The 136,865-nt window shown below is 46.9% G+C and overlaps 4 protein-coding genes across 29 annotated transcripts; 1 reads left to right on the forward strand and 3 right to left on the reverse strand.

Moving 5' to 3' along the window:
* Nucleotides 1-1,148: 1,148 nt before the first annotated feature.
* On the reverse strand, nt 1,149-8,928 carry SMUG1 (single-strand-selective monofunctional uracil-DNA glycosylase 1). 20 transcript variants are annotated; one of them, XM_054528063.2, is made up of 6 exons: nt 8,863-8,897; nt 7,776-7,862; nt 6,991-7,250; nt 3,666-3,969; nt 2,514-2,633; nt 1,149-1,660 (listed from the first exon to the last, which is right to left on the reverse strand). In XM_054528063.2, the coding sequence occupies exons 4-6, from the start codon at nt 3,948-3,950 to the stop codon at nt 1,514-1,516; spliced, it is 552 nt and encodes a 183-aa protein (XP_054384038.1). In that variant the 5' UTR covers nt 3,951-3,969; nt 6,991-7,250; nt 7,776-7,862; nt 8,863-8,897; the 3' UTR covers nt 1,149-1,513. The 20 variants fall into 20 exon arrangements, with proteins under 20 accessions (XP_054384038.1, XP_063567882.1, XP_063567881.1 ...); XM_063711812.1 differs by lacking the exon at nt 8,863-8,897 and adding an exon at nt 8,430-8,856 and having other exon boundaries at nt 6,998-7,250; XM_063711811.1 differs by lacking the exon at nt 8,863-8,897 and adding an exon at nt 8,430-8,856.
* Nucleotides 8,929-51,762: 42,834 nt separating this feature from the next.
* On the reverse strand, nt 51,763-100,611 carry CBX5 (chromobox 5). Of its 5 annotated transcripts, none has more exons than XM_024256594.2 (5): nt 100,439-100,611; nt 77,959-78,137; nt 72,519-72,705; nt 66,978-67,075; nt 51,763-62,690 (listed from the first exon to the last, which is right to left on the reverse strand). In XM_024256594.2, the coding sequence occupies exons 2-5, from the start codon at nt 78,093-78,095 to the stop codon at nt 62,540-62,542; spliced, it is 573 nt and encodes a 190-aa protein (XP_024112362.1). In that variant the 5' UTR covers nt 78,096-78,137; nt 100,439-100,611; the 3' UTR covers nt 51,763-62,539. The 5 variants fall into 5 exon arrangements, with proteins under 5 accessions (XP_024112362.1, XP_024112361.1, XP_063567887.1 ...); XM_024256593.2 differs by having other exon boundaries at nt 66,978-67,078; XM_063711817.1 differs by lacking the exon at nt 100,439-100,611 and adding an exon at nt 79,957-80,093.
* Nucleotides 100,612-101,135: 524 nt separating this feature from the next.
* On the forward strand, nt 101,136-105,700 carry HNRNPA1 (heterogeneous nuclear ribonucleoprotein A1). 2 transcript variants are annotated; one of them, XM_024256595.2, is made up of 11 exons: nt 101,136-101,254; nt 101,815-101,931; nt 102,224-102,370; nt 102,532-102,742; nt 102,843-102,935; nt 103,022-103,114; nt 103,242-103,316; nt 103,521-103,676; nt 104,254-104,409; nt 104,702-104,761; nt 104,993-105,700. In XM_024256595.2, exons 1-10 carry the CDS (start codon nt 101,240-101,242, stop codon nt 104,755-104,757), a joined length of 1,119 nt encoding a protein of 372 aa, XP_024112363.1. In that variant the 5' UTR covers nt 101,136-101,239; the 3' UTR covers nt 104,758-104,761; nt 104,993-105,700. The 2 variants fall into 2 exon arrangements, with proteins under 2 accessions (XP_024112363.1, XP_024112364.1); XM_024256596.2 differs by lacking the exon at nt 103,521-103,676.
* A 6,879-nt stretch (nt 105,701-112,579) lies between these two features.
* NFE2 (nuclear factor, erythroid 2) lies at nt 112,580-121,506 on the reverse strand. 2 transcript variants are annotated; one of them, NM_001131722.1, is given in 3 exon segments: nt 112,584-113,854; nt 115,621-115,790; nt 121,261-121,506. In NM_001131722.1, coding segments are annotated over 2 exon segments (1,122 nt in total). In that variant the 5' UTR covers nt 115,735-115,790; nt 121,261-121,506; the 3' UTR covers nt 112,584-112,846.
* Between the last annotated feature and the right edge of the window lie 15,359 nt (nt 121,507-136,865).

Consider the following 136,865-nt stretch of genomic DNA (forward strand, 5'->3'; position numbering starts at 1 on the left):
AGCTGACCAAAACCTCAGTGACAGAAGTTTTTATATAGAGAGTTTTACCATAGATATAATTGGTTAAAATCACGGGCATGTGGCTGAACTCAATCTCTAGCCCCTCTCCCATCCCTCGGGATCAAGCTGGTATCATCCAGCTCAAAGTCCCAGCCCTGTAACTATATGGTTGGTCATTCTGGCATGGTCAGCCCCCATCCTCAGTCAAATCTTACCACAAACTCAAGTGTTGTCTGAGATCAAATTCAATATAAAATTAGGTGCAGCCTAAGGTCAAATCTCAACATAAATTCAGGTGTAGTTTCAGGGACCCGCCACGAAAAACAAAGATACTCCTATTATTTGGGAAATTCCAAGGATTTAGAGTCTCCTTCTCAGGAACTGAAGACAAAGGCCAAATTCTTTATTATACAATGAAGTAGGGGAGGATTTATACGAAAAATCTTACTAATTTTGGAAGCTGGAAATGACCTGTGTCCCAGGAGATAGGAAGTAGACCATGTGTTCCTCATTAAGGTGGTCTCAAGACCTGCTCTGCTCCCAACTTGGTTCACTTTCCCAGCCCTTACCAAAGGGGCACCCAGTCAACCATTCAGCAGACATAAAAAATGAGTTGGATACCAGGTTCCCATCTGCCCCATCACCTGTTTCTCACAGTGTCCAGAGTATCATATAAGACCCCTAACAGACACTTAACAGAGACCCTGCAGGTTTGGTAAGGCAATTAGAGATCTGCTACATCCAGCCAGGCAGCAGCACTTTGGAAGGCCAAGGCAGGTGGATTACTTCAAGTCAGGAGTTTGAGACCAGCCTGGCCAACATGGTGAAACCCTGTCTTTACTAAAAATACAAAAATTAGCCAGGCGTGGTGGCACATGCCTGTAATTCCAGCTACTCAGGAGGCTGAGGCAGGAGAATCACTTGAACCCGGAAGGCAGATGTTGCAGTGAGCTGAGATCACACCACTGCACTCCAGCCTGGGCAACAGAATGAGACTCCATCTCAAAAAAAAAAAAAAGACAGATCTACTACATCCTTCCCCCAGCTACCCAAGAGAACCCCTGGCCAACAATGAAGAGGGAAGAGGGGAATCTAAATGACTACCTTCCACCTCTAGCATGCAAGAGGGGGCAAAAAGTAACAAGACAAAAGGCTTTAGGAGCTTTTAATGCTTAGAGTGAAAAAAAATCACAGGCTAGGTTTTTCATAGTCATTGATCCATCTCTGACAAGGCAAGAATTTTCCCTTCACCCTGGCCACAGGTGGAAGCCCAGACTCTCCCCTAGCAAGGTATCCAGAATGGAGAGGGGCTACCCTTGTAGTGCAGTGCTGTGAATCCTCAACCCAGAGGCAAGAAAACAAGAAGACTATGTAATGAGCACCCACATGCCAAGCCCATGCAAGGCACTTTCAAGTGTTATCTCAGTTAATCCTCACACCAACCCCATAAGGTAGGCATCCCCATTTTACAGATGAGGAGCCTGAGGCATAGAGAGGTTTATTAATTTGTCAATCAAAAAGTTCCAAGTCTCCAAAGCTGGGATGAAAAGCCAGGTCTTCTGGCTTTCACTCTGCCACAATGGATTTTTCTTCTGATCCAGCTGCAGCCTCCCATAAGAAGTTCACTCTTAATTTCACATCCCATGCTTTGTCTTGGTCCCTGTGAGGAAAGGGGTCAGCTAAAGGCAGCTGTTCTGTAAGGATGGGTAGGTATCCGGGCAAGATATTTCCTCTGAAATAGTAAACGTGACCTTAGAAGTTACTGTCTAGGGCACTCTCAGCTGAATAAAGTCTCCCAAGGAAACACTGAGGTAAAGCAGTCTGCAAGTGCAAAAGCACACCTTCTGCGGATTCCCTACAAAGTGGGGTCCCCTGAAAGGGGCAATGTTCAAAGGTAAAGAAAGCAGGAATCAAGAGGGCAAACAGGAGTAGTGTCAAAACTGCCATGGCAGGTTGGAAGACAGTTCAACAGATCAAAGAATACGTTTCCCAGTGAGCAGGGTGCACAGAAGGACCTTTTGCTCCAGTCCAGATGTGTTGTCATCTGCTTGGCCAAGAATGACTTCGAGGTCTTGAATGTGTCCCATGCAAGGCCCCAAAGGCACTCATTTCAACAGCAGTGGCAGCAGCCCCAGCTCATTCAATCTTTCCTTGGCCACTGCCTCCCAGCCCTTGTTGGCCTGTGGGTTACGGGGAGAGGGATGCAGGAGCCCTTCCACCTGGACCTCTGGCATCAGGCCTGCCAGAGCCCGTCGTGCCCGCTGCTCTGCCAGTCGCCCAACTCCCACCACCAGCCGCACCCCCAGCAGCTGCACCTGCCGGCGGAGGGCTGCATCACAGATCCCAAGAAGCTGTTCTCGCTGCTTGGCAGGCAGCTCAGCAGGGGTGAGGTTGCGCCCGCTGGGAGCCAGGAAAAGCAGAGGGCATAGATTGTGGACAAAACAGTGATGGAAGAAGACCTCAGGCTGTCCACAGAGGTTCTGGAAAAAGCCCCAGAATCGGGCACCACTCACTTCTGACTGTGGGCACTCCAGTCCCAGCACTGGTCGTTTAGGATGCTCTTGGGGAGGGGTCAGCACAGGCCCCACAATGCCCAACCAGTCCCGGACCATGCTTACTTCCCCAAAGGGCACCTGTGAGGAAGGAGAGAGACATGAAAGTCTTCAAACTGGAGACCTGAGGCCCGGGCTCTGGACCAACTGACTTCTTTATACCTTACATGAGGATCCAGCCTGCACCCCCTAACCCTACCTTCACCCAAAGGCCTGAGACAAGGATTCTTGGCCCTATGATTTGAGCCTGTCCGTCTTTTTCCAGTTCTTCATTGTGAACTGTGGTCCAGAGAATTTGTTTGTCTCTAGCCCAGCTAGCCTTTGGGACTAAGTACAGGGACTACATTGAGATATCTAGCCCTACACAGGGTTTGATGGTTAGTACTGGGGACAGACATATGGTCTGAGACAGAAACGCAGCCAGGGTTAAAGGAGGCACAAGGATGAGCTGACCACTGCTCTCTGGGTGCCCTCTCAGCCCCAAGCCTCAGGCTGTCATTTCCATCGATCATCATTGATCACCTTTCATCATCCAGTTGGGGTCAATAAAAGCGATTGAGCCTTCTGCCCTGAAGCCTCTTCCCCTCCCCCACCTGCCAAGCACCCCCACTGAGGGGCAGTCACTCATCCTGAGCCCTGAAAGAAAAGCGGGCAGGCACTGGAGCCAGGCTTTGTTTTGAACCTCGCCTTAGCGAGGAAACAGAACCCAGGTTCCCAGAACGCCCTGCATCTCTTACATACCCACCCCTGTCAACCAGTCTCTTCTGAAGACCCAGCAGTCCTAGTCCCTCTTCTGACCCCAACCACACTCCAGGGACAGGGGAGATCCAGTAAAGTAAGGATGGGGCTGGCGGAAGGAAGGGCTCTCAGAGGCAATTAGTGGCCAGCTCACAGGGAAAACGAAACTACCATTGATGTGCTTGGTTAATTACGGGCAGAGACGCTGGGAGAGGGCCTCAGACCACAGGAGCCAATATGTGTGTTGAGAGAGAATGGGGCGGGGGGACCTACACATGCCTACAGCCATGCACATGCTCCTTCTCCACAGCACACCCAGCCAAGCATCCACCTAGAACCCCCCACTCCACCCACTGAGGAAGCCAAACCCTTTACCCCAGTCTGGGCCATGCCAAAAGGTCCAGGGTTCATGCCCAGGAAGAGCACTTCCTTGGGGCCCTGGCAGTAGCGAGTCACGTAGTTGCGATGTGGCTCCCATGCATACTCCACGGGATTATAGATGATGCCCACAGGCTCCGAAAACTGCAGCTGGCTCAGCTCAGCATTGAGCCGAAGCTCCTCCTCCAGGAAGCTCTCAGCCAAGCTTCCAGGGCAGGGCTGGGGCTCCATCAGGGCAACCGCAGGCTCATGGATGGACCCCAGCAGGAAAGCCTGGGGCATATGGCCATGCCACTGTCACCTGGGAAAAGAGATGGACAGAAGCCCCATCAACCCTCAGCCACAGAGTAGAAGGGATCCATGCTTGCCAGGGCCCCCACTACCATTTCCTGGGCTCAGAAGGGACCCTAAGAGACCATGTCAGTCATCTACCAACCACCAAGTAGGACTGAACTCATCTCAGTTCTTGGTAATGAAGGGCCCTTTCCCTCCCCACTTCCAGTATCTGTCCTCTTCACATGGCACCTGGTGAGGATAAGCCATAGCCACCAAACATCTCCCACTCCAAATCTCCTTTCCATCAGGCATAGGTCACTAGTTCCTGGGCTATGCCAAGCACATAGTAGGTTTTCAATAAACATTTACTGGTGGCATCCTTTCAGCACCTTTAAGGTCATCCTAAAAAAGAAAAGCCCAGCCAGAACGGACTGTGTTCTGGAAAGCACAGTGCTGAAGAATGAAATCCAAGTGCACAGCCACAGCCCAGAGACCTGGGAAGGCTAATTACAATAGCTTCCAGGTGGTGAGCGACTACTCTGCGCCAGGTACACCTCATTGATCCTCACAACAATCCCATGAGGTGGGTATTACTGCTCCCCTGTTGTAAGTGAGGACACTGAGGCTTAGCAAGATTAAGCAACTTGCCCAAGGTCTTACAGTTAGTAAGTAATAAAGCTGGATTTGATTGAGCCCAATCTCTCTGGCTCAAGGCTATGCTTTAACCACCCACGCCATCTCGCCTTAGATGGTTTGATCAGCCACCCTGCTAATTCTACAACCCCCTAACCCCAGCCTAGCTTCTTTCCCACACTCAGGAATACTGAGTAGGAGGATTACAGACTCCTCATAGAATCTTACGAGCTACACAACCATGGCCAGAGCCTCAGGTTTCTGCCTTCAAATACAAAGAATAATAATATCCACTTAATAATGTTGACATAAGGAAGGCCAGGCATGGTGGCTCATGCCTGTAATCCCAGCACTTTGGGAGGCCAAGGCGGGTGAATCACCCTAGGTCAGGAGTTCAAAACTGGCCTGGCCAACATGGCGAAACCCCGTCTCTACTAAAAATTACAAAAATTAGCTGGGCATGCCGGGCGCAGTGGCTCAAGCCTGTAATCCCAGCACTTTAGGAGGCTGAACTGGACAGATCACCTGAGGTCAGGAGTTCGAGACCAGCCTGACCAAAATGGAGAAACCCCACCTCTACTAAAAATACAAATTAGTCAGGCATGGTGGTGCACGCCTGTAATCCCAGCTACTCTGGAGGCTGAGGCAGAATCATATGAATCCGAAAGGTGGAGGTTGCGATGAGCCGAGATGGCGCCATTGCACTCCAGCCTGGGCAACAACAGCGAAACTCTGTCTCAAAAAAAAAAAAAAATTAGCTGGGCATTGTGGTGGGTACCTGTAATCCCAGCTACTCGGGAGGCTGAGGCAGGGAGAACTGCTTGAACCCGGGAGGCTGAGGTTGCAGTGACCCAAGATCACACCACTGCACTCAAGCCTGGGCAAAAGAGCAAGACTCCGTCTCAAAAAAAAAAAAAAAAAAAAGATTTGCCAGCGCAGCAGCTCATGGCTGTAATCCCAGTACTTTGGGAGGCTAAGGCAGGTGGATCACGAGGTCAGGAGTTCAAGATCAACCTGGCCAACATGGTGAAACCCCGTCTCAACTAAAAATACAAAAATTAGCTGGGCATGGTGGCACGTGCCTGTAATTCCAGCTACTCGGGAGGCTGAGGCAGGAGAATTGCTTGAACCAGGACCTGGGAGGCAGAGATTGCAGTGAGCCGAGATCATGCCACTGCACTCCAGCCTGGGCTACAGAGGGAGACTCTGTCTCAAAACAGACGTAAGGATGGAATGAGATGTTATGTTTAGGTGAAGGGAGAAAAGGAAGAAATAGGAGAGGAAGAAGAAAGGGAAGAGAGAAGGGAGGTGGGAGGAAGGAGAAGGGAGGGGGCAGGAACATGACACCAAGCTTTGTAAACTGCAAAGGCCATTGCTTCACTCCACTCCCATTCAAACCCAGTGTTCCAACCTGACCATTCTACTCGCATTTTCAAAATGCCTTTCCTACCTCAACTCCCAAAACCTTGCACATACCATTTCTACAGTCCAACCAAATACACTCCTGAAGTCAACCAGGACATCATTCAGCAGTCATCCAGTCAACTAGGACTGTTGATTCCCCAACAGGTCCACATATCCAAATCACTCCCATCCTTCAAAACGCAGCTCAAACCATCCCTTTGATAAAGTCTTCCCTCCTCAGAACACTGCAGTATTTGCCATAGTGTCCCAACCCCACCCCCAACACAAGTAGGTCCCCTGAGGCCGGGGAATCTGTGTTTTTGGTTTTTTTTTTTTTGAGACAGAGTCTTGCTCTGTCACCCAGACTGGAGTGCAGTGGCACGATCTCAGCTCACTGCAACCTCTGCCTCCCAGGTTCAAGTGATTCTCCCACCTCAGCCTCCTGGGTACTGGGATTACAGGCGCGCACCACCACACCTGGCTAATTTTCGTATTTTTAGTAGAGACAGGGTTTCACCATGTTGGTCAGGCTGGTCTCGAACTCCTGACCTCATGATCTGCCCGCCTCAGCCTCCCGAAGTGCTGGGATTACAAACGTGAGCTACCATGCCCAGCCTGGGAATCTGTATTTTAAACAAGCTTCCCAGGGTGATTCTGATGGTTGGTGAAGGCTGAGAACCACTGTGTGTCACCATGGTTACCGTCGTCTTAATGAATTCCTTTTGCCTCCCCAGCTAAACTTGGGCAGATCAAGAGCCAGGCCTTGTTCAATCTCCCTCCATAAGCCCAAGGTCCTGGCCCTTATTAGGTACTCAACAAACACCTGCTCAGCAATGTCCATCTTCTTTTTCACTTTTGTTTAAAACTACTTTCTGTGCTGGGCGCAGTGGCTCATGCCTGTAATCCCAGCCCTTTGGGAGGCCAAGGCAGAAGAATTGCTTGAGGCCAGGAGTTCAAGACCAGCCTGGCTGACATAATGAGACCCCATCTCTAAAAATAAAATAAACACCTTTTACCAAGGAGGCACTCCTGATGGATCCCTCTCCACTTCTATATCCTGAGTTCATTCAAGGCTCAGCTGCCCACTTCACACTCTGCTTGTTTTCCAGACTCCGGGTCTGTGGCCATCATATGTGCACCTCCCATGTGACAAGGACCATTGTCATTCCTTCCTCTCAACTTTCTGCCTGGGTCAGGAGTGACCTCTTCTCCAAGATGAAAACTCAAGGTTGACACAACAGCTTGATAAACCTATTTTCTCACCCTAGCCTAGGGGAAGTGGGAGAGAAAAAAAATCAGAGGCCCAACTTAGGAAATCCTTCCCTGACTGTCTCAGTAGTCTTTAACTGATCTGTTGTCCAGGTGGCTACCCAGGACAAACTGGGCTCATACAAAAGCTGAGAAGGGTGCTGTGGAGAACGCCAGTGTTTCAGGGGACCTTGCTTTGCATCTCCCCATGCAACACCAACATTAGCAGATTGGTTGCTCCAGCTCTAGAATCTCGAGAAGTCTTGAGCCTACCTTTGACATTTAGACACCTGTGTTGGAAACAGCAAGGCTGGGGAAAAGAGTGGCAAGACACTACTTTCATTGTTCCATAACTTCAAAGCCTGATCTCACAGCAAGAGCCACAGGCTGGAAGTCAATTGATTTGAATTCTACTCCTGTTTCATCTCTAAGAAGGTTCTCTTGAGCAACTCATTTAACTCTCTTCTCTATGAAAATCACATACTCCATCCAACCTACCACCTGTTAACTCATTTATTTTTTTCAATACTTATGAGTCTCTCTTACACGACAGGCACTGCAGCAGTCTCTTGGTGAGGAAGAAATCCAAAAAGAGTAAAATGTAGGCCAGGCTTTCCGTAAGCTCATAAACTGCTGTGAGGGCAGACAAACAACTAACTGTAATACAGTGTGATGTGAGCTTTAATACCCGGAAAAAACACTAAGAGAACCCAAAGGAGGAACTTGTAAGTTCTACCCAAAGTCGCCCCAAGAGCCAGAGGCTTAAGAAATGTAGATATTTTATAAAATACGGTGTCATACTACATTAAGCACAAAGGCAGCGGAGTTGGACCCAGCGATAAGGCTGACCACCAAGGGCCGACTTCAGACTGATGTCAGACTTCTCTGACATCATATCCGGGAAGTGAGGAAGGAATCGAAGACACATATGCACTCCCCTGTCCCTTGGAGGCACTCTGGGAGTCCAAGGGACAATAATAAATATCCTTAAACTAAATAATAATAATAATAATCATAATCATAATAATGCATAGGCCGGGCGCGGTGGCTCACGCCCGTAATCCGAGCACTTTGGGAGGCTGAGGCGGGCGAATCACGATGTCAGGAGTTCGAGACCAGCCTGACCGACATGGTGAAACCCAGTCTCTACTAAAAATACAAAAATTAGCCGGGCATGGTGGCTCGCGCCTGTAATCCCACCTGCTCGGGAGGCTGAGGCAGGAGAATCGCTTGAACCCGGGAGGCGGAGGCTGCTGAGATCGCGCCATTGCACTCCAGCCTGGAAGTCACAGCAAAATTCCGTCTCGGAAAAATAAATAAATAAACAATAATAATAATAAAGCATAAACTCAAAAAGATCATTTCATCTGGTTCCAAAGGGGCCGACTACTAAGGCACCATACAAAACCTCCGGGGGCGCCGGCCGGCTCGGGCCGACTGGAAAGCCTTGATCCTGCAGACCTCCCAGGAGGTTTCATAGGCTGGGCTCTCCCTGCACTGAGTCTAACCCCATACGGAGGGAGGGACCCTAAACCACAGAAATTCTAACTACCCTCTCGGCTCAGCCCCGACGACCCTGGGAGCCCTCAACTTGCCCCCACAGTCCCGGGTTCCCAGCCTCCTACTTCCTCACCTGGTCCAGCTCCCCATCCCGTTTCCGGTTCCTTTTCCTCCCCCCCCCAACCCAACCCCCGGCGCTAAGGACAGTGGGAGTCGTAGTCTACATTGTTTAGGGAAGGAGATTGGCGTACCCGCAGCCACTTCCGCCGGAAATGCTCCAATCCCGGAAGGAGCGCTAAATTAGCCCTAAATATCGCTGGGAATTGTAGTTTAATCTTTCCATCAGCTTTAAATCAGGAAGTCTTGAGAAGTGAAAGGCCAGAGCCTGTTAAGCCTGTTTCCTGTTAACCTGGGAAATCCTGGGTTCTAGCCTAAAGGGCATCGCCCTTCCAAAAGTTCATTCACTGTTTTCCCAAAGGGATTGCAAATCAGGAAGCTTCAACCATCCCCAATCCCTCACCCACCTGAGGGACATTTCTGGTAGCTCGTAACAACTCTTTAGCAAGGAGCATCCCCCATTACTGTCCAAGCCCATCTCCAGAGTGTCACGATTTTGACTTCTTTCTCTGCCTTGCTATCTGCCCAACCCTATAACGTCAGTATTAGTCAAGAGTTTTCCAGAGAAACAGAACTAACAGGATATCTATCTATATGACGAGATTTATTCCAAGAGTTGGCTCACAGGATTGTGGAGGCTAAGAAGTCCCATAGTCTCCTGCTCTACTGTCTATACACTGGAGAACCAGGAAAACAAGTGGTATAATTCAGGAAAGTCCAAAGCAGGGGAGGGGGCTCACTGCTAAGTCCCAGAGCCTGAAGGACGAAGAACCAGGAACTCCAATGATGTCCAAAGGCAGGTAAAATAGATGGCCCAGCTCATGAAGAAAGAGAATTTGCCTTCCTCCACCCTTTTGTTCTACTGGCCCCCAAGGGATTGGATGGTTCCCACCCATATTAATGAGGGTGATCTTCTTAACTCAGTCTACCAATTCAAATGCGAATCTCTTCCAGAAACACTCCACAGACATATCCAGAAATAATGTTTTACCGGCTATCTGGGTGTCCCTTAGACCACTCAAGTAGGCACATAAAGTTAGCTATCATTCTTCCATCCAAATCTTCTCCCTCAAATACTTTGTCCGGGAAGGCTTCCCTGATCAATCCTCAACCCATGGCTGCACCTAACAGTCCATTCCCCCACCATTCCCCCATCCCAATATCTATGTCCAAATCTGTCCTATTCCTGGTTTTGTTCTTGTGCTCTATCTGGGTCTGGTTCTGTGTCCTGACTCTAAAACTTTCATTAGACTGGGAACCCCCTAAGGTTAGTTATCTTCTATATTCCTTCCACCCCACAATCTCCACACACCTTAGCACAGCCAAGGCCCTAATCACAGAAGCAAGGTCTCCATATGAGTGGTAGAGAAGGAGACCTATAAACCCCAGAACAGGAGGAAGTGAGAGAAAAAGGATGCTACTCACTTCCCAGGACTTGTCTGATCTCCTATCAACAAAAACTTAATGGGTGCAGTAGGAGCTTCAGGGAGCTGTGAGCAGTGACCTGCTGACCTCAAGGGTGAGAAACTACCCTGACCCTTGCAAGACTTTGGAAATGGAATTAATCATCCACCTCATGAAGCCCATAATTTCCTGAGCTTTAATTTTTACCAGATCCTCTCCTTCTCTTTGTCTCTCTCTGCCTATGTTATTTGCCCCTCTCTACTTATGTAAATTTATCTCTATTTCTAGTCTCTTGTGTAGCTTTCTCTCTGTATCTGCATGTCTCTGTCTCCCTCTGTGTACATCTCCCTGTTTCTGCTTCTTACCCTAGAATAACTGGAATAAGAGAATCTGAGCTTCTAGAACAAGCTCCCCCATCTCTGTGTATCTATGTATTTCTGTGTTTCTGACCAAAAATAAGGTGAGGGGACCTCATTGTGGTGTCATCTTGTTGCTTAAAAATTCCAGGATTTCCACCATCCCTTGGACAACCTTCCTGCCCACCCCCGACCCCTCTGTCACTTGCTTGCCCAGCACTTCTGTTCTAGTTTGTCATCTTGGCCGCCCCTCCACATTCAAAGTCAGCTTCTGGCAGAACAGTAATGAGTGAAATGAGTAACAGGCAAGCAGAGATCCCCCAGGACCTCCACCTCCCCACCCCTGATTTCAATTTCCTAGAAGACTTGAATAACTGTTTCTGTCCGTATAAGCCCATCCACCCCAGGGAACCCAGAGATAGAAAGTCCAGATATAAGGAGAAACTGAGGCTTAGGCAGCCCACAATGAGTCCCTACAGCTAATGCCAGAGGGGCCTGGGGCCTTCTCTGTCTTTAGTCCATGCTATTCCTCCCCAACCAGTGAGTCACTCCCAGGAAAGATGGAGGTGAGGCGCTCTCCTGAAGTAGGGGTGCCTAGAAACAGAGACCCTGAGGCTTTCAAGAGATAGAGCCCAAGAGATGAAACATGGGCTTGGGTGCAGCCCTCCCAACCAGTCTCTTCCATTTATTTAGTCTTCATGTCTTCTGGGAAGTCTTCAGGAGGCTGCTGACTGTGATTTACGGATAGAGCCTTGTGGGGCAGGAACAGAAGATGACCCAGGTTATCGCCTGGGTAAGAGCCTAGAGAGTTGAGTCACCGGGCCTGGGGCAGGGCCCCAGGCATACCCACCAGCCAGCTCCTCTGTCCTGAGCCCGGGAGGGAAGGGGTTAACCGGCTCACTTGTTTTCCTTTGGTTTCCTCGGGCTGCTGGAGCTGTGTTGGGCCATGAGCGCCATCTATCGGCCTCTTTGGGTCCTAGCTCCGACTCTGCTCACTTGGGCTTCTAGGCGGATCTTTCAGCCTTTCTCTTGCCTCGCCGCTTCTCACGGGGAAGGGCTGTCTAGCTGCAGGGCCTCCCACTGCAGAAAACAAAGGTCGGGAATTGGAGAAGGTGAAGGCCATGTTTCCCCCTTTCTAGATACCAAGTGTCACCCTGCTCAGTTCTCACTCACTGTTTCTGACCTGGGGAGCCCCAAAGGGGGTTCTGGTGTTTAACTTTCAGCGTAGCCACCTTCCCCACTTCCACTACACTGGGCCCTGTCTCGATTAGCCCAACAAACATCAAAAGAGCATAGGACAGTGAAGGCAGCATAGCAGAGGCCTCAGGACTGTGGGCTCTGGAATCAGACTGCTGCATTTGAATCCAAGCTCTGCCACTTACTCATGGTGACCTTGGGCATGCTACTTAATTTCTCTCTGCCTCAGTTATCTCAGTTGTAAAATGGGATAATCATTGTAATCTCTATCTTCTTTTGTGATGTTTAAATGACTTAATTACATTAAGTGCTTATTACAGAATTTGGGCTCCACAAAGGGTAGTTATTGCTGTTGCTCTGCCAGGGTCTCAGGCAGATGCTAGTCTGAGTACCCAAGACCCAGTCCATGAAGCCCTATCAGACACACCAGCATGGAGGACAAGACTGGGGAGCTCATCCTGTAGATTTCCCAAAGACAGTGACCTGCACGCAGGGTTAGGTTTGGAGTTGGAAGTTCAGGATTGCAAGGAAAGTAACTCTTCAGGTCTCCAAGTTCAGCAGGAGTTGGGATAAGGAGGTCACAGCAAGAAAGAACCTGAAGTAAAGATGTAGGAAGGAAATGCATTAAGGAAGGAGCATTAACAGGCCCTTTAAAGGGCCCTGATTTGGGGAAGGGAAAAAGGCTCCTTGATGTGTGAGTTAAGCAAGGGCCACTGCATCCCAAGGACATGTCCTTGGCACAGATGCAAAAGTCTCCAGACTTGATCAGATTCCCCATGCCTCCCCATTCCATCTGTGGGGACTTAACACTCCATGTCTTTTCCTCAGCCTAGTGAGGAGGGGCACTTACAAGGAGAGAAAGCTATCTGCAGGGCCCACAACCAGAGGAGCTAGGCTGTGAATTCCTCCATTTGTGTCTTTTTTTTTTTTTTTTTTTTTTTTGAGACAGGATCTCACTCTGGAATGCAGTGGCGTGATCATGGCTCACTGCACTCTCGACCTCCTAGGCTCAAGCAGTCCTCCCACCTCAGCCTCTCCAGTAGCTGGGACTACAGGTGTGCACCACCACACCCAGCTAATTTAAAAAATTTTTTTTTTAGAGACAGGATCTTGCTATGTTGCTCAGGCTGGTCTTGAACTGCTGGGCTCAAGTGATCTTCCCACTTCGGCCTCCCAAAATGTTGGGATTACGAGTGTAAGCCACCGCACCTGCCTGATTTGTTTCTCAACAGGTTCAGCCATCTCGCTGTCTCTGTATCTTCTATATCTCTGTCTTCATCTACCTTACAAGAAATGAGATTATTCTCCAAGGGGTGAGAATAAGGTGACAAAGTGACACCCTCTCAGTTAAGACAGAAATGCAGAGTCAGTGGGGTCCCTGGCTCAGCCTCGCTACCCTGCTACGCACACCTCAGCCCCAAGGCAGCACAACCTAGCTTTATGGATTGTGCCCACTTAACTGGAGGCAGATGACAGCGTCTAGGTTTCCTCAACTCTGGTGTCCTCCATCTCCTGGGGCCTGGACTCCTGGGTCCCCAAGAGAGGAGCAGGAATAGGCTGGATGGGCTGATTTGCATCACTTACTTGGGAAGCAATTATCGGAGGAGCTGTCAGCTCAGTGCAGCTCTCTCCTCACTAATCGGATTTCACCAGAGCCCGGGGCTTGGGGGGGCTGAGTAATTTGGCTTGATGCAGTGGTGGGAGATGTCAGGGCCAGGAGGCCGGACAATCTGTCTGAGTGGTGTTAGAGTTGTCCAGAGCAATTATCCTGAGGGACCACACAGACATCAGACAGACAGACAGACAAGGGAACGGGACCGATCCCCAAGTCCTTTAGCAAGAAGGATGGAAGTGAGACTTGGAGAATGGGAGGAGCATCTCCCACAGGTTGAGCCAAATGAAGCAACTAGAAGAGGATCAAGATGAGTCTGAGAGAGTGGCCATGGGACCAAGTGGGAGGACGACCCAAGAATCCTAGCTTCCAGCCTACTCAACACCGAGGCCCAGCCCTGCCTTGCCCTGCACTCCCAGGGAACCAGTCACAGAGCAGGAACTTGAACCTAGGGTGATTCTTCTGAGCCCTGCTCCTTCCCCTGCAATATTCCCAAAAGACAATTTCCTTGCCTCTGGCCCTGGCTCTGTCATTTGCCTTCTCTTGCTCCTGCAGCCCTCTTGAACCTGTCCTTTCCTTCCCACCCATACTGCCCCTCTCATCTCTCTGGTGATCCCTCTCTCTGTCTCTGTCCTCCATTCCACATCTTTCAGAATAGTGGTAAGGGTGATAACAACAATAACTAACCATTAGTGAGTGCTTTGTCCACACCAGACACCACCCTGAGTGCTTTATGTGGATTGTTTCCTTTACTCCTCTCAGCAACACTTTGAGGGACATGCTCTTTTTTTTTTTTTTTTTCTTTTTTGAGACAGAGTTTTCCTCTGTTACCCTGGCTGGAGTGCAGTGGCACAATGTTGGCTCACTGCAACCTCTGCATCCCAGGTTCAAGGGATTCTCCTGCCTCGGCCTCCTGAGTAGCTGGGAGTACAGGCACCTGCCACCATGCCCGGCTAATTTTTATATTTTTAGAAGAGACAGAGTTTCACTATGTTGGCCAGGCTGGTCTTGAACTCCTGACCTCAGGTGATCCGCCTGCCTCAGCCTCCCAAAGTGCAGGGATTACAGGTGTAAGTAAGCCACCGTGCCCAGCCTTTTTTTTTTTTTTTTTTTTGAGACAAAGTCTCACTGTGTTGCCCAGGCTGGAGGGAAGTGGCACAATCTTAGCTCACTGCAACCTTTACCTCCCAGACTCAAGCAATCCTCCCACCTCAGCCTCCCAAGTAGCTGGGACTACAGATGTGCACCACCACACCCTGCTAATTTTTAAATTTTTCTGTAAAGACGGGGGTCTCACTATATTGCCCAGGCTGGTCTCGAACTCCTGAGCTCAAGTGATCCTCCCACCTCAGCTTCCCAAAGTGCTGAAATTACAGGCATGAGCCACCATGTCCAGCTCAAGGATGTTCTGATAGTAGGTTGAAAAGAGCACTGAACTTTCAAGGAAATTTGGAGCTGGGAGTCTGCCACTTGCCAGCAGTGTGACCTTAGGAAGCTCATGACCTCTGTGAACCTTGGGCTAATCATTTCGTTCTTCACCTGGAAGAGAGGACGACAATGCCTACTTCACAGGACACATGATGCATCCTTGTCTTATCTGCTCTGAGTCTATCAGATAAGCTGTGGGGATATGTCTGTTCTTTCCACCTTTCTACCTTACAGTTGAGCCTCTGTCTCTTTGACCCCCATTAATTCAGGCATGTAGCCCAGGAGTCCTACCACTCTGCTCCCTCACTGTCACTCAAGCATGTTGATTTTCCTGATGTTTCACCCTTTCCCAAGAAGTCCAGAGGACCAGCCCACGTCGGCCCCACCACTCCCTTAACAAGTGAGATTTGAGTTCTCCCTCTGAAAATATGAATAATAAAGAAACAAGGCACTGGGCCTAGAACTGAATGCAAATTGGCCCCGGTGCTCAATCCAAGAAAGAGAATGCTTGAGCTGTGGACCCAGAGAAATCCTATGCTCGTTTGCATGTCATTTGCATTATATTTACATGTGATCAATTTCATGTTCAAATGCACAATCCTCCCTCCCCAGTTTTCCTCCCCTAGAATCCTCTCAGCCTCTGCCCCCATCATTCCCCACAGCCCCTGACCCTCCTCTCCTAGCCCCTGCCACAACCTTCCTCATCCTCCTTTTTCTTTCTGCCAGAATCCCCAGTCTACAGGCAAGGACCCACTTGCCCAACACCCAGAATAGCGTCCTGGGGTCTCACCCCTTAGTTCAGGAGGGACATCCCTGCCTGCCCCCTCCCACCCTGAGCTGAGCAGGCGCAGCAGACAGCAAGCGCGCCTCTCAGCAAATCCCAGCCCCATTCAGCCTGGTGATTAATGGCGCTGCCCTCCCCATGAACCTGCCTTTAATACTGAGGAAGTTATGAAACCGCTATACATCAGCAGCTCCGGCCCCACTGCCCCCGCCCGCGTCCTCCTCCCCTCTACCCCCCACCCTCCAGCTCCCTCTTCAAAATCTCATTTGGGCTCCTGCCTCCTGGGCCCACCCCTCCTCTGGCCTTTGCTGGGGGGAGGAGGGTGTCTGTCCCTGCTGCCATCCCTGGTAAGGACCACATCTCATTTTCCCTTCCTCTGTCCCCCCTGCTCTGCCCTCTCTCCCTCCCCCCCACCCACGGCTGCATCTCCGGACCCATTTAGAATTGCTGACATTTTATCTGCATTACATACATCACTCCGTCCCCAGCAGCCATCTGTCATGGATTGTCGGGGGGGCGAGGGCGGGGTGGTCCTCAGCTTGGGAAGGTGACAGGGAAACAGGGTGGAGGTGCGGAGATAGATAGCACTTCCTCCACACCCTTTTGCCCTCAGGGCCCAATCCCCAGCCACCTGAGAGGCTGTGCAGGTGGGAGCCTAGGATAGCTGATGGCAAGGTTTGTACCCTAGCCTCCTCCTGCCAGTCACTGCTATCTCATAACATCAAAAGCCTTTTTCTCAGACCACACAGACTAAGGAAGGTCACGTTGTGTATCCTCCTGCCATGGGACTCCTCCTCAGGAGATTATGAAAGGGGTTATTTAACCTCTTAGCAGGCCTTCTCTAATATTTTCCATACTGCCCTTTTAGGAAGTCCCTCTGAATGTCTAACCACTGTGCTCCATGCTGCAGCCATTATTGTCTTCTTGCTTTGTCCTTAGAAGGTTGAAGAGCAATATTGTTCCTCAAATGCATTAAACCCTTTGTTAGGATGCCTGAGCAACCATAAATACAGTCACTTTTCCACACTCCTGAGGCTCATAAACATGATAGGAGGCAGAAAGTAGGGCCATCTTAGAAAGGAGGAAATTGAGACCCAAAATCAGGAGAAGGAAAAGCAAGAACCTGTCCAAGATCAGGAGGCAAGGACACAGGGGCCCCACGATCCCAGTGGGCAGTTTGCTCTCCATAGATAGTGGACAGGCAGAGGGCAATGACAGACGGAGAAGTCTGGATCAACAGATAGACAGCAGAGGTGAAAGAAAGGGGCAACTAGGAGGGAGACAGGCAAACAAAGAGACAAACAAACAAAGAGCTAGACAGACAAAGGGACCGTCAGCCAGGGACAGGCAGACAGGCGAGAGAAAGCCGACAGAGGCGCTGGTACAGCATGTCCCAGGCTGGACACATGAGAAGAGCTCTCTCCGTCTGTCTCTGTCACTCAGGGTCTCTGCTGGAATGTGTCTCTCAGGGTCTCAGGCGCTTTTTGCTCACTGGGTTTGCATCTATCCACTTCCCTGGAAATCTGTTTTTCTCGGGCCTCTCAACAGACTGTCCCTTACCTTCTGGTCTCCCCTGTCTGAGACCCCATCCCAGTCACTCCCTCTGTCTCAGGTCCTTTCTGACCTGCTCTTCACTCTCCCTGTCAGAGAAATTCAGACACTTCCTGCGGGCTTTGGGAAGCTTCCACAGGAACCGAGCCAGTCCTCCCGGGATGAACAGGAGGGGCGAGGGGTCTAGCAAGGGAGGGGTGGGGAAGGAATAGCTCTTGGGCCTGGAGAAGGGAAAGAGCTGATAGGCCTGTGTCCCCAAAATCTAGCAGGCTTAGCCAGTAAGGCAAGAAGAGCCCGGGCAGGGAAGGTAAAGGGTACAGGACCCTCTGTCCTGTGGCTCAAACCCACACAAAACAGGCCTCAGGCAGTGGGTGCAGGGGTGTGAGTCACCTGCTGTTTGCATCTCATTTGCATGTTTCTGGCTCTCAGTTCAGTCTGGTCCCAAGAGGCTTGGGGCAGGGAGGGGATCATGCACCAGAGTCCATGACTCTCACGTACCTCCTGACAGCACAAGGCGTGTTCCTGTCCTCTCCTTAGAGCCAGCCTCAACCCCAAAAGCCAGCTGGACACACCATCCTCCAGACATGCCCTGTACTGTCCTGCCTCCAACTTTTGTGATGGTCCCCCTAGTCTTCCCCACTCCTCTCAATTTCGCTCAATATTAGCCATCTTTTTTTTTTTTTTTTTTTTTTTTTTTTGAGATGGAGTTCCACTCTTGTCGCCCAGGCTGGAGTGCAATGGTACAATCTCGGCTCACTGCATCCTCTGCCTCCTGGTTTCAGGCAATTCTCTGCCTCAGCCTCCCGAGTAGCTGGGATTACAGGCACCCACCACCACGCCCCGCTAATTTTTTGTATTTTTAGTAGATACGGGGTTTCACCATCTTGGCCAGGCTGATCTTGAACTCCTGACCTCGAGATCCACTTGCCTCGGCCTCCCAAAGTGCTGGGATTACAGGCGTGAGCCACCGCGCCGGCCTAGCCATGTTTTTCTTTTTCTTTTTTTTTTTTTTTGAGGTGGAGTCTCGCTCTGTTGCCCAGGCTGGAGTGCAGTTGATGCAATCTCCGCTCACTGCAAGCTCCGCCTCCCGGGTTCACGCCATTCTCCTGTCTCAGCCTCCCGAGTAGCTGGGACTACAGGCGCCCGCCACCACGCCTGGCTAATTTTGTGTGTGTGTGTGTGTGTGTGTGTGTATTTTTAGTACAGACGGGTTTTCACCGTGTTAGCCAGGATGGTCTCGATCTCCTGACCTCGTGATCCGCCCACCTTGGCCTCCCAAAGTGCTGGGATTTCAGGCATGAGCCACTGCGCCCGACCGCAGCCTAGCCATCTTTTAAAGCCAGATACCAAGTCCTCCACTTCCATGAAGGCTTCTCTGATCACACAAACCCCAAGTGATCATAATCCTACAGCTCTCAATGCTGAAAGGCACCTAAAGAAACCAGGTCTGTCTTACCCATCTTCAGGAGATAAGGCTTCACCATCCCCGTTTTATAGATGAGGCAACCGAGGCCCAGGATCAGTTAATGTAGGTTTCCCAGAGCAGAATAGCCAGCAAGTAGGGAGGAGATGAGGGCCCAGGGCACACCTCTCCACACCCCCAGCTCCCACTGCCCCTTGTCATTCCTTTAGCAGGGAGCAATGCCCTGTTCTGCACCACTCTCGCATGGCTAGTGAGCTGACCATTGGGCATCGTTGCTCCCCTTCTGGGTTGGGATTTCAGTCTCCCATGACTCCCTAGGCTTCAGCCATACAGAACTACTGCCAGTTCCCTAAATTCTCCTTGCCCTTTCTTAGCAACATGTCTTTGCCTGTGGTAATCCCTCTGACAGGACTGCCCTTTTCTCCACCCACTGCTGAACCTGGCAAACTCCAGCTCATCCCTCAAAACCCATCTCAACTATCACCTCCTCTGTGAAGCCTTTTCTGATGTTCTTCTTCAGATCCCAGCAACATACTCAAACGTCTGAGGCAGCACTTGTCACACTGCTGCTGACACTGCAGCCTCCCTCCCTAGCCACAAGTCCTTCAAGGGCAGGGACCACCATGTGCTATTCAGCTCTCTCCCCAGGATACACACAAATACAGGCACATATTTAATTGAACTGGATTTTATTATCAACTTCCTTCCCATCCCAGGCCCACAGAACAGAAGCATCAGCCTAGTGGGGAGGTCAGAAAGAAAGACTGAGAAGAAAACAACTCAGGAGATGATCGGGGGTACAGCACATGCATTGCTTAGTGCTCTTGATCATCTCTTTCACCTAACTTAATGCTTAGTAAAGGAAGGAAGGGGCTGGGCGCGGTGGCTCACGCCTGTAATCCCAGCACTTTGGGAGGCCAAGGCGGGCAGATCACAAGGTCAGGAGATCAAGACCATCCTGGCTTACATGGTGAAACCCGTCTCTACTAAAAATACAAAAAATTAGCTGGGCATGGTGGCGGGCGCCTGTAGTCCCAGCTACTCAGGAGGCTGAGGCAGGAGAATGGCGTGAACCTGGGAGGTGGAGCTTGCAGTGAGCGGAGACCACGCCACTGCACTCTAGCCTGGGCGACAGAGTGAGACTCTGTCTCATAAAAATAAAAAAGAAGGAAGGAAGGAAGGAAGAGAGGAAAGTAAAGGAACAGAGGAAATAGGAAATAGAGCTGAAGGGGAAAGGGGAAGAAAGAAGGAAGGGAGAATAAAAAAAAAAGTAAGAAAAGAGGTGGATGCAGGGTAGAAAGTAGAGCCAGAGAAGGGCCTTGTGGGAAGAGGGAGGGGAGGAAACAGGAGGAGCCAGGGGAGCAGGAGGCCAAACTTTTGACTCTGGAGCATGTCCAGCAGAGATCCTGGCCTTGAGACTTAGTATCATTCCTGCCACCATGTTCCAATCTGGGAAATGGACACATCTCCCCTTCTCCAGGAACAAAGGGGTCTAGGCAGGGAGCACCTGCTGTGCTGTGCTTCCCCCACCCCCGCCAGAGGCCCTTTCACATCTGCCATCTCCCGAAGCTCACCACAGCCCTGGGAAGTAGGAGTTCTTATTCCACCCTTCCCTTCTGATGCAGGGACTGAGACAGAGTGGTCCACCATGCGGCTCCAACAGGTAGGGTCTGACTCCAAAGGCCTGCTCTTCCCTTGACCCCAGGGTCCCCTCAGCATTGAAGACAGATGGGAAAAAGAGGCAGATGACATTTCATGTCCCACTTGGAAAGTCAAGGTGCAGAAAACAGAAGGGACCAGACTCCTTCATATCCTGCGCAGCGTCATCTCCTGCCGCAAGAAGCACCCCACCTGCCACAAGAAGCACCCCACCTGCATGACTCAGTCTTTGCCCAGTAGGTTGATAATAACCTAAGAAGCTGAAGACCTCACAGGGGCTCTGAAAGCCAACTGAAGTAGATGCAGAAAACTGTTCCATCATGTCATCCTTCCCTCTGCCTTGGGTCACCAGCCAAGGGAGGGAGTGGCTCAGGTGTTTTCCTTTCCACCCCTTTGTAAGCCCCCATCCCAGAAGCCCAAGTTCCCCATCCCAGAAGCCCAAGGAGCCTGCAATATCTGTGGTTCCCTGAGGTTCGGAGAGACACAGTAGCAAATAACTGTACCCAGGCCCCACTCCCCATCTCTAGGGATGTATAGCTGCGGGGTGTGGAGCACAGAGGACTTTTCCCAGAGCCTCACCCCAGATAAACAGCCAACTTCTCTTTGTTCAGCCTTCCTCAGATACTCAAACCCAGCAGCCCATGGCCTTCTCTGTCAGGAAGTCCTTCCTGATGTCTAACTTACATCTTTCCTGCTGCTGTCTATCCAGCCCTTAGCAGTGACAGGAGAGCAGTCTGAGCTCTAATGGTCAGGGAATGGGGACAAGAACAAGTACTTCCCTTCAAGCCTTGGGTAGGGGAGTAGTAATGCAAAGACAGAAGAGTGGCTCACTCAGCCTCATCTCTCCCTGCTTGTAGCAGTAGAAATGGAGGGTAGACAACTGGAAGGACTTCCTAGCCGAGCGAAGGGAGTTACTTCTGGAATAGGATTATAAAGTGCAAAGGCTGCGCCCTTTCTGGTGGCCTCCCAGCCTGGCAGAGACCCTTCAGTGGCAGCTTCAGAAGGATAATCGGCACTTCCAGAAAAGCTCAGGGTGCTGGGATTGCTGGGAACTCTTGCAGCTCCAGCAAAAAGAAAAACCTGGTCCTGGAGCCCCCTTGTGGCCATGCAGAGGCAGGACAGGCAGTTCCACCTCCCACCACCACACCCGTGCTTAGAGCTGGGGCCCAGGGTTGCTGATGCAGAGGACAGGGAACCCAGGGCCCCACCTTCTGTGAGAGGCCAAATCGGCAGCCCCAGCCCCGAGGAGACCTGATCAGGAAGGAGTAGGGCCCAGAAGGAGCACTGGAAGAGGACACAGGCTAACCCCATTCTGTTCCTAATCTGCCGCTCTCCAGCTAGTGACCCTGGGCACACCTCCCCGCAGAGCCTCAGTGACCTCATTCATTGAAAGGAAGAAAAAGCCTGGCACGGTGGCTCACACCTGTAATCCCAGCACTTTGGGAGGCCGAGGCAGGCGGATCACAAGGTCAGGAGATCGAGACCATCCTGGCTAACACGGTGAAACCCCGTCTCTACTAAAAATACAAAAATTAGCTGGACGTGGTGGCACGTGACTGTCCCAGCTACTCAGGAGGCAGGAGAATCGCTTGAACCAGGGAGGCGGAGGTTGCAGCAAGCTGAGATCATGCCACCGCACTCCAGCCTAGGCAACAGACACCGTCTCAAAAAAAAAAAAAAAAAAAGTAAGTAAAACTCCCTCTGGCCCACCATTTTACCTTAAAGAAGTGTGGAAAGAACCAAATGCAATGATAATGTTCTGTACGTGAACTTGAATCATTTTTAAAACTCCTCTTCAGGCCAGGCGCCGTCACGCCTGTAATCCCAGCACTTTAGGAGGCCAAGGCGGGCAGATCACTTGAGGTCAGGAGTTTGAGACCAGCCTGGCAAACATGGTGAAACCTTGTCTCTACTAAAAACACAAAAATTAGCCATGCGTACTGGTGCACACCTGTAATCCCAGCTACTTAGGAGGCTGAGGCAGGAGAATTGCCTGAACCCAGGAGGTGGAGATTGCAGTGAGCCAAGACCACGCCACTATACTCCAGCCTGGGCAATAGCGTGAGACTGCGTCTCAAAAAACAAACAAACAAACAAACAAACATCCTTCTTCAAATATATGGGAAGAGTTGGGCACAGTGGCTCACATCTATAATCTCAGCATTTTGGGAGACTGAAGCTGGAAGATCACTTGAGGTCAGGAGTTCAATAAAGGCTAAGCGCAGTGGCTAACTTCTGTAATCCCAACACTTTGGGAGGCCAGGGTGGGAGGACTGCTTGAGCCCAAGAGTTCGAGACCAGCTTGGGCAACAACATGAGACCTCATCTCTACCAAAAAAAAAAAAAAAAAAAGCTAAGCATGGTGGGTGCACCTGTGGTCCCAGCTACGTGGGAGGCCAAGGCAGAAGGATCACTTGAGTCTAGGAGGTCGAGGCTGCAGTGAATCGTAATCAAGCCACTACACTCCAGTCTGATTGACAGAGCAAGACCCTGTCTCAAAAAATAAAATTAAAATAAAAACAAAGGTGTGGGCCGGGCGCGGTGGCCCACGCCTGTAATCCCAGCACTTTGGGAGGCCAAGGCGGGCAGATTATGAGGTCAGGAGATCAAAACCATCCTGGCTAACACGGTGAAACCCTGTCTCTACTAAAAATACAAAAAATTAGCAGGCGTGGTGGTGGGTGCCTGTAGTTCCAGCTACTCGGGAGGCTGAGGCAGGAGAATGGTGTGAACCTGGGAGGCAGAGCTTGCAGTGTGAGCTGAGATCGCGCCACCACACTCCAGCCTGGGCGACAGAGAGAGACTCCGTCTCAAAAAAAAAAAAAAAAAACAAAGGTGTGGAGAGAGGGGTCAGGAACTGACCCACTATAGAATAATTCTGGACCTGCAATGGAGGGTGCAGATGGGACCGATGGATTCAGCCCATGTCGAAACCCACCACTCCAGAGCTCCTGGAGGGAGGCAGACTAGGAGCCCTTAGAAGGAACAGCCAAAAGGTCCCCAACACAGCCCTTCAATCCTCCACCAGTGCCTACTTTCAGAAGGGTGGGCCTGGTTGGTAAGGGCCCATTTAGCCAGATAGTGGACAGCAGAGCTGGCCTGGGGCCTGAGGGCATTCAGTGCAACATCGGGGAAGCCTTAGGTGTCGGCGTGCCTACCTCATAGTGTCAGTGGCTCTCCCAAGCTTGTGCACTCACCAACTCATCCCACCTACCAGCTGACCCCAGGGCCAGAGGCAGGATAGAGACCAGAGGGGCCTTCTGGAGCTCTGGGGCAAGGGCTGAGGCAAAGGCACACCGAGACCCCCAGGTATGCCTTCACCCCATGCACAGCCACACACATGGCTGGCTCCACAGATGGACACGGCACACCCTCAGATCTCCCACACACAGACCCTCCAAGCTCAGGAGACCCCCATCCTGAGAAGATGAGGGACGGTTGGAGTGGATGGTGAGGCCACAGGGCCCAGAGCAGGGACAATGGGCAAGGCCAGGGTAGGAGGGTGCCCCAACCCATCCTTCAGCATCAGTGTGGCCCTGAGGAGCCCATGACCTCTGACCCCCTGGCAGCACTCATCAACAGGTCAGGGGATGGGCACAAAGTCACCCTAGCAGGGGTTTGTGGGCATGTGAAAAGGGGGACCAGGAAGAAGAAGAGGATTATAAGCCTGGAGAGAGACCAGTCTTTCCCCTTGGATCCACACCCTTATTCAGAACTACTCACTTTGGCTATTTGGAAGTTTTTCCAGGCATCTAGCCTCAATCCTTCCTGCTGGAATTGGAGAGGATTTCTCTCTGGGAATTAATTACTCTGGCTTTTTACCTCTGTTATAAACCAAACAAAGAATTCTGAAGAGGAAGGAAGGGCAAAAACTGGTGATAGATGAGAAGAAGGGAGCAGGAGGCCAGGGGGGCCAGGAACAGCAGTGACAGTCAGAGGCAATGTCTGCAGAGCTCTCTCCTCCCCACCTACAAGGGGAGACCAGGGAATATGGATTCTCCTTGGAGAAGAAACTTGGGACAGACGACAGGGAGGACTTCTCAGAAAATAGTTGATAAGCACCTTCTCTGGAGATTAGAGGGAGAAGAGAGGAAGAGGTAGGTAAGAGCACAGGAGATGGAAAAAGAAAGTGTCTTGTCCGTCAAGAGAAGAGAAACCAACGCAGAGAAAGTGGAGAAAAAGGCTATAGACCTGCAGTGGTGGGGATCTAAGATTTTAAAAGTTTAGGATTGGCCGGGTGCGGTCGGTGGCTCACACCTGTAATCCCAGCACTTTGGGAGGCCGAGGTGGGTGGATCACCTGAGGTCAGGAGTTCGAGACCAGCCTGGCCAACATGGGGAATCCCCGTCTCTACTGAAAATACAAAAATTAGCTGGGCGTGGTGGCAGGCACCTGCAATCCCAGCTACTCAGGAGGCTGAGGCAGGAGAATTGCTTGAACCCGGGAGGCAGAGGTTGCAGTGAGCAGAGATCACACCATCATACTCCAGGCTAGGTGACAAGTGCAAAACTCTGTCTCAAAAAATAAAAATAAATAAATAAATGAAAATAAAAAATAAATAAAAAGCTCAGGGTTGTTCCACTTACCTTTCTGGGCTTCAGTTTCCTTCCCACAATGGGGATAGTAAGTACCTGCCTGGGGTCTAAATGAACGCCACTCAGTGCCTAGCACTATAAAAACTCAAGCACAGTGGCTTCCCCCAAACTGCAGCCTGACAGAGCAGGAAGGGCCCTGGGTGCTCCCTTAGCCTTCAGGAGGGGTTGTAGGAGGTCCTCCAGCCTTCTGCCTCCACTACCCATCACCTGGCTGCCCATTAGAATCAGGCAGGGCTTAGGGGAACAAATGGTAGGTCCTGACCCCAGGACCTCAGAGCACTTAGATCAGAGGGGTCGAGGAATCAGAATTGTAATGCTCCCAGGTGCTTTTAAGTCATCTCCTGAGAACTCCTGGCTTAGCCTCATGCTGTCATATTTCAAAGCACAGAAATGAGGCCAGGAGAGGCAGAGAGAGCAACCTGCCCAGCTCACCATCTACAGACCGGACCCCCCATGTGCAGGAGGGGGTTAGTTAGAGAGGGCAGGGAGGCATCTCACTCCTCCTCCATGCTTCCTCAGCTCCTGACTCCAGAAAAGGTCTGTCTGGCCTTTCCTCTCTGTCTGGTGCTGCTGGGACCTCCCTCCCACTCTCCGGCCCATGGACAGAGCCCTCCTCTTTCAGTCACCAAGACCTGAGGTGGGCTCAAGCTCTGATGGCCATCAGAGCACCTCACACATAGGCAGTGCTCAGTAGGCATTTGTGGGATGAACAACTATCGGGTCTCCACCCAGGGGGCAGGAACTTTCCTAAAGTACCCAGGAAAACACTAGGAAGAGAGCTGCTTGCTCCTATTTTCTCCAGTCTGAGTCCCAGCTGAGAGCTGGGATATCTTCATTCCCTCAGCCACCTGAGCCCCATCCGGGGCCAGGAGAGCTGCAGGACCCAGCTCTGCACGCCTGCTCTGTGATGTGGTTGCCCTGGTAAGCAACTTGACGAGCAGCTCATTCTCCAGGTAAATGTGAGGCCAGCGGACCTCCCAGAAGGACAGACAGTATCATTGGCATGAAAAGACCAAGCGTTGTGAACACTCCACTGCACTCCCAGCTGAAGGCCAGGAGAGAGATTAATCTGAATGCTGCCACTGAATGCAGGGGGGAGGTTCTAGAGGCCCCCATCCAGTTTGGCTCCTGCAGAAGGTCCATCCTCACAGCCTGGATGAGACCCACTTTCCTGTTCTAGGACCTCTCGGACAGGAAGGTCCCCCCTCTGTCAGCCTCTGAGTGTTGTCTGCCCTGAAGGTCTCCTGCTGAAGAAAGCCAGGCTCAGGTCATGGGAAGGTCGGATTGAGCTGGAGAAAGGGAGAGTGGAGCTGGCCATGCAACTGGTCAATGACCATTCAAAATCATACCTGTGACTCTGAGTCCTGGAGGGCTGGGAACAGAGTCAACCAGAGAACAGAGATGAGATGAAATGCCAGGGCTGGGAGAGTAGAGACAGCAAGAAGAAGAGGAGGTGGGGAAGAAGGAGGGAGAACCCCAGACAAACAGGATGAGGCCAACAAAAGGAGTGCAGCCTGCTCCCAGGTGCCTCAGTGGTGGTGGCGCACCCCTGTAATCCCAGCTACTCGGGAGGCTGAGGCAGGAGAATCACTTGAACCCGGGAGGCGGAGGTTGCAGTGAGCTGAGGTCACACCACTGCACTCCAGCCTGGGTGACAAGAATGAGACTCCATCTCCAAAAAAAGAAAGAAAACGTGGGAAAGGAAAAAGGAAATGCAGCATCTCAGGCCCTTCCCCCAGACCTACTGAGTCAGAATCTGCATTTTGACAAATCCTAAGGTGATGTGAAGTTTGAGAGCACCAGACCAGTGGATGATTAAGTGCATGGGTTTAACATAGAGCCCCCCAGAGCTCCGATAGAGGCCTGGCCGTTCTGCTTACTAGCTGAGCTTCTGTTCATTCATCTGCAAAGTGGAGATAAAACATATGCCACAGGGTTATTGTGAGCAGCCAAGATCAAATGAGAAGTGCTGGGCACATGCTGAGCATTCCACAAGCAGCCAGAGGTGGTTACTGGGGGTATGGCTAGCACCATCGCATGGGATCCATCCTGCTTAGTACTCATCGCTGGGTTGGGACGGCCTGGTTGCCTGCTGGCTGTGCAGTCTTGGACAAGGTGCTCGACCTTTCTGTGCCTCAATTTCCTGATGGGTACAATGAGAATAGCTAGAGTGCCTCCCTTGAAAGATTGATGCGGGATTAAGTAGTTAAATGATCTGATGCATGGCAATGACTAGTCTGCAAAGGTTGGCCACAATAGTAATCACAGCAGCTTTCACTATCATTACAAGAGCCCCAATCTCCAGACACCTAGATTCTAGGGAAGGAAGTGAATATCCTTCATTCAGCTGGTCAGTTGGGCCATGAGGAAGAGGCTGGTGCAGAGACAGGGAAGCCAGAGAAGGGGAGGACAAGGCCTCTTCCAGGAGTTAGCCCCAGCAGTGGAGGTGGGGGGAAGCAGGCACTTGTTCTGAGACCTGGGTTTCTGTGTGTTACAGCAGACACACCCACTTCTCATCAACTCACAGACGCACACCAGTAAGAGTGGTGCAGTAAGTGTCTGAAAGCTCGGCCACGAGCTCACCGTGCAAGCCTGAACAAGCACGTTGCCCTCCCTGGGCTCGGTCTCCCCAGCTGAAGATAAGGGGATTGGCCCATTAGACAATCTCTGAGTCCTTTGGGGCCACAGGACGCTGATTTGGTGGTCCTGGTACCTTCTAAACCACACAACTGCCCCTGTACATGTCACAACATGGGTAACAAGGCAAGACACCCCTTCCCCACCTCATCCTCACACACGGAAGCGCAGGAGCAGGAGCGAAGCATCTGGGAATTAACCTAGACACACAACCACTGGGCCATTCCCATCGCCCTCCTCGGCCTTCAGCAGGGCCAGGTGAGCGCACACCCCTTCCTGGAGGTCACAGTCCGGGCATCTGCTTCCCCCTGCTGGCCAGAGAAGGGATGGCAGCCTGGTCGGCAAAGCTAGACTTGGGGGCCTGGCCTGGTGGGAGGTGGGATGTCCAGCATTCATCCTGTCCTTAGAGTCACACCACCAACCGCCTCCTGGACCCAAGTGAAGGTTGTGAGAAGGAATAAGCAGAGGAAAGCCCACCAGCTGACCCAGATCTCTCTGCAGGGAAGAGAAACCGGAATAAACAGACACACTGATATTTATTACATCAACAGACAATTAGATCGTATTTAATATGACTCAGGCACTGTCCTAAGTGCTTTACAGATCTTACCTCATCTAGCCTCTGAGATAGGTGCCACATTTTTCCCCATTTTACAGATGAGGGGGAATAAGGCAGAGGAGCCCCAAAGTTACACAGCCAACAGATTCAAGTGGGTGCTGCGCCACGTCCCAGAGAAGAAGGGGCCAAGAGAGACCAAGTAGGGGTGGAGACACTTAGACACAGCTACAGAAACATGACAGAAGTCTCTAGAAGAGAGGAGGAAGATGGGGGGAGAAGTGGGCGGAAAGGAGGTGGGGGAAGGGGAAAAGAGAGGGTAGCAGGATGGCTGGGAAGAGGGAGGGAAGGGAGGTGGGCTCCCTTTTGACCCCAGGCCCCAAAGATGCTATCAGGCCAGACCCACCGGAAAATCCTTCCTAGATCCCTCCACATTCCAGCTCTGCTGGGCTGGTTTTACAGCCTCGTGGTGCAGCCGGACACTGTTTATGGCAGCCCCATTCTCTGCCCCTTGTCTCCAGGCCCCAAAGGCATCTGGCCAGGCTGGGGGAGGCTTGTGGAGGCAGATGTCCCCCGCCCAGCTTCCCAGCCCCTCCTTTGAACCCTGCTGGGTGCCAGAAGGAGGGGGCCGCCTGGGCACCACAAGGGCCCCTTCCAGGCTCCTTACATCGAGCCTGGGAGGGAGGGGGCTGACTCCCCCAGGCATGGGCCACCTCGAAAGGACCACTGAATCCCACCTCTGCCAGTTCCTGGCTGTGTGATCTTGGGCACATGATTTAGCATGATTTGACATTCCTCAGCCTCAGTTTACTCTTCTGTAAAATGGACATAATAGTTCCTCATGGTTATTTTGAGAATTTGACATATATATACATATATATATATATAAAATTTTTTTTCAGATGGAGTCTCACTTTTTTGCCCAGGCTGGAGTGCAGTGGCCCAATCTTGGCTCACTGCAACCTCCGCCTGCCGAGTTCAAGTGATTCTCCTGCCTCAGCCTCCCGAGTAGCTGGGATTACAGGCGCGCACCACCACGCCCAGGTAATTTTTGTATTTTTAGGAGTTTCACCATGTTGGCCAGGCTGGTCTCAAACGCCTGACCTCGTGATCCACCTGCTTTGACCTCCCAAAGTGCTGGGATTACAGGCGTGAGCCACTGTGCCCAGCCGAGAATTTGGCATATTATATATAAAGTGCCTGCCTCAAATTGTAGCTGATATTGTGCCAGGTGCAGTGGCTCACACCTGTAATCGCAGCACTTTGGGAGGCCGAGGCGGGAGGATCACCTAAGGTCAGGAGTTCAAGAACAGCCTGGCCAATATGGTGAAACCTCATCTCTACTAAAAATACAAAAATTAGCCTGTAGTCCCTCCTGTAGCTACTTGGGAGGCTGAGGCAGGAGAACTGCTTGATCCTGGGAGGCGGAGGTTGCAGTGAGCCAAGATCGTGCCACTGCACTCCAGCCCAGGCAACAGAGCAAGACTCCATTTCAGAAAAAACAAAAACAAAAACAAAAACAAAACAAAAACAAAAACCAAAAAAAACGTAGCTGATATTATTAGCTATTACAGAGTTTGTAAATAAGGCAAAAAACTAGAGATTCCCACCCCACTTAATGGTCCTAGAAATTTTTCGCTAATCCTGCTCCCAAGTGTCCTCTGTCCCACCTCTCAATAGGGTGGTCCCACCCCAGGCCTCTCCACCTACCTCCCCACCCTTCTGCCTGGTTTTGTGTGTGTGTTGCCCTCTGCTGGCAATGGGAAGAACTGCACATTCTTCTCCCCTCTGCAGCCTGCAAAGCTGAGGCTTTGGACGGAGTGGAGAAGAGGTACCACTGTGAAATCCATAAAAGAACCGTAGACAATAGGCCCCAGAGAGGTTTTGGAGTAGGAGTCAGAAACTAGAGTGCCTGTGTTTTGTGTGTGTGTGTGTGTTTTGTTGTTGTTGTTGTTGTTGTTTTGGGGACGGAGTTTCACTCTGTCGCTCAGGCTGGTGTGCAGCGGCGCAATCTCAGCTCACTGCAACCTCCGCCTCCCAGGTTCAAGCGATTCTCCTGCCTCAGCCTCCCGAGTAGCTTGGATTACAGGTGCGCGCCACCACGCCCAGCTAATTATTGTATTTTTTAGTAGAGACAGGGTTTTGCCATGTTGGCCAGCCTAGTCTCGAACTCCTGACCTCAAGTGATCTGCCGGCATCAGCCTGCCAAAGTGCTGGAATTGATTACAGGAGTGAGCCACTGCGCCTGGCCATAGAATGCCTGTGTTCTAAGGAAAGGATGAATGGAAGAAGAGAGATGAAGGGAAGATCCTAAGAAGGGCTTAGCAGGGATGCAGGGCAGGGTTAGCTTAAGGGAAAGGAGCAAGAGAAAATAGAAGACACCTCCTTTCCAGAGGTGTCCTAGCCTGATAAATACTGGGGAGGGGGAGGACATGGAGATGGAGGAATATCTGGGATGCCCCTAGAGACATACAGAAAGGAGGGCCAGGCCGGGCGCGGTGGCTCACGCCTGTAATCCCAGCACTTTGGGAGGCTGAGGCAGGTGGATCACGAGGTCAGGAGATCGAGACCATCTTGACTAATATGGTGAAACCCCGTCTCTACTAAAAAAATACAAAAAATTAGCCAGGCATGGTGGCGGGCACCTGTAGTCCCAGCTACTTAGGAGGCTGAGGCAGGAGAATGGCCTGAACCTGGGAGACGGAGGTTGCAGTGAGCCGAGGTCGCGCCACTGCACTCCAGCCTGGGCGACAGTGTGAGACTCCATCTCAAAAAAAAAAAAAAAAAGAAAAGAAAAAGAAAAAGAAAAAGAAAGGACGGCCACCAGGGATGGGAGGAAGATGCCCTCCACACATGCACTGAGGGCGAGAAGAGGTTAATTGAGTCTGTCTGCAGGCAAGATAAGGCTCCCACAGAGCTGGAGCTAGTTCCCTGGAGTGTCTTCTAGATAACGCTCAGAACCTGGCTGAAGATGAACAACTCCCAGGGAGAATCTGGAGGGAAGAGCAAGAAATCTCGGCCACTCTCACTCCACCCTCCCTACGCCCCCATCCCTTAGAGAGGGAGGTGGAAGTCAGAGAGGAAGAATTTGTGAGCGCTGCTGCACTACCCTAAGGTGCTGAGAATCCACAGCTCTTTCCATCCTCCGTTCTTCCCTCCCCAGTGCCCACCAGGTGCTTACTCAGAGGTGGTGCTGGGTGATTTCATAAGAGGGTAAGTCAATCTCAAGGGAGTTTGGATGCTAGCCCTTTCCCCAGAGCCATTAGCAACAAGTCCCTGAGTGACGTTAAGGGCCGCCAGGCTATGGTCTCCTCTTTCAGCACTCACGGACCCTCCATGAGGTCTGCTCTCCCCACTCCACTCATTTTCCCACCAACCGCTCCCTCCCCATACCACCCTCCCCAACCACCAAGAATTCCAAACAAGAGGCTGGGTTCCAGGCCCCATGTTTATCTCATGGCAGGCTCTGTCATGTCAGGAGCTGCCCCTGAGTCTGACCCCCTGCCCTGCCCCCAGAGCTCTGCTGAGAGGATACACTGAACAGGGATGCCCAGTGGACAGGCCTGCAAGGACTGGGGCCTGAGGAGCATGGAGGTTCCATATTCTCACAGCAGCCTGAGCCCCAAACAGGTAGGATCGGGCATGTGAGGGCCGCTTCCCTGGCCAATTTCTGCAAGGGCTTCTCAGGACCCAGGGGCCACCTCCAGTTGCTTCCTCTTCCTAGGTATCTTTCTATTTCTCCACAGCCTCAATTTGACTGGTCATTTGATGTAAGACCCAGGAGATGGAGTTGCCACGGCCACCCCTCAGCCCCCTCCTTAGCCCAACCATATCCTGGAGCTGCAGGACCCAGGTTCTCAGATCCAGGCCTTCCCCTTCCCCTGCGCCCTCTCAGAGTGGGGTCTTGGGAAGGAGCCTGCAAAGGGGGCAACAAGAGGAGGCATAAACAAACAGTGCATGGGAGAGGAACTGGAGATACAGAAATAAAACTGACCTCAAGCAGGTCATAAACAAAGCGGGACCCACTGTAAATAAAGGGTGAAATTTACCATAAACAGAAAGTAAAAGGGGCTATGAGCAGAGGGCCTCAGGGGGGTGAAAAGCATGATCAGTGCCCCCTCCCCAAGTGAGCAGTGGAAGGAAGGGGATCTGGGAGCACCTGGCCCAGGGAAAAGGAGGTCTGGGGAAAGGGGCACCTTGAGAGGCAGGAGTTTACTGTTATCCAAAGGGATACCACACAGGGATATGAGTTGATGGGATCTCCAAACAGTAGGAGGCATGGAGGTGGGACTTGAAGAATTATTTCCTGGTGTCAAGGACGAGTGTAACCTGCCATCATTTCACCATCTCTTTTTATCCTCACTCCCCTCCTTCCAACCCTACAGGGCAGTGGACAGGGTCTTGGGAAATAGCTCAAGGAGAAAGATTCTGAAGCTGGAGCCCACTCCAAATCTCAGGAAAGAGAAGGTCCTGAGTACGATGGGGAGTGTGGAAAAGAAGGCCCAGAAGGGAATACCACCCATCCCAGCAAGACAAAAACATAAAGTCAATTCAAAGGTAAAGAGCCCATTCTACTTTTCCTCCTTCCCTCTTCCCCTTATTTCCTGTCTCACCTTGCACTTCCTCCTGTCTCTGTTCTCAGCCTCCTCTATTTTTCCTTGCTTCTGGTGGCATCTATACCTCCCAAAACATCAGGTTCAAAGGCAAAATTTTTAGTGAATCCCAGCATTGCTCTCTTATATCAAATGACCAGTCAAATTGAGGCTGTGGAGACGTCTGGCACATTTAGGAATTGTTTCTCAGTCTCACCCTGGTACACATACACACACACACACACTCACACACATTGACACACACACACTCACACATGCTCACACACATTCAGGCACTCACACACACTCTCACACACTCGCACACTCACACACATTCACACACTCACATACACTCACACACACACTCACACTCACACATACACACATTCGCACACACACACTCACAAGAGCACGTTCTCTTCACTTTCCTTTCATCTCCATGTACATGTCTCTGCCTCCATGTTCTCCATCCGTCTGAACTCTGGAAGTCAAGAGGGGAAGGATGAAATTTATGTCTGCCTTTGCAAAAGGATCCAGGTAGATCCCATTCTGTTCCTAATCTCTAAGCATGGGTGTGAGGGTGAGGGGAGAGATGGAGCCCATAAATCCTCTGAAATCTTCCTAGGACCAAGAGAAGGTCCATACATTGCCAGACCTTAAAACCATAACTTGCTCCACCACTGTCGTACCCCACCCCCAACCACATAATTACTATTCATAGTGCACAACTGGGTGATTAATGACCTGATTAATAATTACTCAGGCTAATAAAATAATTAATTAATTTGTCAAGCCATTATTATCTGTTCATCCTCAGCCTGAAACTCTGCAACTAGGAGTTTAGGAATCTCCCCTCCAGGCTCTTTCAGAAATATGATCATTAGTGTGGGCTGGGAAGGGTGGGGGATGAAATTCTCCATCCTGAGACCCTCCCAAGGTAGGAAAGGGCCCGAGGGCTTTCTGAGAATGCAGACTGGAAAGAATGAAACAAAAATGACCAGGCAACCTCAAGCCCAGGAAAAGAGCTGACCAGAGAGGCCAGGGACATTGGGGTAGGGGAGCATAACAGGGAGCTTCAGGGGGTGCATCTGAGCACCCAGGTTTGGGGAATTCTTAGATGTATTCTCTCCAGCAAATGATTGATGACACCATTTTCAACAAATGATCTTTATCTCGCCTCTTGTCTCCCAAATTTATGATTTTGCCCCCAAGCCCCAGGCTAGACAAGCAAGGACTAGGTAAATTCTGGGGTGGGGAGGCTGACTTGGAGTGGGGTCCAAGAATCAGTGGGGAGTCTTTGGGACTCTGCAGAGGGGAGATGCCTCCCCTCCCATCGGTTTCTGAGCTCTTAAGAAATAAACCTCTGAATCAGACTTATATTTAGGTCCCCAGAACCCAGAGACTCTGGAGTACCTGCCCCCTAGCAGGGAAGGGAGCAAATAGCAAGGAGAAAGAAAGGATGGCTGATCTCCTGGGAAGTGAGGAAGGAAGCAGAGGCTCACCCCAGGAGTGAGGGAATGAGAAAACTGGCTTGTCTAGTCAGTTTTTGAACAGGCAGAGGCATCTCTGCCATGTTCTAGGCCCGGGGCAGACATGAGACTCCACTTCTCTCAATCTGGGGCTGAGGCACCAGTGGGTCCTTGGCCAAGCAGCTCTAGATTGGATTCCCAGTATGTACCAGGATGGGTAAGAATCAGACTCGGACCTAGTGATGCTCAAGTTCTAGTGGAGCTGGGGGGAACTGATTTGTGAATAGATAATGCCCCAGGATAAATGCCATAAAAAGGAGGTGAGTACAAAGTCCATGGGGGCACAGAAACATGCTTCCTGGGGGTGTTAGAGGAAAGAATGCCCAGCAAGGGGATATTTGAACTAGGCCTTGAGGAATGAGTAGAAATTTACCAAATAAAGACCAAAATCCAGGATGTGATTAGCTGGGCACAGTGGAGCACGTATGTAGTCCCAGCTACTAGGAAGGCTGAGGCAGGAGGATGGCTTGAGACCCAGAGGCTGAGGCTGCAGTGAGCTGAGATCGCACCACTGCACTCCAGCCTGAGTGACAGATCAAGACCCTGTCAAAAAAGGAAAGAAAGAGAAAGAAAGAAAGAAAGAAAGAAAGAAAGAGCAGGACGTGTTTGGAGAATTTCGAGTAGGCAAAGAGGTGACTGATGAGATCAGAGGCTTAGATTTGGCCAAACATAAAAGATGGAGATGGGCTAAGAAGGAGTCTGGACCTTTTCTCCTAGGCAATGGGGATCTACTGGAGATTAAAGTAAAAGAGTGACCTACACTGATTTGTGTTTTTTGTTATTGCTTTTGTTTTGTTTTGTTTTGTTTGAGACAGAGTCTGGCTCTGTCACCCAGGCTGGAGTGCAATGGTGCTATCTCGGCTCACTGCAACCTCCGCCTCTTGGATTCAAACTATTCTCCTGCCTCAGCCTCCCGAGTAGCTGGGATTACAGGGGCACGCCACCACACCCGGCTAATTTTTGTATTTTTAGTAGAGACGGGGTTTTGCCATGTTGACAGGCTGGTCTCGTACTCCTGACCTCAAGTGATCCACCCACTTCGGCCTCCCAGAGTGCTGGGATTACAGGCGTGAGCCACTGCGCCCGGCCAATTTGTGTTTTAGAAAGATCATTTTGGTAAGTGGAGAGAGAGACAGTAGGCAGGGGGTCCAATGAGAAGGCTGGAACATGCCCAAGCTAAGACATCCTGCAGGACTGACAGGCTGGGACCAGGCAGTGGCCAGGGAGCTGGGAGCAGGCAGGTTGAATTTTTAAACCTCCATAATCTGGATATAAAGATACCCTAAGCGTGACGCTGCTGGGGATTCTTCTCATCATCCTCCCCCGTCGAGCGTGAGTGTGGAGCTGGGCAGGAAACCTGGTACTTGGATTCACCTTTTGAGGGATGGAGAGGAGCTCCCTTCTCCACAAGGAGTTGAAGGGTGGAGGAGTTAGAGCCAGGCCTGGCTGGGAGTTCTGGCGTCCAGGATGCATGAGGCTTCAGCAGGAGAGGCGTGGCCAAGAGCCCCTGAATTAGCAGAACCCCGCCCATTTTGTGGCCACAGAAGACAGGCAGCACGATAGTGTCCTTGTTGGCCAGCAGAGGGCGCAATAGGAGGAGGGCCGCACCCGAAGAGGGCTATAGCGCTGCGCCCGAGCCAGCCTGGGCGCCCTCTGCCCGGCAGCCCCGACTCGGGGCTCCCACAGCGGGGTCTTCGGTCCCGTGTTTCTGCGCCAGGGTCCAGGCCCACTAGCCTGTACCCAGAATCCTCCAGGGAACTGGGATCCCGCCCTGGAGAATCGGATCCTGAGTCTAGGATAGCCAGTTCTGGGGACCACCCCTCGCATTCTTGGGTTCCCTCTCTGGCATCTGACAGCGACCTCTCCCTAGCTGGCCCCCCTGCCTACTGCCTCCAGCTTTTGCTTGATTGCCTCCAGAGACGCGGACCTCGCTCCTCCAAGAGATTCAACCTGTGTGAATGTGGGTGAACCCACCCCTGTGCACACGGGTGTCTGCATGACTTGGACTCCCACAGCCTGCATTTGCATAATTGTTTCAGGCACATAGTCCTTTAAATAGCCTAAGAAGGCCGGGCACGGTGGCTCATGCCTGTAATTCCACCATTTTGGGAGCCCGGTGCGGGTAGATTACCTGAGGTCAGGAGTTTGAGACCAGCCTGGCCAACATGGTGAAACCCCTGTCTCTACTGAAAATACAAAAATTGGCTGGGCGTGGTGGCACGCACCTGTAATCCCAGTTACTTGGGAGGCTGAGGCAGGAGGATCGCTTGAACCTGGGAGGCAGAGGTTGCAGTGAGCCAAGACCGTGCCATTGCACTCCAGCCTGGACGACAAGAGCTAAACCGTCTCAAAAAAAAAAAGCCTAAGAAGTGAGCAAGACAAAAGTACCCATTTCACGGATCAGGACATGGGGCTTCAAACCGAGGTCACACGGCTAGGACAGTGCATGATTTAAAACCAGGCCTCCACCCAAAACTTTATTTGGTGTCCCTACTATGTGCTACTCAAGGTGTGGTTCCTGCTCACCCAGGTCACCCAGAGAAACAAAGTAGAAGAGCCATAGGATTTCTGACGAGGCTGGCGAGAGCAGGGCAAGCTTCCCAGAGGAGCCTTTTCTAGGGTTGCAGGGAGGACATTTCAGGAGCGGCCTTGAATGCACCAAAGCTAGGGGATGGGACTGGCGAGCTGCCACGGGAGCCTACGTGAGGGTCTTCGAGGAGGTCTGCGCCACCCGGGTGCAACTCGAGGCTACGGTTCGCCCAAACACACCTCGCCCCATCCGGCTGGGGAAGGACTTCCTGCAAGCCCTGGGTGGGGGTGTGTGGCGGGACCACCCAGGTGTCCATCCAGGTGGGCAGTGAGCGTAAGAGCACCTGGTCGGGAACCTCCCACCTCTTGGGCCTTTCAGCCGCTTCCGTGGGGGAAGGGCAGCCGACTTCACCTAAGCTTCCACCTACTGCGTCTAACCCTTAACTGTATCTCCCGCCCCCACCACCCCTGACGGGTTCCCATTATAACAGGGTTTCAGATAACTCACCTCCCACCCCGGGAGCGACGTCATCACCCCTTCACCCTCTGCCACCACGTCTGACTCCAACGGGGAAGTCCTTCCTGGTGTCTGACCGCCCTTCCTCCTGCTGCAGCTTCAGCTAAACCTAACAAGTTCTGCCCTCACAGGAGAAAGGGGGTTGCCTTAACTTTCCTTCTCTGAGCCAAACAATCCAAATCTCCAGCCCCTTTTCCACGCCCACATCCCATTTTCCCGTTCTAACAAGGCTTGCCTTTAGGGGCCTGGATCTTCCGTTTTTCCCACCTTCTGACGTCACATCAATCCACGACAGCTTTCTGATTGGCTAACCCCTCCCTTCTAATTGCCCCTGTCACTTCAGAACCTCCCCTGCTGTATCAATATGTAAGTCCCACAGATGGCCTCAGTTTCCCTGGTAGGGAGTTGAGCCGCCTCTTGGCACCCTCTTGCTTTGAGAGGAGGAGTGTCCTGCTCAACTCACCCTAGTCATCTCTTCCCTCCCCAAGCTTCTGAACAGGACACTGCCACATTGTCATTCATCTGAAAAGCATTTATTGAGCGCCTACTATATGTCTGGCCCGAATTCTTGTCTCAGCTCACAGCCCTCCGGTTGCTCCGTAGGCTTAGGGGAAGGAGCAGGAGATCCTGAAATGTCAATCTCCAGTCTGGAGCGTGGGGTCAGAGAACTGAAGTCGTCTGCGACTGAGTGAAGCCACCGAGGAGAGGCGGGGAGGTGGGACGCCTGCAGGTCTCGGCGCTCGGAAACCGCGGAGAGGAAGCATCGCTAGGCGCCCCACCCTCACAGCGCTCAAAGCTAACGCCGGATTTCCCATTCTTAGCGCAAGGAAGACCCCTTGTGGCCATTGTGGGAAGAGTCAGCAAGGGAAAAAAAAAAAAAAAGCGGGAAAAAAAAAAAGCCACAGCCGGGAGATGACAGCCCCAGCCCAGACTCCCTTCCAGTTCTTGCCTAGGGTGGGGACTTATTCTTTGGTCGTTGGGTGGGGGAGAGGGGGCGGGAGTTGATGCCCAGGCCCCACTCCCATACCCTCAGAACCCAACATTTAGGACTTTGGAAATAGAGTCTTCTCACTAAACCACCCGGAAAAATAAAAGAGAAACAATAGCAAGTGTGACTATGGTTAGACTTCTGTAGGGACTTCTCAAGAAGCGGATGGGAGGCAGAAGGACGGGTCACAATAAAGGGATGAAAGAAATCAGGTCTTCCGGAAGACCCCTTCCCTGGCTATGGGGAGGGGTAATTCTGGGAGACCGGGGCGGGTGTGGGATCATCTACCCACCCTGCGTCTCCTTCCCGCTCGCGGTGAAGGAAGGACGCTCTGACCAACAGGGGCTCAGGTATTCTGGGTGTTAGGGCCCTTCCCCCTGCACGCATCTTACCCAGGGTGGGGCTGAGGGCGTGGAGGCACAAGTCATTGAGGACATGGAGGGAACCCACGCTCGTCCCGATAGATTGTCACGGTCCTGAGGCGGGACGGTCAGGACAGGGAAGCTGTATTTCTTCCCCCTGCATCCCCTCCTGCACCGCGTCTGAACTCCTCTGGAAGCGGAAGAACAGTAACAATGCTGCGCCCCTTCCCCCACCCTTTGACTCCGCTCGCAACCTAGCCCAGGCCGGGCAGCGCGGATTTGCATACCCAGCTGCGCACAGCTGCATTCGGCTTTGGGCCATAAATTCGTGGCTGGCGGCTCTGGGCGAGCAGGCCCCACGCGGGGCAGGCGTTCTCCCTGCGCGCCTCCGCCGCGGCTGTTCACGCCCCGGGTACTGGCGCGTTCTCACGCCTCCCTCAGTAACCGCTGGATCAGTCCTGCCCCGACCCGGCTCCCCCGGCTCGCGCCACCTTCTGGGCATGTCTGTCTCGCACTGGCGCAGGCCAAGCCTGCAATCTCAGATTCTGGTTCCTCCATTTCTCTTGGACTCAACTTGGTCAATGTCTCCTGAATGCGCTCATCTTTACCTGACGCCTTGGACCAGGGGCTTCTGGTGGGATTTTCCTGCTAGGACTGGTGCATAGCCTCCTAGGTGGTAGTCCTGCCTCTGGGGTTACCTTGCTAAAAAATTGGTCTAATAGAGGTCAACAGCTAAAAACTCTGGACTCCCAGGCTTGCAGAATAAAGCTTATATTGTTCACCCTTGCCAAAGAAAGCCCCTCACATTCTGTCAGCATCCCCCTTCTCTAGCCTTATCTTCTGCATCATGGCCAGACTCAGGCACACAACAGCCAGCGGTTCGGTTACACAAAACTGCACTGAGGGTCTCTAAGCTCCTCATGAGCTCTCTCACTCTGCCTGGACTTACCTGCACCTTGCTTCCCCCTGGACTGCTCTTCTGCCCTCTTGTCTGTTTGACAGACACATTCTTTGAAAATCAGTGCTCAGACGTTCTTTCCTTTGGAAAGACCTCCGAGATTCCTCTCACCCCTGGCAACTGATAATGACATCTATTAGCACTTACTGCAAAAACATTTGGTCAGTTGCACTTACCAAATTGTGAGCTCTCACTTAACACAGAGAACATGTCTGTTCTTTGCTGTATCCCACCTCTGGGCACAAAGTCTGAAGACCAGGAGATACTCAAATACTGAATAAATGAGTGAGGTCTTGATTATTTCAGGCACACAGATACCCAGGGCTCTGGTGGTCCCAAGCAGCCTTTACATGACATCTGCGAGCCCATGGGAGAGCCCCTCCTCTTGGTACTTTTTGGGTCCTTACGCATCTTGGCCCAAGATTGTGAGGGGTGAGAAACCAGGGGGATTATGAGTGGAGAGCTGATGCCGTGAAAAAGAACTGGACTCCGAGCCAAGAGGCTGAGGTTCAAACTCTGGCACTGCATGATCTTGGAGAAGTAACTGCCTCCTTCGAAGGCTGTTTCCTCACCTTAAAATGGGAATAATAGTGACTACTTAATAGGGACTTTGTAATGATGGAGTGAGAATAGTACATAAAATGCTTACTACATGTCTTGAGAGTCCAGACCGGTGACATGAGTTTCCATCTCACTCCCTTGCCCCCGGGAAGAAGAGCACCTCCACTAACAATCCAGGCCAAGAGGCTTTTCGGAATTTTACCAGTATGCATTCTGCAAGAAAGTATGAGACAGTGGCCGGGTGCAGTGGCTCACGCCTGTAATCCCAGCACTTTGAGAGGCCGAGGCGGCGGATCATGAGGTCAGGAGATCGAGACCATCCTGGCTAACACAGTGAAACCCCGTCTCTACTAAAAATACAAAAAAAAAACAAAAACAAAAACATTAGCCGGGTGTGGTGGCGGGCGCCTGTAGTCCCAGCTACTTGGGAGGCTGAGGCAGCAGAATGGCGTGAATCCGTGAATCCGGAAGGAGCTTGCAGTGAGCCGAGATCGTGCCACTGCACTCCAGCCTGGGTGACAGAGCGAGACTCCGTCTCAAAAAAAAAAAAAGAAAAAGTATGAGACAGCAAGAATTCATCTTGTAGGATGGGGTTCATACCGGTTCTTCGGCTGAGCGTAGTTCTCAGTGCTATTCCCACAGTGGCTACCAGGGGGCAGCACAAACCCCCCAAATCACCTCGGGCTGCCTAAAGGGGCTAGAAGCAAGGACCCTTCTGGACTTTCCTCGGAGTATTGAGCCCTAGTCTGAAACATGCCTCCCCTGTCCCCACCGTCTTCTCCCAGACAGGTCTTGGTGTGCAAACCACGCCTCCCCCAGTGCTTCCTGTCTTCTCTGGTTTTGTGTTCGCTTGGTCAATTTATAACAAATGTCCAGCAGGGCTCGGTGGCTCACGCCTGTAATCCCAGCACTTTGGGAGACCGAGGCGGACGGATTGCTTGAGGTCAGGAGTTTGAGACCAGTCTGGCCAACATGGTGAAACCCCGTCTCTACTACAAATACAAAAATTAACCCGGCGTGGTTGCCCACGTCTGTAATCCCAGCTACTCAGGAGGTTGAGGCAGGAGACTCTCTTGAACCCGGGAGGTGGAGGTTACAATGAGCCAAGACAGCGCCACTCCATCTCAAAAGGAAAGGGAAAAAAATGTCCAGGCCTCCTAACTGTCCAGACTGCCCTTAATTATGGTCAATTATGCCCTAAGTGTGCATCCCAGGATTGGGAGGGGCACAGTCAAAGCTTCTGAGAACAGAACACAGTCGGGGGTGCTCAGGAAGACAGACCTGAGTTCCAGGCCTAGAGACAACTGTGACGTTTTGGGCTACTCAGAGCCTTCTCCTGGGCTCAATTTCTCTCAGAATTGTTAGATATACATGCATTTATTGCATGGAAAGCTCCACTTTGCTCTCTGTTTGATCCATTATTGTTCCCTCTCACTCCACCCAGGCTTCACCCTATTCCTGCGCAGGCCAGAGCCTCCCTCATACTAGCCCTATTTCTGGTCTTCTTAACTCCTCGAACTAATGACAAAGATCTATCACCCTTAACCCTAACTCCCCCTTGGCTACATATACCAAGTCCTACCGCACCAAGAGATACAGTCGGGACCCAGCGTCACATCACTCATGGGTGTGCCTAACACTGAGGCAACTGATATTAATATAAGGCTCCCACTCCCACCACACCTCTTTTCTGAGTGAAACAACAGAAAACTCAATTACCTTATAGGAGGCTGGTGTGTGTGTGACATCCAAGATGCTGGGCACTTTTGGAATCCCCAGCCTTTTCACTTCCCATCTTACAAACAGGAGGGCTTGGTGAATTTCCCTGCTGAGACTCTTATCTCACCTTTTGTTCACGCTGTGGTGCCCAGGAAATGCCTGGACACACTCGGGTGGCTGCCCCTCACATAGCACCTTTTCTCTCACTGCCTACCATACCTCACATCATTCCTGCCTTTTTACTGCCTTTTATTTTCCTCTCCTTTTATGCACCCACCCTTTCTACTTAGATTTCCTCTCCCCTTTTTCCTCTGGGGCTTGGTTTCTTCCCATCCTTCTCACTCTCTAGAAATCCTGTCCTCTTTCCATCCCAAATGCTTTCCTCTATAACTACCACCACCAGCAACAGCTCTCCATCACCCCTCTCTGTGCTTCCCCTCCCAGGCCTGAGGCACCACAAGGGCGTAAGTGATTTATGAGCCACCTTTTGGAGATTCTAAACTCAGAAACCAAAAACTTCTGGTGCTTCAAGGGGCATACTGTGCAATCTTACTGCTGTGATCAGACTCACTGATAAGGATATCTAGACCAAGACAGTCTCATGGAGAAAGCAGGAAGGCAGAAGGGAAGACTATGGAGCTGGGGCTGGGACTGGCCAGAAAGTCTGGGCAGTGAAGTCTTACTAACCATTATTAGTGTTTTTGGTGAGTTTCACACTGTGGGTGATGATGGAGACAAGCCCAAGTAGGAGGTGAGAGCGCTGGGGATTCCATTGTGCCTCTCTAAATGTCACATCATGTCTTTTTTGGTGGGGTAGGGGGCAGACACTTAGGCTGGAGTGCAGTGGTATGATCTGGGCTCACTGTAGCCTCAACCTCTTGAGCTCAAGTAACCCTCTCACCTCAGCCTCCCAAGTAGCTAGGACTATAGGTGTGCACCACAACGACCAGCTAATTTTTTAATTTTTTGTAAAGATGTCTTGCTAGTTGCCCAGGCTGGTCTCAAACTCCTGGCCTCAAGCAATCTTCCCCAGCCTCGCAAAGTGCTGATATTATAGGGATGAGCCACCATACCTGGCCTCATGTCATTCTTTAAATAATTTTTACTTTCTTGTTCACTGTTCATCCTTCAGAAAGTCTATAATGACCATTTCCCAGCACAAACTACGTTTTAGACTATGAGCTCTGGAAGGCAGGGATGACGTGTAACTCCATTAAAAGCTCTTTGCATACTATCCTCTGGGAACAGATGTTTAATAAAGGGGTTTTTTTGTTGCTGTAAATGATGAGATGGTGTGGTCAATGGAGTTAATAATAGTGACCATGAAGGAAGTGTGATCATGATCAAGTTAATGATGATAACAGTAAGGGCACTGATCAGTGGTGACAATGACAGCATTGGTGAAAATGAAGCAAGTGGGAACCATGACTTGACCACTGATTCATCCCACAATTATTTAATAAGCATCTGCTATGTGCTACACACTCAGCCAGGAATTGAAGATCCAGAGATGAAGTAGAAATGGACTCTGTCCACAGGAATTCACAGTTTATTTTATAATACGGATGAGCATAAGAGGTTGTGAAAGCACCAAAGAGAGAATGAGTAATTTTACTTGGAGGAACCCATGAAGGCATCAGGGAGGAAGAAACCAAAATATGCAGAGTGTATTGTGGGGGCAGAGGCATTGAAATCCAAGAGACCAGCTTGTTGGGGCTTGGAGCATAGTTCTGTGAAATGCTGGGAGGGATAAGGAGAATAGAAGTGGAGGAAAATGCAGTAAAGGCAGGCCTGGGGCAGACTTTGAAGGGTCTGCATTTGAGGAGTTTCCAGGATTCTCAGGAGGAGGTAGCAAAGGGCAAGTGGATACAGAGAGAACAGCGATACAGTCAAGGCCCAGAGATACCAGTGTGGGGGATCATAAGTCCATAAGTAATGGTTGAAAAAATGAAAGTATAGAAGCTATTTTAGAAGATGGGAACAAACTGGGGTAAGAACAACAGCTGAGGCCAGGCATGGTGGCTCACGCCTGTAATCCCAGCACTTTGGGAGGTCGAGGCGGGGGGATCACGAGATTGTGAGATCGAGACCATCCTGGCTAACACGGTGAAACCCTGTCTCCACTAAAAATACAAAAAATTAGCCGGGTGTGGTGGCGGATGCCTATAGTCTCAGCTACTCAGGAGGCTGAGGCAGGAGAATGGCTTGAACCCAGGAGGCAGAGCTTGCAGTGAGCCAAGATTGCGCCACTGCACTCCAGCCTGGGCGACAGAGCGAGACTCCGTCTCAAAAAAAAAAAAAAAAAAAACTGAGAATGAAACACTGGAACCCATTACTGTTTCAAAGGTATGAGACTAACATGAAGTGGCTGGGGGCCCTCCAGACCGTGGATCCTGGTAGAATCCATACACAGTACATTGATACTTCTTTTTTTTTTTTTTTTTTTTGAGAGACAAGGTCTTACTCTGTTGCTCAAGCTGGAGTGCACTGGTATGAACAATGCTTACTGCAGCCCCAACCTCCCTGGTTCAAGCGATCCTCCCACCTCAGCTCTCTGAGTAGCTGGGACTACAGGCATGCACCACTACATTCAGCTAATTTTTGTGTTATTTGTAGAGATGGGGGTACCACTTTGATGCCCAAGGTGGTCTCGAACTCCAGGGTGGGTTCAAACGATCCTCATGCCTCGGCCTCCCAAAGTGTTGGGATTATTACAGGCGTGAGCCACCACGCCCAACCCAGAACTGTTTTTTATGTTAAGTGAAAAAAAGTGCAAAATAGGGATGGGCACAGTAGCTTATGTCTGTAATCCCAATACTGGTCCAGGCAGGAGGATCTCTTGAGCACAGGAGTTCCAGGCCAGCCTGGGCAACATAGGGAGGCCCCATCTCTTTTTTTTTTTGAGACGGAGTCTCGCTCTGTCCCCCAGGCTGGAGTGCAGTGGCGCGATCTTGGCTCACTGCAAGCTCTGCCTTCCAGGTTCACGCCATTCTCCTGCCTCAGCCTCCCAAGTAGCTGGGACTATTGGTGCCCACCACCACGCCCAACTAGTTTTTTATATTTTTAGTAGAGTGGGGTTTCACCGTGTTAGCCAGGATGGTCTCGATCTCCTGACCTTGTGATCCGCCCGCCTTGGCCTCCCAAAGTGCTGGGATTACAGGCGTCCCAGCCAGGGAGGCCCCATCTCTTAGGGAAAAAAAAAAAAAAAAAGCAGGGCATGGTGGCAGGCATCTGTAGTCTCAGCTACTTGGGAGGGAGACTTAGCCCAGGATGTGGAAAGATTGCTTGAGTCTGGGAGGTCGAGGCTGCAGTGAGCTGTGATCATGCCACTGCACTCCAGCCTGAGAGACAGAGTGAGACCCTATCTCAGAAAATAATAATACAAAATGGTACACACACTATATAAAAACGGGATTTTGTTTCATATGGACAAAAATCTGGTCAAGCACACAAATGTAAAAATATGTCATATTAACATCATAGGATTATAGTTTTCCCAATGTCTACTTTTGTCAATTTTTTTGCTATGATTACAATAAAAAGATAAAATACTTTGTGAAAAATGAAATAATTATCCCATATTTGAGCTGAGTCCCCTTAGGAAACTGATACTCAGAGAGGGGAATTAATTTAGCCAATATTACTCAACCTGTGAATAACAAAGCCAGACTTAAATTCTTACCTAAGGATTTTGCCCAGTGCCTGGGCTGTTCCAAGCTGGTATATTGGTTAATTCGGGAGTGATGCCAGTTGTGAGCTTATCGTTTCCTAGCTTCTTTCAATCCATACATAACTGCGACTCTCTTTGTGCCCTCAGACTTCCAACCTGCTTGTTGCTCTTCCAATAGCGTGGGGTCTGTACAGTTATTCTGGCACAGATCTAAGAGTAGCTTTTCATTTGCCTCCATTAATGATTTCTTCCTTTTGGCCCAGAGAAGTCCACAAAGCACCTTCCAAAGCCCCTTCCAAGTGCCTTTCAATCACATTCATAAATGATTTGGGGATTATCTACTGCCTTGAATTATTTAGGCCATTGCTTCCTCTCCATTAAAATGACTCAACTTGGACTCAGTGAAATTTAATATATTTGAATGAGGACAAAAATGTATTCAGAGAGTTATATTCAAATGAATATAGCCTTCCAACTCATATACACACAGACCTGCCATTTCCTTGTGGAGTAAAGGGGGCTGTCTGTCCCATCTCTTCTTTGAAGATAGCAACAGTTATTCAATTGAAATCTCTAATGAGGATTGGGGAATCCTTACCTGCAGCCACCTGCACTGCCATCCCCTCAACTTCCCTCTTTTATACACACCCCCTTCTCATTCCCTTCCTGGGACCACCTAAAACAGGCTTGGGAATTAAGAAAGCATTGGGATTCCAGGCCCTCCAACTCCCCATACTAGGGTAAAAATTGAAGTCATTCAGGATGCAGAAATAATCTAAGTATTTCTCAGATTTTCAGGAAGGTGATACAGTCCAGAGCAAAGATTATTCTAACTCAGAACACATGAGAGTGGATGCTAAGTTGATTCATTGCCCAGAGCTCTTCAGAAGTCAAGTTCCAGCCATCTGTTTGAGTGAAGACGATACTGCCTGGAGGCAGAGGATACACAGCCTCAGAGGGCCTTGCTTGCCCCTTTCATGAGCTTCTACATTCCTAGCATCTGCGTTGTGGTGCATACATGTCTCTGCACATCTATTTTTCCAACTCCTTCATCTCCACTTTCTTTGTTTTTTTTTTTTTTTTTGGAGACAGGATCTTGCTTTTGTCACCCAGGCCAAGGGCAGTGGTGCCATCATAGATAAGTGTAACCTCGAACTCCTGGACTCAAGCGATCCTTCTGCCTCAGCTTCCCAAAGTGCTGGGATTATAGGCTTGCGCCACCATCCCTGGCTATCCTTTTTCATTTTATTCCACAGTCTCCTAGTTTTTCACAGGGACAACCTTGTGCCTCTCTCTCTTCCACCTCCTCTATCCAAGCTTATAAGCTGGGTCTCCAACCACCCCTCTTCTCTGTTTTGAGTGTAAGAAGTATGGGGAGAAGCAAAGGGTGGGGATAAGAGATCCAATCTCTGAGCCCAGGCACTGTTCCTCACCTCCCTCTACAGGGAGGCTGGGCCTGTCTTTTGCGGGGTTGGGCAGAGGGTGGTGGGGTTGGTGGGGAGAGGAATCAGGAAAATGGTTTCTACCTGCCCCATGATCCTTTAGGCTGATGAATGAGACAATAGGAGATCCCCAAAGAAAGTTTTCATTCCCATGCTAAATAAGGCAGCAAAAATTTCAGACAGAAATAAGGACCCAACTGATTTAGTGGGACACTGGAGACCAGTAATTTCCAGTCTTGTTGCAACAACCAGATGGCTCCAATCATGTCAAGGAGCGTTATAAAATTCTCAAAAGTGATTATCTTTAAATTTTTAACAGAAATCTACCACACAGATAACTGTGTTCTCTCTCACAAATATGTAATCACACACACACTCACAAAATAAGAATTGGAACTATTTTTCAAGATAATGAATCCCTGTTTTAGACATCACTGCTGAGAGAATCAGGAGTGCTGGGGATGGAGAGATGCTCCAGTTCTCAGGAATAGAAAGATGGTAGTCTCCCCGCTTCCCCACATTTCCAAAGGAAACGAGGAAAAACCATCTACACTTTTCTTTCCATCTTAAACCTTTCCCTCACTCCCCCTTATTAGCTCTGTACTCTCTGACACATGAAAATAAAAAGCAAGGGCCGGGCGCGGTGGCTCACACCTGTAATCCCAGCACTTTGGGAGTCCAAGGTGGGCGGATCACCGGAGATCAGGAGTTCCAGACCAGTCTGGCCAACATGGCGAAACCCTGTCTCTACTAAAAATACAAAAACTAGTTGGGCGTAGTGGTGGGCACCTGTAATCCCAGCTACTCGGGAGGCTGAGGTAGGAAAATCACTTGAACCCAGGAGGCGGAAGGTGTAGTGAGCTGATATCGCACCATTGCACTCCAGCCTGGGCAACAAGAGCAAGACTCCATATCAAAAAAAACAAAAAATGGGAGGGAAAATGGGAAGAACTGAGAAGACGATAAAAAGGAAAATACAGTAACTAGAAAGGACAATGAACAGTGAAAAGGTCAGGGAGAGGGAAATTAAAAGGGCAGAAAAAACACAGAGGGAGAAAGCATCCTGTGACCTGCTCCAGAAGCAAGACATGTGGCTTCATCACACCCTTGAGCAGCGGGGAGCCCCAGCCCTGCTCTCTCCTGGGAGCATTGTGGCGGCCCCATCCTCTCTATCTCCCAGCTCCATGCGCAGACAGGACTAGAAGGGTAAGGCAGGAACTAGAACAAGGGGGTATGTGACAGAGGACAGGCCCAGGCGTCTAGGAGCTGGGCTGTCCTGGCTCCTACCAGGAATAGCTGAAAGAAGCAGAGGATTATAGTGTGGCGTGGAGTGAGGAGAAGCAAAGGAAAAACAGGCTGCGTAAGTAAGTGCTGCATGGAAATAGTCTGGTTGGCCGGGCGCGGTGACTCACGCCTGTAATCCCAGCACTTTGGGAGGCCGAGGCGGGCGGATCACCAGGTCAGGAGATCGAGACCATCCTGGCTAACACGGTGAAACCCTGTCTCTACTCAAAATATTTAAAAAATTAGCCGGGCGCGGTGGCGGGCGCCTGTAGTCCCAGCTACTCCGGAGGCTGAGGCAGGAGAATTGGCATGAACCCGCGAGTCGGAGCTTGCAGTGAGCCGTGATTGCGCCACTGCACTCCAGCCTGGGAGACAGAGCGAGACTCCATCTCAAAAAAAAAAAAAAAAAAGAAACAGTCTGAAGGAATAGCCCCTCCCATTCCTTCCTACACAGCAAAGGCAAGGACCCTAGTTTACCTGCCCTCCTGCCTCAACCCCATCTCCACCCCCTATCCCTACCCCTACCCTTGCTGCAGATGTAGAAGCAGAATTTCTTTTTGTTCTTTTTTTTTTGAGACAGAGTTTTGCTCTTGTTGCCCAGGCTGGAGTGCAGTGGCACCATCTCGGCTCATCGCAATCTCTGCCTCCCGGGTTCAAGCAATTCTCCTGCCTCAGCCTCCCTAGTAGCTAATTTTGTAAGAATTTCATAAGCTGCAGCAGCTGTGGTCAATACCTCAGCTTCCCACCAGCTTCCTTCTTCGTAAGACAGCAGCAGCAGAAAGAGGAATTAAAAGGAAAGGCTACAATAATAACCCTAAACCTTTTCATCTCAGCAGCCCCCAAATATATCAGCAAGCTCGATTCTCAGCATCTCTTTCTCCCTCCTTGGCTCATAACCAAATGATCAAACAAGGCTTTGCTGAGAGGAGGCATGAGGCTATTGAGCCAGCATCACCTCTCCCAGTGTGGGAGGGGGCATCACATACACATAAACAGAAGCACCTGTTTCCAGAGGCAGCATTAGGGAGAAAGAGCTCATAAAGAGTCCCAGATTGTTATAAGAAAGATAATAATTTGATGGGGTTAAAATTAAATGTCCAAATTGAGGTTGCTTATAGAATTTAAAGGGGATGTTGAGAACATGGAGTGGAGAGACTAGAAAAGGAAGAAAAGAAGACAAAGAGAAAAATACACACAATATAGTAGACAAAGGGGAGAAACCGTAAAAAATACAGCCTCACAAATAAACGCAGAAGCTGAGAGGAGGGAGCCTGCACCTGGAAAGCAAGATGTTACAGCTGCGGAGGGGGAGGGGAAAGCAGGAGAGCAACAGGGAAGAGGAAAAAAGGCCAAGTAGCCAAAGAGCTGAGAATCAGACCCTTCCCTTCATCTGTCTTCATCTTCTCTGTGACTTTAAACAGGTGAATTCTTGGGGTATTCTCACAGTGGCTGCTGCCTCATCTTGGCCTGAACAACAGAACCCCCGCAATGCCTGTGTGGCATGCCCACACACACCAGTTGGCCCCCAGCTTTCACCTTGTCTTCCTGTTCCCCAACACAGACGCACAAGTCACTCTCAAGGCTTGGGGAGCACCTTGGTGTGTCCACAGGATATAATGGGCTCTCCTCTGCACACACTCAGGTTCAGCAGCCCTCAGTACTGGGGCTTTCACCCCCAGCTCACACTTCCTTCCAAAGAGCAGAGGCTGAGGGCTGCTGACTCTTAACAGAGCAATTTAGAACTGTGTGCTCAGGCCAGGCGCTGTAGCTCACACCTGTAATCCCAACACTTTGGGAGGCTGAGGCAGGCAGATCACTCAAGGTCAGGAGTTCGAGACCAGTCTTGTCAACATGGGGAAACCCTGTGTCTACTAAAAAAAAAAAAAAAAAAAAAAAAAAAAAAAAAAAAAAAAAATATTAGGCTGGGCACGGTGGCTCACGCCTGTAATCCTAGCTACTCAGGAGGCTGAGACAGGAGAATCGCTTGAACCCGGGAGGCGGAGGTTGCAGTGAGTCGAGATCATGCCATTGCACTCCAGCCTAGGCAACAAGAGCAAGAGTCTGTCTCAAACAAAACAAAACAAAAATTAGCCAGGCGTGGTGGTGGGCACCTGTAGTCCCACCCACTTGGGACGTTGAGGCAGGAGAATCGCTTGAACCTGGGAGGCAGAGGTTGCAGTGAGCCAAGATTACGCCACTGCACTCCAGCCTGGGCAACAGAGCGAGACTCCGTTTCAAAGAAAAAAACAACAACACAGAACTGTGTGCTCAGTGATCCAATGAAGGGGATTCCCACACAGTGATCCTCCATTTTCCCCAGGCTGCCAGTGCTGCACTGATTTCACAAGCTCTGAAGCTCTTTAATAAAGACAAAAGGAGAGGCAAAATTGCCCAGTTCCTAACTTCTCCAGCACACTGAGACAAGATTCCTGGGAGGAGAGCTATGAGCAATGATGAGGTCATCTGAATGAGTGCCATGCAGGCACAGCCCCTCACTGAAGGGAAACAAAAACCAAGACATAGTTGTTTAGGAATACGAGCGTGGGTGTCAAAACCCTGGAGTTGTGCTTTCCAGTGGGCCTGAGACAGAGACAAAGTGACATGATGTTTAGAGAGCAAGAAAGAGATCGAAAGGGAAGAGGGCAAGCAGTCTCAGGCTTCCGTGGTAGGAAATAAATAATGTCCAGAAGGGTCTGGCTCTGAAGTGGACCAAATGGCTCTCCTGTCCCATGTTTATGAGGTCATGGACCATTAAGCCAGCCAACCTACAGATGTCTTCGTAAGACTTTACGAGATTAGACTGGGGAGACCCTATAACTCAGCAAGAAAGGAAAACAAGAGGGGAGAATTGCAGATAAGAGATGGTAGAAACAAGTGCTCTGCTCCAGAGGCCTCACGTATCAGTGGGAGGATGTCTGGGTTTGGGGACTCCTTCATCTTCCTCACTTCTCTCTTCTGTGAGTTTCTGCCTATCTCCATTAGATTCAGGGCTACATCAGGCTTATATTGTTCAACAATTTCTTGATTATCCACATACTTTCCTCCTCCTAACTTCGAACTGACCTCACACCATGTTCCTGACCTGCAAGCCTTCCGTCCTCAGAGAAGTTTCTTTGGTATTTGTGAAGCAAATCAGAAAGATAAAACACAAAGTTTACAAATTCACATATTTTCAAACCTGATTTAGATTGCATTTGCTTGATGTGGTATTCCATGAGTTCTAATAGCCATGAGATGACTCTTCTAGGGATCCCTAGGTTGCTGAAGGCTAATATTTATTCTCTGAACCATTAGGAGCAGAGAACAGCATGGAAACCAGGAAAGGTACACACTGAACCAGTTAAGGAAATAAGAGTAGGAAACAGGATACGCATTATCTTATTTCCTCAGGCTTGCGCCAACCTGTGGTTATTTGTAGAAAGTCAGAGACCAGTAATCCTTAGAAAAGAAGCCCATGTTCTCCAAGTCTCGTTGCTTTTTCAGAAATTGAGCTGACACTCCAGGGCCCAAATTAAAGAAGGGGCATAAGACCCAGATCTTTAAACCACCACTCAGAATCCATATTTGAAAAGCAACCATTTATTAGAACCAATACAAGAGTATGAAAAGGGGGAAAAGAGGAGGGTAGAAGAGGGGGAGAGAATGAGGTCTGCATCAGATGTCAGTTATGGAAACACATAAATGCTTACTTTTTAAACATTTACATTTAAAAGGTGAACATATATATAGACCACTTATACTTTTTTTAAAAAAAATCAAAAGCAGACATGTTTGGCTGAAATAAAACCAAGAAACACAACTAAAACTCCCCCATAAACCTAAAAGTCCGTGGAGAATTCAATTTCTCATTTCCATTCAGAAATCTGGCTACAAAGTGATTTGTTTGCTACTTGGGACAGTACAGAGTGCTGAAAGAAACCCAGCTCTTGAGTCTCTTAGATCCCATCCTGTAGGAAGTGGTGAGAAAGCCAGCAGACCATGGGCAAGTCAACTCCTGGCTACTTGGCAGGGAGTCAGACTGTGCTCTCTCCATTCCCCAGGACTCCACAGAACCGTCTGGTATTGCTAGTACTGGGTGAACAGTGACAGCAGAGTCCACAAAACACAGAGAACCAGAATGTGACCGCAAGGAGCCAGGACCCTGTGCTTTTTCATGGATTACAAATCTAGGGCCAAAGAGAGGGAAAGCAGAAAGAGCCCTATTGGGAAGAGGAGCTGGCTGCGCCCCTAAACTGAGATGGAAAGAGTAAGGCTCTTGAGCCCACACCTGGGCAAGTAGAAATAGTGTCCAAAGTTTTCTCAAACCAGAGGGAAAAAAGGTCAAGGTTAGGTTCAGACTGCAGACACTAAGAGATGACAGATGTTGAATACAGTGAATGGGATGAAGCTTAAAGGATCAATGCCCAATTCTGAGTGTTATACACATTTCTAGGAAAAATAATTCCAATGTAGCTTTTGGGGGGGGGGGGTAGAAATAAGGTGGTCACATTTATTCAATCAGCTGGTCCCTATGAGGAAGGAGAGGCCCAGGTACAGATACCACGAAGGGGTACAGTGACCCAGCTGTCCTGGGATCGGTTGGGGAGTGGTAAGCAATGACATAAATCAAAACCATTGAGGGTTACTTTGATCCTGAGACAGTCTGAATCTGCTTCAAACCCATGGGGAATGGAACTTTAATCCCCAACCTGCAGAGAGAAATAAGCAGTAGCATCCCTGCCTCACAATTCCCTAATCGAATGCTCTTGAATTTGAAATGGCCTCCCTCTGTGAATGCAAGACACAGAAAATCCCAAGTGCCTTCCCCAACAACATCCTAAGTAAGTCTGGACTAGTAAGATTCCAACATTCATGAAAACACTGTCAACATCTGAACTAGCAGCTTTGTTGAGGGGTGGGGGGCAGAAAATTTGCCGAGTCACTAAGTAGTTCCAGTCTTGGAGACAGCTCAGTGAGGACCAAAGCCTGTGTGTCAGGCTTCAACTCCGGCTCAAGACATCCTCCAGAGGACCCTGAAGTATTCTATTAACTTTGATTTACAATGCCTCACAACAACACCCCTGTGAGGTAGGTCAGTATTATTAACCCCATTTGACAGATGGGGAACTGAGGCATTGAAAGAAGTGACTTGCCCAAGGTCAACCATTATCAATCAGTTGAGGAGATGGGCACACATAGTCAGCATCCACTCAATTCTTGTTCCATTTCCCAGAGCATTTTACTTCTCAGAGTGTACTTGGGAGCAGAGGAAGTTGGCAGGATACACCTCATTCCACAAACTAGATTAATTCAATAAGTGAAGGGTATTAACTGAGGGCCTATTATTTATCTAGTATAATGTGAGGAATCTTGGAAAAATGAACTGCTTCTGAAAGTCATGTTACAGATGTTTTGAAAATAAAATTACATCTTCACATTAAGGACATGAATTCTTTTGTAAAGAAATATTCACTTTATCTTAGGAGGTGAAGGACTAAATCACACTGATTTCTCAAAGTTTTATATTGAGTAACCTGAATTCCTAAAATCCAGAAAGCAAGATCACATTCCAATAGAAACAATGAATAAGAACCTTTTCCCCAGTGGTGGTTCTTGGTAGCGCTCTTATAAAGCTGCAAGTTGATGGCGTGGGAATCCTAGCAACACAAAACACCCTCTTACTACATCACATCCCTCCCCACAATACCCAGAGGGCTGCATTTTTCCAAACTTTCTGCCTCAGCTCAACTTCAAGAGTTACAGCATCTTCAAAAACACCTCAAGGGTAAGGATACAAATGGTGACCCCTGCTTTTCTATTCAGGGAGAGGGGATGAAAATATTCTCTGTAACTAATCATATAGACTCTTGAATTCTTTCCTCTTGCCAGAGACATAACTCTTTAACAAAAAAAAGGTAGAAGAAAAAACAGTTATGTCTTTTCTCCCCCTTTGGATTTACTTTGGATTCTGGTAGAAATCATTATGTCTCTTACCCTAAACTGAGGAGGTGAGGGGTGAGGGTGACATGAGACAGACACCAAACCCACCACCAGCCCTGGTTTAGAATCCAACCCTAAAGCTAGCGGAAACCAGAAAACACTGACTTGAGCCTTCAGAGTGTTGTGACATGATTAAACTGTCTTTTCAGGTGTTCTCAAAGAATATCTAGGCAGAAACCCTCTCCTCTCTTCCATACCTCTTCACAGCAGCCAGTGTAGCAAGTCCCCACATACAACACAAACTCAAAAGATGATTTATCAACACATACAGTAAAATGTTCACTAGGGGCCGGGTGCGGTGGCTCATGCTTGTAATCCCAGCACTTTGGGAGGCTGAGGCAGGTGGATCACTTGAGCTCAGGAGTTGGAGACCAGCCTGGGCAACACAGGGAGACTCTGTCTCTACAAAAAATTTTTTAAATAATAAAATTAGCCAGGCACCGTGGTGTGCGCCTGTAGTCCTAGCTACTTGGGAGGCTGAGGCAGGAGGATCATTTGAGCCCAGGAGATTGAGGCTGCAGTGAGCTGTAATAAAGATACTGTGGCCGGGCGCTGGCTCACGCCTGCAATCCCAGCACTTTGAGTGGCCGAGGCAGGTGGATCACAAGGTCAGGGGTTCAAGACCAGCACAGCCAAGATGGTGAACCCCGTTCTCTACTAAAAATACAAAAATTAGCCGGGCATGGTGGCAGGCGCCTATAATCCCAGCTGCTCGGGAGGCTGAGGAAGAGAACTGCTTGAACCCGAGAGGCGGAGGTTGCAGTGAGCCAAGATCACGCCACTGCACTCCAGCCTGGGCAAAAGAGCAAGACTTCATCTCCTATCTCAAAAAAAAAAAAAGGTTAAATATGGATACTCTAGGTACAGGAACCATTCCAAGACCTAAATAGATTTTTTTTCTCTCACTGATAGCTGATCACATTAAACAGGTACAGGTGCTAAGAAAGTTTAAGACTGATCTTTTGGCAATGACAGTTTAGGTTAACTCTTGTTTGGAATTCCTAACAATAAAAAGAAATCCCTTAAAAAAGGTTGACAAACTGGCCACTTGGCCTTGAATCGACTGTTAGGGTCACACCTGCCAATGCCAGGGGACATCACAAAAAAATAGAGAATGGCAAGATAAAAAGTTCATTGCATTCAATTTGGCCTAATTTCTTGATAATAGTTTCCTATTAGATTTTCCGATTAATACTGATGGCTCTTACCTAGGCTGTGATAATTAGGTTTTGATCTATTGTGACATTAATGATCACAATCAGTTGACTTTGAAATTGTCTTAATTAATGGCTCTTTCCTTGTCAGCTTTTGCCTCCAGTGCAGGATTCATTCCCTTCCCCACTGCCTTAACTCCTTCTCTTACTGACCTCAGAAACAAATAGCATTGCAGGATCACTTTCTTCCCATAAAACAAGACTTTAAACTATTTTAAAACATTTCTCTTGACAGAGGAGCAATATGAGATGATGTTAGATGAAATGAGGATCAGAATGAAAAGGCAAGAGAACAAGCTGTCAATGAATAGGAAAAATTCCATCTTAGAAAACAACCAAAGTCAAGCACAATGTTAAAGTGACAACAAGTTGAAGTAACTCTAAAAAGACAAGATGAGGTAGATTAAAATCCAAGAAAGTCAGCACAAGCAAAAAGAAACCAGAATTGTTTTTATGAAACTATCTAAAAAACTTCACACTTTAACCTTCCAGAACAGTTACTCTAATTCCTGGGAATTCTGACTTCCAAAGTTAGTCAACTCTCAATTATCCAGGCAGAAATAAATATCTTTTTCTTGTGGTCACCCATGGGTCAGAATCGACAACATCCTTACGATCAGACTGTTTCTTAACCCAGCTAGGCTTCGATGATTAAATCTGAGACCCAGATTTAATATACAAGGTATATGTATTTCTGGCAAAGGTTTCCACATAAGTGATACAATTCTCTGCTTAGATATCACCCTCTTGGCCCAGCGCGGTGGCTCATGCCTGTAATCTCAGCACTCTGGGAGGCCGAGGTGGGTGGATCATGAGGTCAGGAGATTGAGACCATCCTGGCTAACACGGTGAAACCCCGTCTCTACTAAAAATACAAAAAATTAGCCGGGCGTGGTGACGGGCGCCTGTAGTCCCAGCTCTTCGGGAGGCTGAGGCAGGAGAATGGCGTGAACCCGGGAGGCGGAGCTTGCAGTGAGCCAAGACTGCGCCACTGCACTCCAGCCTGGGCGACAGAGCAAGACTCCGTCTCAAAAAAAAAAAGAAATCACCCTCTCTTCAGTATTGAATAAAACTGCACTGCTCAGAGTAGATGCTCAGGTATTAACAAATGTGCTCCAAGCCTTCTCTTTAGAAAATCTCGTCATTGGAAAGCATGTCCCTGTTTTAGGCTTAAAGGCAGTTAAGTCTCATGTTCATTCCTCCAAAAGGGATGAGAAATTGAAAAAGGTGTGAGCAACTCTGGTAAAGTGTCCATGAGGAATATGTTGTTATAGAACCCACAATAATGTAACACAACTGAATCTGCAACACAGTTAATGCTTTCCACAAGCAAAGATTAACTCTACTACTACACTTTGGCCAAGAATCTAAACCAGGGATGAAAATCACGAGTTCTCAATCACAACTCACCTGTTTTCTCTCTCAGTAATAACAGCATTTCCAACCCTCCAACTATATTTATTTCCTGGAATATGTTCTTGTGTTCTATGGCCAGTTGGCTCAGTTCACCCAATGTTATAGGTCTTTTCCATATATAAGCCAAAATTAATGTCAACTTCTTACTCCAGGGCTACAAACTATACAACATCAGCCAGTCTGTCTCTGCCCCCATGTCAGAAATGTGTATTGGTTTATAGCATTTATTATACCAAACTATTTTTTTTTTAACAGAAACACAGCTTGTAAGCACTTAAACTATTAATGGTCAGTTCATCACACAACAATATGAAAGTTATTTGAGGGCAGGGATGGCCTCTTTCTGAACTTTGTATCTTCAAGCCAAAAAAATGTCTGTTGAATGAAACCAATGTTGATGTATAGCAATGTGGCTGGAATTTAGAAAGTTAATAAAAATTGGGTGAGGGGGCATCTAATTCAGAATGTTTTTGGGTGTAAGGCTAGTATCATCTACTTTTGAAAACAATTTTTATGATTAGTAGGTAAAGGTAGCATGAAACTGCAATACACTGGCTCCAGACCCTTCCTCTCTGCCTTGCCACAGGCATGCTTGGTGGTCTGATTACAAAAGTACGGATCTCAACACTATAATTTTTATTCTAAAATCTCAACCAAAAGGATGGGACCATGGGTGTAAAGGGGGTTTTTCCTTTAAATTGTGAGAAATCATTTCCACATTTCAGATCTAATGACATTGCAAAGTAGTATTTTATACCCTCAAAATTGAAACTTAAAGTAGAGACAATTGCTCCCCGGGCCAAACACAGATCCCTCCAACCCCTCACTGTACCTTAGGAAAGCTGGGGTAAACTACAGATTCAATAAAATCTCAATATGAAAATCCCCAAAACCTTCCCCAATGCCCTGTGGTTAGGCCTGAACATAGGGAAAATGGACTGCAGGGTGGCTACAGAACAGGAATGAAGAGTTAAGAATAATAAATGCCTAAGTTACGGGGACAGGACCAATCCTTCATTAATGACACAAAGTAGAACGCACAAAGTAGTATGCAGTATGGCTAGGGGACAGTCAAGGACCATCTAGACTTTTAAGTGTTAGAAGCACCACAGGTCCAAATGCTCCCCAGAGTGGACCAAAACTGGATTTTGTCCATGGCCACATCGTTCTCCACTATTCTGTCTATAATGAGAATATATCAATAGCAGGAAATCTGCTTTCACACACGGCAAACTGCGAAGAAAAACAAGGATAACCTCAGACCACTTTTACTTGCTGTAAGTGGGAAAAACAAACAAACAAACAAAAAACCCCAGCAAATAATGGATTTTTCATGAACAGAAAAGCAAATATAAATGCAGCTGATAAACTAGAAAGCAATCATCAACTAATTGCAGACTACAAAGATACCCAAAAATCCTTCTCAAAATAGCACCCCAGTGGATGGTAGTCAAGCTTTCCAGCAACCAGTTATTGATGATTCATGGCCTACATCAAATGAAGAAGACTTCGATTTTGATACCAACAATGTCCCCAAACCAAACTTAACAAAGCTAATGACTGCTTCTCAGCAATTCAGGAAAAATTTAGAAACAAATACAGCACTGTGAGCAAAAAACAGAAGCTTGTTTTGGGGACAGGAATTCCGAGAGTCTGAGTGAAGATGTGGTTGGAAGCCTTCTCAAACATGCAAGTCCAGGGCTTTTCTCATCCTGCCTTCCCATCACCTGACCCTCTTCTGAAACCACCCCTCAAGTCTTTAGCAAAGTCAGGTATTACAGAGGACAGAGCAACAAAGAGGGCAACTGGAATTAAAAAAAATTGTATTACTGAAAGTGCTCCATGAGAGCAAACAACGACAATTTTATTTTTGTGTACAAAAATTAATAGAGGTGGCCAGGCATGGCGGCTCACGCCTGTAATCCCAGCATTTTGGGAGGCCAAGGTGGGCAGATCACGAGGTCAGGAAATCGAGACCATCCTGGCAAACATGGTAAAACCCCATCTCTACCAAAAATACAAAAATTAGCTGGGCATGGTGGTGCACACCTGTAGTCCCAGCTACTCGAGAGGCTGAGGCAGGAGAATCGCTTGAACCCAGGAGGTGGAGGGTGCAGTAAGCCAAGATTGTGCCACTGCACTCCAGCCTGGTGACAAAGCGAGACTCCATCTAAAATAAATAAATAAATAATAGAGGTGAATGTCTGCATTAGGATCAAGACAAGAAGATAGACAATCACCTTGGAATTCTGAGACTACCTCCAAGAATCATCCACGGAAGGATAACAGCCATTTAACCAGGGCTACAGATCAAAAAGGAAAAAATACAGTCAGTGGACAAGTAGAAGAGTCTCCTGAGAAATATCCTTATTTGAAGAGGCAGCAGGAGTTGATAGAAAACATAACTAAAAAAGTAGAAGACACTGTTAAATTTGAATCTGGATCCTATATAGCTTCTCCTCTGGGATCTACTGAGGAGTGAAATCTAAATTAAGATTTAGCTTAGAAAGCATGAAGATAGTATGTTCCAATTTTAAATAAAAATTATATTGTCTGAAAGACAATACAATTTTAGTACTGGCAGGAAAAAAACTAAATTGTTATTTGAATAAGAAAACATCATGGTTCTCTCCAGGTTTAAAATGGGTGCTCCCATGTAGGCTGATTTTCCCGGCATTTGATCTTAACTTGAAGGCCATCTGCCCAGCCCAGCGATCAAAGAGCTGCTAAGCTGTCCTTGGTAGACTCTACTGGGCAAAGCTGTGCTATAACTCTGAAGAAAGGGAGATCTTTTAATGTTGATTACTGAAAGGATTAGAAAGATGTCTTGAAAGAGAACTAAACACAAGAAAAATAAATTTTTAGCATTTGAGACCTAGGTGTTTAAGAGTGCTTAGCTCTTAACTATTAACTCTTCTGAGGGGAGAAAGCTCCATGAAACAGGTTTCTGTTTGAGGCTGTAATTCTTCTAGGGCAAGAACATCTACTCAACACTAACAAATGCTGGAAGCAGGCATCTGATTTCCTTTGTGCTAAGGGCTGAAATCAATACTGGCCTCTGGCTCCCTACATTCCTATAGAACCAGCTGCAGGTAGGCAGGAAGAGAACAAAAGTTGTTTTGGCGGCACTCTGTAAAATAAACCGAAGACAAAAAAGACAGAGTAAAGTCTATTAAGAGATGATAAGTAGTAGATGATACTGGGGTTATTTCGGTAAAATAATATCAGATTTTTATGAATGTCTTAAATATTACCTATAACCACAGCAGCCACGTGCCCCAGGTTTCTCAGAACCAATCTCAGTACCAAATATTGTCATGTTCTTTGTCTACACACTAGGTTTTTGGTTTTAAAAATATGGTCGCTGCAGTTTACATGCCCACTGCTACTGGGAGGCATACACTGGGCCACTTGGATAGGCTGTCATTTTTCTGCAAATCAAGAGACCCAAATCACCTCCTCAGGAGCTCTGGCCTATTTTTGTCCTATTCTTGTCTACCCTAATTGATATCCTTGGCTACATTTATGATAAATCTGTTTCCTGACCATCCTTTCCTTCTTTTAGATACCGATCAGATTAAGTACAAGCAATTGTCAATTATCCAGCACTTGATCTAGGCCTTTAATTCCTTCAGAGAGAGAAGGAATATAGAGATAAAACTCCCACCCACTTGAGGTATGGTTTATGAGCTCTTGCCCAATCACATTACCATTCAGAAGGATTTTCATGGCTGACTTAAACCAAAAGCTACATTGTTCCAGTTTGTCATGTCACTGCAGCAACAGCTGTCACCTCAATTATGCAGTATAATTTTTGACATAATTTATATAAGCACACAGAATTCAATCAGCAGCTGAGCAGGGAAGCAATGTTAACAAATGCTATGAATGGGTATATGATTTGCATATTATGTGGCTCATCTGTGGACTGGAGCAATCCATCCATTCCCCTCATTACTCTGAATAATCTAGAAATGGTAGATGCTCCTAGCCAGACAGCTGTATGTTTTAAAAATCAAACGCAACAAGAAAAGCAGCCTCATGGCTGGTGCGCTCTAGAATTAAGGCTATATTAAGCATTTATTCTTATTTCCTCAGCTTTGGGGCTGGGACAACGATCCTCAAAACCCTGCTATTTCCTTACTTTTAATTGTGATTCTCTAGCCCTCCTCAACTACAAAAAGAAAAGGATAAAGTAGGGCATTTCTTGGGGGACAAAGGCAGAAGGATATGATCAGACAAATTTCTCAATAGCAACACAAGAAACCAAAACGAAGTATTTTGCTAAGTAAGGAGAAAAGGTTGTGTCAACATGCTAATGCCAGGGCCTGTCACTTTCCAAGGTGATAGTCTTTCAGGAACATGCCTTTATTTTTATTTGTATTTTTTAGAGACGGGGGGTCTCACTACATTGCCCAGGCTGGTCTCAAACTTCTGGCTTCAAGCAATTCTCCTGCCTCAGCCTCCCAAATTGCTGGGATTACAGGCGGTAGCCACTGTGCCTGGCCATGAAAATTCATTTTAAAAAATAAGATACAACTATAAGTTTGAGGGTAGAAAAAGGGAAGAGCATTAATATTTTGGGGACTCTTGGTGGTAAATCCAGGAGCCAAGAATGCAGGAGACGTAACTGCTATGAACACTTAAAATTGATACTGTGGCCAACAGCTCACCTCTAAAACTTCCCCACTGAAAATAATGGCATGGAAGGGAAACTCGGGTCCACTGAGAAGTGAGGGTCAGGTTTGAAGCCTCTTTGGTAACAGGAATGCTTTGGGAGGCCACAAAAGTTGGCAGGGTTGGAGGGTGCCTAGCACCTTGGCACAAGCAAGCACCAGGCAATCACTCACACCTACATAAATATACAGTCTGAACATGAGGAATGGAAAGAAATCATACATACATACATGATAATAAAGACAATTGTACCCTACCCCATCACCCTCATGTACTATAGCTAAAAATCTCCACAGTTAATAATCTTGTCATTTTATCACAAATTGATATCACTTTACAGAAGCAGAAGTGGGGAGTGCTAAAAGCAATAACGAAAGTCCTGGGGCTAAAAAGAGTGTCTTCACAGATTTCAGTGTAAAATTTCAAATCTTCCAAAGGATGGAGTAATTCTGGGAGGATGAGTGAGGATGAACAACAGAGGGTGGCCCAGAAGACCACACCAGAAACCCTGTATTCTCCTGGGTAGAGCTGAACAAGGCTGGGAAAGCCCCAACAGGTAGGCAGTTGCTATTGGCTTTTTAACAGATGAGCAACATCCTTTCCATCTCAACATGTCAGAACAAAGGCCAGCTAGTCAGTAACATGTTCTAAGAACCAAAGCAAGAAACCAAAATTTAACATCATTGTAACAAAATCCCCCAATCTAAAAAGCGACCAACCCTGAAAAGATCAAGACTCTAAGGTGATTAAAAAGTTAAAACTCATCTTGAGGTCACAGGGGAGCAGAAGGAAGAGATCAGGGCAAAGGAAAAAAAAATTGTGGGTATTACACTCAGTATGTAAATGCCTGGTCTTCACAGAGAGACACTTATCATTAATCAGACCATCAGTTATGTTACAAGAGAACCAATACCAACATTTCTCCTGTGGAGCACAGTGATAAGCACATTTTTTATGGATGTGTTTAGGATAGAAAGGGGTGGGAAGAAAGGAGAGGAGGCAGGGAGGTGAATGTATTATGTACAAAGAGAAATGACAGAGACCATCCCCTCCTTTAGCTCTTTGCTGTTTCTTTCTCTTTGTTTTCCGCATCCTCAGGATATGCATGCCATGTCAGTCTCTCTTCATAAAATGCTATCACAATTTGTGGACATTTCACATTAGCTTCTTTTGCAAGAACCAGGTCAGCTTCATCTGTGTCTTTCCTGTAGAGAAAGAATATGAGACTTAAAAGGAGAGGAAGAGTGAAAGAATCAGTCCAGACATACGTTTATGTCATTATATGGATTTAGTTGACTTGATTTCCTCCTCACCTTGGTTTCAAGGTGAAAAGGATCCTTTCAATATTTTCAAGAAGATATTTAAGTAAATGGATTAATAGCTAATATATTATATAGAAACAAATGTCTGCAGCTAGAATTTAGATGTAAACCATGGTAGGCTTAGGTTAAAAAGATGAATAATAAATCAATATTAATCTGCTTCCAAAATTTTTATTTGTGAATATGAGCATGTGAGTGAACCCAATCAAACCTACATTCAGGGGCCAGGCACGGTGGCTCACACCTGTAATCCCCGCACTTTGGGAGGCCGAGGCGGGTGGATCACGAGGTCAGGAGATCGAGACCATCCTGGCTCACACGGTGAAATCCCGACTCTACTAAAAGTACAAAAAATTAGCCGGTCGTGGTGGCGGGCGCCTGTAGTCCCAGCTACTTGAGAGGCTGAGGCAGGAGAATGGCGTGAACCCGGGAGGCGGAGCTTGCAGTGAGCTGAGATCGCGCCACTGCACTCCAGCCTGAGCAACAGTGCAAGACTCCGTCTCAAAAAAAAAAAAAACCCTACATTCAGCTCTATTGATTATGCACAAGTCAATTATACACAGGTTGGTCAATCCAGTTTCCAGATCATCTAAGTGAAGGGGTCTTAACCCTCCTCACTTTGTTTCCGTTTAAATACTCATTAGCCCTCTGGCCAGAACTGTGGATTGGAACAACAAGCAAATAAAAATTTAGCTACAAATTTCAATTATCTCAGTTACACAACCTCTACTACCAAGTATAACAAAAAAAATCTAGCCACATGGTTCCTTAAGCATGATTCCAAATCAATTTAAAAAAATTAAAATTATCCTGAGAAGCTCGGGCGCAGCAGCTCATGCCTGTAATCCCAGAACTTCGGGAGGCTGAGGCAGGTGGATCGCTTGAGCCCAGGAGTTCGAGACCAGCCTGGGCAACACGGCAAAACCCATCTCTACAAAAAATACAAAAATCAGCTGGCATGGTGGTGCATGCTTGTGGTCCCAGCTACTTGGGAGGCTGAGGTGGGAGGATCACTTGGGCTTAGGAGGTGGAGGTTGCAGTGAACTGAGATTGAACCACTGCACTCCAGCCTGGGCAACAGAGGGAGACCTTGTCTCAAAATAAATAAATAATAAAAAACAAAATAAAATTATCCTGAGATGTGGACAAGAAAAATTACCACCTTATTGGAGCAGATACTCAAATTTTGACTATGGTGGAAAAAGCCAATTAATGTTAATGTAAATTTTAAGTAACCACATATGGCTGAGTAGGAAAAAGCAGTCCAGCCCAGGCACAGCGCCTCATACCTATAATCCCAGCACTTTGGGAGGTTGAGGTGAGAGAAGCACTTGAGCCCGGGGCAACATAGGAAGACCTGGTCTCTTCAAAAAAAATTTTAAAAATTAGCAGGCCATGGTGGCATGCACCTGTAGTCCCAGCTACTCAGGAGACTGAGGTAGGAGGATAACTTGAGCTCAGGAGGTCAAGGCTGCAGTGAGCTGTGATCACGCCAGTGCACTCCAGCCTGGGTGACAGGGTGAGACACTGTCTAAAATAAAATTTTTAAAAAGCAGTCCAGCCTTGGCGTGGTGGCTCACACCTGTAATCCCAGCAGTTTGGGAAGCCGAGGCAGGTGGATTGCTTGAGCTCAGGAGTTCGAGACCAGCCTGGCCAACATGATGAAATCCTGTCTCTACTAAAAATATAAAAATTACCCAGGTGTGGTGGCGCATGCCTATAATCCCAGCTACTTAGGTGGCTGAGGGATGAGAACTGCTTGAACCTGGGAGGCGAAGGTTGCAGTGAGCCGAGATGGTACCACTGCACTCCAGCCTGGGTGATAAAGCAAGACTCTGTCTCAAAAAACAAAACAAAACAAGCAGTCCATATAGCTCCTTACTTCTGACAGAATATGGCAATTCTTCAAATACAGGTTTCTGGGTAATTTACCAGCAGTATTCTCATCAGATAAAATGTTAAGCCTTTTGATTATACAACTTTTTTTTTTTTTTTGAGACAGAGTCTCGCTCTGTTGCCCAGGCTGGAGTGCAGTGACAAGATCTCGGCTCACTGCAAGCTCCGCCTCCCGGGTTCACGCCATTCTCCAGCCTCAGCTTCCTGAGTAGCTGGGACTACAGGCGCCTTCCACCAAGCCCGGCTAATTTTTTTTGTATTTTTAGTAGAGACAGGGTTTCACCGTTAACCAGGATGGTCTCGATCTCTTGACCTTGTGATCCGCCCGTCTCAGCGTCTCAGCCTTCCAAAGTGCTGGGATTACAGACATGAGCCACCGCGCCCGGCCTTGATTATACAACTTTTAAGGTAACATGTTTCTTTAGTGGCACTGCAACACAAACCCTCTATGTATCACAAATTCAGAATACTTGGAAACAGAGAGGTAGTGAGAACCACACCATAAATCACCCTGTCTTTAAGAAATCAAATTAGGGCTGGGCGCAGTGGCTCACGCCTGTCATCCCAGCACTTTGGGAGGCCAAGGCAGGCAGATTGCTTGAGGTCAGAAGTTCGAGACCAGCCTGACCAACATGGCAAAACCCCATCTCTACTAAAAATACAAAAATTAGCCAGGCATGGTGGTAGGCGCCTGTAATCCCAGCTACTTGGGAGGCTGAGGCAGGAGAATCACTTGAACCCGGGAGGCGGAGACTACAGTGAACCAAGATCGCGCCACTGCACTCCAGGCGAAAGAGACTCTGTCTCAAAAAAAAAAAAGAAATCAAATTGAGAAGAACTACTTCCTTTTCATCTAAAAGCCATCCTCTCTCTACTGGATGAAATAACTTGTGCTTTGGCCAGTATTAGCTTTAATGCTTTTTGTTGAGATTATTTTTCTCTTTTAGACATTATTCAGCAGGTTTGGCCCTCAGTGATGGCAGAAAGCCTCATTTGATTCCTAGCCCAGGGTCACAGGCCCATGGTCTTACAGTAAGTAATTCAGAACTGTGTAAACAAATGGTTAAGTCATGTTTATATATATATATATATATATATACACACACACACACATATACACACACATATATATACACACATATATATACACACACACATATATATATATATTTTTTTAAGAGACAGAGTCTTGCTCTGTCTCTCAGGCAGGAGTGCAAAGGCTCGATCTCAGCTCACTGCAACCTCTGCCTCCCAGGTTCAAGCAATTATCCTTCCTCAGCCTCTCAAGTAGTTGGACTACAGGCATGCGTCACCATGCCCAGCTAATTTTTGTATTTTTAGTAGAGATGGGAGTTCACCATGTTAACCAGGCTAGCCTCGAACTCCTGACCCCAAGCGATCCGCCTGCCTTGGCCACCCAAAGTGTTGGGATTACAGGTGTAAGCCACTGCACCCGACCTTTATATATTTTCTACCTCAAATTTACCTTTTTTTCTGATATGTAGTACTATAATTTGGCTTAATAGCAATACATTCTGAAGCATAATTCCCATTTAACACCAATAATTGGTATCAGTTAAGGATCTCTGACATTCCAGGAGTTCAAGACCAGCCTGGCCAACACAGCAAAACCCTGTCTCTACTAAAAATACAAAAATGGGCCAGGCGCAGTGGCTCACGCCTGTAATCCCAGCACTTTGGGAGGCCAAGGCAGGCGGATTACTTGAGGTCGGGAGTTTGAGACCAGCCTGACCAATATAGAGAAACCCTGTCTCTACTAAAAATATAAAATTAGCCAGGTATGATGGCACATGCCTGTAATCCCAGCTACTTGGGAAGCTGAGGCAGGAGTATCGCTTGAACCCGGAGGCGGAGGTTGTGGTAAGCCGAGATCGCACCATTGCACTCCAGCCTGGGCAACAAGAGACTTCATCTCAAAAAAAAATAAATAAATAAATAAAAAATAAAAATACAAAAATTAGCCAGGCGTGGTGGCGGGCACCTGTAATCCCAGCTACTCGGGAGGATGAGACAGGAGAATCACTTGAACCCAGGAGGCAGAGGTTGCAGTGAGCTGAGTGAGATCGCGCCACTGTACCCCAGCATGGACAACAAAGGGCGAAACACTGTCTCAAAAAAAAAAAAAAAAAAAAAGATCTCTGACATTCAAAATTCATGGTTTGGGAATATGCAGTCTTGCCACCCTATCTTCCACACAAATTCAAGTCACTGGCGAAGAAACACAATTGTAAAGCGAAGCCAAATCTCTCTCACCATTTCATTAGGAACATTAAATCACCACAGGAATCTGTTGCCCCAATGATCTTTTCTGGTTCCAGTCCTCTCTCAAAGCCCCGAGCGATATCATTGCTCTGCTATAAACAGAAGATAAAGAAAGGTTACAGCTTGTGGAAAGAGTAAAGAAACTCCCTCCTTCTAGGCTCAACAAAACATAACCTAAGTTAATATCTCCTGATATCATTTCTTTCACCAATTCAGAAAAATTTTTAGAACTTAATACTAAGTACTGACAGTGACAATGAAGTGACAGTGATGCCAAGAGATATTTTTGTAAGACGTGATTATCTTTCCTGGAATTCCTCCAGAAGACTGGTGGTGAACCCTAAAAGTCTCTAATGTCCTAAAAGATACTCCGGAGTCAGAGGCATGGTGGCTCACACCTGTAATCTCAGCACTTTGGGAGGCCGAGGCGGGCGAATCACAAGCTTAGGAGTTCAAGACCAGCCTGGCCAACATGGTGAAACCCCATCTCTACTAAAAATACAAAAAATTAGCCAGGCATGGTGGCAGGTGCCTGTAACCCCAGCTACTCGGGAGGCTGAGGCAGGAGAAGTGCTTGAACCTGGGATGCGGAGGTTGCAGTGAGCCGAGACCCCACCACTGCATTCCAGCCTGGGCAACATAGCAAGACTCCGTCCCCCCTGCCCCCAAAAAAAAGGGGAAGGAAAAGACAGATACGCTGGAGTCAACATCTAGGAATTCCTCTAAACCCACTCACTTGGAATCTCCTTAATATTGTAAATAAGCTTCTGAAATGATAAAAAATACCATGTTTACCCTAACTATATCTTTTCATTTTACAAACTTCAAATATACTACCTCTCTCTCAATCTTTATTTTTTTAGACTTTTAGTTTACCTTAACACTAAACAATAATTTTGACACATTTCAGTCACCTGTATTTATGGACAAATAGAGGTAAGAATTATGTAAGTCCAATACTATTAAATAGCAAAATTTCAGAGATCACAAACACCAATACCTATATGCTTGGTTAGAGAGAAGGCCCTGGTCAGTGCCTATTCCCTCTGGATGTAGATGATTGTTAGCATTAGAAGGCAGAACTGGACTGTGACTGAAAACAAAAACAAAAACAAAAAACTGGCCTGGTGCAGTGACTCACGCCTGTAATCCCAGCACTTTGGGAGGCTGACATAGGATTGCTTGAGACTAGGAACGGGAGACCAACATGGGCAACTGTCTCTGCAAATTAGCTGGGCACACTGGTGCACGCCTAAAGTGTGCTACTCCGACTCAGGAGGCTGAGGTGGGAGGATCCCTTGGGCCCAGGAGTTCAAGGCTGCAGTGAGCTATGATCATGCCACTGTGCTCCATGGTGGGCAACATAGTGAGAACCTGTCTCTTAAGAAAGAAAAAATTTGATAATTCATGAGATGAGTATTGAAACTTGGTCTAAATGCAGTAATACAATCTAGACAAGGAGCACAGGTTCAAATCCATGTGTAGTAACACTGATGAGAGCCAAAAAGCAAAATTTTATACAAGCCAGGTAATTTCTTTTTTAGACAGTCTCCCTCTGTTGCCTAGGTTAAAGTGCAGTGGTGCAATCTCAACTCACTGCAACCTCCACCTTCCAGGTTCAAGTGAGTCTCCTGCCTCAGTTTCCCCAGTAGCTGGGATCATAGGTGCCTGCCACCACCCCTGGCTAATTTTTTTTTTTTTTTTCCGAGACAGAGTCTCGCTCTGTTGCCCAGGCTGGAGTGCAGTGCCACAATCTCAGCTCACTGCAACCTCTGCCTCCTAGATTCAAGCGATTCTTCTGCCTCAGCCTCCTGAGTAGTTGGGATTACAGGTGCGTGCCACCACACTTGGCTAATTTTTCCATTTTTAGTAGAGACAGGGGTCTCACCACGTTGGCCAGGCTGGTCTCAAACTCCTAGCCTCAGGTGATCCGCCCCGCCTCGGCCTCCCAAAGTGCTGAGATTACAGATGTGAGCCATAGCACCTGGCTACGCCTGGCTAATTTTTTGTATTTTTAGTCGAGACGGGGTTTCACCATGTTGACCACACTGGTCTTGAACTCCTGGCCTCAAGTGATCCACATGCCTCAGCCTCCCAAAGTGCTGGGATTACAGGCGTGAGCCACCGCACCCGGCCCAAACTAGGTAATTTGAAAAAACTTTATTATGGAAGATAATGCTAGCCTCTCTAGTGGCAACACAAAAAAAAGATTTAGAGTTGCCCAAATGAACTAAATCTCTACTGCCCGATTTTCATAATAAAATCTCTTTGATCTTATGTTCACCTGCTTTCCACTGAGACATACAAAGCATTTGGGGTCCAGGTCGTCCCCAAAGATACCAAAATCCACAATTTGAAGGAAATTCCATGCGTGGATCAATGAGAGATACTGACTTGTAAAAACATAGCCTCTTTTGGGGGCCCTTAAGGGGAAGAAGTTCCCAGATGTGCACACAGCTGCTCACAGCTGGAATGCTGGCACATGGACTAAGTTGTAAATCATAACTGGCAACTGAAAACAGTTTGCTACATAGGGAGGGAAGAGGAGGCGAATGGAAGAAAAACGTTCAAGCTGCTGAAAAGGAGCCGGGGTGAAGAAAATGCTAAAATCATCATACAGGCAGTAATCTTAAATCAGGCATAATGCAAACTAACAAATTTCTTCTCCAGTGGTCTTAAGAAAGAAACACAATCCCCTCGTATATCTTTAAAACATACAATCACCTATCTTTCCAGCTGTCTACCTGACAGCAGCCAGTACTGCTAAGAATGCTATCAGGGGCCCCAGATGAACATTATGATGTGAGGGACATGTGGGGGTTGTTTTCAAGGTCGGCAGCTTCAGAACCTGGCCTAGGAACAAAACTCTCTGCACTGGCCAGTGGCTCTAACCCAGCTTACTCAGACTGCTCCTTTTTAAAAATGACAGAGGCCAGGTGTGGTGGCTCACGCCTGTAATCACAACACTTTGAGAGGCCAAGACGGGCGGATCATGAGGTCAGGAGATTGAGACCATTTTGGCTAACACGGTGAAACCCCATCTTTACTAAAAATACAAAAAATTAGCCAGGCATGGTGGCATGTGCCTGTAGTCCCAGCTACTAGGGAGGCTGAAGCAGGAGAATCGCTTGAACCCAAGAGCAGAGGTTGCAGTGAGATTGCGCCACTGCACTCCAGCCTGGGCAACAGAGTGAGACTATGTCTCAAAAAAAAAAAAAAAAAATTCTAATTTTACTGGTCTGGGGTGCACCTTAGGCACTGGAGATTTTTTTTTTTAACATACCCCCCAGGTGATTATAATGTGTAGCCAGGGTTGAAAACTGATGCTCTAGAAAGGTATAAATCTAATTAGAATGAAGATACATAGGGATGATTGTGGCAGCTACTCTGGAAGGCTGGAAGATTCCGAAGTAGACTTACGCTTTTATGAAATGTAAAGTGTATGATACATCCTTCACCACAAAAGGCTTCATAACCTTGAAATAAATAAAAGGAGTGGAAGCTGGGGGCGGGAGGAGGTGGTAGAGTGTGTGTATTTATGCACGCACACACAGATGAAAAAAGAGAGAAGCAATAACAGCGCTTATGCTACTTACTTGAGAGCTAAAGATCAGAAGGATTAAAGCAACTAAATCAAACCAAAATTTCATAAATACACTTCCCAAACTGAAGATTCAAAAGACAAAAATTAATTTTGTACGCCAAGTATGTAGAAATAATAGATCAAGAGAATATAAATGCCACTGAACTGTACATTTTAAAATTGTTAATTGAGCCAGGCATGGCGGCTCACACCTGTAATCCCAACACTTTGGGAGGCCAAAGCAGGTGGATCACCTGAGTTAGGGAGTTCAAGACCAGCCTGACCAACATGGAGAAACACCCTCTCTACTAAAAATACAAAATGAGCTGGGCATGGTGGTGCATGCCTGTAATCCTAGCTACTCTGGAAGGTTGAGGCAGGAGAATCACTTGAACCCAGGAGACGGAGGGTGCAGTGAGCCAAGATCATGCTATTGAACTCCAGCCTGGGCAACAAGAGTGAAACTCTGTCTCAAAAAAATAAATAAATAAAAAAGAAAATAAAAATACAAAAATTAGCTGGCTATGGTGGCACATGCCTGTAATCCCAACTACTCAGGAGGCTGAAACAGGAGAATCACTTGAACCCAGGAGGTGAAGATTGCAGTAAGCCGAGATCACGCCCATGCACTCCAGCCTGAGTGACAGAGCAAGACTCTGTCTCAAAATAAATAAATAAATATTTAATTGTATATTATATGATTTTCACTGCAAAAAACAGATTATCAAGGATTGAAAGCAAATGCTATCACTGGAACAAAAGAAAGGGCCAGGCGCAGTGGCTCACGCCTGTAATCCCAACACTTTGGGAGGCCAAGGTGGGTGGATCACACGGTAAGGGGTTTGAAATGAGCCCGGCCAACATGGTGAAACCCCGTCTCTACTAAAGATACAAAAAATTAGCTGGGCATGGTGGCGTGTGCCTGTAATCCCAGCTACTTGGGAGGCTGAGGCAGGAGAACTGCTTGAACACAGGAGGTAGAGGTTCCAGTGAGCCAAGATCGCACTATTGCACTCAAGCCTGGGCGACAGCGCGATATTCTGTCTCCAAAAAAAAAGAAAAAAGGAAGTAAAGTGGTAAACATTTCAAAGCCCCGGCTGGGCATGGTGGCTCACGTCTATAATCTCAACACTTTGGGAGGCCGAGGCAGGCGGATCACGAGGTCAGGAGTTCAAGACCAGCCTGACCAACATGGCGAAACCCCATCTCTACTAAAAATACAAAAATTATCAAGACCATCCTGGCTAACATGGTAAAACCCCGTCTCTACTAAAAATACAAAAAAATTAGCTGGACGTGGTGGTGGGCGCCTGTAGTCCCAGCTACTCGGGAGGCTGAGGTCGGAGAATGGCGTAAACCCGGGAGGCGGAGCTTGCAGAGAGCCAAGATAGCGCCACTTGCACTCCGGCCTGGGCGACAGAGTGAGACTCCGTCTCAAAAAAAAAAAAATCAGCCAGGCGTGGTGGCACGTGCCTGTAATCCCAGCTACTACTGAGGCATGAGAATCGCTTGAAGCCAGGAGGCGGAGATTGCAGTGAGCTGAGATCGAGCCACTGCACTCCAGCCTGGGGAACAGAGCAAGACTCTGTCTCAAAACAAAACAAAACATTTCAAAGCCCCTTTCTATTCTTAAAAAATTCACCAATGATCCTCCTTCTCTAAGATAACTAAGTCTTCTACTTATGGAGAAGGCAGAGGAGTGGTTTAACATTTTACAAAGATTTAATTTTGCCCCCTTAATACAATTCAGTGGCCACAAATTACATTTCTCACTTAGCCAGGAGAGGGAGCTGTAATCAACATACCTCCCTGGAAGCTCTTTTGTTCAACAATTTACCTTATAGGTCCATCCTTACAATAGAAATAACCAAAATATGATACTTTTATTTATTATTATTATTTTGGTGGCAAAAGAATAGTTTGTGGGGAAAAAAGGAAAGGAAGCTTACCTCTCTCTTTTTTTTAGATTTGATATCATCGGCACTGTTTGAGAAACTGGATTTCCTCTTGTTACTTTCTGACTTCTCTCTGGGTTTATTATTTTCGCCCTCCTTCATCTTCTTATACTTTTTCATAAATTCAGAAATTAGCTCAGGGCAATCCAAGTTTTTCTCAGGTTCCCAAGTATTGTGCTCCCTGGGTAAGAAAAATGGGAAAATTAAAAAAAAAAAAGTGGGGGGGAAGAATGAGGAAAAAAATCCAATGCCTTATTTCAAAGAGGACATTCAGACAAAAAGGACAGAGAAACCCTATGCTTTAAAGAAGATAACAAATTTGATCCTAGATTTCTACCCAGGAAAAATGAAAAAAAAAAAAAAAAAACCCACACAAAGACTTATTTACAGTTGTTTATAGCAGCATTTTAATAGCCAAAAACAAAACAAATTCAAATGTTCATCAATGGATGGTGACATGGAAAAACAAAATGTGGTATATCCATACAAAGGAATATTATCCAACAACAATAAGCAAAATATTAAAACATGCTACAACTTGGAAGAACCCCAAAAACATTATACTAAGTGAAAGAAATAAGACACAAGATACTACATACTGTCTAATTCCATTTACATGAAATGTCTGGGAAAGACAAATTTATAGAGACACAAAGCAGATCAGCCAGGCACGGTGGCTCACACCTGTAATCTCAGCACTCTGAGAGGCCAAGGCAGGCAGATCACTTGAGGTCAGGAGTTTGAGGTCAGCCTGGCCAACACAGTGAAACTGTGTCTCTACTAAAATTACAAAAATTAGCTTGGTGTGGTGGTACACATCTGTAGTCCCAGCTACTTGGGAGGCTGAGGCAGGAGAACTGCTTGAGCCCGGGAAGGGGAGGTTGCAGTGAGCTGAGATTGTGCCACCGCACTCCTGCCTGGGCGAAAAAGCCAGACTCTGTCCCCCCAAAAAAAAAATAGCAGATCAGTGATTGCCTGGGGCTGAGGGAGGGAGTTGTAATTAACTACAAATGGGAATCAAGAGAATTTTGGGGGACACGAAAATGTTCTGAAACTGGATCACAGTGGTGGTTGCGTAGCTCTATAAATTTACTGCAAATCATTTAATTGGAGCCAGTCACAGTGGCTAACGCCTGTAATCCCAGCACTCTGAGAGGCACTCAGGACTTCGAGACCAGCCTGGTCAATATTGCAAAACCCTGTCTCCACTAAAAATACAAAAATTAGCTGGGCTTGGTGGTGCACACCTGCAGTCCCAGCTACTCAGGAGGCTAGGGCATGAGAACTGCTTGAATCTGGGAGGCTGCGGTTGTAGTGAGCCAAGATTGCACCACTGCATTCCAGTCTGGGCAACAGAGTGAGACTCCATCTCAAAAAAAAAAAAATAATTTAACTGGGCTGGGCGCAGTGGCTCACGCCTGTAAGCGTCAGCACTTTGGGAGGCCAAGGTGAGCAGATCACTTGAGCCCACCAGTTCAAGACCAGCCTAAGCAACATAGCAAGACTCCGTCTCCACAGAAGATTTAAAAATTACTCAGGCATGGTGGCTTGCACCTGTAGTCCCAGCTACTTGGGAGGCTGAAATAAGAGGATCCCTTGAGCCCAGAAGGTTGAGGCTGCAGTGAACTGTGATTGCACCACTGCACTCCCACCTGGGTAACGGAGTGAGATACTGTCTCAAAAAAAAAAAAAAAAAAAAATCACTGAATTGTACAATTTTTTTTTTTTTTTTTGAGATGGAGTCTCACTCTGTCTTGCAGGCTGGAGTGCAGTGGTGTGATATCGGCTCACTGCAACCTCCGTCTCCTGGGTTCAAGTGATTCTCTGGCCTCAGCCTCCCCGGTAACTGGGATTACAGGCATGCACCACCAATTTTTGTATTTTTAGTAGAGACGGGGTTTCACCATGTTGGCCAGGCTGGTCTTGAACTCCTGACTTCAAGTGATCCACCTGCCTCGGCCACTCAAAGTGCTGGAATTACGGGTGTGAGCCACTGCATCCAGCCTGAATTGTACAATTTCAATGGGTGAATTTTATGGTGTTTAAATTATACCTTGATAAAGCTATTTAAAAACCCAAAATTCAGCCAGGCACGGTGGCTCATGCATGTAATCCCAGTACTTTGGGAGGCTGAAGTAGTTGGGCATGGTGGCGCCTGCCTGTAATCCCAGCTACTCAGGAGACTGAGGCGGGAGAATCGCTTGAACCCGGGAGGCAGGAGGTTGTGGTGAGCTGAGTTCGAGCTATTGCACTCCAGCCTGGGCAACAAGAGTGAAACTCCATCTCAAAAAAAAAAAAAAAAAAGTTTCTTTAGATGGGAATGATTTGAACACATGCCATAATAACCTGACTCAAGTAGAAAGCAGAAAGATGGAAAAATCTGAGCTATTTACTCTTGACCTAAAAAATGTTCTACAAAAGGAACATAATATTGAGACAAAATTTATTTCTAAATCATTTGAGCTAATATGGGAAAGTTTCTCCTTTATATCCCTTCTCTCAGCAGAAAAAAAATTCCTCGGCCGGGCACGGCGGCTCAAGTCTCTAATCCCAGCACTTTGGGAGGCAGAAGCAGGTGGATCACCTGAGGTCAGGAGGTCGAGACCATCCTGGCCAACATGGTGAAACCCCATCTCTACTAAAAATACAAAATTTAGATGGGCGTGGTGGCAGGCACCTGCAATCCCATCTGCCCGGGAGGCTGAGGCAGGACAATCTTTTGAACCCGGGAGAGGGAGGTTGCAGTGAGCCGAGATCAGGCCATTGCATACCAGCCTGGGCAATAAGAGCGAAACTCTTGTCTCAAAAAAAGAAAAGAAGTCAAGAAAAAAAATTCCTCACACGGTAACTTTCCCCAAAACCCACAGACCCATCCCAGAGGAAATTAACATACCAATATCAAAAGGTGTACAAAGACTATTACACAAGCTGAATACACTTGGGGGTTGGGAAGAGTCTGCTGATAGCTAGGAAAGCCAGTCCTATAATGCGATTATCCCTTTTCCTAACACTTTGGTACTGCTGCTTCTACTTCAGTTTCCACCCAAAAGACAACATAGTATGATTTAAAAAGAGCCTGGGTTAGTCAGGAACAGTGATTCACACCTATAATCCCAGCACTTCAAGAGGCCAAGGCAGGCAGATCACTTGAACCCAAGAGTGCGAGACCAGCCTGGGTAACTCGGTGAGACCCTGTCTCTATTTTAAAGATAAAAAGGCATGGCGCAGTGGCTCATGCCTGTAATCCCAGCACTTTGGGAGGCTGAGGCGGGCGAATCACAAGGTCAGGAGTTCGAGACCAACCTGGCCAACATGGTGAAATGCCGTCTCTACTAAAAATACAAAAAGTTAGCTGGGCGTGGTGGCGGGCACCTGTAATCCCAGCTACTTGGGAGGCTGAGGCAGGAGAATCGCTTGAACCCGGGAGGCGGAGGTTGCAGTGAGCCGAGATCGCGCCATGGGCGATAGTGAAAGACTCTGTCTCAAAAAAAAAAAAAGATAAAAATATGTAAAAATGTAAATTAAAAAAATAATTAAAGTTTTGGAAGAGGCAAGGGTCTTGCTATGTTAACCAGACAGGAGTGCAGTGGCTATTCACAGGCATGATCCTACTAATGCTCAAAACGGGAGTTCTGACCTGCTCTGGTTCACTCCTACTTAGGCAACCTGGTGGCCCTCACTCCTAGGAGGTCACTATATTGATGCCAAACTTAATGCAGACACCTGATCGGTTTAGTGCACTACAGCCCAGAACTCCTGGACTCAAGCAATCCTCCCACTTCAACCTCCCTAGTAGCTGGGACTACAGGTACATACCACCATGCCTGGACTCTAAATGCTTTTATGAGAATCAAAGAGAGCACAAGAGGTAGAATCTGATCACTGTCTAGCACAAAGTAGGCGTTTAGTTATAGACAATGCTGATTTGTTCCAGTCTTTTATGAAATCCAGGGCATTTCTGAAAAAGGACCAATGTTTAATTTGTCTACCCCAAACCTTGTTTTCCCCTTTCATCTATGGTAAGGTACCAGTAGCTCAATGACAGAGAAAGAGTTTCAAGTATCTTTCAAACACCCAAATATTTCCAGTGGTGATTCAATGGGCCCAATAAACATCTTCAAAATCTTCTGGTGTTACTTTAGTTCCTATCTGTTATAGTGCTCTAGAGGTCTCTCAAACTTAACAGTTCTCATCTCTAGTGGAAGCTGTGATACCACTCCTCTCTAGAAACAGAGGGCATCTTCTGATTGTTGTGCTACCCATACTTGCACTCTGGGTGCTAGAGATGCTAAGCATCCTGCAATGCATGAATGATCCCACCTACAACGCCAATAATTCTCCAGATGAGAAACCTTGATTCATGTAATGAAATAACCTCCAGTATGTTTCAAAGGTTCTTGACACCTAGCCTTTATGCAAAAGTATTGGTAAACCACTGTATCTTTTAGTGTATTTAGGTCCTATACTGCAGAGCTGTGCCATCCAATATGGTAACCACTAGCCACATGTGCCTATTTGAAATGCAGCTAGTTTGAATGGAGATGCACTATAAAGTATAAAATATATCCCGTATTTTCAAGTCTTGGCACACACACACACAAAAATTTCATTAATAACTTTTGTACTGATTAACGCTGAAATAGTATTTTTCATGTATTAGGTTAAATAAAAATTATTAAAATTAATTTCACGGCTGGGCACGGTGGCTCACGCCTGTAATCCCCGCACTTTGGGAGGCCAAGGCAGGTGGCTCGCTTGAGCCTGGAAGTTCAAGACCAGCCTGAGTAACATGACAAAACCCTGCCTCTACTAAAAACACAGTCACCTAGGCTGGAGTGCAGTGGCGCGATCTTGGCTCACTGCAACCTCCGCCTCCTGGGTTTAAGTGATTCTCCTACCTCAGCCTCTGGAGTAGCTGGGATTACAGGGACCTGCCACCAGACCTAATTTTTTTATTTTTAGTAGACGGGGTTTTGCCATGTTGGCCAGGCTGGTCTCAAACTCCTGACCTCAGGTGATCCGCCCGCCTCAGCCTCCCAAAGTGCTCAGATTAGAGTGCAAGCCGCCACGCCTGGCCTTATAAGCACTACTGTTTATCCTTATTTCACTGAGGAGATAAAATGATTAAGGAAATTAGCCAAGGCCATCCAGTTTGTATCATAAGCAGTGGAGTTAGAATCTAGACCCAGGCAATCTGACTCCTGAGTCTGGGCTCCTAACCAATTCATTATACTGCCTTTCAAAAGCAGTATCATTAGAACGTAAGCTCCACAAGCGGAGAGATTTTGTTTTCTTTACTGCTGTGTCTTCTAACTCTTAGGAAGAGTGCAGGAGGGGGAAGAAAAAGACAAAGATGCTTGTGATTCCTAAGGAAGTAAACCAAAGGTATCTATCTCTACAGAGTCCCAACGCCTGGGGAAAAAAAGGAACTTACTCAGAAAAGCCTTTCCACTTCAGTAGATATTCCACTTGTCCCTTAACCACGCGCCTGTCTAGCACCTTCTCCACAACGTACTCCTCCTCATCCTCTGAAGAAGAACTGTCAGCTGTCCGCTTGGTTTTCTTTCCCATGTCGCACACCGTTCCACCTGAAAGACTAAGGCCACCGGGTCCCTGCAAAGGGAAAGGACAAAATGGTTAGAATCCATGTGAGGAGTTAAAAACTTTGTCTTTTCTTGATGGGATGAAAAGGGGATAACACTAAGTTGCCATGTGCCCTGCTCTTGAGTCTCAAATCATTCTACAGATGAGTCCTAAGAGTTTAATTTAAAAATGAATCAGTCTTCACTTCCTCAATTACAACCTTCTCTTCGGCTAAAGAGACCAAAATTACTAGAAGGCACAACGGTCTAACTCTTCTATTTCAGATTCCAAAAGACAAGTAGTGTGGTATGTTATTCCTGGCTATGTTTGTAACTGTTTACAAGCCAGGAACTCAAAACAGAAATGTGCAAAATCTTCAGTTAAATCAACCAAGTTAAAATTAAAACCTTTTTCTCCAAGGTGAATAAGGGTCTTTATAAAAATGAAAAAAGAAAAGCCACTAAAATATGAGTTTTCTGTGCTCTGAGCATCTTGCCCAGTCTCTTACCAGCACACAAAAAAGGATTGCTCAGGCATCTTTCACCACATTTTCAGTGACTTGGTACCTTTCCCTTAAACAAATTGAGCTTGTCCCTTCAGAGCATCCATCAGCTCACAAAAGCAAGGCTGACATCTCAAACACACTAATCTTCCTTTTTAGAAAGCTAATTTGGGGATGGGAGGGAGGCAGAAAGGAGAAAAAATTTTTCAGTCCTAAAATTCAAAATTAGTCACTAGATTGTTCAGTAATTCCCAAGATGCAACTAACCCAAATAGTTAAGAAGGTACCTCTCCCTCTTAACTGAAGTTGACTCAGGGCCAAAGGAAGAGGAGGAGGAAAAAGAAGTCTGGCCCCAGACTCAGCATCAACATGAAGCCTCCTCAAAATACAGAGGAACCATTCATAGGCCCAAGGAAAGCTGAAGCAAGGAAACACAAATGGAAATTGAGTTAAGCTCAGAAATATGCACACCAGGGGATACTCAACAGAGAATCTAGTTTTAAAAATTCCCATGTTGTTGTTCCATAATCATTTTTAAGAATTCTTCCTTAACCATGCTAAATGGTGCCTACAGTCTGGATTACAGAGTAGCAGAAATTGTTTTCTTAGCTGAACTCCATTATTATTTTCCTGTAATCTTTAAAAATGTTTATCAGCACCCTCTAAATATTTCCACCCTGACCAGAAAACCACGGGGTCAGGGAGGGCCCACTACTAATCTCAGAATGATGTTCAAGTCACATAAAAAGTGGCAATTATCAATTCACTTCAAATTAGCAAAATTTTAAAAATTACTACAAGAATATATAGTTGGAAACCATATCTCCAGAACTTATTAGCAATAGGTCTGCCCACCTAAAAAACTGCCTATACCCATTACTGCCCTTAAGACTAAGTTTTTATTAAAATACTCTACTTGGAAGAGGAAGTAGTAGCAAAATGTAGGTGCAGGGGGGGCGTTAAAATAATTTTTCCATGAATTTAGAAGAGTCCTAAGCTTCAAGAAAATATCTTATGTGGTTTATTTAAAATAAAACAGCCTCCGACCTCACCAAAGACAGGAAATGTCATATTCCAGGGAGAGTACCCCACCCCCACCCCCACTCACCTTGGAATTTCCGGGAGCTGAGCAGTTTAGGTCAGAGCGCTGGGGTTAAAACCAGCCCCATGTTAGATGCATGCAGTTAAGCATTGTGGCTATGGCCTCCCCTGCCTCACCAGGAAAAACAAGGATTTACATGTGTTCTTGATTTTGAGGGAGAGAAAAGGAAAATCTCCCTTTATACCTTCATGCAGAAGAGGAGCCCCAAAGGTAGAAAATGAATGGGGGTTCCCTCCTTTACCTACCGGATCGCCCCAGTTCTTTCTTTCCCTCTGGGCTAACAGGAGGGGCCTCCCCTCCCAGGTCTGGGTCTTGGCGGGCTGGCAGCTACCCCGCCCCCACCCAGCTGCCTGGGCGCCACTGCGCAGCTGTCCCAGTCCGTTGCCATAGCAACTGGCAGCAGTACTACACTAAGGGGGAGAAGCAAATGGAAAAGTTAAAAGGCTTAACTTTCCTTTTCAGTGAAGACTGGGTGGAGAAGTTGGAAGGTACCTCTCTTGGCCTCAGGGCTGAGGCATTCAGAGCTCAAGGGAATTACTTCTTAGGTTTTAAATCCAGTATTTATGCTTATTCCTCTAACAGCACTGTGAATTAATCAATAACATTTTAAGATCATCTAACAAGATTACAGCTCAACTGAAGGGGGGAGGGGAAAGGCTCGATCCTTCTACAACACGATCAGTACAAACCACCCATCACTTAATCCAGCTCACCAGAGCACTTTGGGCAATCCCATTTTACCGTCTGTCACAGAACAGTTAATTAAAATTGCTTGAGGGGAAAAATAACAGGAAACAGGGGAGGGGAAGTATTTTAAAGACACTATATAACTTTCCTTCTTTGGGGGGATTACTAGAGACAAAATCCAAAGACATGAAGCACTACCAAAACAACAACCAAAAAAAAAAAAAAAAACCCTTTTAACTAAAATTAGAGGTGGAGGGCCAGGTGCAGTGGCTCATGCCTGTAATCCCAGAACTTTGGGAGGCCGGGGCGGGGCAATCATTTGAGGTCAGGTGCTCGAGACTAGAGACTAGCCTGACCAACGTGGTGAAACCCCATCTCTACTAAAAATACAAAAAAATTAGCCAGGCGTGGTGGCAGGCGCATATACTCCCAGCTCCTCATGGGGCTGAGGGAGGAGAAATCGCTTGAACCCAGGAGGCAGAGGTTGCAGTGAGCCTAGATCGCACCACTGCACTCCAGCCTGAGCGACAAGAGTGAGACTCTGTCTCGAAAAAATAAAACAAAATAAATCTAGGTGGAAAAAAATTCCTAAGAAGCTTAAAAAAAAAAAAGAGAGAGCAGTTCTGCCACAACCTAATGGTTGATAAATTAAAACCACTTCTAGGTTGTTCTATAATGTCATAAAACAGATTTTTAAATAATTATGCATCACCTGATATATTAATGTACAACTCTCCGTATCAGTATGCCTCAATACGTGAGAAAAGGAGTACTAGGATAAACAAAAAAGATACATAGAGACTTGAAATACTGTAACTTTTCCATTCTTCTGGCTCTAAAGAACATTTTAGAGGGCTCCAAAACTCTACTCTGCTTTATAGATATGGGAACTTTAAAGCCAGAAGTGACTGCCATAGGAGAGTAAGAAAAAGGGACAATCAAAAGCAAAGAACTCAGTTGAGCCAGGGACGGTGGCTCACACCTGTAATCCCAGCACTCTGGGAAGCTGAGGCAGGTGGATTACCTGAGGTCAGGAGTTCGAGACCAGCCTGACCAACATGGTGAAACCCCATCTCTACTAAAAATACAAAAATTAGCCAGGCATAGTAGCACTTGCCTGTAATCCCAGCTACTTGGGAGTCTAAAGCAGGAGAATCGCTTGAACCTGGGAGGCAGAGGTTGCAGTGAGCCGAGACTGTGCCACTGCATTCCAGCCTGGGCAACAAGAGCGAAACTGTCTCAAAAAAAAAAAAAAAAACTCAGTTGAGAAGAAGCACAATGGTGACTATTATGGCTGTCAAACAGAAGAAACCGTAGGGTGTAAGACCAAAGTAGAAATTTTTTTTGAGACGGAGTCTCGCTCTGTCACCAGGCTAGAGTGCTGTGGCGCGATCTCGGCTTACTGCAACCTCCAACTCCCTGGTTCAAGGGATTCTCCTGCCTCAGCCTCCCGAGTAGCTGGGATTACAGGCATGCGCCACCACGCCCAGCTAATTTTTATATTTTTAGTAGAGATGGGGTTTCATCATGTTGGCCAGGATGGTCTTGATTTCCTCATCTTGTGATCCGCCCGCCTGGGCCTCCCAAAGTGCTGGGATTACAGGCATGAGCCACTGCGCCCGGCCAGAAATTTTTTAATTACAAAAGATTTCCTCAGATTTGAATAGATCATCAGCAAACCTCCAATTAAAAATGGCATTTTTCAACTCTTCTTAACTTTTGTTTTAAACTTTTCATAATTAAGGGATATGAAAACAATACCAAACATTTAAATAGGATCCTGACTCTGATTAACTTGCCATGTGTTATCTTGAGTAAATAGATTTTCCATCTAACCCCGGCATCATTTAAACGGGCTAAATAAATCTGTACTACCTGCCCTACCTACCTCCTAGGGAAAAAGTGAGTTTATGTTGAAACCAAAGATCTATTAAGTCCCCCAAAGAGAACCTTCTGTAAAAATATGTCAGGGCTGAATACAACAGCAGAAGAAAATATGTCACCTTCCAAATTCCTAAGCTAGTAAACCATACCACATGCAGTAACTCCTGCAGCTCAACACATTAGTAGATAGCAAGAAAAAGAGGAACAGCGTCTTCGTTAACTAGGCACTGGAAAATGAATAAACCTTCAGAGAACAGGGTAGGTATGTTCTCTCTCAAGGGCAAAATACTTATTCCTTAAAACTCAGACAAACTTTAAAGACGGCAGAACGAAAAGACTAATAGTAACTCTGTGAAGGAATAAGGAACAGGAAAGAATGACAGCAATACTAACATTTTGGTGAAACCTTTCAGAGAAAGAAAAGTGAATTTAATGAGGAAAGAGACAAAAATATTCTGGTGTCCGCCCCTCCCCACAAAACATCAGGAAATAAAGATTGAATTCAATTCCCTCCTTTCCACCCTTAAGAACTGCCTAAAGGGCACATGGGCTGAGGTCCTTTTCTTTTTGGGAAATGGGTTTTGTAACCACTGACAAATCGAATTGGGCCTGATGCCAGGAGTCAGAGTACAACCATAATATTCTTTAAAGGATGGCATGCAATTGTCTTGTAAATCTCCTAGACAGTCACAGATCAGAAGCTGGCAAGGATGACGACATAGTTCTGATGGAATGTGTCTTATCTTAACCTTGAAGTTACAGATCTCCTCAGGAGCAGCAGTAAGAAATGAGAAATGCACTCAGACATCGGAGGGGACATAATTCTCTTTTAGACAATGCGACCCGGAGTATTAGGGTCAAATGAAACACAAAGCCAGTCAAACAATTTAAGGGCTAGAGCCTGGACCAGATAAAGCATCAAGACTGGTGGTTCACACTGAGCTTAGGAGGAGGGAGCTTTCCAGCATGAGAAATGAGACATGGCTGGCAGGATGATGGAGTGATTAAGGTAGAATCCCAATACCATGACAGAGGAAAAGAAGATGAGCCTCTGAACACAACCTTATCCTTGTGGAAATCTCCAAGGGAAAGGGTGAGCAGCTTCTCAAATTTCTAGTCTTTCAGGCATAACAGCTCTCAGCCTTCTCTCTTAAATATACATAGGAACTATCTGGTAAAGCTACCAATAACTATAGATAGATTACAGCACCTAAGGCCCATTGAGATGAGAAAAGAGGCTGGGCGCAGGGGCTCACGCCTGTAATCCCAGCACTTTGGTAGGCCAAGGCGGGCAGATCTCCTGAGGTCAGGAGTTCCAGACCAACCTGGCCAACATGGTGAAATCCTGTCTCTACTAAAAATACAAAAATTAGCCAGGCGTGGTGGCAGGCACTTGTTATCTCAGCTACTTGGGAGGCTGAAGCAGGAGAATCACTTGAACCCAGAAGGTGGAGGTTGCAGTGAGCCGAGATCGAGCCACTGCACTCCAGTCTGGGCAACAAGGGCAAAACTCTGTCTCAAAAAAAAAAAACAAAAAAAACAAACTTATCAGTCCCCAGCAATTACAGAGAGGGCATCACAAGCAAGCTAGGGCAACCCAGAAAAACAAGAGGTAGGCCAGCACAGTGGCTCTCGCCTGTAATCCTAGCACTTGGGGAGGCCGAGGCAGGTGGACCATGAGTTAAGGAGTTTGAGACCAGCCTGGCCAACATGGTGAAACCCCGTCTCTATTAAAGACACAAAAAAATTAGTCAGGCGTGGTGTAATCCCAGCTACTCGGGAGGCTGAGGCACTTACGCACCTGTAATCCCAGCTACTCAGGAGGATGAGGCAGGAGAATTGCTTCAACAGGAGGCGGAGGTTGCAGTGAGCTGAGATTGCGCCACTGCACTCCAGCCTGGGCAACAGGGCAAGACTCTATCTCAAAAAAGAAAAAAAAAAAGAAAAAAAAGGCCAGGCGCGGTGGCTCACGAGGTCAGGAGATCGAGACCATCCTGGCTAACATGGTGAAACCCCATCGCTACTAAAAATACAAAAAATTAGCCGGGCGGGGTGGCAGGAGCCTGTAGTCCCAGCTACTGGGGAGGCTGAGGCAAAAGAATGGTGTGAAGCCAGGAGATGGGGCTTGCAGTGAGCCGAGATCGCACCACTGCACTCCAGCCTGGGAGACAGTGTGAGATTCCATCTCAAATAAAAAAGAGGTAATAGTTAGCCCTCAACGTTGACCATTTAATCCTGGAAGAACCCACATAGGGTCCCTGGTATCTGTCTGCTTTGTCCAGTTCAGGTTCTACTCTCATCCCTCCAGTCATTACTTTTCTAAGACAGGGCCTCGTTCTGTTGTTCAGGCTGCGGTGCAGTGGTGCAGACAGTTTATTGCAGTCTCAAATTCCTGGGCTCAAGCAATCCTCTCACCTCAGCCTCCTGAGCAGCTGGGACCACAGGGGCACGCCACCATGCCTGGCTACATTTTTTTATTTTTTGGTGAGATGCAGTCTCACTGTGTTGCCCAAGCTGGTCTCAAACTCCTGGGCTGAAGCAATCCTCCTGCCTTACCCCCACAAAGCAGTCACTACTTCTCAATACCAATTCTGGTGGCTTTTCTTACATCTTGTTATAGTCATTTTATTTTCATCACCACTTATGAGCATAAGTACACATAATTCTAGATCTTTCACTAAGCTTTCTTTTTATTAAGAATGAAAGCTAGCCGGGCGCAGTGGCTCACGACTGTAATCCCAGCACTTTGGGAGGCCAAGGTGGGTGGATCACCTGAGGTCGGGAGTTTGAGACCAGGCTGGCCAACATGGCGAAACCCCGTCTCTACTAAAAATACAAAAATTAGCCAGGTGTGGTGGCAGGTGCCTGTATTCCCAGCTACTGGGGAGGCTGAGGTAGGAGAATTGCTTGAATCTGGGAGGTAGAGGTTGCAGTGAGCCAAGATCGCGCCACTGTACTCTAGCCTGGGAGACAAGAGTGAAACTCCATCTCAAAAAAAAAAAAAAAAAGCCAATTGGTAAGCTGCCTCACTGAACTACCCACTGAATTATTTAAAGATGGTAATCAAACCAAATGTCAAGATGCATAATCAACGAGCTCTCCATTGTAGAGTTTCAACATAAATTCTATAAGCCCCCTAACTAGGCAAAATCCTTTAGGAAGTAAGCCAGGGTTAAAGAGCAGAGGACAGTGCATATGCAAAGCTCCCTATCACATGGATTAATTAAATATGCCATTGATGAGTGGTTGCAGTTGGCCCAGACTTGCGAAATTCCCACTTCTCCTTAAGGCCCTTAGGGAGAAAGTGGCTTAGGTGAAGATTAAATTGTCAGCTACAGCACTGTCTTCAAGGCATCCTCTATATAGCCTTATTGCAGCAAATAAAACAGATGAAAATAAACCAAACTTAAAGAAACATTTTAATCTGCTCTATGTTCCTTGCTCTTTATGGAGCTTGAAGTACTGATGGTTTTAGGTATGTAACACAAACAGCACAAAACTAAAATATCCTCTATAAAGATGTTTTCTTGCAGTGGATTTATGATTTCCAAAGTATTAGCCATGTGGCATTTTAACAAAAACACAGCATAGAGATGCACATTACAGCTGTCCTGGCTGTCTCAGGTTTTGTTAAATGGGCTGATAACTATCACTCCACCTCCACCAAAAGCCCATGAGCACCCAATTCAAGAGGAGTTAAAAGCTTTTTAAATGTCTATTTAAGAGACTAGATTAGGAAAGAGTTGAAGAGAAAGATTAACTATGGTCGTTAACACCCCTATCATTAACAAGCCACATATAGACAACACAAACTTTATTAATAGAAGAGAGCATGGAGGCAAGAAATGTTCTCCCATTGGCTAGCACAGCTCTAGTTCATGATCCTTTAAAAATCAGGCCAAGAGGCTGGGCACAACGGCTCACGGCTGTAATCCCAGCACTTTGGGAGGCTGAGGCAGGCAGATCACTTGACGTCAGGAGTTCAAGACCAGCGTGGCCAACATGGTGAAACCCCATCTTTACTAAAAATACAAAAATCAGCCAGGTAAGGCGGTGCACATCTATAATCCCAGCTACTCAGGAGGCTTAAGCAGGAGAAGCGCTTGAACTTGGGAGGTGGAGGTTGCAGTGAGCGGAGATGGTGCCACTGCATTCCAGCCTGGGCAACAGAGGCAGACTCTGTCTTTAAAAAAAAAAATCAGGCGAAACCTCCTGCTACACTGAGCAAGGAAGGGCCTTTTGTTCTTTTAGATAAAAACAGCTGCGTGCCGTGGCTCACCCCGTAATCCCAGCACTTTGGGAGGCAGATCACCTGAGGTTAGGAGTTCAAGACCAGCCTGGCCAACATGGCGAAACCACGTCTCTACTAAAAATACAAAAATTAGCCGGGCATGGTGGTGGGCATCTGTAATCCCAGCTACTCAGGAGGCTGAGGCAGGAGAATTGCTGGAACCTGGGAAGCAGAGGTTGCAGTGAGCTGAGATCCCGCCACTGCACTCCAGCCTAGGCGACAGAGCGAGACTTCATCTCAAAACAATAAAAAAAAATAAAAAAATAAAAATAAAAACATATACTTGGCTAGGTGCCATGGCTTACACCTATAATCCCAACAATTTGGGAAGTTGAGGCAGGAGGACAGCTTAGGCACAGAGTTGAAGACCAGCATGAACAAACATAGTGAGACCTCCCTAATATTTAAAATAATAATTGTATATATACACATTCTAAATGACGATAAAGGCTGCCCTATAAATTCCATTTGGTTGTATGTCCCCCAAGCTCTGATTACCAATATATTACAAATGAATGTGGGCTACAAGACTCAATTTTCAGAATTGCTTGAAGGTACCAGTCTGGTAAACTGGTACATTTAGCAGTAACACAAAAATTCTTGCTTGATAGCTCATCATTTTATATTGGATTTTTTTTTCACCCTCTTATTAAAATCCACTCAATTTCTTCTCTCAACTATCAGTTTTCAGAAACACGCATTCTATTTTATAGAATAAGATGTTGCCCTATCTAAAAAAAAAAGTATCAGTTTTCTTTAAATTTAGTTAGGGTACACCTAAACCTACCACTGGGCAAGAGGTTAAATATCCAATTGTTTCAAGATTTATGAGAAAGCAGAATTTGGCACCACCATGGGAAAATGCCTTCCGGATGGTGTTTTCCAACAACTTTATCCTTGGAAATGTACTGAACTCATCTCAAGGCACCACACTCTCAGGTGGGTGTTAATCTCACATCCACTCCTCTTAAGTGTAATGAAACATGAATTTGGAGACCTCGTCACCTTTCACAAAGAACCTGGCAATTCCATCATAAGTAAATCTTGAGAAAAATGGGTAACAGCAACATTTGAGTAGATTATCATGAATCTTAGATTTATACATACCACTTAGGCAGATCATGTTCACAAAATATGGAAGAATTAAAAGAATACTGAAAATGCTCATCCCCAAATAAAATTATGGTCATAAAGCATTTTCCAAACATCAGCCATAAAATTAAGACTCAGTCCTTACCATGGCATCATCTAGCTTACAGATTTTAGACATCAGTAGCTTAAGGGTTACAAAGGCTCCTTCAGGTCATTTCAACAATATCATCCATTTTAACGAAGAGCCTGTGTTAAGTCTGGCAATTTTTCTTTCTTTTTTTTTTTTTTTTGAGACGGAGTCTAGCTCTGTCGCCCAGGCTGGAGTGCAGTGGCACGATCTTGGCTCACTGCAAGCTCCACGTCCTGGGTTCATGCCATTCTCCTGCCTCAGCCTCCCAAGTAGCTGGAACTACAGGCGCCCGCCACCACGCCCGGCTAATTTTTTGTGTGTATTTTTAATAGAGACGGGGTTTCACCATGTTAGCCAGGATGGTCTTGATCTCCTGACCTCGTGTCGTGATCCCCCCACCCCGGCCTCCCAAAGTGCTGGGATTACAGGTGTGAGCCACAGCACACAGCAGACAATTTTTTTCTTAGCATGAGTTTAAAGAAGACATTTGGCTGGGCATGGTGGTTCACGCCTATAATCCCAGCACTTTGGGAGGCGGAGGCAGGCAGATCACTTGAAGCCAGAAGTTCGAGACCAGCCTGGCCAACATGGCGAAACCCCATCTCTACTAAAAATACAAAAATCAGTCAGGCGTGGTGGTGGGCGCCTGTAATCCCAGCTACTCAGGAGACTAAGGCAGGAGAATCGCTTGAACCCGGGAGATGGAGGTTACAGTGAACCAAGATTGCGCCATTGCACTCCAGCCTGGGCGACAGAGCGAGACTTCATCTCAAACAAACAAAAAAAATACAAGGGTATCCTTGGCAGCTCCTGGGCCATGTATTATGATCCTGACCAATTTCTCTCTGTGGAAATTTAAAAGCTGTAAAAAAATACATAATGGGTGATGACAGGAGAAACAAACCCACACCAGAAGTTATCGAACCTTGCAGGTCTTTTCAAGTGTCTCTATTGACATTTAAGTTGAGTTACTATGCCACAATATCATAAAAGTGTGCTCTACACTTCAGCTATATTGATAGTTAAATGCAAAGAAAGGCATCAGATAAATGGCTTAAGGGATGGGCAATCTCAGACCACCCAGCTCTTCAAGTGAGTGTTTTGATGTGTTACATGAGATTTTTCTGACTCCCTTTTTGTCCAATTTCCAACTACATTCCCAATTCAAATCCTATGCCAAAGACATGATTAATATAGTAATTCTGATCCTTGCTCTAAAATTGGTTGATTATGGGATATTTATTGAGGGCCTAAAAAGTGTCAAGCATTGCATGAGCACAGTCTATTCCAGTTTCCAGTTAAGGCGAGGATTTTTGAAGTTTCTCCTTGGTCAAGTTAGCACCTTCTCCAAAGGTTGTTACAGAAAAGGTAAAAGGTAACTTGTCAATAGTGGAAAGATCAGGACAGGAATAAGTACATGTGGGTCCTAACCCAACTAGATCATTAAAAGGTCAAATTGGACAATTTCATTGACTCTCATGGGTGTTAGTTATTAGCCCTACTTAAACATCTGTTGTGGGAAAAACAAGAAAATACTTGAAAAATATAAAGCAAATAGAAGTTAAATGTCTGATAGTAGATGAAGTTAAAAATAACTGTTTTGGGCCAGGCACAGTGGCTCACACCTGTAATCCCAGCACTTTGGGAGGCTGAGGTGGGTGCATCACGAGGTCAGGAGAAAGAGACCATCCTAGCTAACATGGTGAAAGCCTGTCTCTACTAAAACTACAAAACATCAGCCAGGCGTTGTGGCACGTGCCTATAGTCCCAGCTACTCAGAAGGCTGAGGCAGGAGAATCGCTTGAACCCCCCAGGAGGCGGAGGTTGCAGTGAGTCGAGATTGCACCACTGCACTCCAGCCTGGGTGACAGAGCGAGGATCCGTCTCAAAATAAATAAATGACTGTTTTAAGCGTTCCTGCTTCTGTTTTCTGGAAGTTTGTTGTATAAAATTGGTATTTCTTCCTAAAAGGTTTGGTAAAATTCTTCAGTGAAGCCATCTGGGCTCAGAGTTTTCTTTTTCTTTTGAGACAGAGATTGCTCTGTTGCCCAGGCTGGAGTGCAGTGGTGCAATCTCAGCTCACTGCACCCTCCGCCTCCGGGGTTTAAGCGATTCTCCTGCCTCAGCCTCCTGAGTAGCTGGGACTACAGGAGCACACCACCATGCCTGGCTAATTTTTGTATTTTTAGTAGAGATGGGGCTTCACCATGCTAGCCAGGCTGGTCTTGAACTCTTGACCTCGTGATCCGCCCACCTCAGCCTCCCAAAGTGCTAGGATTACAGGCATGAGCCATCACGCTTGGCCTGGGCCTGGCGTTTTCTTTGTGGGATTATTTCTATCTAAAAATCCCTTTTCCTTAATAGAGATAGGGCTAGTAAGGTTCTGATGTTTTCTTCTTTTTGCCTGTAGAGAGGTCTCATTATGTTTCCTTGGCTGGTCTTGAACTCTTGGCCTCCCAAAATGTTGAGATTACATGTGTAAGCCTCCATGCCCACCCAAGGTTCTGTATTTAAGTGAGTTTTGATAGTTTGTCTTCAAGGAAGTTACTAACTTCAACTAAGACATTGAATGTATTCATATCGTTTTTCAAAATATTCCCTTATTATCTGTAGGATCAGTAGTGATATTCCTTATTCCTAATATTGTTAATTAGTATCTTTTTTCCTGATTTATCAATTTTATTGATCTTTTCAAAGAACTTTCCGTTTTTTTCTATTCTCTATTGTTCTATATCCCATTAATTGCTGCTTTTATCATTACTATTTTCTTCTGTTTATTTTGGATTTAATTTGTTCTTTTTCTAGGTTCACAGGGCCAAACCTGTCAGTGACCTGCTTTTGTTGTTAAAGTACTTAATGCTATACATTTCCCTTTAAGCACTGCCTTAACTGCATCCCACAATTTTGTTTTGTTTTCTTGTTGAGATAGGGTCTCTGTCACCCAGGCTCAAGTGCAGTGGCAGGATCACAGCTCACTGCAGCCTTGATCTCCCAGGCTCCAGTAAGCGTCCCACCTCAGCCTCCCAACTAGCTGGGACTACTGGCAAACCACCATTCCTGGATACTTTATTTTTTCTAGAGACTAGGTCTCAATATGTTGCCCAGACTGGTCTTGAACTCCTGGGCTCAAGTGATCCTCTCGCCTCAGCTTCTCAAAGTGTTGGGTTTACCGGAATCAGTCACAGCACCCAGACTCATTCTAAAAGTTTTGATATATCATCTTTTCATTTTCATTCAGTTCCAAGTATTAGTTTTCTTTGCAATTTCCTCTTTGTAGGTGGGTTACTTTAAAGTGTGTTGTGTAATTTCAAAATATTTAGGGATTTTTCTTGATGTCTTTGTTACTGATTTTTTATTTAATTGCACTATGATCAGGAAATAAACATACCTTGGCCAAGCACAGTGGCTCATGCCTGTAATACCAGCACTTTAGGAAGCTGAGATGAGAGGATCACTTGAGCCCAGGGATCTGACACCAATCTGGGCAACATAACGAGACCCTGTCTCTACAAAAAAAGAAAAAAGGGTGGGTGGCTGAGCATGGTGGCACATGCCAGTGGTCCCAGCTTTTCAGAAGGCTGAGGCAGGAGGATCACTTGAGCCCAGGAGTTTCAGGCTGCAGTGAGTTGATTGTGTCACTGCACTCCAGCTTGGGTGACAGAACAAGAGCCTGTTTAAATTTTCAAAGAAAAACCTTTATGATTGAATCCTTTTGAACTTGAGACTTATTGACCCAGAAGATAAACTGTCTGTGTAAATGTTCCATGTGCACTTGAAAAGCACACGTATTCTGTTGTTGCTTGTACTATTCTATAAATGTCAATTGTATCAGGTTGTTGGTAGTGTTGTTCAAGTCTTCTGTTTCCTTACTGATTTCATCTACCTGTTTTATCAATTACTGAGAGGCACTGAAATTTCCAAATATAACTGCAGATGTCTGTTATTTCCTTTTTCTTTTCTTTTTTTGAGACAGAGTCTTGCTGTCACCCAGACTGGAGTGCAGTAGCGCGATCTCAGCTCACTGCAACCTCCACTTCCCAGGTTCAAGTGATTCTCTTGCCTCAGCCTCCCAAGTAGCTGGGATTACAGGCGCACGCCACCATGCCCAGATAATTTTTGTATTTTTAGTAGACAGGGTTTCACCATGTTGGCCAGGCTGGTCTGGAACTCCTGACCTCAGGTAATCCACCCACCTCAGCCCCCCAAAGTGCTGGGATTACAGGCATGAGCCACTGCACCTGGCTTGTTACTTCATTTCTGTTTTCCTTTGTGTATGTTGAAGCTTTATTATTAGCTTTTAGGACATTTAGGATTGTTATGTCCGCTTGATAGATTTATTCATTTATTATGTAACCTGGTGTTTGTTATTTGCCCTATCTCATAAGTCTACTATGGAAAAACAATAGGAAAATACTTTGGAAAATATATAGGAAACAGAAGGAAAAATGTTTAATAATCAAGGAAGTTAAAAAAATTTTAATGAATTTTCCTTATTATCTGTAAGTCTTATCTATGCTTGTCTCTACTTATATAAATGAGGTTTGCTATGTTTTATCAGATCTTAGGCATAATTTATTGTTGCGAAACACTGAACAAATTAGCAGTATATTACCCTCCACAACTCCCTGTGAGGTGAGTTGTACATATTTAGGGATGAGAAACGAGGCACAGAGAGTTCAAGGATTTGTCTTAAAAACAAAACTTAAGATTTCCCAGCCTGTTAGTTGACCTCTTTAGTACAGGGTATTTTATTCCGACATAATTATATTTTATTCTGACATAATTATGCCCTCTGGCTCAGATATGAACTTGCTTTATTCTAAGAAACATAGATTACTATCAGAAAAATACTTGAATCCAATTTGGTTCCTCCTCTCCACAGAAGAAATAAATAATGAGTGTGTTATAAAACCTGATCTTGAAATGGTCCTTTCAAGTACACCATCTCAAGCTCATGGCTTTATCTAGTGTCCTTCCTAGCAATGAAATAGGATGGAACAGGCATTCAGTGAGTCTGAAGAGTAAGACTGCAAGTGAAAATTTTTACTCTATGACCTAGTTTCAGGTAGAAAAAAATCTGTCAGTGTTTAATTTTGATGAACTACTACTACTGGAAAGAAAATCCAGGCTACACAGTCTATAGTCTCACTAGAAATATAGTGAAAATGTTCCAGCTAGTCTGTTACATCCCTTGTAGAAAATCTTTTCTTCAAAAAGATTTAAGCACACAGCTAACAAATACAGGTTAGTTATCCTGCGTTAATACCCCAAGGAGTTGACAGTCAGCCAACAGCTCAGTCTTCCATCCTTCAAGTCCTAGGCAAGAACAGGACCACCCTCACCCAAAATGTTGTAATTTGTAATGTTTTGATTCACATTTTAAATTATTGATTTAAAAAACAAACTCCAAGATGACTTAGGAATCACTTCATAAAGTCTTAGGTCTGGAAGGCTTGTTAACAATCACTTATCCAACTCCTTCCCTATAAGATGAAGAAACTAAGGACTAAAGAGGGCAAATGGCTCACCCATGGTTACACCACTAGATAATGGCAGAGGCAGGACAAGAACCCAGGTTTCTGAGCCTTTTTTCACTTGCCTCTGTTTCTTTAAAAATAACCTTTTCTTTTCTGAATTAGCTCAAATCTATTTGGGTAGAGGTTAGGGAACCAATGTGTAGTGGTCTGAATGATGGCCCTCCCCCGAAGAGATTCATATCTTAATCCCTTGAACCTGTAAATGTTATTTTATATAGCAAAAGATGTGATTAAAAGATGAATCTGGCCGGGCGCGGTGACTTATGCCTGTAATCCCAGCACTTCGGGAGGCTGAGGCAGGCGGATCACCTGAGGTCAAGGGTTCAAGACCAGCCTGGCAAAATGGTGAAATCCTGTCTCTATCAAAAATACATAAATTAGCTGGGCACGGTGGCAGGCGCCTGTAATCCCAGCTACTCAGGAGGCTGAGGCAGGAGAATAGCTTGAACCTGGGAGGCAGAGGTTGCAGTGAGCCAAAATCACACCAATGCACTCCAGACTGGGTGACAAAGTGAGACTCTGTCTCAAAATAAAATAAACATGAATCTACATTTTTTTTTCAGGGACCTGCCATTTTAGGAATAAAATATATTTTAAATCTGCTCTCTCAGGTTGAATTAAAAGATACGATTGGAGAAATTTATCCTGGTTCATCCAAGTGGTTTCTTAATTGCAATCATATGTATCCTTATAATACACAGGTAGAGGGAGAGTTCTGACTCAAGTACTCAAAAGAGAAGACAATGTGAAAACAGAGCAGAGAGATATGCCAAGGAATGCTGACCATAATCAGAAGCTAAAAGAGGCAAAGAACAGTCTCTCTCCTAGAGCCTCCAGAGGGGCCTCAATATCTTGATTGCAGACTTCTGGGCTCCAAAATTGAGAAGAATAAATTCCTCTTGTTTTAAACCACCAAGTCTGTGGTAATTTGTTATAGCACCCACAGGAAACTAATACACGGGGGAATAAAATTTTAAAAATCATAAAGTGGACATATATAAAACATTACTGATCCAAAAAGAATTGTGTTTCAGATAACCCAAAGAATGTCTAAAACCTTTAATCCCTCATTTCAAAGGGTAAATTGAGGCTACTGCAGGATACAATTTGCCCCAAAGAAATTGGCAGATCTGAGAAGAGAAACTCAGAAAGATCTAATATTTACATAGCTGCTAACAAGAACAGTGTAGGTTTTTCTGCAAACATGCTAGTTGGTAGAGCTCCTGGACAGACTAAACATAGGCAGCAGTTGTCACAGTGGGTGTTCTTCCAGCACAAGTGTAAAGCTGTCATCAGAAATGAATATGTGGCTTCGAGTGGCTTACAGAAATCCAACAAATCTGCATCTTGGACTCTGGACAAGCGAATTCTTCTCAGGATGACCTGGACTCCTTCCTATTAGTACAATGATCAGTTAAAATCATTCTCTATAAGCAAGGAAGAAAAATAAAAGTTTATGTCAGGAGAAAAAGATGATTGCCCAGAGTCCAAGTTCACGAATAGCAGATATGTAAACAGCCATACTGAGTCAAGTGGTATCTCATGTTGTAATTTATCACTTTTAAAATCAATATCCATAACACAGCTTTAGGCCCAGTTTCATGTAAGGTGAATGGAAATAAAAATAATCTAAGTAAAAGGACAAAATAAAGACTAGAAATGCTTTACCAGGACAGTTATTAATTAAATGGGCTATACCAATAAGATATGGAAATCATGCTATGTGGTTAAAGACCTCAATAGAGCTGGGCACAGTGGCTCATGTCTGTAATCCCAACTCTTTGGGAGGCCGAGGCGGTTGGATCATGAGGTCAGTAGATTGAGACCATCCTGGCTAACACGTTGAAACCCTGTCTCTACTAAAAATACAAAAAAATTAGCCAGGCATGGTGGCACGCGCCTGTAGTCCCAGCTACTCGGGAGGCTGAGGCAGGAGGATTGCTTGAACCCGGGAGGCAGAGGTTGCAGTGAGCCAAGATCACGCCACTGCACTCTAGCCTGGGTGACAGAGCGCAACTCTGTCTCAAAAACAAACAAATCTCAATAGAAGCAAAAAACGACTTGGTCTTCCTCAAAAATCTTTGTACCCTGATATCAAACCTTTCTCTTTTCTAGAGTATTGTTAAGGGCTCTTAGAATCTCCAGAATTTCCCTAGCCATATACAAATCCAGCCGCTTCAAATGTAGGCTCACTCTTTCTTTCCCCAACTATCATCCTGCTTACCTACTACCCAAATTGAAGCTTTCCACTTACTAGTTTTCAGACAGAACAGTGAAAAAATATATTCCCCTTTAGTAAACACCCCTTTTAGATTTGGTTGCAATAGTAGTTATGTCTCTAAGTTTTTGTTTTGTTTTTTTTTTAAGGCAGTCTCGCTCTGTCACACAGGCTGGAGTACAGTGGTGCAATCTCGGTTCACTGTAACCTCCCCCTCCCAGGCTCAGCAATTCTCCTGCCTCAGCCTCCAGAGTAGCTGGGGCTACAAGTGCATGCCACCACGCCCGGCTAATTTTTTGTATTTTTAGTAAAGATGGGGTTTCACCGTGTTAGCCAGGATGGTCTCAATCTCCTGAACTCATGATCTGCCCACCTCGGCCTCCCAAAGTGCTGGGATTACAGGCATGAGCCACTGCGCCCAGCCAGTATGTCTCTAAGTTCTAAGCACAAGCGTTATAACTTCTGTAATTGGAGGCCCAACACGTATCACATTGGAAGTTGGGATTTCTAACTCTGTGATAGTACCAGAATTTCCATGAAAAATTACCCACTAAAATTTCACCACCAGAGAGAAAAGTTCATCATAGCTATTAACTATCACATTGGAGGCTGGGCACAGTGGCTCACGCCTGTAATCCCAGCACTTTGGGAGGCTAAGGCAGGCGGATCACCTAAGGTCAGGAGTTCGAGGCCAGCCTGACCCACATGGAGAAACCCCGTCTCTACTAAAAATTAGCCGGGCGTAGGCCTGTAATCCCAGCTACTCAGGAGGCTGGAGCAGGAGAATTGCTTGAATCCGGGAGGCGGAGGTTGAGGTGAGCCAAGATCGTGCCACTGCACTCCAAACTGAGCAACAAGAGCGAGACTCCCTCCCAAAAAAAAAAAAACAAAACCTATCACATTGGGAGACATTTTGCAATATTTTTATTGTTTTCCCTCTTTAACCATTGTGAGACTTCACAATAAAACAAGCAGTTTTCACTTGCACACCACAGTAAACTAGAAAGTCTCGGTTTGGCTCCTATAATCTTTCAAAGTAAAACACATGACTAAAAACACCAAATAACGGGTCACTGCTTAATCTGTTTACATAGATACTCCTTGATGGGGTTACATCCTGATAAACCCATCATAGGTTGAAAATATGAAAAATTGAAAATTCATTTCCTACACCTAATCTACTGAACATCATAGCTTAGCCTAGCCTACCTTAAATGTGTTCAGAATACTTACATTAGCCTACTGTTGGACAAAAATCACCTAACACAAAGCCTATTTTATAATAAAGTGTTGAATATCTCTAATTGGTTGATTACTGTACCGAAAGTGAAAAACAGAATGGTTATGTGGATACTTGAAATATGGTTTCTACTGAACGCAAATTGCTTTCCACACCATCGTAAAGGTGAAAAATCTTAAGTCGAAATATCACAAGCAAGGGACCATCTGTACAAGAGGCTAGGGCTGGAGATGGAAGGAACTGACTCAGAAAGTAATCAAAGTTGGCATGATTTGGTGACCTATTGTTCAGATCAGCAGTCTTTTTCCCCCCAAAACCCTGGGTATAAACAGCTGTGAAATCAGTTCAGTGGAAATTGACTGCTTAAGACAATGAAATAGTATACTGCAGACAAAAGAATATCAGGGTACTCTGCACATTTGTTTAGTGAAATCTGTTTCAATGTGTGTACAGGATTAGTGTAAAATATATTTCTTATTGAGGTCAAAAAAGTTTTGAGATGTGGATCCAAAAGAATCCCAGGAAAGAGGCTAGCTAGAATCAAGTGAAAAAGAAGGATGTGAGGCAAAGTCTACCTTCTTCAAAAACATATTTGCCGTTATTTTAGGAAGCCAAACGAGGACAAGATGCAATCAATCGTATGTGTAAGTTTAAGCTGCAAAAAGTGGTAAAAACTTTTTTTTCTGAGACAAGGTCTCACTCTGTTGCCCAGACTGGGGTGCAATGGCATGATCTCGGCTCACTGCAAACTCTGCCTCCCAGGTTCAAGTGATTATCCCATCTCAGCCTCCTGAGTAGCTGGGATTACAGGCACCCACCACCATGACTGGCTAATTATTGGGGTTTGTTTTGTTTTGTTTTTTTGTTTTGAGACGCAGTCTCGCTCTGTCGCCCAGGCTGGAGTGCAGTGGTGCAATCTCGGCTCACTGCAACCTCTGCTTCCTGGGTTCAAGCAATTCTCCTGACTCCGCCTCCCAAGTAGCTGGAATTACAGGCACCCGCCACCACACCTGGCTAATTTTTTGTATTTTTAGTAGAGACAGGGTTTCACGATGTTGGCCAGGCCGGTCTCAAACTTCTGACCTGAAGTGATCCACCCGCCTCGGCTTACCAAAGTGCTGGGATTACAGACATGAGCCACTGCGCCCGGCCCAATTTTTGTTTTTAGTAGAGATGGGTTTCACCATGTTGGCCAGGCTGGTCTCAAACTCCTGGCCTCAAGTGATCCACCCACCTCGGCCTCCCAAAGTGCTGGGATTACAGACATGAGCCACCGGCGCCAGACCAAGTGGTAAAAATTTTAATAAAAATTTCCTTTTATTAAATGGAACAATGATCAATTCTGTATCTAAGGAGATAAACATCAGGATTTAGTGATCCATTTACCAAAGGCCACTCCCTAAACATTTCAACCATCTTCTCACCTTTACCTATTTTCCAATTGGTAAAATAATGGATTTTGAAAAAATAATAAAACTCTAGCGTTCTATTTTTATTTTTTTAGCAATGGGATCTTGTTGTGCTGCCCAGACTGGAATGCAGTGGCTATTCACAGGCATAATCATCTCACACTGCAGCCTTGACCTCCTGAACTCAAGCCTCCTACCTCAGCCTCAGCTTCCAGAGCAGCTGGGACTACAGGATCACGAATCTGTGCCCTGCATACTCCAGTATTTTAAATGAATGGTTTTCAACTGAGGGAGATTTTATCCCCCATCCCTACCTCCCCGGACATTTGGCAGTGTCTGGAAACAATCTGTCACAAATGGGGATGTGGCAAGAGATGCGATGTTACTGGCATACAGTGGGTAGAGGCCAGGAATGTTGCTAAATATTTTACTATGCACAGGACACCCCGAGCACCCTCAACAAAGAATTATCTGCCTCAAAATATCAACAGTGCTAACGCTGAGAAACCTTGCTGTAGGTCAAGACTGTGTTCCTTTCAAACCTAAATAAATCCAGGACAGATACCCTTAACCAGTATCACTTTAGTTCTCAGAAGCTCAGCAACTCCATTACTAGCATACCTACAAATAGGTTTAAAGCCAGGTATAAATTATAGGTTTGTCCTTTTGCTAGTGCCAGAGAACATGGAAATCTCTCCTCTGTTCATAAACTGCTATTAAAATCGTCTGTCTTTGGTATAAAGTCGGAAAGGTCTCTAATTATAAGTGTACTTCATAGGTAGTTGATTTTCAGTATTTAAATATTTTCCCTTGATCCTGAATAAATTGTTGAATAAAGCAGTAAGACTCTGATACAGCCAATGTTATCAAAATTTATTTATTTCTCCAAAAGATCCTGGAATAAGCAGAGTGGGTATTACCAAAAGGAGACAGACTACATGTAAAACACACTTCGAAGGAAATCTAATTAAAAGGCAAGGAATAATCCAGGTGATGGATGAATCTTCTGTCCCCAGAACCCTAAGCTCTTTAAGTGTTTCTTTTTTATTCCAAAGTCAGATATCCTCAAAGGAACAGCAAAAAAGGGACTTTAGGATATCTTTAATGGTGTAAAGAAAAGAAATATATGCAAGTTCCCGGGAGAAAGAGACTAAAATAAAAGCACTGGGCACATGGATTACATAAAACAGAAAAGGGGTGGTAACGTATGTGATTATGACTAGAAACACAAAACAATCGACTTCATTTTTTATTTAATTTTAATCACAAATTATTAACCTTGCAAAGTTTTAAACATTAAAGATCCAACCTGCCTCGATCCTACTGTGTCCCTAGGATTGACACACTTTGGTGTGTAGCTTTCCAAAACTTTTCTATGGACCTACAAACATATTTGTCCGTAGAAATATGCACTATCAGGAAGGAGATATTTCTCGAACGCCTTTCCATGACAGTACATAGAGATTTCTCCTATTCGTTCTAACATTTTAAGTCTTCCTCAAGAAGCGACTTCTGAAAGTATTATTTAAAAAAAAAAAAAACAAAAAAACTCCCGTTCCCCAAACCTCAAGTGGGAGGAGGCGGGGGAAAAAATGCTCAAGTCGAGGAATGCAGGAGCAAACTTACGCTTTCAAGGAGGTGTATGGGACTGAGGCCTAAAGGCTTCGTTAGAGAAGTCATCGTGGATAAAACATCCACCCTCACACGCCATTACAGGCATCGACTCCCCTTCCTCACAACCCCAAATCGAAGACCTCCCTCTTTTGGAGAGCCGATTGGACGACTGGTCCCAGCGCTTTCCTTAGGCTGTCCGTCTACTGGCTCCAGATTCGTTCCATCCGTTTAACCGCCCGATCCCGCATTCCCCATTGGAGTCAAACCGCTGCCTCCTGGAGAAGCCCAACCTACCGCGCGCTTCCTGCTCACTGGCTCAGCGAGACGCTGCTCAGAAGGGGAAAACCCGTCTCCCACATTCCGATGGCCCAAGGGCCGATCAGTCGGCAGCTCAAGGGAGACCCAATTGGCCTATACACAAGCCAGTCAAAGTCTTCGGCTGCACAGCTCCAAAGAACCTACGGGGATTAAAACATCCCGCCCCCTGTTCTTCTATTGGTTGGCCCGACCCACCACTGCCCCTTCACTATCCCCCACCCCGCGGTCCATTCATTTCACACAATAACGGGCCCAAATGGAGTCAGTTCAAGACCTACTAGGGTAGATAAGACTGTCTGCCACTTACCCGGGATTGAGAGTGATCACTCACGCTAACGTCTGCCCTGTTCCTGTATACTGAGTCCGCACCACAAGCCACCACCACCGCCGCCTTCTGCGCAACGCCAACCGCCCGCCAAAACGGATCCTTCCCTGCGCCTGCGCAACCAATCCTGGGACCGGACCTTTTTTCTCCGCCCACTACGCATGCGCAAAGCTAGGACCAAACTCCCGCCAACACGCAGGCGCCGTAGGTTTACTGCCTAGTCCTGCCCGCCATTTCACGTGTTCTCAGAGGCAGGTGGAACTTCTTAATGCGCCTGCGCAAAACTCGCCATTTTACTACACGTGTGGTCAACAAGAGTTCATTGCAAAAAAATTGTGACCTCCTGGCTGCTTGTCTAATATATAGTGTTAATCATGCTTTGCCAAGCGACTTGACTGTAATATTTGCGCGTGGAAGATTAAAAAGGCGTTAAACACCCAAGGGAGATTCAAATATGAATGACTGGTCGGTTGGCCAATCAGACTGGTTAACAATAACTTTACTCGGGAACCAATGGACTCCAAGGGGTGGAGACGGCGTAGAACGACCGAAGGAATGACGTTACACAGCAATGTGGCATCACAGGCCAATAGCAGGGGGAAGCGATTTCAAGTATCCAATCAGAGCTGTTCCAGGGCGGAGTCTACCAATGCCGAAAGCGAGGAGGCGGGATAAAAAAGAGAGGGCGAAGGTAGGCTGGCAGATACGTTCGTCAGCTTGCTCCTTTCTGCTCGTGGACGCCGCCGAAGAAGCATCGTTAAAGTCTCTCTTCACCCTGCCGTCATGTCTAAGTCGGAGGTGAGTTAGGCGCGCTTTCCAACTTGACCTTTTTCCTCTCCCTTTCCTGAATCGGTAAGAGGCTGCTTGGTTTCGTTCCTTGCACCAGCCCATTCTACAGTTCGGTCGCTGCCACGGCCTACCCCTCCCAAAGTTCAAGTCGCCATTTTGTCCTCTTGATCGCCATGAGGCCGCTCTCCGCCAACCATGAGTTATCACGCGGGCCTCGTTACTCGTAGCAAAATTCTTAGGCACACAGGATCTTTGTCTTTTTTTAAATCTTGTCTTGGTGAGCGAGTTTTCTAAAGAGCGATTAGTCCCATTGTGGAGATGCACCCCTATAGCCCAAGCCTTTGTTGCGCGTGCGTCGGAAGGCGACTAGGGACGCATGCGCTTGCGATTTCCCAGCACTCCCAACCCCCAGCATACGGCCTCCCTTGATAGGCAGAAGCACGTGTTTTGTTGCGACCTGAACGAACAATAAGTGCTAGGTACACAGTTGGTGTCTAGTTTTTCTTTTCCTCAATGGAAATTGTTTCGTGTTGTAGCCCATTTAACACTTCCCCCTCCCCCCACTCTAGTCTCCTAAAGAGCCCGAACAGCTGAGGAAGCTCTTCATTGGAGGGTTGAGCTTTGAAACAACCGATGAGAGCCTGAGGAGCCATTTTGAGCAATGGGGAACGCTCACGGACTGTGTGGTAAGATTTGGAAGGGACAAAGCAGTAAAACAGCCGATTTCCTTGGCTTATCTTAGTGTAGCCCTCTCTGAATGCTTATGAAAGTTATTAATAGCGTTATAGTTAGAGCTTTGTTGACAAAGGAATGTCCTGCTTTAATTTTAAAAGCTACCTCTTAAATCTAGGGTAGTGGGAAACTGGACGGCTTTTTATAAAAGGCTGGTATAAAGTTTCCTGTTGCCCTATTCAAAGTTAAAATGATAAAAGCTTCTGCGGTTAGACTTTGTGTTACATAAATTAACATTGTTTTCAGGTAATGAGAGATCCAAACACCAAGCGCTCCAGGGGCTTTGGGTTTGTCACATATGCCACTGTGGAGGAGGTGGATGCAGCTATGAATGCAAGGCCACACAAGGTGGATGGAAGAGTTGTGGAACCAAAGAGAGCTGTCTCGAGAGAAGTGAGTGGGGGGTTTGGTTGTTTTTTTTTTTTTTTTCTCTTAAACTAATTTGGATATCTGCTGCTATGGACTTAAGATTCAGGAGTTTTCTAAACTTAATCAGAATTTTTGATCTGAGTATAGGCTTTGCTAATCTAAACCTATGGTTTTTCTCCTATTAGGATTCTCAAAGACCAGGTGCCCACTTAACTGTGAAAAAGATATTTGTTGGTGGCATTAAAGAAGACACTGAAGAACATCACCTAAGAGATTATTTTGAACAGTATGGAAAAATTGAAGTGATTGAAATCATGACTGACCGAGGCAGTGGCAAGAAAAGGGGCTTTGCCTTTGTAACCTTTGACGACCATGACTCCGTCGATAAGATTGTCAGTAAGTATCAGATAGTGGCATTTAGTAAGGGTTCCACAATCCATGTGGCATTCTAAACCCTGATACCATGTTGTATCTGGTTTTTTTTTTTTTTTTTTAGTTCAGAAATACCATACTGTAAATGGCCACAACTGTGAAGTTAGAAAAGCCCTGTCAAAGCAAGAGATGGCTAGTGCTTCATCCAGCCAAAGAGGTATGCTTGTTGCTTAATTAAACCTTAAAGGTAACTTTGAGTTACTCCAGTATGAATGATGTAATGCTTAAACTTCATCTCTTAAGGTCGAAGTGGTTCTGGAAACTTTGGTGGTGGTCGTGGAGGTGGTTTCGGTGGGAATGACAACTTTGGTCGTGGAGGAAACTTCAGTGGTCGTGGTACGTATGGTTTATATACATGTAGTTCTGACTTCTCACCGTCTTTGCTATGAAGATTTTACAGTATGAGAAGTGCATTCATAATGTCACTTTAAGTGCAAGTCATACTTGAAACTTTTTCTTACAGGTGGCTTTGGTGGCAGCCGTGGTGGTGGTGGATATGGTGGCAGTGGGGATGGCTATAATGGATTTGGTAATGATGGTAAGTTTTTTAGGAATAAGTAGAGAAAAATTCCTGGCACCCTGGATCTTTAGAATAGGTTAGTAGAGACTAAAATTCTGGTGCATGACAAACTCAACTTAGCCCATAACACGCATGCTGTGAGCAGGCCTTCAGCCGTTACACTTGCACAAGTTTTCATTGTCAAATACTTTTGTCTTATTGAGAAGAATTGTATTCTTGTAGGTGGTTATGGAGGAGGCGGCCCTGGTTACTCTGGAGGAAGCAGAGGCTATGGAAGTGGTGGACAGGGTTATGGAAACCAGGGCAGTGGCTATGGCGGGAGTGGCAGCTATGACAGCTATAACAACGGAGGCGGAGGCTGCTTTGGCGGTGGTAGTGGTAGGTATCCAGTGATCCAAGTACTTGGTGTGACAGCTAGATTAGCCTTTTAGAGCTTGGGTTCTGGTGCTGTTAAAGCATTGTGTGGTACACTGCATGGTATATTAAAAACAAATGGGCTTGCTATGCTACCTCCTCCTAGCTTTAAGCTGGGGCCGCCTCACTCCCAAATAGTAGAGATAAGTGGATAGTGTTGTCTTTGAGTTAGATTAGTATCATAGAAGGATTTAGTATCTTAACTCCTTTGGGACCTTAGGCGCTTAGTTGATGTATCCAAGATACTTCTGCTTGCCGTGGCCCTGGATCCATGAAGGCCTTCAAGGCTGAAGGGTATGCTTGTGCCACTCTGAAAACCTCTTTATTTTATGTCATGGTGAGTTAGGCCAGTTTTCTTTGTATTACTGGATTATTCAACTGAATGCCTTTCCCAGAGAATGAAATGCAAAGATTGGAGTCACCATAGTTTGGGGGAAAGGAAGGCTGATAACTCAACCTTATTTTATTCTGACCTCTAAACAGAATTGGAAACTAACATCATCCTCAGGTAACAGATAAAGGCCCTCTTTCCCATTCATAGGAAGCAATTTTGGAGGTGGTGGAAGCTACAATGATTTTGGCAATTACAACAATCAGTCTTCAAATTTTGGACCCATGAAGGGAGGAAATTTTGGAGGCAGAAGCTCTGGCCCCTATGGCGGTGGAGGCCAATACTTTGCAAAACCACGAAACCAAGGTATGGTATCTGTAATTTTGGATAATGTCAAAAGAGTGTCTGTAGCTACTGCTGGGAAGAAAGCCCTTTAACTGCTATGTCTGGGCAGCAAAACGTTTATGGTTTAGAACCTTCAGAAAGTGATAGTTTGATCACAAATTAGAAAAATCATGGGACCTCTTTACCACCTCCCTTGTAGTAGGCGCCATTTTTAAATGGCCAGACACTTGAATTTAACTTTTATTATCTCAAATATGAAAACATTATTACTGTTGGCACTTTGAAACTTTAAAAGAAAAATTGTACTTTTCAGGTGGCTATGGCAGTTCCAGCAGCAGCAGTAGCTATGGCAGTGGCAGAAGATTTTAATTAGGTAAGTAAGCACCTTTTTGTGTGTTGACCTAATTTTTTAAATTGCTGATGAACCCAATAACCCTAATGTAGCTGAGCAGTGCAACATAGTTAACATTATAATTGCAGTAATTGTGGATATAAAGTTAATATTCAGATCAGCAAAATTTGTGGGAAACAAACTTGATATTGGATTGTAGCCTTGAGTCTTAATATGTTTAGATTAACAACTTTATTCCATATTGTTCAACAGGAAACAAAGCTTAGCAGGAGAGGAGAGCCAGAGAAGTGACAGGGAAGCTACAGGTTACAACAGATTTGTGAACTCAGCCAAGCACAGTGGTGGCAGGGCCTAGCTGCTACAAAGAAGACATGTTTTAGACAAATACTCATGTGTATGGGCAAAAAACTCGAGGACTGTATTTGTGACTAATTGTATAACAGGTTATTTTAGTTTCTGTTCTGTGGAAAGTGTAAAGCATTCCAACAAAGGGTTTTAATGTAGATTTTTTTTTTTGCACCCATGCTGTTGATTGCTAAATGTAATAGTCTGATCGTGACGCTGAATAAATGTCTTTTTTTTTAATGTGCTGTGTAAAGTTAGTCTACTCTGAAGCCATCTTGGTAAATTTCCCCAACAGTGTGAAGTTAGAATTCCTTCAGGGTGATGCCAGGTTCTATTTGGAATTTATATACAACCTGCTTGGGTGGAGAAGCCATTGTCTTCGGAAACCTTGGTGTAGTTGAACTGATAGTTACTGTTGTGACCTGAAGTTCACCATTAAAAGGGATTACTCAAGCAAACTCATGGAATTATTGGTTATAAAAGTGATTGTTGGCACATCCTATGCAATATATCTAAATTGAATAATGGTACCAGATAAAATTATAGATGGGAATGAAGCTTGTGTATCATCCATTATCATGTGTAATCAATAAACGATTTAATTCTTGAATGAAATGACAACTGTATGGATTTGGGACTGGCAGAGATTTGGACTTTCCCTACCCACTCCCCCGATAATAATGTTGAATGCTTCTATCACAATTCAAGTTCAAAGCTCTGCCAGGGAATAGAAACTAGCTGCTGGCTAATGCCGCTCCATAAATCCACAGATTTGAAGTGTCTGGGAGGCCTTTTAAAAATAACTAATATCAGAAAGTATTTTAATGAACGTAAAGATAGGCTTACATTAAAGGAAAACTGCAGTTTGATTGGGTTCTGGTTGGGTGGGCCTTCAGAGGTTCTATCAGTTAACTATACTAATTAATTTGGAGATTCAAACCATACCAATAGAAACTAAATTTCTCTGCATAATTTCATGTTAACTGCAGTTTCCCTTTATGGCACAAGGTCACACAACCTACCTAAAATGTTAATTGTATAGAAAATGATTTCTAAACCTTTAACAGTTAATATCCAATAATGTGTTATTTGTACATAGATTCTTTTGAGCCTTACTTTTGGTGCTCTCTCAATTTCAGTGCTATTGTACTTAGTAGCATAGAGACTTGTCTATCAATAGGACTGTGTATTCCATCCCATGGGTGTGTTGGAAGTTTGGGGAGGAGGAGGGTGGTGGGAGGTGGGTGGGAGGTGGTGGTGGGCGGGAAAGCATGGGTGATAGTTCCATGATACTGGCTGAGTTTGCAATAGCAGGTGGAACCCTAACTATTGAGGGAGTTTGCAGATACCTCAGGATTCGTGACAATGCCTTTAAAGATCCAGGAGAGATGTTCAGCTACTAGGAACTGCTAGCAAGTATAGCGCGAATGGCTCCGAGCTCAGACACTCTACAGCTGAGAGTAGACACTTGTGGTATGTGGAGTACAGATAAGCCAGGGGCAGGCCACGGCACGCTCCATGAAAGCTAGGAGGGAGTGAAATTTCAGTGATCATCGCAAGGAAGGAGGCAGACAAGAGTAAGGCACACCCTGACTCTTAGGACTAGCAGTCAGAACCAGGAGGAAAGGTTTTATTGCTATGCGGGTAGGTAAGAACAGATTTTACTTACATCCATATAGTTACTTAAAGTCCAGTTTTCTGTTAAACATTTTTCTTAATATATTGAGCCAAAACTAGTCCAGTTAAGCTGAACTTGGTTTTTCTGGAGATGAATTGTTTTAAATTGACACCCTATTGGTGGCTCCCAGTTGAAGGAAGTGAGCACATTATTTGTACTGTGAATATAAATTTTTGCCCTTTTATTTATCTTCCTTTGACCCATTTCCTTAAAATAATGGCTCAAAGTAATAGACTCTTCCCCAAATGGTGGGGGGATGGGTGGGTTATTAATGGGAGGTATGGGGGGTTTAGCTTGAGATGGGACTTGGTCTTAGAGCTAGTTCTAAAGGTTGTTTACTTTTCTAGGGAGGAGTCTGCTACTAGTCTTATCAGCTCTTAAAAACAGAAACTCATCTGTCCAAGTTCGTGGCAGAAAGGTAAGTGTTTACAAATTAGTGCTCAGCAAAAGAATGCCCTGCATTCCCAAAGTAAAAAGGGAGAATGACAAGCTGTACCTCAAACCAAAACATTTCGTAATCTCATCCAATTGCAAAAACAGTTATTAGCCAACCAGGTATTCCCAGTAGCGACAGTGGATATAACTGTGTAGTCATTCACCTCTGCTTATATAAATACTTTATAACCTCTTTTGCCTTTTGCAGGAACGTCCTTGTGAAGACCTTTATCTGAGCCACTGTACTTCATTATCACTGCCATGCAGTTTACATGAGCTGTTCTGCAGTTCAAATTCCATTTTGTGAATGGGTTTTTTTTTTTTTTAATAAACTGTATTTAACTTAGTTCTGCTTGTTTTGTCCTCGTTTGTGATATCTATGGTTAATAACATGTTGAAATTCAGGTTAGAGAGGATATGGTTGATTCTAATGTGAATTTCTGTATTTACATTCATCCCATTCAGCTTCATGGTTTAATGAAAATAGAAACGGGTTCTCACTGCAGGAGTAATTCTTGGCTCACTATAAGTAAACTTTAATATTGATCCAATTGAGCATGTCCTTTTTCTAGCTCCCCTGGCAAGGGAAAATCAAGTTGTAGCACTGCCATTGAGCTCAGTAGGTCTCTGTTGGGACTTAAACGCTCACCATCTGTTGCAGAAGGACATAATGGATTTCATCTTTGGCAAACAAGTTGGTTTATTGGCCAGCTGTCTCATACTTAAGTAGAATTCTCAAGCCAGGAGTAAGAAAGTGAACTGAATGGGAGGCAAGACTTAGCCTTTCAAGGGAAAGATAGCCTAAAAATGTAAGGGCTATTTTGGAAGCAATAATTGTACCCTCTAGCAAATGCTTAGGTTCTTGAGTGTGTATGTGTTCCTCTGTCACCCAGACTGGAGTGCAGTGACGCTCTCTGCTCACTGCAACCTCTGCCTCAACCTCCCATGTAGATGGGACTAGAGGTGCCTGGCTAATTGTATTTTTAGTAGAGACAGTGTTTCACTGTGTTGCCCAGGCTGTTCTTGAACTCCTGGCCTTAGGTGATAAGACGCCCACCTCGGCCTTCCAAAGTGCTGGGATTAGAGGTGTGAGCCACCGTTCCTGGCCACTAAAATTTTTCTGTTATTTTCCAGGAAAGTTTATCTAGCCTCAGTTTTGAGCCTAACAAAAGTGGAGGTAGGATTCTTCGGAAATTTTTGCCTCTTAACACCCATGCTGTTTTGAAATAACTATCTGGGACTAAGTTCCATCAGCCTTTTGATACTTGGGGGAAGTAATGTCAGGGGTCTCAGTTTGTGACTTGGCATTTGCTAGAGGTTTTTATTGTAGACAATCACATTTCCTTGAACGGAAAGGACAACTAAGGATAGTTTCCTAAAAGCATTCCTATTGAAGAGAAACATTGTTTAATTCCATGTACTTTGCTATATACTTTATTATAATATTGTGAAAAGTAAATTCCATTATTTTCTAAATGAGGAGATAGGCTCAAGGTAAAATCCTGTCCCAAGTTCCTGCAACCACTGGATCATATAACTGATTGCTCTATTTTCAAACTATGTTCCACCTTGTTTAGGTCAGCACACTGAACTGTGTGTATAAGACCTCACTAGTGACTTTCATGAGAGCAGGGGGATCTGACGTCTCTTAGGTAAACTAATTAAATTTCTGAACAGCTAGCCCAAGCCCCTGCCCTTTGCAGCCTGAAGTGTGGAAACAAGATGGCCGGGCGCGATGGCTCATGCTTGTAATCCCAATACTTTGGGAGGCCGAGGCGGGTGGATCACGATGTCAGGAGTGCGAGACCAGCCTGGCCAACATAGTGAAACCCCATCTCTACTAAAAATACAAAAATTGGCCAGGCGCGGTGGCTCATGCCTGTAATCCTAACACTGGGAGGCCAAGGTGGGCGGGTTGCCAGCCTGGGCAACACGGTGAAACCCCATCTCTACTAAAAAATAAAAAAAAATTAGCCGGGTGTGGCAGTGGGCGCCTGTAGTCCCAGCTACTCAGGAGGCTGAGGCAAAAGAATTGCTTGAACCGGGGAGTCGGAGTAGCCGAGATCGTGCTACTGCTCTCCAGCCTGGGTGACAGAGCGAGACTCTGTACCCCCTGCCCAAGAAAAATAGAAAAATTAGCAGGACATGGTGGCGCACGCCTATAATCCCAGCTACTCTGGAGGCTGAGGCAGGAGAATCACTTGAAACCAGGAGGCAAAGGTTGCAGTGAGCCGAGATCGTGCCACTACACTCTAGCCTCGGCGACAGAGCAAGATTCCGTCTCAAAAAAAAAAAGAAATGTGGAAACATTGCCAGGCACAGTAGCTCAACACCTATAATCCCAGCACTCTGGGAGGCCTAGGCGGGAGGGTCACTTGAGGTCAGGAGTTTGAAACCAGCCTGGCCAACATGGTGGCCACGGTTAGTAGAAAACCCGTCTCTACTAAAAATGCCAAAATTAGCTGGGCATGGTGGCGTGTGCCTGTAATCCCAGCTACTTCGGAGGCTGAAGCAGGAGAATCGCTTGAACCTGGGAAGCGGAGGTTGCAGTGAGCCAAGATCCTGCTGCTGCACTCCAGCCTGGGCGACAGAGCGAGAGACGCTGTCTCAAAAAAAAACAAAAAAACAAAAAAAAAAACCAATGTGGAAACATTGGATGCCTCATGCCTGTAATCCTAGCACTTTGGAAGGCCGAGGTGTGCAGATTGCTTGAGCACAGGAGTTTGAGCCCAGCCTGACCAACAAGGTGAAACCCATGCCTACTAAAAATACAAATATTAGCCAGGCATGGTGGCATGCGCCTTTAGTCCTAGCTACTCAGGAGGCTGAGGTGGGAAGACTGACTGAGCCTGGGAGGTTGAGGTTATAGTGGGCTGAGATTAGCCCACTGCACTCAAGCCTGGGCGACAGAGACTCCATCTCAAAAAAAAAAAAAGGAAGCGCTTCAAGTTGTTTTTGTTCCCTAAACTTAGGCTAGAGACCACGTTCCGTATCTCCCTAATCACTGTGCTGCTTTTAGGTCTCAGTATCTGTGGTGTCCATTTTTGTATGAGACGGTCTCGCTCTGTCGTCCAGGCTGGAGTACAGTAGCATGATCTTGGCTCACTGTAGCCTCGAACTCCCAGGCTCAAGCAATTCTCTCACCTCAGCTTCCAATATAGCTGGGACCACAGGCATATGCCACTGTACCCACCCACTAATTTTTTTTTTGGAGAGACAGGGTCTCCCTATGTTGTCCAGGCTGGTCTCAAGCTCCTGGGCTCAAGCAGTCCTCCCACCTTAGCCTGTGGTGTCTAGATCAGAACTTGGATGTAAGGTTTTAATGTTGGAATGGAGCTAGTAAAATTGAATAAAAAGTAAACGTAAAATATTCTGAAAAGGTAAGCTGTGTAATTCAGTGACTGGGAATATTGGAGACCATATAACTCCAAGCAAGGAGATTGTGTCGTGTCAGGGAGGTTTGACTGGACTTTAACTGATATGGGTAAGGAATCTGAAACTTAGTGAATTATATTCTGTTTCAAGAAGAAGCAAAATAGACTAATAAAAAATATCTAGGCTGCACACGGTGGCTCATGCCTGTAATCCCAACACTTTGGGAGGCCAAGGCAGGCAGATCATTTGAGGTCAGGAGTTCGAAACTATCCTGGCCAACATGGTGAAACCCATCTCTACTAAAAATACAAACAATAGCCAAGCGTGGTGGTGGTGGCGGGCGCCTGTAATCCCAGCTACTCAGGAAGCTGAGGCAGAGAAGGTGGAGGTTGAGGTTGCAATGAGCTGAGATCGCGCCACTGCACTCTAGCCTAGGCGACAGAGCGAGACTGTCTCAAAAAAAAAAAAAAAAAAAAAAAGCCAGGCGCGGTGGCTCAAGCCTGTAATCCCAGCACTTTGGGAGGCTGAGACAGGCAGATGACCTCAGGTCGGGAGTTCAAAACCAGCTTGACCAACATGGAGAAACCCCATCTCTACTAAAAATGCAAAATTAGCTGGGCGTGGTGGTGGATGCCTGTAATCCCAGCTACTTGGGAGACTGAGGCAGGAGAATCACTTGAACCTGGGAGGCAGAAGTTGTGATGAGCTGAGATCATGCCGTTGCACTCCAGCATGGGCAACAAGAGCGAAACTCCATCTCAAAGAAAACAAAAGAATCTTTGAGGATCTAGAAAAGGAGGGACCCAAAACAAGAATTGGGTAGTGTTGGCTGGGCACGGTGGCTCACTCCTGTAATCCCAGCACTTTAGGAGGCTGAGGTGGATGGATCACCTGAGGTCAGGAGTTCAAGACCAGCCTGACCGACATGGAGAAACCCCCGTCTCTACTAAAAATACAAAATTAGACGGGCATGGTGGCGCATGTCTGTAATCCCAGCCACTCCGGAGGCTGAGGCAGGAGAATCACTTGAACCCAGGAGGTGGAGGTCGCAGTGAGCCAAGATCATGCCATTGCACTCCAGCTTGGGCAACAAGAGCAAAACTACTCTCTTTCAAAAAAAAGAAAAAAGAAAAAAAAAATCTGGATAGTGTTTGTCTAACATAACCAGAGAAAACGTTTCACAGGAATGAATATTTTACTCCACTGTGGAGCAGGTTTTACCAAAGCTTGGGTGTGAAATCTTCTGAAATTTTGATGTATAAATTCCAGCTAAGAACAGCCCATTCAGTCTTCTGAGAGAACTCTGGCACATTAGGAGGACCCAGGCTGAGAGGTAAGCAGGAGGGGAAGAAAAAAAGAAAGGCCTATGGGCATTCTGGGCTTTTTTGTGCTGGGAGAATTGAGAGAAAAGAGACGTAAACATCAGGAACCTTTGCACAGGGTGTCTAGCCAGTTTGGGCAGCTCTCCAAGCTCTACAAATAGGGCACCACCAGGGAGTGTGGGTTTCTTCAGATCATCCATGGCCCCTCACTCTGAAAAGGAGGTGAAGGTGGTAGATTCCCATACTGCTCAAGCCCAAATTTTTTTTTTTCTTTTTTTGTAGATGGAGTCTTGCTCTGTCACCCAGGCTAGAGTGCAGTGGCACAATCTCAGCTCACTGCAACCTCTACCTCCCGGATTCCAGTGATTCTCCTGCCTCAGCCTCCTGAGGAGCTGGGATTACAGGCGTGCACTATCACGCCCAGCTAATTTTTGTACTTTTAGTAGAGATGGGGTTTCACCATTTTGGCCAGGTTGGTCTCGAACTCCTGACCTTGTGATCCGCCCACCTCGGCCTCCCAAAGTGCTGGGATTACAGGTGTGAGCCACCATGCTCTGCCTCAAGCCCAAATTTTATGGTACCTCTCACACAGAGCTCTGGGGAGAATGAAATGAACTTGGTAAGATTCAAACAGATAGTTATCTCAGCTTCCACCCTCCCTCAAGAAGGAAGACACAGTGAAAGGCCATTTCTGTAGCGCACTTTATAGACCAAAGCTTAGACGAGGTGGAGGCTGAAGACCTGAGGATACGAGTCAGGGAAGACAGATTCCAGCCCTCCCTCAAGGCAAGCCTCTTTGAACACACCTTGGAACTTCCAAACACCTGTTGCCATTGTCATCCTCTTCTGGTCTAGAGAACTCAGCTCCTTCTGGGTCTCAGGGTTGGGGAGTACCTTTATCAGAAGGGAATGAAGGAAATCCCATCACCAGTTCCACCCCTCTGGGCCAGCTCAGTCTGTGGCCTCCATCTTGGTCCCCCGGGGCACCAGGAAGATGGTCCCATCGGCAGCCTGTTGCAGTGCGTACTCTTCAGGAGAGTAGCTGTTGCCTGATTCATCCCGAAGGTGCTGGAAAATGTCACGGTACAGCTCTGTCAGCTGTTGGCGCATGACCTCCAGGGTCCGGTCTGCCTCCCCGCGGGCCCTGAGAAGCCGCTCCCGTTCATTGCTCAGCCGCTCCAGCTCCCGCTCCAGCTGCACAATGGTTTCCAGCTTCCTCTTGCGGCAGTTCTGGGCTGCCACCTTGTTTTTGCCCCGTCGTCGGATGTCCCGGACTAGCGCCAGCTGGCTCTCTGTCAGCGGGTACCTCGCCAATAGCTCATTAAAGTCATCTACCGGCAAGTTGACAATCTTGTCCGTAGGAAAAGGAATCTTCATGGCCAAGGCCCGACGTTCATCCCGACTCCCTGCCTCCCCCCGTGCAGTGGGCTTAGCCCGCACAGGGCCTGAGGAGGGCTCTAAGGCCAAGGGGGTCTCAGCAGCTGGCAAGGTATAGTTGGAGTGGGCCAAGGAGTTGGGCATGAGTGAGTAGGGGTACTCCACTGGGTACATCTCTACATACTCGCTGCGCCGCCGACCAGCCTCTGTCCCCTCCAGCTCAAGAGATTCAGCATCGCTATAGTTGAGGGATAATCCTGAGTCAGATTCTGGGTCTTCTTGGGGCTTAGGTGGCCCTGCTGGCAGCCCAATGTCCAGGAGGGCTAAGGGGTCTTGGAGTGGCTCACTGAGCAGGCCTGAGAGGCTCAGTGGCTTGGAGACTGGTATGGCCATGTTGCCATAGGAGTATGGGGGATCTGGGACATGGGATGTGGATGCTGGGAGCTCATAAGGTGGTGGAGGAAGTGGGAAGCCAGCATCTGGGTGGATTGAGCAGGGGCAGTAAGTTGTGGGTGGTGGAGGTCCAAGGTATGGAGCTGGGGCTTGGGGCTCAAACGATGGCTCACTTGGAGCATTTAGACCCTGCAAGGAAAGACACAAAGAGATTTGGAGACAGACTAAGGAAGAGAAACTAACACTCTCTCAGGACCAAGCTGGATTCTTCTGAAAGACCCAGTAAGGTAGTAAAAAGGAAACAAAGTTGCCACAAATCACTGGAAGCTTCCTGCAAAGTTATGATACAGTTGTTGCAAGAAAAATGCAGCTTAAAGCCAGGAGCGGTGGCTCACACCTATAATCCCAACACTATGGGAGGCCAAGGCGGCAGATCACCTGAGGTCAGGAGTTCAAGACCAGCCTGGACAACATGGTGAACCCCCATCTCTGCTAAAAATACAAAAATTAGCCGGGCATGGTGGTGAACGCCTGTAATCCCAGCTACTTGGGAGGCTGAGGCAGGAGAACTGCTTGAACCCCGCAGGTGGAGGTTGAAGTGAGCCAAGATAGGGCCACTATCCAGCCTGGATGACAGAGCAAGACTCCCTCTCAAAAAAAGAAAAAACGAAAAATGCAGCTTTAGCAAGAATGGAAGTCACTGAGGTTGGACTGCAGAAAAGACTACCTAACTTTGGAACAATTATGAACTCTCCTTGGAGAAGCTCTTACTGGGTTGAAATGGCTCATGTTCGGCCAGGCATGGTGGCTCAGGCCTGTAATCCCAGCACTTTGGGAGGCCAAGGCAGGCAGATCACAAGATCAAATCGAGAACATCCTGGCTAACACGGTGAAACTCGTGTCTACTAAAAATACAAAAAATTAGCTGGGGTGGTGGCAGGCGCCTGTAGTCCCAGCTACTTGGGAGGCTGAGGCAGGAGAATGATGTGAACCCCGGAGGCGGAGCTTGCAGTGAACCAAGATTGCGCCACTGCACTCCAGCCTGGGCAGAAAAAAAAAAAAAAAAAAAGAAATGGCTCATGTTCCTTTATTTCCTTCAGGAAGTCAAAGCCTTTTTATCCAAGATGACCCCTCAGAACCCTTTCCTGCTGCAGTTATCTAGGGTCAAAGGGTCAAGTTCAGATCCTGGCCATGCCACAGATGCCCAGCAGAGGGAGCTGCTGTGTGGGAAGAGGGCCTAGGGCAGATCCTGAGGGTGCTAAGCATGGTAGCAGGGCAGTAAAAGAGCGGGGGCTGGGGGTTAAGAAGCACCTTGGGGAGCCAGCACCAGCTCTGCCTTCTCCTCTTCAGTCCCTCTGTCCCTGCCCAGGTGCAGCGAGAAGTAGAGAACATGCTAGAAACAAGGCCCCCAACCTATATCAGGGAGCCACCCTGCTCCAGCCCAGATGGGGACAAAGGCATCATTGTTAAGCCAACAGACACCCCTTTGTCCAAGTAGCAGGAGGAGAGGACCCTGGCATAGTCCGACTCCCCTTCCTGAGGCCCCGGAACTACTGCTCTGCTACCTGGGGTAAACGGTCCCAGTTGCCAAGGGCAGGCGGAGGTAATGAGGGAAGAAGATGGCAGGATCAGAGAGGCAGATCAGAAGAGAAGAAGGTGAGCAAGGGAGGGAGAGCAGGAGGTGGGGTAGAGAGAGATGTGAGTCAAGTGGCTGCTGAGAGAGCCTACGCTCCCAATCAGATCATTTCCTCCCCACCACTGCTCCTCCACTCCTCCTCCTCAACGTTCCTCGGTGTCTTCCATCCAGATCTTTCCCAGCCCTTCCTTTCCCAGTGCCTGGAGCATTACCAGCCCTGAGCCCTGCTTGCTCCCGCCCTCTGCCTCAGTCCAGGCCAACTCCCTGCTTCTCTCTTCTCCGACACACCGCCTCCCCCGCCCTATCCCCCCTTGCTCACCTGCAGCTCGGTGATGGACATGATCTCCTGCCAAGTCAGTTCCATCTCTCCTAGCTCTGAAGTGGAAAGCTGTATCACCCTGTTCCTGCTCTGCTGGGGAGGACACGGGGACATCCTACTGGGCCAGAGTCTGGTCCAGGTTCCCGGAAAGCCCAGATGGCTCTAGAAACCTGTGTCAAAGGAAAAGAGGTGTTAGAGCTACACCTGCTAGGGTCAGCAAGTTTGCACTACCTCCTTGGAGGGGCTCCCTCCAGCTTCCCCTGAGGGAAGGAGAGACCGCCTCCTCCCCATCCTCACTCATGATGGATTCATCAACCAATCCCTTAAGATGGAAAGACTTTTCCTGTGGTGTGATCTCCACCTCGCCAACTATGGCCACAGTCAGTTCCTTTGGTAGCACAGGAGGTCTTTACCTTTTTTCCAGGCAAAATGCCCACTCTTTTCCCTACTACTGTTTACTCCCCCAAACTGTTTTCCTGGCTAAAGGCAGAGTCACATCTTCTGTTTTTCTGTTTTGCTGTGTTTTGTTTTCCATTTTCTAGGGCAACATCAGGGGTCACCCTGCTTTCCTCCTCTGTCCTCAGTTTTACGTTCTCAGCTTTTTCTTTCCAAGATGATGACAGTATATGCTTGAGGATCCCCAAGAGCATGTTGTGGAAAGAGGCAAGCAGACAGCCCCTCCCCCTCTCCAAGATATGGCCCAGGCCTGGTGGCTGATAGCAGCTCTGCCCTCTCCTCCTATCCTGGCCCTGGGCTCCCCTGCCTGGGCCAGATAAGAGGTTTATCAGCTGCAGGCGGCAGAGGCACAGAAGGAATGGGCTCTGGAGACACTGGACCTCTGTCCTGTGTCCTCACAGGGTCATTTGGGCCATACCTTAACCCATACAACCAGAAGTCTTTCCTCTTCTGAGGTAATATAACAACCTTAGTAAAGACTTAGTAAGCACTTGTTAAGAACTGTGCTGGTGTTGCAAGCTTAGTTTATAAGATTGGTTTTCATCGGGCGCAGTGGCTCAGGCCTATAATCCCAGCACTTTGGGAGGCCAAGGCAGGTAGATCACCTGAGGTCAGGAGTTCGAGACCAGCCTGGCCAACATGGAAACCCCGTCTCACTAAAAATACAAAAATTAGCTGGGCGTGGTGGGGTGGCACATGTCTGTAGTCCCAGCTACTCGGGAAGCTGAGGCAGGAGAGTCACTTGAACCCAGGAGGTGGAGGCTGCAGTGAGCCGACATCGCGCCATTGCACTCCAGCCTGGGTGACAGAGTGAGACTATGTCTCAAAAAAAAAAAAAAAAAAAAAAAAAAAAGACTGGTTTTCACAAAGATTCTAAAGGTACATCAGAAACTGAGACTGAAGCTGATAAATAATAGCAGGATGAGGTCTAGAACCTGACTCTACTTGACTATAATGTCATCTAGGCACCTTTCCCTCCTGCCCTTGTATCTTCATACTCCAAACCTCTATTAGAAGTCTACATTCATCACTTCTTTCTGTGGAGTGTCAGTCTCTTTCTTTTTCTCCTTCTGGGCAATGTCTCTTTAGAGCCTTGAATGTACACTGCCCTCCAGTCCCTTTTCTTTTGACCTGGGTTCTAGTTGCAGCTCTGCCACAAAACAGCAGTGTGATGTTGGGCAAGCCATCTCACTTCTGTGGGCCTCTGTTTCCTCATTTGTAAAACCAGGGAGTTGGACAAATTGACCTTGGAGGTCCCTTTCTGCTTGGATAGCTTAGAATTCTCAGCAAACCCTCACCCGTGTCTTTATCTTCTTCTTTCTGTCAGTCCCTCTCCTCATGCTACCTCCCTATTCCCTGACACCCACCTTCCTTGCATCTGTTTTCCCTGCCGTCAGCAAGAGATTCCAAGTAGATTTGGCAAGGTCTTCCTGATCTGTACGGTCAGACATTGTGTGTATGTGCACGCACACAGACATACCGTGCCATATGAGTAAAGGGAAGCAGGCTAGGATGAAGGAAACATGGGAGAGGGGAAGCACTTTGGGAGGCCAAAGTGGGAAGATCGCTTGAGCCCAGGAGTTTGAGATCAGCCTGAGAAACACAGTGAAAACCCATCTCCACTAAAAATGCAGAAATTAGCTAGCCATAGTGGCACACGTCTGTGGTCCCAGCTACTCAGGAGGCTGAGGTGGGAGGATCACTTGAAACTGAAAGGTCGAGGCTGCAGTGAGCCATGATTGTGCCACCACACTCGAGCCTGGGTGACAGAGCAAGACCCTGTCTCAAAAAAAAAAAAAAAAAAAATGCCAGGTGCAGTGGCTCACAACTGTAATCCTAGCACTTTGGGAGGCTGAGGCAGGTGGATCACCTGAGGTCAGGAGTTTGAAACCAGCCTGGCCAACATGGTGAAACTCCCATCTCTACTAAAAATACAAATATTAGCCAGGCATGGTGGTGGGCGCCTGTAATCCCAGCTACTCAAGAGGCTGAGGCAGGGAGAACTCAGGAGGCGGAGGTTGCAGTGAGCTAAGATCGCACCACTGCACTCCAGCCTGGGCGACAGAGTGAGACTCTGTCTCAAAAAAAAAAAAAAGAAAAGAAAAGAAAAAGAAGGACAGAGGATAGGATTGTATGACCTCAAATTGCATGACCTTAGACCACTCACCACAAGGATGGCGCATCACAGCAATTTAATATGGAATCTTCTCTTCGACTTACCACAAAATTAGTAGGAACTACAAATGATCCTTTTGAAAGAGTATCTCCCCTAGCCCTTGCCTACATCCCCTTGTTTTACTGCCATCCCCAGAGATGGGAGTTGGTGCAGGCAACTCTGCCAGTGGTCAGAGTGGGTGGGGTGTTTATGTCTGTCCAGGATGCCATTTCAACACCGGAACCCCACCCTCCTCCACCCAGGTTCTGGCGGAAATTGCCCAAAGGCAAAGTGAATGGAGAAGGGGTTTAGGAGGCAGAGACAATGACTCTTGCTTCATAGTTCTTTACTCACCCCAATCCCCCCATTTGTCTCTCCTTTTATCTTCTTGGATCTGACTCTAAGGTGCAGTACAAAGATCCTGCCCTAGGAGGCAGGAGACCTAGGTTCTCTGGCACTTAAGATACAAGACCTTGCCAGGCACGGTGGCTCACACCTGTAATCCCAGCACTTTGGGAGGCCGAGGTGGGAGGATTACCTGAGGTCGGGAGTTCAAGACCAGCCTGACCAACATGGAGAAACCTTGTCTCTACTATAAATACAAAATTAGCCGGGCATGGTGGCGCATGCCTGTAATCCCAGCTACTTGGGAGGATGAGGCGGGAGAATCGCTTAAACCCAGGAGGCGGAGGTTGTGGTGAGCCAAGATCATGCCATTGCACTCCAGCCTGGGCAACAAGAGTGAAACTCCACATCAAAAAAAAAAAAAGATACATGACCTTGGGCAAATTGCTTCTCACTCAGTCCCTTCCCTTAAATGGAGACAGGACCAGGAACCTAATTGCTATTAAAGGCCATAGGTTGCATCTAGCTCAGGGAGTCACAAACTTCATTGTGTGCCACATTCACCTGGCTACATATAAAAACACAGATTCCTAAAAGCCACTTCAAATCTACTGTATGGAATTCATAAGCCCAGGAATCAGCATTTTAAAAGTGCCTCAGTGGCCAGGTGTGGTGGCTCGCGCCTGTAATCCCAGCACTTTGGGAGGCTGAGGTGGGTGGATCACCTGAGGTCAGGAATTTGAGACCAGCCTGGCCAAATGGCAAAACCCCATCTCTACTAAAAATACAAAAATTAGCCAGGTCTGGTGGCGCACACCTGTAATCCCAGCTACTCAGGAGGTTGAGGCATGAGAATTGCTTGAACCCGGGAGGTAGAGGTTGCAGTGAGCTGAGATCATGCCACTACACTCCAGCCTGGGCAACAGAGTAAGACTCTGTCTCAAAAAAAAAAAGAAGGGGAGCAAGGGGAGGCAGGAGTTTGGGGGAGAGAGAGTTGAGGAGAACCTCTGGATCTGTTCCAACCAGCTCTTGGGTGCAGTAGCAAGTTTGTACCAGGTGGCAGGTGGAGCAGGATGCTTTTCCCTAGACGCTTAAGGATGGATGGTGTTCTATACACCAGGCATAGGGTCCCTCTGGGTTTCCAGAGCCTACCTTTCAGAGGACAGCAGAGCTGGCAGGCAGTGGGATAGATCAGGGAGATAGATAGAATTGGATCAAATAGAACACCATAGAGGGTATAGAAACTGGGGAGATACTGGGAAAGTGAAGTGGGCTTCCCTATGTTCCCTTTCTTTCACAATAAGAAGGTCCCACTTTACAGTTTAGCTTTTGCATTTTGAGGTCACACAACCATCTTACTCCCACTGGGTTGTCTGTTCCTTCTCTTACTCCCAAACATTATGGATTAGGTAGAAATGGGGTTGTCACCAGGGACTAAAGTCCATCCTCCTTACTCTTATCCTGGTGGTCCTGCCCAGAAAGGTTTTATCATAATCCCTAAGTACTCACAGAATGATATGGAGCTTCATGATTAGGAATACAGAGTGAGGACCATTTGGAGAGGGATGATGGAGAGAGGAATACATTTGGCCTTAGCTGCTGCCCCAGGGCTCTTAACTTCCTTAACAAGGGGGAACGATGAGAGGGGGCTTGCCTCAGGATCCCTTTTCTGAGGCTTATTTGACTACCTCACCTCTCCAGGTGTCAATAGGTGCAGTGAAAGGATGAGGAGGGATTAGTAAAACTTGGGGTATTGGTTAACCGGTAAGCGACCTATTTAGAAAGATTAGGGAGAACTCCCAAAGAGAGAGAGACACACAGAGATGAGACAGAATGAAGGGGAAAAAAAGGAGGGAGAGAGATTTGAGTATAGTGAGCTCAGTGCCCTAGGGACATGCATGACTCAAACAAATGTGTGAGAACAAAGAAGAGGGGGATGAGTTTCTGCTATCCTGTCACTTCATCCCTGGACCCCAAACTCCAGTCCTTTGGTACCGATGTCTAGGGGATCCCAGCCCCAGCAGTTCTGATACCGCCTCTCTTCTCTTCCACTGCTTCCCAAGCCCCTATTTCCCAAGCAGCCAAGAGTTCCAGTTAGAAGCAACTATGCTGGGGTTGGGATGTCTTCCTTCTCCCTCCAGGTCCAGCTGATCTCTACTGCCCCTGGGCACAGAGAAGAGAAAGGGCAAAGGAGGCAACAACCCAGAGGCAATCTCCCATCCAACCCCCCAACCTTGCAACACTTCTCAGAGGTTCAGATATCCACTGTTTCCAATTCCTCAGCTTTCCCTAAACCTTCTCAGCTGCCTAGACAGGGCAGAGTAATGGAATGGAGTTGGGGAAAGGGTAGTCTATTGGTTCCCCCAGGGTAGCCCACCAGTTGAAGGATTCCTCCTGGCTACTCCCCAGCCCCTCAGCGGTGCCTTGCCTTCGGAGAACACTCTCTGGTCCCTATTCACAGCCTCCACCCCAAGGATCTCAGAGCACCCAAGAAACCACTTAGGTCTTCTCCTAGAGTAGTTCCCAAATACGTCAGATTCCTAAACGAGGGGCAATCTAGAAAGTCTGAGGTCTCCTAGGATACCGAAAGTTGGTTATTTTCCCCCCTCACCTCCTTCACCCCCAGCCTGCCCCTCGGATCCCACTGGAATCCGCCCCCCCCACACACCCTGCCTTTCAGGCACCTGTGGTGGAGTCACAGCAGGGTGAGGAGAGAGATGAGGCTCCCGGTGTTGTCTCTGGGGAGGCTGAGCCTGAGCTGACACTGCTGGACGAGGATCCCGGCTACCTTTGAGAATCTGCGAGGACCGCGCCCCGCCCCCGGGCCATTGCTGAGCGCTGAGTGTGGAAGCTCAGGCTGAGCTGAGCACAGGAGCCCCAAGCAGGCGCACCAGCGTCTGAAGCCCTCGGCCTGAGTTCTCAGTCCTTCCTCCAACCCTCCCCTTTCCCCGTGGCTCTCCTCTCCTCCTGCCCCTTTCGGCCAAGAGAGGAAACTTGAGCCCGATGTGGTTTCTGCCCACACCCCTCCCCCACCTTGCTCCTGGCCAGCGGGGGCACACATGGCTCCAAGCCTCTCCCAGCCCTCCTTTTCGGCCCAGGAGTCCAGCCAGGTCTGCGTTTCTCCCATGCGTTTGATGAATTCCAACTTGATGGTCCACTCGAATGTGACCTTTAAACTTTATACAGGTTGTCGTCGCCTTGTGTCCCCACGGCTCTCCCAGGGACAGGGAAACTGAGTCATATCAAGGTGGAAGGCAGCTGAAGGTAAGGACCAGGTGTCTAGCTTCCCAGCTGTCTAGGCAGTTGGACGTTTAGGGTATAGCCTTCATTTACGGAAAACCTGGGCTCTGGGAACAAGGGCAGGGGAACTATTTGGAGGAGGAGGGGCAACTGACTGCTTTGATGTGTCCTTTCACCTGTAGCCTTCTCCCCTCCCCCCTCAGCCTCAGAAGTCCCAGGACAAAGGCCTCTTTCTTGGCCAGGTTTTTGTCAGTGTGTGAGGGGAGTTAGGTGGGGGGCCGCCCAGCAGGGAGATTATTCACCTCCCGTGAAGGGGGACCCCAGGTGTCCTTTGTCCTCCTTTCTCCCAGGCAAAGCACCCCAGCCACATGGCACCCAACTCTGTTAGGCCAGTAAGTACCCTTATTCATCTTTTTTTTTTTTTCCGGACAGGGGCTCACTCTGTCTCCCAGGCTGGAGTGCAGTGGTGTGAACATGTTTCACTACAGTCTCAAACTCCCAGGCTTAAGCAATCCTCCCACCTCAGCCTCCCAAGTAGCTGGTTCTATCAGGTCAGTGCAACCATGCCCAGCTAATTTTTTTTTTTTTTTTTTTTTTTTTTTTTTGGTAGAAGTGGTGTCTCACTATATTGCCTTGGCTGGTATTGAATTCTTGGGCTCAAGCAATCCTCCCCCCTTGGCCTCCCAAAGTGCTGGGATTACAGGCATGAGCCACCTCACACAGCCCACTTATTCATCTTTTTGCCTCCAAGCTACACAACCAAAGCCCCAGGTCAAACATCTTTCTCCACAGACTATGAGAAAAGAGCCTTTTTTCCTCCTAATTTGTAATGGCTTTCAGCTCTATACGTCTAGCTTCAATCCTGACATCTGAAGCTTACATTTTTTCTTCTTACAATGTTCAAGTTAAATTAGAAACATCTGAAGACTGGAGAAGCAGATAGGTGCCACTCTGGAGTAGGACTGGCATTCAACCAGCATGCTCTGATGGGATTGTGTTTGCTGTTAAAATAATGAAAATGTTCTGTCCTAGTTGATAAAAGGCAGCTGCTGTGAGCCCTCTAAGTGTCCCCCACGACTCCACCAATAGCCTAGTTCTCCTCTAAGATCCCCAACAACCCAGCAACACAACCGTGGAAGTAAAGAGGCAATGCTGGTACTATAAGGAGCCTCCTGTGCTGCCTGCTTGTGCTGGAATTGGCCAATGCCCATGCCAAATCTATGGTTAAATGCTTTGAATTCCATCCCTTTTCCAGTAGATCATGACTGCACATGCATGATCAAGGTAAGACAGGAGGCAATCCAATGACTTCATTACATGTTACATGTGGGTTCAGAATCTCTTCAGACTTGGGCATGAATCTGGGTCACGTATGTAGGCTCTCAGATATAATTCTCTCATTTGCATATTTATTTGGGCCACTCAGAGGGGATGAAGAATCGTAACAGTCACACTTATGGCTGACTATATAATGATATCAGGTTACAGACAGTCAACAAACATTTATTGAATAAGAATTATCAGTTCAGGATACTGGTGTTGCATAGACAATTATGGGTAACACAAGGCTCATCATTCATTCATTCAACAAATATTTATTGAGTGTCTACTATGTTTTACATCCCAGGAACACAAAGATGAGCAAGACAGTCTGTATCTTCAGTCAAGTCTAGTCAGGGAATTACATTAATAAGGTGTATATAATAAAATAAAATAAAATAAAATAGGCCGGGCACGGTGGCTTATGCTTGTAATCCCAACACTTTGGGAGGCCGAGGCTGGCAGATCACCTGAGGTCGGGAGTTAGAGACCAGTCTGACCAACATGGTGAAACCCCGTCTCTACTAAAAATACAAAAATTAGCCAGGAGTGGTGCCATGTGCCTGTAATTCCAGCTACTCAGAAGGCTGAGGCAGGAGAATTGCTTGAACCCAGGAGGTGGAGGTTGCAGTGAGCTGAGATCACACCACTGCACTCCGACCTGGGTGACAGAGCGAGACTCTATCTAAAAAAAAAAAAAAAAATTTGAATTAAAAAAATAAAGGTGTATATATAGTGCTATGGAGAAGAAGAGGAAATAAATTCTGCCTAGTGAAATTCAAGGAAGGCTCTACAGAGGAGGTGACAATTAAGTTAGGCTGTGGAGAAAAACTAGGAACTTCCCAGGCAGAGAAGGGGAAAAGAGTATTCCAAGCAAAGATGTGAAGGCATGGAGGCATAAAATACAGAGCAATACTTTGGGTTTACTAGGTTGGGGTATGGGATGGGAAGTAGGAGAAGATAAGCCTGGAAAATTTGACAGGGGCTAAATTATACAATGTCTTGAGAGTCAATCTAGGGAGAATGTACTTTATCCTATAAATAATAGGGATTCATAGAAGTGTTTGAGGTCATCTACTACTTATTTGAAGGGACAGACATAGTCAAGTAGGGTGTTCTAAGTGAAGAGACAGCCTTCCTTCAATAAGGTGACTGGCTAGGTGGAGATGTCTCTCCCATCTCACCCTCACTCTTCTCCTACAGAAAAAGAGGACTTCACTGTTGTTCTCAGGCTGTGTTCTGGAGGCAGAACACCCTTTACAGCCCTCAAAGGAGGGGATGGTTCCTTTAGCCCCTTCCTCTCAGATTCCTGAAATCCAGACCAAACACCCTTCTACCTTAAGTCTCCTTTGTTTGATTTACAAATTGCAGAACATTAGGAGCCAGCCTGAATGGGTTGGATAGTGCCTAAGACTTGGTAAAGCAGGGATGTCTAAGGTTTTCCTATCCTCAAGATTCTCCCACTTCATCAAAGGTAGCAGAGACAGAATATGATACAGAGAAAACCACGGCCACATATCTTTACTATTTTATCATTCTCCACGTATGCTGCTAACCCACCCCCTAAAAGATTGACTTCTTGTCACACCTGGTCAACCCACCCCTACCCTCACCCTCATAACGTGTGTGTACACCACCAGCAGCAGCAGGTCAAGCCACAAGCAATGTTGCCAAACACCCCACTGAGTTATGCAACCAGCTTCCCGAGAAGGGCGGGGTGGGTAGAGGTAGAACCAGGGGAGGGCCATGGGTCCCAGAGGGAGCTGGCTGCCTTGCCTGCTTGCCTGCTGGTCTGACCGCAGTGGCCCCAGAGGGTGGGGGCAGGGCTGGCCCTTTATCAGTGCCCTGCAGGGTTGCACCCAACACCCCCTGGCTTCCTCTCTCAACAGACGGAAAGGGGAGGCAGCCACAGGGGGCAAGGGGAGGGCTGGGCGTTATCCTAGGCAGCAGAGCCAGGCGGTTACCCCGATGGTTGGGGGAGGTGGTAGAGGGGTCTGGGACCAAGGAATAGTGAGGCCTCTCTTAGCGGGGGGCCCTGGTATACACAGAGGCTCAGATGGTGGACTAGATTTCCTGAAGCATCTAACTCATTGTTCCTTGTGTTCCAGTTTGGGTAAGGATAGGATTTTAAAAAGTCTTTGAGGAGGTTTCTTTCCTCAGATAAGAATTTTTAGACGATTGACTCAGGAGTTAAGGGGAGACTGAACCCCATTCTCAGGACAAAAGGGTTTGGGGCTTTCAAGGGAGTTGGATACGACTGAGGTTCCCAGACCCTGGCATCTAAGAGTTATGCCCTTTAGCAGAGCCTAGTACTAACACCAAAATGGATGAAGGCTGATAGATAAACCTAGTATAGTCCCAGAAGAAATAATCCCTGGAGCTTAATTCTACTTTATTTTATTATTATTATTATTATTATTATTTTGAGATAGAGTCTCACTCTGTCACCCAGGCTGAAATGCACTGGCCTGATCTCGGCTCACTGCAGCCTCCGCCTCCCAGTTTCAAGCGATTCTCCTGCCTCAGGTTCCCAAGTAGCTGGGATTACAGGCGCCTGCCACCACGCCCAGCTAATTTTTGTATTTTTAGTAGAAACGGGGTTTCACCATGTTGGCCTGGGGCTTAATTCTAAATCTAGAAAGAGAAGTAGTTTCACGGTGCATAATAGATCTTGAGTCTTAACACATGGGCTTGAGGCTGGGCACGGTGGCTCACACCTCTAATCCCAGCAGTTTGGGAGGCTGAGGAAGGAGAATCATTTCAGCCTAGGAGTTTGAGACCAGCCTGGGCGACATAGTGGGACCCTGGTTCTACAAAAAATTTAAACAAAAAATTAGCCGGGCATGATGGCATGCACCTGTACTCCTAGCTACTCAGGAGGCTGAGGTGAAAGGATGGCTTGAGCCCAGGAGGTTGAGGCTGCAGTGAGCTGTGATTGTGCCAATGCCCTCCAGCCTGGGTGACAGAGCAAAACCCTGTCTCACAAAAATAAAACAGGCCGGGCGCGGTGGCTCACGCCTGTAATCCCAGCACTTTGGGAGGCTGATGCAAGCGGATCACCTGAGGTCAGGAGTTTGAGACCAGCCTGGCCAACATGGTGAAACCCTGTCTCTACTAAAAATACAAAAATAAACTGGGTGTAGTGGCACACGCCTGTAATCCAGCTACTCAGGAGGCTGAGGCAGGAGAATCACTTGAACCCGGGAGACAGAGTTTGCAGTGAGTCGAGATCGTGCCACTGCACTCCAGCCTGGGTGACAGAGCGATATTCCATTTCAAAAATAAATAAATAAATAAATAAAATATAAAATGAAATAAAAAGACTTGGGGGCTGGGCATGGTGGCTCATGCCTGTAATCTCAGCACTTTGGGAGGCCGAGGCAGGTGGATAACTTGAGGTCAGGAGTTCGAGACCAGCCTGGCCAACATAGCAAAAGCCTGTCTCTACTAAAAATATAAAAATTGGCTGGGTGTGGTGGCGGGCGCCTGTGGTCCCAGCTACTTGGGAGGCTGAGGCAGGAGAATTGCTTGAACGCAAGAGGTGGAGGTTGCAGTGAGCCGAGATCGCGCCACTGCACTCCAGCCTGGGCAACAGAGCGAGATTCTGTCTCAAAAAAAAAAAAAAAAAAGACTTGGGCTTGGTGTCGAGTGTGGTGGCTTAAACCTGTAGTGCCAGGTATTCAGGAGGCTGAGCCGGGAAGATCACTTGAGCCCAAGAGTTTGAGGTTACAATGAGCTATACTCCAACCACTGTACTCTAGCCTAGGTGACAGAGCAAGACCCTATCTCTAAAAAAAACCGAAAAAACTTGGGCTTGGGTCCTGGCATTTATTGGCTATGTAGCCTTGGGTAACCCAACCTTTCTGTTCTTTTTTTTTTTTTTTTTTTTTGAGAGGGAGTTTTGCTCTTGTTGCCAGGCTGGAGTGCAATGGCACGATCTCAGCTCACTGAGACCTCCACCTCCCAGGTTCAAGCAATTCTCCTGCCTCAGCCTCCTGAGTAGCTGGGATTACAGGTGCGTGCCAACATGCCCAGCTAATTTTCTGGGTTTTTTTTTAGTAGAGATGCGGTTTTATCATATTGACCAGGCTGGTCTCTAACGCCCGACCTCAGGTGATCCACCCACCTCAGCCTCCAAAGTGCAGGGATTACAGGTGTGAGCCACCAACCAAGCCCGGCCAACCCAACCTTTCTGAGCTTTATTTCCTCACCTGAAAAATGGAGACAATAATGAGAATGCCCACTTAGTGAAGTTGTTAGGAAGATAAAATGGGATCAATCCAAAAATTAGTCTGTTACTTATTAGATGAAAGCTTAGATACCTGGAGGCCAGAGTGACCCAAGGGCTTGAGGAACTTTGAATGCCCTATCTGGAGGTCAGACTCTGGTAGAGAGATGCTTGGGACAAACTGAAGCCAGTAAAGAGCCTGATTCTGGGGGAGAGCAAGAGCTAGGCTGCACTAGCGTTGGCGGGGAGGGGTGGTGGCTAGACTTCCAGGAACTAGCCTGCAGGCCATGGCTCTCCCATCCCAGCACTACTGGGCGGGGCTAGTTCCAGCCACGCCATGGGCGCAGTGCCAGGCTTATGGGCTTCAGTCACCTTCCAGGAACCCCAGAACCTCCGCCCCACCTCACTATTGCAACCCTCTAAAGTGGGTGGAGCTGCTTAGGAAGTCCCACCCTCTGCTCCTCCTCAGAGGATGGAAGGCCAGATCCCTGGCCATTTACCAACTTCTTTTCACAGGCATCCTTCTTATTCCAGACCTCCATCTTTGCCCCTGCTGCTCCCCTCTACCTGGAATGCCTTCCTTGGCCCTTTCTACCAATCTGAGGCAGCATGGAGTAGACGAGAGATCTGGGTTTGAGTCTCAGCTCAGCACCTAGCAGCGTGGACTTGGGCAAATTATCTAACCTCCTTGAACCTCAGTTTCCCCTTGGTAATGAGTGAGAACAGAGCTTCCATCACAGGTTGTGTAAGGGATCAGATGAAGCAATGCACATACAGTGCTTATACAGGAAACACATTAATGTTGGTTCCCTTCTTATAATCTACTCTCCAAGGAGAGTTCATTTCAAGCTCTAGGTCTGCAACACTTTCTAGCTGTATTCACACATACACATAGTCCTCTTTTCTTTCTTTCTCTTTCTCTTTTTTTTTCTTTTTGAGACAGAGTATCACTCTTGTCACCCAGGCTGAAGTACAGTGGCGCAATCTCGGCTCACTGCAACCTCCGCCTTCCGGGTTCAAGCAATTCTCTGCCTCAGCCGCCTGAGTAGCTGGGATTACAGGCACCTACCACCACAGCTGGCTAATTTTTTGTGTTTTTACTAGAGATAGGGCTTCACATCTTGGCCAGGCTGGTCTTGAACCCCTGACCTTGTGATCCATCTGCCTCAGCCTCCCAAACTGCTGGGATTACAGGAATCAGCCACCGTGCCCCGCCAATTTTTGTAGAGACGGGGTTTCACCATGTTGGCCAGGCTGGTCTCAAACTCCTGACCTCAGGTGATCCGCCTGCCTCGGCCTCCCAAAGTGCTGGGATTATAGCTGTGAGCCACCACACCTGGCCATATTCCTCTTTTCTAACTTATTTTGCAATAATATGTACCAGAGAATTAATAATGTCATTTAAATATTTTTCTATTTGGACCACATGATTTTGTATTTTATTATATCATCCTATAATAGTGATGGTAAAAATGGTATTGAACAAAATTTGTCTAAGGCACCACAGTACAATGGCTAAGAGCATGAGTTTCAGAGTCAGAAATGCCTGCACTCGAATCTTGGGTCTGAAGATGGGAACAATAGACACTGGGGACTACTGATGGCAGGGAGGGCTGAAAAACTACCTATTGGATACTATGCTCATTTGCTCATTACCTGGGTGACAGGATCATTCATACCCCAAACGTCAGTGTCATGCAATATACCCATATAACAAACCTGCACATGTACCCTCTGAATTTAAAATAAAAGTTGAGGCCAGGTAAGGTGGCTCATGCCTGTAATCCCAGCACTTTGAGAGGTTGAGGCAGGAGGATCTCTTGAGCTCAGGAGTTGAGACCAGCCTGTGAAACATAGTGGGATCCTTCTACAAAAAAAAGAAAAAATTCTTTTTAATTAGCTAGGTGTGGCTGCATGCAACTGTAGTCCCAGCTACTCAGAAGGCTGCAGTGGGAGGATTGTTTGAGCCTAGGAGGTCAAGGCTGTAGTAAGCTGTGATCATGCCACTGCACTCCAGACTGGGTAACAGAGAGAGACCCTGTCTAAAAATAAAATAAAATAAAATAAAATAAAATATTATTATTATTTTCTTTTTTTTTTTGGCGGCGGGGGCGACAGAGTCTCTCTCTGTCCCCTAGGCTGGAGTGCAGTGGTGCGATCTCAGCTCACTGCAAGCTCCATCTCCCGGGTTCACGCCATTCTCCTGCCTCAGCCTCCCGAGTAGCTGGAACTACAGGCATCTGCCACCATGCCCAGCTAAACTTTTGTATTTTTAGTTTATTTTTAGTTTAGATGGGGTTTCACCTTGTTAGCCAGGATGGTCTCGATCTCCTGACCTCATGATCTGCCCGCCTCGGCTTCACAAAGTGCTGGGATTACAGGTGTGAGCCACCGCTCCCGGCTTATTGTTATTATTTTTTGAGATGGAGTTTTGCTCTTGTTGCCCAGGCTGGAGTGCAATGGCATGATGACGGCTCACCGCAACCTCCACCTCCTGGGTTCAAGCAATTCTCCTGCCTCAGCCTCCCAAGTAGCTGGGATTACAGGCATGTGCCACCATGCCCGGCTATTTTTATATTTTCAGTAGAGACGGGGTTTCTACATGTTAGTCAGGCTGGTCTCAAACTCCTGACCTCAGGTGATCCTCCCGCCTCAGCCTCCCAAAGTGCTGGGATTACAGGTGTGAGCTACCGCTCCCAGCCCTAGTTTTTTAATTTTTTTTAGAGTCAGGGTTTGACTCCTAGGCTGGCGTGTAGCAGTGCTATCATAGCTCACTGCAGCCTCAAACTCTTGGGCTCAAGTGATCTTCCCACCCCAGCCTCCCAAAGTAGCTGAGACTACAAGTGTGTGCCACCACACCAGGCTAATTTTTAAATTTTTTGTAGAGATAAGGCTTCACTATGATGCCTAGGCTGGCCTCAGACTCCCAGACTCAAGCAATCCCCCAACCCTTGCCTTCCAAAATGTTGGGATTACAGGTGTGAATCACCGTGCCTGGCCTTTTATTTTTTAAATAATCCACTCACTCCCCTTCACATCCAGAACTATAAACTTGCAGACATTGTTAACTTCCTTGTCCCTCTTGCCCTCCATAGAACTTTCCTGGAAAAAAATCAAATTCTAGTTAAATCCAACAATTCAGCTTCTCCATATATATACCTAGGTAGCTGAATATTGAAGGAGAAAATCTCAGAATCTGGCTAACTAGCATCACTTTAAATTTATGCCCCTAAGCTGGGTGCAGTAGCTCAGGCCTGTAATCCTAGCACTTTGGGAGGCCGAGGCAGGCAGATCACTTGAGATCAGGAGTTCGAGACCAGCCTGGCCAACATGGTGAAACCCCGCCTCTACTAAAAATACAATAATTAGCTGGATGTGGTGGCGCATGCCTGTAATCCCAGCTATTTGGGAGGCTGAGGCAGGAGAATAGCTTGAACCCGGGAAGCAGAGGATGCAGTGAGCTGAGACGTGCCACTGCACTCTAGCCTGGGTGACAGAGCAAGACTCTGTCACCAAAAAAAAAAAAAAAAAAAAAAAAATGCCCCTAAAACGCAACACTCCCAAATAATTCTGTATTTCCCTGGTAAATTCTCTTTTCTACCCTGCATAATGATTGTTTCATACCTTCTCTCTTCTAACACCTCCAATACCACCTCCACTTCACTCTCAGCAGGTGATCTTGCTTCATGTTTCATTGATAAAATAGATGCAATTAGATGAGACTGCCTCATTTTTTCTAATACCAAATCCACCAGTTTACTTGTATCTATTCCCACATGCTTGGCCTTCTACCTTATCAAGGTGAAAGAAGGCAGCCGGGCACAGTGGCTCACGTCTGTAATCCCAGCACTTGGAGAGGCCTAGGCGGCTGGATCACCTGAGGCCAGGAGTTTGAGACCAGCCTGGCCAACATGGTGAAACCCCATCTCTACTAAAAATACAAAACTTAGCTGGGCGTGGTGGCGCGCGCCTGTAATCCCAGCTACTCAGGAGTCTGAGGCAGGAGAATCACTTGAACTCAGGAGGCAAAGATTGCAGTGAGCTGAGATCTTGCCACTGCACTCCAGCCTAGGCGACAGAATGAGACCCTCTCTCAAAAAAAAAAAAAAAAGATGAAAAAAATATCCCTCTTCCTAAGGAAAGTCATCCCCTCACAGCTCTGTGAAGGGATGAAAAAAATTGGAGTCCTCTGAGTGCATAGCTAACATTCAATTCTGCCCCCTAGCAACGTTGTTCTCTGTACAGGTTACTATGTGTGATGTAGTCGTGAGGAAGGTTGGTAAAGTAATTAAGAGGTAGGGGTGGATCTTTAGGTGGCAGTCTAAAGAGTTCATCCACGTAGCACCTCAACCTACTGGATGAAAGTTGCAACTACATAACCCCAGGAATCTTCTTTTTTGTGGTCTTAATTTTCATCATAGTCATATGTTAGGGAGACACCTCCTACACCTCAGAGACAAAGCCAGACTGTTGTTAGGTTAGATGCCACCTCTGGGTGCGGTGGCTCATGCCTGTAATCCTAGCACTTTGGGAGGCCAAGGCAAAAGGATTGCTTGAGGCCAAGAGTTTGAGACCAACCTGGGAAACATAGTGAGACCCTGTCTCAACAAAAAATTTAAAAATTAGCCAGCTGTGGTGGCGCACACCTGTAGTCCCAGCTACTTGGAGGCTGAGGGGCAAGGATCACTTGAGCCCAGGAGGTTGAGGCTGCACTCCATCCTGGACAACAGAGGTTTTTTTGTCTTATCACAAAAAAAAAAAAGATGCTGGGCGCCGTGGCTTATGCCTGTAATCGTAACACTTTGGGAGGCCAAGGCGGGCAATCACCTGAGATTGGGAGTTTGAGACCAGCCTGACCAACATGGAGAAACCCCATCTCTACTAAAAACACAAAATTAGCCTGGCGTGGTGGCACATGCCTGTAATCCCAGCTACTCGGGAGGCTGAGGCAAGAGAATCGCTTGAACCCAGGAGGCGGTGGTTGCAGTGAGCCGAGATTGTGCCATTGCACTCGAGCCTGGGCAACAAGAGCAAAACTCAGTCTCAAAAAAAAGATGTCATCCTTCTATTGTCTCCCCAAGGCCTGATTTTGTGGAGGGGATTCGCCCACATCTCCAGGTCAACAGCTGTAGTTGCCCCAACTCTGCTGTGATGACCACTGTGCTGTTTCCTATTATGCAGTGGCTGGAGTAGAAGCAATCTATGACTGCTATAGCAAGAGCCAAGGCAAGCCCTGGGTTGGGAGTTAGTGTCTAGAGCCTTATCTAATTGAATTGTGTGGCCCTAGGCAATCTGAATTGCTTTTCTGAGTCTGCTTCCACTATAAAATGGAAAAACCAAACAAAAAAATCCCTCTCACTGTCTCTCCTAAGCATATGAAATAAGGCTCCTTCCACACCCGGGTTGATTAGACTATCAAGGATAGAAACATTGCTAACTTTTTTTTTCTAAGAACATTGAGGCTGGGTGCGCTGGCTTATGCCTGTAATCCCAGCATTTTGGGAGACTGAGGCGGGCAGATCACCTGAGATCAGGACTTTGAGACCAGCCTGGCCAACACGGTGAAACCCCATCTCTACCAAAAAGTACAAAAATTGGCCAGATGGGATGGTGTGTGCCTGTCTGTAGTCCTAGCTACTAGGGAGGCTGAGGTGGGAGAATCCCTGGAACCAAGGCGGTCGAGGTTGCAGTGAGCCGAGATCCCATCACTGCACTCCAGCCTGGGCGATAGAGTGAGACCCTGTCTCAAAAAAGAAAAGAAAAGAAAACATTCAAGCTTTGGCTTGAATGCCCATGTCAATTTTGGTCAATTAATCCATCTTGGAAGAACTCAAACTTATGCTGACCAAACTTAGAAGAATATAACATATAAACCACATGGTTAATTTACATATTTCTACATAAAACTTCCAGTGGCCTGGCCGGGCACGGTGGCTCAGGCCTGTAATCCCAGCACTTTGGGAGGACGAGGCAGGCGGAGCACTTGAGGCCAGGAGTTTGAGACTAGTCCAGGCAACATGGAGAAACTCAGTATCTACTAAAAATACAAAAATTAGCTGTGCGTAGTGGTGCACACCTGTAGTCCTAGCTACTTAGGAAATATTTATCTATTTTCAAGCTGAAAATCACTTGAACCTGGGAGGCTGAGGTTGCGGTGAGCCGTGATCGCACCACTGAACTTCAGTCTGGGTGACAGACAGCGAGAGACTCTGTCTCAAAATGAGAGAGAGAGAGAGAAAGAGAGAGAGAGAGGAAGGAAAGAAAGAAAAAGAAAGGAAGGGAGGGAGGAAGGAAGGAAGGAAAGAAAGAAAAAGAAAGAAAGAGAGAGAAAGAGAGAAAGAAAGAACGAACAAAACAACCTCTCTGTACCACTTTTTTTTTTTGAGATGGAGTCTCGCTCTGTTGCCCAGGCTGGAGTGCAGTGGCGTGATCCAGCTCACTGTAACCTCCGTCTCCCGGGTTCAAGCGATTCTCCTGCCTCAGCCTCCCGAGTAGCTGGGACAACAAGCACATGCCACCACGCCCGGCTAATTTTTTGTATTTTTAGTAGAGATGGTGTTTCACTGTGTTAGCCAGGATGGTCTCGATCTCCTGACCTCATGATCCGCCCGCCTTGGCCTCCCAAAGTGCTGGGATTACAGGCATGAGACACCATACCCGGCCGTCTGTACCACTTTTAAATTTTGTTATTAAAAAATAGAGAAAAAAAAACTTCCAGTGGCCTAGACAATCTTATTGGCTAATCAAAATGGTTGACTATTTTGGAAGACAAGTTTGATCATTAGAAGGTTGCTTAGTGAACAAGTGGAATTAGTTGGATAATTTTATTTTATTTTTTTGAGACGGAGTTTTGCTGTCGCCCAGGCTGGAGTGCAGTGGTGCGATCTTGGTTCACTGCAACCTCTGCCTCTCAGGTTCAAGTGTTTCTCCTGCTTCAGCCTTCAGAGTAGCTGGGATTATAGGCGCCCGCCACCACTCTCGGTTAATTTTTGTGTTTTTAGTAGAGACAGGGTTTTGCCATGTTGGCCAGGCTGGTCTCGAACTCCTGACCTCAGGTAATCCAGCCACCTCGGCCTCCCAAAGTGCGAGGATTACAGGCGTGAGCCACTGTGCCCACCCTAGTTGGATAATTTTAATGACTAATAGAACAGCATACATCTTCTTTATACAGATATACTCATTTGTGTTGGACAAATAGGTAATCTTCTTTCCTAAATGTCGCTGGAGAAATATTGACAATTTTGGGGGTGGAGATTCTTTGCAGACTACTTGCTTACTCCCCCTTCTCTGAAGACAAGGTACAATTCAATTGATTGGGTTTCAGCTCTAGCCAAGTTAATATAATTGATTCTGTTTATATTCCCTTCAGCCATCTTATTCTAATTGATTGGGTTAGAATTTGATTGTGTTAGGCCTCCAGCCATTTTACTTTGAGTGATTAGGTTGCTAGAACTTTAGATATGTTGATAGAATTATGCTTTCCTGAAACTACACCAGGTTATTTGCTACTTCTACAAATGGCTGATCTCTTCTATTATACTTTGACTTTTTTTTTTTTTTTTTTTGAGACAGGGCCTCATTCTCTTGCCCAGGCTGTAGTGCACTGTCATTATCATGGCTCACTGAAGCCTCTAACTCCTGGGCTCAAGTGATCCTCCTGCTTCAGCCTCCCAAGAAGCTGGGACTGCAGGCACATACCACCATGCTCAGGTGACTTTTCCTAATTTCACTTGTGGTGCACAATCGTTTGGGGGACATTTTCTTACTGTTACTGTTTTGTGTCCATTGTAACCTGAAGAACTGCAATGAATTCCTAGTTGGTCTTTCTGCTTTCTGTCTCTTCAAATCCTTTATGCACACACAACTGTCAAATTAATCATTTAAAAATTGCTTCCATAAACCTACAGAATAGAAGAAAATAATTGCAATTTTTGTACCTGATAAGGATCTAGTATCCAGAATATATAAAGAACTTTTACAACTACAACAACAACAAAAAACAATAATCCAACTCAAAAATGAATAAAGGACTTGAATAGACATTTCTCAAATAAAGATACACAAGGCCGGGCGTGGTGGCTTACGCCTGTAATCCCAGCACTTTGGGAGGCCGAGGTGGGCGGATCACGAGGTCAGGAGATCGAGACCATACTGGCCAACAAGGTGAAACCCTGTCTCTACTAAAATACAAAAATTACCTGGGCGTGGTGGCACGTGCCTGTAATCCCAGCTACGGGAGAGGCTGAGGCAGGAGAATTGCTTGAATCAGGGAGTCAGAGGTTGCAGTGAGCTGAGATCGTGCCACTACACTCCAGCCTGGTGACAGGGCGAGACTATGTCTCAAAAAAAAAAAAAGGCCAGGCGCAGTGGTTTATGCCTGTAATCCCAGCACTTTGGGAGACCAAGGCAGGCGGATCACCTGAGGTCGGGAGTTCCAGACCAGCCTGACCAACATGGTGAAACTCCACCTCTACTAAAAATACAAAATTAGCCAGGCATAGTGGTGCATGCCTATAATCCTAGCTACTCTGGAGGCTGAGGCAGGATAATTGCTTGAACCTGGGAGGCGGAGGTTGCGGTGAGCCGAGATTGCACCATTGCACTCCAGCCTGGGCAACAAGAGCAAAACTCAGTCTCAAAAAAAAAGATATGCAAATAGACAAACATATGAAAAGATGCGCAAATCATTAGCCATTAAGGGGCCGGGCGCAGTGGCTCACACCTGTAATCCCAGCACTTTGGGAGGCCGAGGCGGGCAGATCACGAGGTCAGGAGATCGAGACCATCCTGGCTAACATGGTGAAACCCCGTCTCTACTAAAAATACAAAAAAAGTAGCCAGGAGTGGTGGCGGGCGCCTGTAGTCCCAGCTACTTGGGAGGCTGAGGCAGGAGAATGGCATGAATCCGGGAGGCAGAGCTTGTAGTGGGCTGAGATCATACCACTGCACTCCAGCCTGGGGGACAGAGCGAGATTCCGTCTCAAAGAAAAAAAAAAAGTCATTAGTCATTAGGGAAATGCAAATCAAAACCATGAGACACCATGGTTTACAACCACCACTAGGATGGTTGTAAAGAAAATACAAAACCAAAAAACTCCGAAAATACCATGTGTTGGTGAGTATGTGGAGAGGAGAAATCAGAACCCTCAAACATTGTTGGGAATGTAAAATGGTGCAGCCACTGTGGAAAATAATTCGGTAGTTCCTCAGGAAGTTAAACACAGGGCCTGGTGCAGTGGCTCACGCCTGTGATCCCAGTGCTTAGAAGCCCAAGGCAGGAGGATTGCTTGAGACCAGGATTTCAAGGTCATCCTGGACAACAAAGCAAGAGTCTATCTCTACAAAGAAATTTTTTTTTTTATTTTTGAGACAGTCTCACTGTTGCCCAGGCTAGAGTTCAATGGCGCGATCTTGGCTCACTGCAATCTCTGCCTCCCAGGTTCAAGTGATTCTCCTACCTCAGCTTCCCAAGTAGCTGGGATTACAGGCACCTGCCATCAT

Source organism: Pongo abelii, chromosome 10 (assembly GCF_028885655.2).
Source record: "Pongo abelii isolate AG06213 chromosome 10, NHGRI_mPonAbe1-v2.0_pri, whole genome shotgun sequence".
NCBI lineage: Eukaryota > Metazoa > Chordata > Mammalia > Primates > Hominidae > Pongo > Pongo abelii.

Excerpts from the sequence above, each read along its gene's own strand:
- NFE2 (XM_054526331.1), bottom strand. The coding sequence starts at position 115,057 with ATGTTCTCTACTTCTCGCTGCACCTGGGCAGGGACAGAGGGACTGAAG. Across the intron at positions 113,855-114,976 it reads GCTGGTGCTGGCTCCCCAAG|GGTCTAAATGCTCCAAGTGA; the intron begins GTGCTTCTTAAC and ends CTTTCCTTGCAG.
- CBX5 (XM_024256593.2), bottom strand. The coding sequence starts at position 78,095 with ATGGGAAAGAAAACCAAGCGGACAGCTGACAGTTCTTCTTCAGAGGAT. Across the intron at positions 67,079-72,518 it reads AATCTAAAAAAAAGAGAGAG|CAGAGCAATGATATCGCTCG; the intron begins GTAAGCTTCCTT and ends TTCTGTTTATAG. Across the intron at positions 62,691-66,977 it reads TTAATGTTCCTAATGAAATG|GAAAGACACAGATGAAGCTG; the intron begins GTGAGAGAGATT and ends CTTTCTCTACAG.
- HNRNPA1 (XM_024256595.2), top strand. Across the intron at positions 101,932-102,223 it reads GAACGCTCACGGACTGTGTG|GTAATGAGAGATCCAAACAC; the intron begins GTAAGATTTGGA and ends CATTGTTTTCAG. Across the intron at positions 104,410-104,701 it reads TGCAAAACCACGAAACCAAG|GTGGCTATGGCAGTTCCAGC; the intron begins GTATGGTATCTG and ends TGTACTTTTCAG.
- SMUG1 (XM_002823339.6), bottom strand. The coding sequence starts at position 3,950 with ATGCCCCAGGCTTTCCTGCTGGGGTCCATCCATGAGCCTGCGGTTGCC. Across the intron at positions 2,634-3,665 it reads TTGGCATGGCCCAGACTGGG|GTGCCCTTTGGGGAAGTAAG; the intron begins GTAAAGGGTTTG and ends CCTTCCTCACAG.